The 110,087-nt window shown below is 45.7% G+C and overlaps 4 protein-coding genes across 5 annotated transcripts in view; 2 read left to right on the forward strand and 2 right to left on the reverse strand.

The window, feature by feature from the left end:
• Window positions 1-3,052, forward strand: part of NMUR1 (neuromedin U receptor 1) — a 7,616-nt gene extending 4,564 nt beyond the window's left edge. For both annotated transcript variants that reach the window (XM_080604047.1, XM_080604048.1), the window contains one exon: window positions 1-3,052. This exon is cut by the window's left edge and continues 1,057 nt beyond it. The gene's annotated coding sequence lies outside the window, so the exon portion shown is untranslated.
• A 4,700-nt stretch (window positions 3,053-7,752) lies between these two features.
• NCL (nucleolin) lies at window positions 7,753-14,886 on the forward strand. Its single transcript, XM_080604461.1, has 15 exons — window positions 7,753-8,005; window positions 8,457-8,567; window positions 9,336-9,618; window positions 9,952-10,101; window positions 10,370-10,552; window positions 10,781-10,864; window positions 11,098-11,233; window positions 11,587-11,723; window positions 12,026-12,152; window positions 12,390-12,523; window positions 12,611-12,746; window positions 12,856-13,016; window positions 13,530-13,656; window positions 13,996-14,225; window positions 14,408-14,886. The coding sequence occupies exons 1-15, from the start codon at window positions 7,988-7,990 to the stop codon at window positions 14,485-14,487; spliced, it is 2,097 nt and encodes a 698-aa protein (XP_080460587.1). The 5' UTR covers window positions 7,753-7,987; the 3' UTR covers window positions 14,488-14,886.
• Window positions 14,887-17,044: 2,158 nt separating this feature from the next.
• Window positions 17,045-23,562, reverse strand: B3GNT7 (UDP-GlcNAc:betaGal beta-1,3-N-acetylglucosaminyltransferase 7). Its single transcript, XM_080604472.1, has 2 exons — window positions 23,408-23,562; window positions 17,045-20,310 (listed from the first exon to the last, which is right to left on the reverse strand). The coding sequence occupies exons 1-2, from the start codon at window positions 23,416-23,418 to the stop codon at window positions 19,101-19,103; spliced, it is 1,221 nt and encodes a 406-aa protein (XP_080460598.1). The 5' UTR covers window positions 23,419-23,562; the 3' UTR covers window positions 17,045-19,100.
• Window positions 23,563-37,427: 13,865 nt separating this feature from the next.
• On the reverse strand, window positions 37,428-101,963 carry ARMC9 (armadillo repeat containing 9). Its single transcript, XM_080604459.1, is given in 27 exon segments — window positions 37,428-40,025; window positions 43,483-43,536; window positions 43,538-43,655; window positions 47,957-48,089; window positions 51,544-51,668; window positions 54,503-54,618; window positions 55,396-55,500; window positions 61,128-61,186; window positions 62,100-62,190; window positions 63,281-63,355; window positions 65,347-65,423; window positions 66,226-66,365; window positions 68,265-68,388; window positions 69,205-69,295; window positions 70,585-70,677; window positions 71,637-71,748; window positions 72,957-72,991; window positions 79,400-79,435; window positions 86,802-86,900; window positions 88,671-88,828; window positions 94,455-94,479; window positions 95,683-95,775; window positions 98,534-98,689; window positions 99,066-99,236; window positions 99,794-99,919; window positions 101,615-101,702; window positions 101,816-101,963. Coding segments are annotated over 26 exon segments (2,550 nt in total). The 5' UTR covers window positions 101,666-101,702; window positions 101,816-101,963; the 3' UTR covers window positions 37,428-39,938.
• Between the last annotated feature and the right edge of the window lie 8,124 nt (window positions 101,964-110,087).

Raw genomic sequence — 110,087 nt, forward strand, 5'->3', positions numbered from 1 at the left:
GCGCACCGATCCTGCTCGCCACGACGCGCGGGGCCGCCGGCAGCCCGCTGCCTGCGGGGCGGTGATGATCGATCCGTCCCCAGCCACACGGCTTGGGAAATGTCACAAAATGCCACGGAGGGCGGGAGGGCTGGCCGCGCTCCCCCCGGGCTGGAGGGGCTGATCGATTTGCTGCCTGGGATCGATGCCACCGGCTTCCTGGAGCGCACCAGGTCCTCCCGAGGGATGAGATAGCCGGGCTCTGAAACAGGCTGGTATGTTTCCCATAGGACTTTTCCAGTCCCGGTTGCCCCCTGGCCAGGATTTGGGCTTGCAGAATCCTTTCTGCCCCACATCATCCTAGCCTCAGCCTGGGGTCAGTGCAGCCAGGTCCCCTCCGAGCTCCCCGTCCCCACTGGATCCCTTCAGGGTCCAGTTGTGCACTGTAGGGTGAGGATGCATGCGGGGCTACAGCAACCTTTACATTTCAGGGTCATCCCAGCTGCTCTCCATGAGGATGTCAACGTGGCAAAGCGCATCGATCTCCTGTTTTCCTCCTCCTCTGTCTCCCGTTGCTCCCGGTCCCAGGCAGCCATGAGGGTGGAGGTGACGGATGCCTCCTTGATGGCTGTTAATGCCCCATGCAGGCACCTCCCTGGCTGGAAACCTCCAGGGAATGGCTTTTTAATAGGCATAGCGTAAACGATAGCGTTTTATTGCGCAGCCTGCACAGAGCTTCGGGTCCCTTGCGCCCTGGGTCAGTGCACCGGGCTCTCGGGTCACGTCCCCAGCTGTCCCCTGACACAGCCAATGCTCCCGATGTCCCCTCCGTCCCTCCTTGGCCACCCCGAATTTGCTCTTTGAGATGCAGGGGGCGAAGTTGCTGGTGAGGCTCCGGCGTGGTGGTGCCTGTCCGGTGGGGATGCTGGGGGCTGCTTTGTTTTTTGGATCGCCTCGGGAAGCATCCTTGCAAAGCCGCGGCTGTGGCATCACCTGGGTGGAGATCTGAGGGCAAACCTCGCCCCTCTGGCTGCTATGGGACAGCACATGGGGACAACCCCAAGCCTCCGTGCATCACTTGTGGCCCTGGGGAACCTTCCCAGCCGCGTGCTGTGGGCTCAGCCAAATGCTTACGCCTGGCTCAAAAATAGGTGGCTGGTGACTGAGCGCTTCTGCCTCATTTCCCAAAAGTACGCTTAGGGAAAGGACTCCTTGTCCCGCCGAGGGGAGAGCGGCTTGCAGGAGAGGAGAGGAGCTGCTCCCTGGCTGCAAATCCCACGGGATAAATCAGAGGATTACTCCTGCCAGGGGATGTGTACAGGCGGTGAGTTGAAGCCTGGGTTGTTGGGGAGCTGCTGATGTTCAGGCAGGGCTCGGCGCTGCTGCTGAGGTCGAACGATGGGGCTCGGGGGTTGGGGGCTGTGCAGGGACCCCCACAGCTCCCACCCATGTGGTCGGTCGGGGATCAGCCATCCTTTGGGGCAGGATGGCCATGGTGGATGGAGGGTCCCCAGAAAGTCACCTGGAGTTGTCACCAGGTGATATTTCAGGACATCACCGAGCCTGGGAGGGACGGAGCAGAGGGACACGGTGGGGACAGGGGCTGGGGGAGTGAGTGGCTGCTGGTGGATGGGTTTGTTCCAGGTCTTTGCTCTGAGCTGGGGAATTCATCCCTGTCCCTGCAATTCGGGGAACGCATCTCTGACCCTGCAATTTGGGGAACTCTGTCCCTGCAATTCGGGGCACATGTCCGGCTCAGGCCCTGCACCGCTCCTCTCCAAACGCTTCGTTTCCAAAGAGACGCTTCCCAAAAGTTGTCATCCATCCTCCGAGATTTACAGCAGCCCCTTTCCAGCAGCCGGATCCCGCTGAAGCACCCACCGGCCCCAAACCCTCTCCAGGCAGGCGCTTGCGCAGCGGCACAGCGAATCTGTGCCTCCGCCGGCGCCCAGCCGCAGCCGCCTCCCGCCCCGGGCCACGCAGCATCCCCAGCGGCGCTTCCAGTAACAAGATTTATCACCTTTACTTGGGGATTAAAAAGCAATCAATCCGTGAGGCTGCCCCAGCCTTGTAAGGCCTTTTTTTTTTTTTTTTTTGTGCCGTGGCGGTTTGCAACAGGCACGTTGCGTGTTTTTTTTTTCCTTTCCTCGATGGAGCCAAAGCCGGTTTTACAGCGATTGTCTCGCGTGTTTGGAGCCGTGATGGATGGCGCTGGGAGCGCCAGCAGAATCTTCACCGCCCCTCCTCAAAAGCCAAGGGAAGGGTTGTTTTTCCCTTCCTTCGCAGAGCCGGAGTGGGAGAAAGCTCAAGGGGAGAGAGTTTGCAAAGCCCTCACGTGGCCGCCAGCGGGGCCGTGCCCGCCTGGGCTGGGGCTCTGCAAGTGGCACAGGAACCAGGAAAGCGTAAATGTCAGAGATGTGCTCGATGTGAGATTCGCATTGAGATTTAGGCTACTTTTTTTACCAGTATTTCAATTATTCCTTTTATGCTGGAACGCTGGCGGAGGTGAAAAATAACACCCCGCGCCACAGCGTGCATGACGGGCGGCACAAACGCAGGCGTGGGGACAAACGGAGAGACAGGAGCTATATGTGGGACGTGGTTCTGCCCCTCGGGGACTTCTGCGAGCTGAGAGTTTCCATTTCTATCCCCCCATATTCCTCGGTGCCAAAGGGAGGCAAAATCCCATTTATTATCGAAGGATCCCTGCCCGAACCCCCCAGTCCCCACGGCAGGGTGATGGGACGCACGGACTGCGACGTGAAACCTCCTCGGCACGGTGACCTTCCCCCAGCCCAGCAGCAGCGTGCAGGGACAATTTCAGGGGACATTTGGCCCATTAAGGCCACCAAACACCGAGCAGGGGTCACCGTGGTGTCCCACGCCTGTTCCCATCCCGACACGCGGAGCGCAGGGTTGGTTAATAAAGATGAGAGAGACGACATCCCGGGAGCCTGCGTGGTGCTTGATTTGGTTCACGGGGATACTTCGGCTGAGAAATGAAAGCGATGGGTAATTAGCACGGGCTGGTGCTAATTAGCCCAAACCCTGGGCCCCCTGCTCCCGTTGGACATCTCCCTGGCCCCAAAGCCCCCCCTCCAACCCTGCCCCCATGCACACCAAGCCCCCCAGCACTCCAGCACTTGGCTTGTTTTAATTCCTTTTTTTTTTTTTTTTTTAATTTCTCTTCCGGTGCTCGGAACAGCTGGGACCAATTTGCCGCTGCTGTCACCAGAAAGAAATCAAGTTAGCAACAAGAAAGTCCCCGTAATTTGGGAGACCCGGCAAGCCATGCGGCCGCACTGATGAGCAGCGAGGGAGGTGCTGGTGGGGCCCTATCCTGCCCTCCCACACCTACACTCCCATCCCGGGAGCCCTTTGGCTACCCCAGGCTCAAGCTGCCATTCTCCACGTGCTGCCTTGTATTTTTTCTACAGTCCAGGCCCCTTTATTTAAGAGCCGTTTGCTCTTCCTGGCGGTTTCAGCTGGTTTCTGCTCTGGTTAAAGAGAAATCTCTGGCTCCCTCCAGCTCTCCAGTTGTCCAACCTCCTCCTGGATCCGGCCCCAAACCTCTCTGCTGGGGTTGATTTAAACAACCAGCTTGCACAGATGGAAAAGCAAATGGCTCGAGCTGGGTTCCCTTTCTGTTTTTCTGCAGCAGTCCCGGCTCGCAGGCAGCGAGTCCATCTGGCAGCACGCGCTGCACCAAGGCAGCGTCGGGGGAGCTGCGGTGCCCCTGGGGGGGCCGGCCCCAGGACGGGGCACGGAGGATGGGAGCCGTACGGGTGTGAATTTTGGATTTTTCGCCCTGAGTGTCACCTGTTTCCACTGGTCGTGGTAGAAACCCACCCCTCCTTGCAGCTCACGTTCATCAGATGGGTATTTTATGGGCATCTTTGAGAGGTCTCTGCTCCCGCGTCCTGCTTCCTCGCCCCATGAGCTCAGCATCCCACTGGCACCACGGCTCCGGGGCAGACCAGGGCCTCTGGCCAGAGCTTGTGTAATTTTATTTTGCACACATGGGTTGGAAGAGGCTTGGGTTAGTGGTGAGACACCCTGCGTGCTGTTTATGTTTTTCTCCAAAAAACTGCTCAAAAAACTGGCTTTGGGGAGCTCCAGCCCCGCTCAGGGGGGTGAGGATGGGATCCCAACACCCGGCTCTTCTGCCCCAGTGATGCTTTTGCTGCCAAAGCCTGGCTGCACTCGCTTCAGGATTTGGGAGGAGGATCTCAAACAATAGGACAGACCAGGCCAAGCAATCTGGTATCCTTTAAATCCAGCGCCCGGGGGGACCCTGAGCTTCTCCAAGCTGCAGGGACGGCACGTGGCCGAGCCTCCCCCCACGGCCCCGCTCTGCCGAGGGGATTCCTTCAGCCACGGCAGCTCCATGCCCGTGGGGACCTCTCCTGTGCCGTGACACTGAAATTCCCAGCTTGCCCCAGTAAAGCCATTTTCGTCAGCCTGGGCACTCGCGGGTGCGGCGTGGCCGACGGGCGCTTGCTGCTTTCTGCATCCTCCGGCCCTTCCAGCACATCCTTTACCACGCAGAGGGTTATGGTGGGGGCTAAACCCACCATGGTTTGCTTTTTTTTGACAGTTTTCAAGCTCCTGGGAACCCGGGGTGAATTTCTGCCCACCTGTATGGCCACGTCCCAGAGACTCAGAGCCGAGGGGTGCTGAGACCTGAAAAGCCACGCAACCACCCCACCGTCAGAGCCTTGTCAGGAAATGCACCTTGCTCCTAACATCCCAAGAAACCCTTAGAGAGGTTTTCATATACATACGTACCGATATAGGTATTTATTTAAAATTAACCCAGTCTCAGAAAGGCTTTTCTAGAGGAAATACGGCACCCCTAGGTCTCCATCCAGGGATGCGGGCACCAGGAGCGCTGCGTGCTGCTCCTCGCCCCGGCTCAGCGCCCTGCTTTGGCTGTTCCTGAACAGCTGGAGACATCTCCTAGGGTCTCCCAGGGGAAAGGAAGGAGAGCACCTTCCCTTCTCTTTCTTTCCAGGCTTTTTAGAGTGAATAAATAAACACATACATATATTCATACGTACATACATATATATATAGTTTAAATAGCTCAGTTTCAAGCCATAAATCAAGTCTTTGGGAGAAATGTAACTTCACGAGGCTAAATCTAGCCATAAGCAGTCCTAGGAGGTTATTTATCCCGCTCAGCCTACCTGTGAAAAAAAAAAATGCTTTTCCAAGCGACAGCACACCCAGGGAGCCCATTGTCCTAGACAAGGCAGAAAGTGACAACTGGATGTAAATTATATTAATGGACCCTTTATTGGACAGATGCTAGATGATTGGACTATGGCATGGGACAGAGAAGGTAATGAAGGCAAATGGTGCATAGCCACCAGAGGAACAAATCAAATAAGGGCCTGACAGCGTGCTCTGCACTTGTTTGCTCGGAGAAAATGGCAAATGCTGCCGGCCTCTGGGCTGGAGGCTGCTCTGTCTCCGCTTCTCCCCGGGCAGAGGGTGCTAACGTGGGTGCTCAGCCGGGAACCGTGCACCACCACCGCCTTCCGCGGTGAGCAAATGCCCTCTGCTGCCTGGCCCAGCGCCCGCTTGGCCGTACTTTAATGCGTTAATCCCAGGCTCTGCACCACGTGCATTCACTAATTCGGGTCCTAAGGCTTTTGGCTGCGAGCTCCCGGCCCCTGTATCCACCACGTTCCTCGACAGCAGCTCGTGCCCCTTTCTCGCCACGATAGAAGCGATTATTAATGCATTAGCGTTGGGCTGCTGAACCCTAATGTCTTCGTAGTCAATAGCATGAGGCATTTAATTACCCAGCAGGATGAATCAATGTGCTGCTTTGTTTGTTCTACAATTAAAAACGGGCAGGGGAGACGCGGCGCAACCCTCAGCCTGCTTCGAGCTTCCCCTGCCCTTCGGTGCACGGGGAGAGGAGCTGGTAGCTCGGTGGGGCGGGCAGGAGAGGACATTTCCTGGAGAAAGCACAGCTCTCAGGACATCACGGTGACACCCTCACCTGGCTTCATGCGACCAGGTTTTGGGAGGATGCTCCCCGCTCACCACGGTTGGCCTGGTTTCCGTCTTAGCACGCACCCAGTGCACGTCCTGCTTGTTTCAGCCCCGCTTGGCGCCCTCGCAGGGCTTTTTCCAGGGCTGCCCTTGCTCTGGGGCTGAGCGGAGCCAGGAAGGTTCACGCCTGCCCCAGGGGCTGCGGGTGCTTGCTGGAGGTGGCAGGCAGCGTCGTGCTGTCAGCTATCCCCAAGGGGTGTCCCTCTTGCTCAGCAGCAGCGTTTTTGGGGAGCCAGGAGGGAGCAGGGGCAGCCCCACGGGCTCCCACTGGGGGCTCCCAGCCTGTTGCCACCACCTCGTGGAAACCCCGCGGCCAGGCTTAGGCTGGGGACAGCCGCTGCCATGCTGCTGCATGCTGAGGTGGCCCCCCCATGGGCTCCTGCCTCGCATGGCTTTTGGGGGGGACACGTTTGTCCCCCCGATGCATGTCTCTGCTGTGCCAGAGGCTGCGTGTCCTCTGCAAGCCCCTCCCGGGGTCCCCATTAAACCACCTAGACCCCTTTTAACTCTGCAGTCAGACCAGAGCTCCCAAGGCACAGCCACACAACAGCAACAGGGAGCCACAGAAGCACCTAAAATACTTTTACTCCATGGACAGAGCTGGAAATCCTCCCGTTTTGGCCCAGTTACTGCCCCGCTGATGCTGCTCCGCAAACTCCCCTCGGCCCTGAGGCTCTGCAGCAGCGCTCGGGGTGGCGGCAGGGCTGCCGGGCAGGGCGCGCACCAAATTTTTGGTGTGCCTGGGTGCTCGGGGACGGCTCCTGCAGCACGTGGCGGGACCTGGGCTGGACGTGAGCCAGAAGTCGCCGTGTTTTACACGCAGAGCCCGTCTGCACGGCCGGCACGGGGAGCCAGGCAGCGTCCCCACTGCCCCAGCTCCACCCCGACCGACGGTGCTCGTTAGGATTTCTTCCCCAGCTTAGGGGCTTCTCTCGAGCAGGCTTGGGAAGGGCGAAAGGAGTGCTGAACAAACACGTTGGGTGAGTCAGGAGCCCCGGGGAGCTGGCTGCTCGCCCCGTTTGCAGCTGGAGTGGGCACCCAGGGACTGGGGAGCAGCACCCAGCGCCGCCAGCGGGTCATATATCCTCCATCCTCACCGACGCCGGGGTAAAACCCTACGGGAGGATGATCTTGCAGTGACTGAATTAAAAGCACGGGTTATTTTTCCCCCTGCATTAGCCTGGGGTGGGTAGGGGGGGGCAGCACAAGGGAGACCCCAGCCCCATCCCATTGCGGATGGTTGAAGAAAACGGCAGAACCGGCTGCTTGCTGCTGGGGGCACAGCCTGGATGCGGCTGGGGCTGGGGATAGGGATAAGGACAGGGATGGGACAGGGATGGGGTCCGGGCCCGGGACTCGAACCCCGGTCCCCAGCGCCACAGCCCCCAGGCCCAGCGCCCCCTGCCCACCCCACCACGTGGCCCGCTGCCCGCCACGTGCTCTCCCCCTGCCCCAGCCCCGCCCGCCCTCCTCCAACCCCGCCGCCCAATCAGCGCGCAGACACCGCGCTGCCGCCCCCCCCCATTGGCTGCCCCCATCCTCCCGTTCTCTCCCCTCAGCCTCGCGGTGCTCCCCCCCCCCCGACCACCGTCCGTAACGCTGCCTCCCGTTGGCCGATGGCAGAGCGCCGCCGATTGGCGCGGCGCCTCGAGGGGCGGAGGCGCCCATTGGCCGCGCCGCGCGGCGCGCGCGCCGATTGGCCGAGGCGGGGGCGGAGGGGGCGGGGCGAACCCGAGGGCTAGGCAAGCCAGCGGAAGGGCCCCGCGCTCGCTCTTTTCTCCGCAGCCGCCGCTCCGGGTCGGCCGCGCTCCGCCGCCGCTCCCGCTCCGCCGCCCCGCGGCCGCGCTCCGGACTCCCCCACCCGGCCCCTTCATCCCCCCCCAGCCCTCCCCGAGGCATCCCGGCCGCCGCCGCCCTTGCGCCTCCACAGGCCGCCGCCATCATGGTGAAGATCGCCAAGGTGAGGCCCGCGCGCGGCCTACCCCGGGCCGCCGCCATCACCGCAGCGGGGCGCGGGCGGCGGTGAGGGGAGGGGGGACGGGAACCGGGGGGTTAAAGGCCCGGAGTGGGGGGGGGGGGTCCCGGAGCCGCCTTCCCGCCGCCGGCGGTTTCCAGGCTCCCCCCGCCCTCAGCGGGAAGATGGCGGCGAGGGGAGGGGCGCGCGCGGCGGGAGCGGTTTCAAGCCCCCCCCTCTCTTTCTTCCCCCCCCCCCCCTTTTTTTTCCCTCCATGTTGGGAGGGGGCGCGCGGCGGGGAGGGGGGAGGGGGGGGGGGAGGCGCGGCCACGTGGGGCGCGCGAGCACGTGCGGGCGCGCGCCCGGGAACGGCCACGTGTTGGCGGCGTGGGGAAGGAGCGGCGCCTGACGGCTCGGTGTGTGCCCCCCCCCCCCCCCGCCTTTCTTTTCTTGCCAGACCCCCAAGAATCAGGTGAAGCAGAAGAAGATGGCTCCTCCGCCCCCCAAAAAGGTGGAGGAGAGCGAGGAGGAGGAGTCGTCCGACTTGGAGGAGAGCAGCGGGGAGGAGGTGAGCGGGAGGAGGCTGCGCGGGGCGCAGCGGCGGGAGGTGGTGGGGGCGCACGTGGGAGGGGGGGGTCCGTGTTAAGCAGCAGTCAGCCTGCCCGTTTGTTGTGGCTGGGGGGGTAAACTGACCGCAAGGGGAAAACGGGGGGGAAAAACTGGCTAAGTCGGTACTTTCCAGGCTTTAGAAGGACTGCTGGGGTGTTAGAGCTGTTCTTAGTAGTGATGAGCATGGGGATGATTAGCTAATCAAATAGGGCATCAGTAATAAGTGATTTATCACGCACATGTAGCACGCAGAACTGTAAACCTCAGGCTTTTGGGTGCTGCTCGAGAGACTCGTTATTATTGCTCCAGGCTTTGCTCTTACAGATCTGGCCCATTAAAAACATGAAAAGGCTGCTTTTGGGCTTTATTAATTCAACAGAATAGGGGAATGAAGGAAACAAGCTAAGCAAGTGTCAGAAGGATAAGCTTTAGGTTACAGTTGCCATAGATTTGTCTGCCACGTTGAAGCACTAGCCACGAGGTGTAGAAGCAAGAATGGACAGAACGGGGAAAGAGAGGAGTGGCACAGAGAACATACCTTTTGACTAATTGGGTGTGCAGAGGTAGCAGCTACCTGCTTGCTGCAGCTCCTGTGGTGCCCTTTCATGAGTGTGGCTGCGAAGTTCTTACAGTCTGTCAAGGCATGATGCCAGCGTGGGGTCGTGTTTGTCGCTCTGAAATCCCTTCAGGGACCACATAAATCTTACACTCAATACATTTCTTTCAGATGGTCCCTCAGAAGAAACAACAAAAAGTAGCAGTCACGCCAGCTAAGAAGGCTGCTACCCCTGCAAAGAAGGCTGCCACTCCTGCGAAAAAAGCAGTTACACCAGCCAAGAAGGCCGTGGCTACTCCAGCTAAAAAGGCTGTTGCTCCGTCACCTAAAAAGGCTGCTGTCCTAGGTAAAGGAGCAAAAAATGGCAAGAACGCCAAGAAGGAAGAAAGTGAGGAAGATGAAGATGATGAGGATGAGGAAGAGGATGAGGAGGATGAGGATGAAGATGATTCTGGTAAGTTACTTGTGGAGTAAATGTCCATGTTTAAAGTTGGCCAGGTTCAGTAGCTAAACTTAGTTACCTTTGAAATTGACAGTTCAGCATGACTTAATACCCCAAAGGGCGGGAGGGTTCTTTGATAAGAGGTAGCGAGGGAGAAAAGTTGGGCATTTGGTGAATATTGGAGAACTTCTTGTCCTGTGGCTGTATTCCATGAAGCCCGTGAAGTACCTTCTAATTTCCTGTTTGTTCTCTTCTGAACACTGCCAAAATCTAGTAAAACAAAGTACTTGTCTGAGTTTGAAGGCTGAGTGCTGTGGATAAACACTTACTGTACTGTTGTTGCAGAGGAGGAAGAGGAACCAGCAATGCCTGTGAAGCCTGCAGCCAAAAAGCCCGCGGCAGTTGTACCAGCTAAAAAGCCTGCAGTTGTGCCAGCAAAGCAAGAATCTGAGGAAGAGGAAGACGATGAGGAGGAGGAGGAGGAAGACGATGAGGGTATGTGGTCCACAAAGGATTTAGGAAAATTTTTTTTCTTAGAAAATTTAGAAGATGTTAAATTGATAAACACTTAGAGCTTGGGTCGGGGGGCAAGGGGAGGTTAACTCAATGGATTGTTAGTGTAACATTACAGAACTTCTTTCCTGAAAACCTGTAAGCTTCAGGAGGCATGAAAAAATATTTAGTTCACCGATTTATTTTTTGTTAGACTCAAAAGTGACTTGATCTTGAACACACCTGAAATCTCACGTGCAATTCGTTTCAGAGTCTGAAGATGAGGCCATGGACACAACACCTGTTCCAGTGAAGAAACCTACTCCAGCAAAGGCTGCGCCAGCAAAAGCCAAGGCAGAGTCTGAAGATGAGGAAGATGAGGAGGAGGAGGATGAAGATGAGGAGGATGAAGATGAGGAGGAAGATGATGATGAGGAAGAAAGCGAGGACGAAAGTGAGTTTAAATGTTAATGAGGACGTAACTGTCCATAATAAGAAAGGATGTCTGAGTAAAACTTCTGTCCTGTAACAGTCTCTAGGGCTGAAGAACAGTTGCTTGTAATGACAAGAGCAGGGCTCACGTGTCTACGGTGTAGATGTTAATGCTCGTGCATTTATCCAGCACAGAAGATGCTGTTTTATTCTTGTACTTCATTTCAGTGTTGTCTGTTTCCTATCACAGAACCTGTCAAGGAAGCACCTGGAAAGAGGAAGAAAGAAATGGCCAATAAAAGTGCACCAGAGGCCAAGAAAAAGAAAACAGAAGGTGGGTGGCACGGGGTCATCAAATGATGCTCCCTTAGCTATTGGTGGACTGCTAGGCATATAATGGGACTGGGTGTTCAGTGTTTCTTTTTTCCAGCACAGATGATGATTATAAGGGACTTAATACTGAAGTGTGATGTCACTTTTGAGCAGAAGCTGATGTGCTAATGCTGTCCATAGTTTAGTTTCCAATTCTTTCAATCTGCCTTACACTCATTTGTCTTTTCATTTCAGCTCCTGCCTCAGCTTTCTCACTCTTCGTGAAAAATCTGACCCCCAGCAAGGACTACGAAGAACTGAAGACTGCCATCAAAGAGTTCTTTGGCAAGAAGAATCTTCAAGTTTCAGAAGTCAGAATTGGTTCTTCCAAGTAAGTTCCTCTGTAGAATTTTGCTGCTGCTTTCAGCTGGCAACAATTCATTTAGATAGGTAAACGTGCTGATGCTGGGGTGACTGTTGATAGTGTATGGAAGCTGGAAGAGGTGTGGTACACACGCAGTGCTGATATGGGTATTACACTTGCTGGCCTTGCAGCTGTTTCAGGCAGTGTATCCCTAAAGGGGGAGCTGTCACTTCAGCATAGAGCTGTTACCCATGCTGTTATAGTCACCTCTCTGTCTGCCTTAATTTTTACTGGTGCTTTAGCTTGACCTGTTCCCTCTGGTTCTGTATGTTGTCTGCTACTAGAGATCAGCGTAAACAGTAAAGTTGCTTTTCTTTCAGACGATTTGGCTATGTAGACTTCTTATCTGCTGAAGATATGGATAAAGCTCTCCAACTGAACGGAAAGAAGCTGATGGGCTTGGAAATCAAACTGGAAAAGGCAAAAAGCAAGGAAAGTCTTAAAGAAAATAAGAAAGGTATGACATGCAACTCTTGAATACCTGTGCACGTCAAAGAAAGGTTGTAATCGGTCCTTGGAGTAGGCTTGTGGTATTGCTGATGTGCTGCTCCTTAAAGCGAATCTCCCTGGTTTGAGCTCTGTCATAACCAGATGCTCAAATGCTGAAATGGATATGCAAGTTCTGACTGGTATATCTGGAAATGGGATCTGAAGCAGTCCTTACTGAGGGGATGGGGAGGAAATGTGGTTCTGTCCTCAGCTTTAGGACCTGTGGATTTTGAGCTGATAATGTGGAAGTAACTTTTTTCCTCTTTGCAGAGAGAGATGCTAGAACACTGTTTGTGAAGAATCTGCCCTACCGCTTAACCGAAGATGAAATGAAAAATGTGTTTGAAAATGCAGTAGAAGTCAGAATAGTACTTAACAAGGAAGGGAGCAGCAAAGGGTACGTATCTGAAAGGGCGTTAGATATTTGTTGTTTCTCAGACTTTTAGCATATTTTGAAAAGCTAGTCTGTCTTTTAACTATGTTAAGAAATCTGCTAGATTAGATGTACTGAAGTAGTTATTTTTAAGTGTGTTTTTTTTCATGCTTTCCCTCTCATTCACTTAGCGATTCCTGAAAGGAGGACGTTAAAAAAGCCAAAAGAACCCTTGGTTCATGTTCTTTTTCTTTGCTGTAGGATGGCCTATGTTGAATTCAAAACAGAAGCTGAGGCAGACAAAGCTCTGGAGGAGAAGCAGGGCACAGAGATCGATGGTCGTGCCATGGTCATTGACTACACTGGTGAGAAGAGCCAACAAGAAAACCAGAAAGGTACATTTCCAGATCTGTAGGATGCATAAAGAGGAAAGGGAGCTTTCCATCTCCAAACCTGTACTTAAAGCATTGTTTCCTTTCTAGGTGGTGGAGAGAGGGAGTCAAAGACCCTGATTGTAAACAACCTCTCATATGCTGCCTCAGAGGAGACTCTCCAAGAACTGTTTAAAAAAGCCTCTTCCATCAAGATGCCACAAAACAACCAGGGCAGGCCTAAAGGGTATGTTTCAGTTTGACTTAAAACTGACTTCTCAGTTGTTGTGGTGAATGCCTTACTTCCACTGGTGTCCTGTGCTCCCCAGCTGACTGAAATCTTCCTCTCCAAACAGGTATGCATTTGTAGAATTTCCCACAGCTGAGGATGCCAAAGAGGCATTGAATTCCTGTAACAACACAGAAATTGAAGGCAGAGCAATCAGACTGGAATTCAGTTCACCAGCATGGCAGAAAGGGAACACGAATGCAAGAGGAGGAGGAGGAGGATTCAACCGTAAGTATTCCACGTTTGATTATTTGACCTTGTGATAGGAGCGTACAATTCACACAAACTCCGGTCTGCTTTTTAAAAATAAAAATCTGTGGTACAGAAGATTTCTATCATGAGTGTGCTGGATATGATGACTGATTATCTGAAATGATGATGAAACTGTTTGTAAAGTCCTCTAGATAGTCAAGTGCTGATCCAGCAGGGTCTGTCCAGTCAGTATTCATACTGATATTATCCATACTGACAAGACACTGTCATTTATTATGGGGGCTGCAGGATGAATTTGACAGTACCGAGCTGGTCCACATGGAGATGCTCTTAGACCTAAGTAGTCCTGAAAAAGCTTTGCAGGTCGTCTTCAGGTTCCTTAGCTGTTCTGGGCTTCCTTTTGAAAACAAACCCCTGAACCACATGAGCTGTTGTTGGAGGCAGCACCAAATCCAGCTGGCATTACTGAGAGGTCGGTGGTAGCTTTGCTGAGGCTTGACGATCTCTGAATGTATTGTCTTTCCACAGAACAAAGCAAAACATTGTTTGTCAGAGGCCTTTCTGAGGACACAACGGAGGAGACGCTAAGAGAATCATTTGAAGGCTCCATAAGTGCTAGAATAGTCACAGACAGAGACACTGGATCTTCTAAAGGGTATGTTAAGCATGGTCTGGGATTCAGGTCCAATAAATAAGCTACTAATTGCAAACTTTTTGCATGCATGCTCACTTCTCAATGAGCTCCTTCCTGCCAACACCCCCATGGCAGCCTATGGATTCGCACGAGAAGGACATTAACAGTTCAGTGCTGGCGCGCTCGTAACGTGGCTCCATCGGTTGCGATTAGCCACTGCTGTTCTACAAGTAACATTTCTGACCACTGGTTACAGAAATGCAGTTGTTTCGGAAGCGATTGCTGTCAAGTGCCTGTAGGTGGTGCTGCAGTTTGTCAGTTGATGGAGTTTGACCATCTTTCTCTTAATTCACTGTCTAGGTTTGGGTTTGTGGACTTCAGCTCCCCAGAAGATGCCAAAGCAGCTAAAGAAGCCATGGAGGATGGAGAGATAGATGGAAACAAAGTGACCCTTGATTTTGCCAAGCCAAAGGGCGATTTTCAGCGTGGCGGCGGATTTGGTGGTGGATTTGGTGGCAGAGGTGGTGGCAGAGGAGGCCGAGGGGGAAGAGGTGGATTTGGTGGCAGAGGTGGTGGCAGAGGATTTGGAGGTAAGGAGATGCAAATACCCCTCTCCTAAGGGACATAGTCAAAAGCTAAGGGATTATGGTCTGGTCACCACAGAGCGCCTGATGTGAATTTTTCTGTCCTGTGCCAGGAGGGGTTTGGAAGGGCAGTGGTGTGTGTGCAGGGACACCTGCAGCTCTGCTTCTTGACCCAATCTCTTTTCTAGGTAGAGGAGGTGGCTTCCGAGGAGGCAGAGGAGGAGGTGGAGATCACAAGCCCCAAGGGAAGAAGATCAAGTTTGAATAAACTTCCCTTTTCCTTTCCCTTCTCCTGCTCTCTGAGACTATCTGAAAGGACTCCGGGGGTTTTTATTCTCCTTTTATCTCGGCGGAGCCTTCGGAGGACATTCCAAGGTGCAAAGGAGTACCGTGAGCCACTTGGAAGAAACAGTTTTCATTTCAAGGAAGAGAGAGCAAGCCATTTTGACTGCTTGCCTATTAAGTGAACTTTTTAAAAGAAACGAGCGATAGATGTGGGAATTTACCCCTTGTCTGTGAGTTGTCTTGAATTTATAATGTTTTACCCATGTACAAAAATATTTTTTTTCCTATAAACTTCGGTAGCATTTTTGCTGTAAAAATGCAGAATGTTTTATCATTTGTGCTTCAGCACCCTGTCTTGGACAGATTAAAGGACCTAAACTGGTTCGTGTTACTTCTGCGCCACCCAAAGTAGGCTGGGAGAAATTCTGGCTTGAGCCTTCATTTTAAGGTCACTGACTTTGCAGACAGCAGCTCCTGTCCTGCTTCTCGTTTAGCCTGCAATGACAACCACAACCATCTAGGGGTTAGGTTATGCTTACAGTACTTGCAGGAAGGAATAGTAGAGAGTAGCACTGAGAAAGAAACCATTGTGTTCTTTTCTACTTGCTCTTTTACTTATTTAAAAAAAATCATTTAGTGATTAACCCGTAGGAGCTTAGCATACTTTATTTCACAGAAAATTCCACTACCAGCACTAGTCTTGCCTCCTGTTTGTCTCTCTTAAGTGTGAAGTGGCATCTTGAAACAGGGTGAGGAAAGTAACTGTGTTGGTTACTCTGAACAAGCACTCACCTGCTTGTGTCCCCTCCTGGGCTTGGTAAGTGTTACTGCTTAACAGCCCTGGGCGGGGGGAAGGAGCTAGCCTCCCTGGCCTGTTTTCCTGCCCCAGGACTTGGCTGGGCTCCTGCTGCAGCAGCTGCTGGGGGACAAGGCTGCTCCTGAGTGACTGCAGCACGTGGGAGCAGGGAGCAGAGGGGCAGCTGCTGCCTTGGTCAAGCTGGGGCAGCACTGGTCACAGCACCGCGGGGCTGCCCTGGGCACAGGTAGGTGCAGGCTCAAATGTCAACTCCTGGAAGAGCCTCTGCCTCTCACTCATAAATTGTTTGACCTGTGCCCCACTCTCTCTTTCCCAGGCAGGGGACAGTGACCCTGAACCCAGGACTGTAGTGTGACACCTCTTGCTTCCTTCCAGGTGCTGGCAGTGCTGGGAGCTGGGGTCAGTACTGCACCTACCTGCCTCGGCCAAGTTCTTGCAGCTGATCAAATGCTGCTTCTCCTTAATTCCCAAAACAAGGCATGTGAGAAGGGAAGAAGGGTTTGCTACAGTGCCTTGCACGTTCTTGTCTGAAAAACTAAGCACCGCCTTCTCCAGTAGCGTGTCATGGGAGCAGGGGGTAGATGTAGAAGGAAGCTGTCATTAGCAGCTGGGCTAGCCCTGCAAAGGACATGAAAATAAACTTTTTGTATTCGACTGGGGCCAAGGCTCGCTTTTTGGCTTCGGTGCTCACCTCTCCCCCGCTGCCATCAGCCATTTTAGAGGCGGGTCGCTGGCCCCGGCGGCAAATGGTCGGAGCGTGGCGGCGGGGCCGGGCGGCAGGGGGCAGCACCCGGCCGCGGGGAGGCTCCTGCCCGGGGCTGCGGCTCCCCCCGCCCTGCCTGCGCCCCCAAACCTTGCTTTCGCCCGGAGCCTCCCCACGCTGCCACCCAAAGTTGGTCCGAGCACTGCCGGGGCATTTTCTCCCCCCCGGTTCCCCAGGGAGCAGCGCTGCAGCCCTGGGTCCTGCCTGAAAGAGCAGAAGCACCCCTGAGCCCGGCTGCTTGGCTTTCTGCCTCCTTCACACCTGGTGGAGCCCTGGGTGGAACAAGGACGTGGAGCGTGGCCCAGACGGCAGCGTCCTACACGGTCCCAGTCCCCTGCGGTCACCTCTCCGCACCCATCATTGGGCTGAGCAGCCAAGGTGGGTGCCAGCCCCGAAAACCCAGCCCCTGGCATCCCTCCCTCCATCTCCTCGCGTGGTTTTCCTCCTCTTCACCCCAGCCAAAGCCGAACCCGATGTGGGTTTGTCCCCGTGCGCGTGGCTCACTCTGCTCTGGGGTCCCCGTTGCACTGCCCTGTGGTGCCCCTAAAGGCAGCGAGCGTGGTGCTACGGGGGGAATGTGGCCTGGACAGGGCGACAGGGACAGCGAGGTCGCAATGGCCTTCAGGGCGAGGATGAAAGGAGGTTTGCCAGGAGGCGAGTGCCCAAGCCTGCCCAGGCAGCTCTGCCCACGGGGCTGGAGGTGCGCAGCTCGCTGCAGTGTGCCAGGACGGCCTGAAGTTTAGCTGGGTTTGAAATGCGGCTGGAGGAGTGCTTGGAAGACAGAAAATGTCTGTGGGACCTTAACAAACCCCACAACAGGCTCTGCAAGGAAGCCACACCACGCCAGACCAGGGAACTGCAGCCCCATTTGCCCCTGTGGCCCACCACCAGGTTCAATTCCCAAGCAGCCAGCCCGTCTTGGGGGGGGCGGGGGTTAGCAATGACACGGGGCTTGGGTGGTTTTATTTCTTCTCCTTCTTCTTTTAACCTTTATTTAGAAACTAAAATATTCACCCAATCTACATGGTTTCTCTGTACAGGTCCCGCCAGGTGAAGAGCAACACTGCAAGATTTCGGCACGCGCACCCGGCTCTCCAAACGCGCCGCCTCTGCCTGTGGGGCAAGCAGACAGCCCAACGAGCTGTACCCGACATCAGGGACGGAGGTGCCATTTGGGGAAGCACCTCTGAACCCATGAGAGGATGGGAAATAACCGAGAGGATGGGAAATAACCGTGTGCTCAATGCCCAGCGGGCACCAGCGATGCCCTCGGGCTCTGCCCCGCAGGTGCCCCGGGGCTGCGGCTCCGCTGGGCACGTCGTCAATCAAATGCCAGCCCCGCCACCAAACGGGGCAGCAGCGGGCTCCTTCTGGTTTTCCCTCTCTAAATTTGCAGCTCCTCGGAGCAGACGAGGGGCATTTGCAGAGGGGAAGTGGCGTGGCTTGGCGCGCGGGTGGCTCTTTTGGCTGCCGTGCGCCCCTTCTTGTTTGTTTTCTAACCTGGGGAACATACAGGCTTGGAGTGAATGAAACAGGCACGTTTCCAGAACACATTAAGGGGAAGAAAAAAAAAAAAAAAAAAAGGCACTGCACAGGGGGACCTTTGAGGTAGTAGAAATTTTTTCCTTTCAATGTCTGGCACCAGAGAAGGGGAGAGAAAGAGAGAGAGAGGAGAGAGCACACGTGTGCGTGTTTCGCTGCTCGTGTTCAGGGCCATGTCTGTGGCTCTGCACGTCCACCACGCACAAGGACAGTCGGCTGCACAAGCCCTGCACTTGAGGATGATGTCTGGTGTATAAACACTGTGCCCCCGCCCCAGAAGGTGACACACTGGAACCCACACACGCATGTGGCTTTGCACACGTATATGGCCTTGCACAGCTGGCAGTCAGTGGCTTGGCGAGCACCCAGGGGTGCGTGGCCACGTCGTTGCACAGGTTTTCCACCACAGGAGGTGGCTTGGGGCTCCACCCAGACATCTCTAGTGGCCCTAAGACACAGGGAGCAAAAAAAGGCCGTGTCGTGTGGTGTCACCCCGTCACACTCCTGGGCCCAACCATATAGAAATGCACACGCCGAGAGCAGATGAGGTGCCAGCACCAGCCCTTCTTCACCTGGGACCCCGCTCCAGGGAGGGAGCGATGCCCTCCAGCACCTACCTGGGGCTGACCAGGTGCCTCTGCTGCTTCCCTGGCCATGGGCAAGGACAGCCCACACCTTCTCTTCGCTTTCCTGCCAGGAAGATCAAATCCCTGAGGAATTTTGGCTGGGTGCATTTGTTTGAGCATGATGCATGCGCAGCCAGGGCTGTCACGGGAAACCGAAGTCCTGTGGGAACCTCTACTGGGGATAAAGCCCCAATTCCCTGACCGCCTGGCCAAAAACCGGCAGCCCTAATGGGGGCTCGGGGCTGGCCCGTGGAGAGCCCCTTTCCCCCACCCGCACACTGGGGACACAGCAAGGACTTCGGGAGGGGGTGAGCCCAAGGCACACAGGTTCAACCTTGCATGGAGCAGACATTTCAGATAACAAAATCCCCTTGACTTCTGAGTGGTGGGAGGCTCACGTACATGTAAACCACTCAGCCCCCTTGGAGAAGCTTCCCTGGGTTGCCAGACCCTGAACACTTCCAAAAAATAAAAATGAGCATGCAACATCCCTCCTGCCTGCCCCCAGCCCCACTGTTCATCATCTTCTGGTGGAGGTGGTACCTAAAGCAGAGAGCAAACCCTCTTCCCTCTCTTTCTCTCTCCCTTTAGTGCTAGGGTTTCTTTCTTTCCTTTTTTTTTCCCTTTTTTTTTCCCCTTTTTTTTTTCCTCTTCTTTTTCAGCAACCCCCAACCCAGCTGGAGATAAGTGAACCACATTACAGTACAGGAACAAACACTATCACAAGCCCTGCCTGTGGCCGCGGAGCCTCTGCCCTCCTCGTGTGCCACGAGCAGAGGCTCACCGCACCCCGGGGCAGGGAGCAGCTGCCCCGGCCCCTCCAGTCCCAGCTCTCCAGAGAGACTGAGCTAAAGGACGTTGAGTTTTCTCGAGCACGTCAAGTTACTGTGGACCAAGTCCCACATTTGGAGCAGATCCGGAGGCAGCAGTTTATGAACCACCAACATACCCCGGAAAAAACACGGCTCCTTGTTCATCTTGCTGTTCTTGTTCTTCACGATGCCAAAAGTTTTGAAGCCCTCGTGCCCAACAGGCAACACCTTGAGGACCTCCAAGCACATCCCTAGGAAGACATCGTCGATGGGGTACAGCTCCAGCGTCTCCGAGGTCTTGTGCAGCTTCTTGGCCAAGGGCCCAGCCATGATGAAGCCGCCACCCCCCGCGTAGGGCGGGTAGTTGCTTTTGTTGTAGAGAGCACTGGGGATGTAGTACTTGTTCTCCTTCTTCCGGATCGGCCTGGCCTTGTAGAGGACGTCCCCCACGAAGAGGTCCTCTCCCTCCGTCTTGTCCTCCAGGAACTCCAGGATGTTGCTGGGACTCACGAAGACGTCATCGTCACCCTTGAAAACGAAGCGGACGTTGTCGCAGTAGATGTTCAGCCACTTCAGGAAGTGCACCTCCTTGAGGGTCAGGTTGAAGAAGCTGTCCAGGAAATCCCACTGCAGGATGTCCCCGTAGATGCGGTTCTCGTAATCCAGCAGCTTCTGGTAGTTGTCCCTCTCCTCCTCCTTGGAGGCCGTGCCCAGCAAGAAGAGCGTCCTGATCCTCTTGCCCTCCACCTCCTTCTCCTGGCCCCAGGTCCTGCGGATGGCCTCGCGGCGGTCATGCTGCGTGATGACGGACTTGACCACGATGAGCAGGTAGATGTCCTCGCTGCACTTCTCGGGGTGGTTGATCAGCATGGGGAAGTAGCGGCAGTGCCGGTAGAGCAGGAACTGCTGGAAGTTGGGCTCCAGCCCCTTGAACCACTCCACCTTGCTCAAGTTCTGGTTGGCCGAGCAGTTGGCAGTGGTGATGTCCCACGACTTCGCTTGCTTCTCCGTCACCCCTTCCTCCTCCTCCTCCTTTGTGGGAGCCTTCTCATTCTTGCTCTTCCAGAAAGTGCTGGTGTCCGAGAAGGCATCGCCTCTCTTCTGCATTTTCAGGGGCTCGGGAGGGGGCAGCTCCTTCTGCTGCTGGCCCTGCATGAACTGGCTGGGGGCCATTCCCCGCTGCAGCACCGTCACCGTGACCACCAGCAGGAAGGACAGGCAAACCGTTTTGTAGATGGTCTTCCTCCTAAAGGGGCGAGACAGGGCAGTTAAGGAGAGGAAACTGCTGGATCCGGCAAGTTCGTTTACAAAAGGACCTGAGGATCACGGGCTGCTCATAACCCGGCACCCATCACAAGGTGGCAGCCTTGAGGGGAGTGCTGGGGGACACCTCCACACGCTCTTCCCACCGCTGTATCCTGCTTTTGGGGCAGCCCTCGGGCCAGGCAGGGACAGGCACAGTGTCCTCTGACAGCCCTGGGTCCCTGCAAAGGGCTGGAAAGGGCTCCGGGGAGAGGAGAAAATGGGGTGAGAGAGAGATGGAGCCAGGAAAAAAGAAATGAGGGTGCCACCGGGGTACAGGCAGCGCACTGCAAACTGCTGGGCACGGGAGCTTCATCAGAGCAGCCGTTTCAGAGGAAGTCCCAAGGGGAACCTTCATTCGGCCATCTGAAAATATCAGTTTAGGACAGAAGCAGATGGGAATTATCTTTTCTAGACAAACATCAGCTCCAAAACACAGACGTCCTTTCCCATGGCCCTAGACTGGCATCTCGGGCTGCACAGCCCTGAGAAACCAGAGCCAGGAAGGCTGCAGGATTCGACACAAAATGGGCAACAGCTTTTCATTACAAAACAACAGCTCGGGACCAAAAAAAATATGGTATTTGAAAGGAAATTGAAGGTTGGGCGGGGAAAAGACATCCCTACGTGTCCAGCATTTCTGGGGCACAGCTGGGCCAGGTTCTGGGACCCATCACTTCTCCTTTGCAGCACCAAATGCCGTGGATCTGCACCTCCACAGAGCTCTGGTCTGGGGGCAACTCTCAATCACTGTGGCTCACTGGGGGCTCCAAAGGGACTCAGCGATTGCTGCTGCACCCCGTAATTCCCCCCGAGCTGCTTTTTCATACACAGCTAAAGCAAAGCAGGTTTTTCACCCTGCTGATGCCTCCTTGGGCAGGACCAGCCCATCTTCGCTCTGCATTGCCCCAGGCACCTGGCTCCCCCCCAGCTGGCACACCGGCACCAATTTCCTCTGCTCTGTCGGCCTCAGGTGCCCGAGGGCAGGGGATGGGGACTGCCCAAGCAGCCGTAAGGGTGACCCGGCCTGACGGAAAAGTACTGAGAGAGGCTGCCTGGGAACCCACAGCATCCTTGAGATGTGCAGCAGGGAGCCTGGGACAGCCCCGATAAGCGCAGAACAACGAAGTTGTGATAATGCCCAGGAAAACAGAAGCTGGCCCCAGCTGTAGGCGTAGGAAGGTGCCGTGCCTCCCTGTGCTGCGGGAACTCGACATCTGCCCCAAAGAAGCCTCTCTGTGTGGGATCTCCCAGGGATTTCTCCAGCCCGGACCTCGGCGGGGACCCTGGACATGGGTGGTGTGACATGAGGGTTTTCTGCCCTCGATCAGCCCCGCTCCCGGTGGTGCATATAAGTACGTGCATTTCAGTATACACTTGCTTTCCTTGGATTTGAGATGCATTCAAGAAACAAAACTCTCTGTCCTGGTGTATTACGGCATCCTACAAACACACCATCGTGCTTCACACCCCCAGGAGGGGAGCAACGCTGGCAGCTGGTGACAGGGACCCCGCTCAGCCTGAAACGGGGACCCCAAGCGGGGAGCCAGGAGCTGTCGGGAGCTCCTCTCTCTGGCGTCACCCTCCGGCACGAAGAACGTTTTTCAGCCCCGTCTTTATGTGGGAAAAGCACGATCGCTAGCGAGGACTGTGAGAACAGGCGTGGAAATAAGCAATTACGGGCAAGGGGGTGCATGGACAGTCCCAGCTGGTTTTATATGCGGCCACTCATCTGAGACTGATGAGGGAGCAGCTCAGATCAGAGCTCACCGTTGCCTTTAACCCTCTCCAGCCCCTGCCTCGCAGCTCCTGGTTTTCTCAGGACCCCTTTGGTCCCAGCACAACAGCAGCTTGGACCCCAGCACAGCCGCTCAGTGTTAAAACCCCGCTCGCCCCTTGCAGCAACCCCATGGCACCGTCCTGGGGAAGCGACGGGGACCGGGCTCCTTGAGCCACAACCTGGGGCAATTCCTGCATCAAATCAAGTCATTTTGCTGGGAAAAATACTAATTGTCATGTGCAGGGCTTTTCTAACCTCCAGTTTTTCTGCCCTTTGGTCTCCTAAGGTGGGAATCACACGAGGGGGAGCAGCCCCCGTCCTGCTCCGTCGGGACCCCGAAACTACCTCTTTGCAGGAGAAATGAGGACGGTGTTTGGGGTTCTCCAGAGCCGTCACGGCAGGGGGAATGACCCCGCTCAGCCCCACACCCTGCTCTGGGATCCCGGCGTGTCCCCAGCGGCGTCACCCCTTGGTGGCTCCCACCTGCGCCCACCGGGCCCGGCTGCCGTGGGTGCCGTCGAGGGGGCTTTGAAGGGGCCAGACCCAGGCCTCCTCTTCCCTTTTCTCCTCCAGGAAAAACTCTAAAAGCATCCCTGTGAGGCTGCCCTGCCCATGCCCAGGGCGGTTAGCTATAACCCCGAATTAGAGGGGGGCTGATCGCCCTTTAGGGGTGATGCTGGGGACCCCAGGGCACCCGGGCTGCGCACCCCAGCCCCCGGAGAGGCACAAAGCCCCCCCCCTGCCTGGCGGGGGCCAGCCGTTTATTAGGATTTTGTTGCCCCCTTTTAATTAGGGGTGGCTGAGGCGGCGGGGGCAGCGGCAGCACAGAGCCCTTGTGTTGGTGCTGGGGCCGAGGGGGGGCTCGGCAGGGCTGGGACCCCCCCCACCCAAAAAAAACTCTCCAAAAGGAAACGCAAGCGCAGAGCGGGTCCCCAGCGGCTGTCCCCAAGCCGGCGACACGTCCCCTGGGAGTGAAAGGATGAAGAGATGGGGAAGGGACCCCCGGCAGGATGGGACCCTCGGCACCATGGGACCCCCGGCAGGATGGGACCCCCAGGCGGACGGGACCCCCGGCAGGATGGGACCCCCGACGGGACGGGCCCCCCGGCATCCCCGTTCGCCCCCCGTCTCCCCGACCCCGAGCCATGGGGTGCGGGCAGCTCGGAGCCCCCTGGCCTCCCGCAGACCCCCGGGGCAGGGGACAGGGGGCAGGGGACAGGGGACAGCACCGTCCTTCCCCCCCCCCGCGGCCGGCACTCACCACTGGAACATGCTGGGAGCGGGACGGGGCTGCCCGCGGTCCGTGCGCGGCGCTCTGCCCTCTTCCTTTTCCTCTTTCTCCTCTTTTTTTTTTTTTTCTTTTTCCCTCTTCCCTCCCCTCGGTCTCCGAGGTGGAGTCAAGAGGGATGGACGGGCAGGTAGCTTAACTCTTGCCCTGCCCCCTGACATCGCCCCAACCCCAGATCTCTCCCAGGTCCCCCCCCCCGGTGGCTGCAGGGGATGGGGGCGCGGGGGGTGACACCCCTAATTGCCCCCCCCCAGTTGAGGGGACACCCGCTGGGAGATGCAGGGAGCACCCCAGCACCCCTGGGTGTCTTCTGGTCCCCGGTCAGGGTGCGTTGCATCAGCCCTGACCCGGAGCTGGCACCCACAAAGGGTCCCAGTTGTGGGGAGGGGGTCCCAGTGCTCTCCAGAAAAGTTCCAGGAAAGGAACTTGCACCTTTTCTCCCCCCCCCCACCACCACCACCAGCTGGTCATTTTGGGGTGAAGCCCAAAAGGGAGCAGGGGCCAAACCCCAATTTTGCACAAGGACACCGAGATCCCAGCTTTGCGACAGGGCACAGCCACCATCAGGGTCCCTGGGGGGATGGAGGCGCCCAGCTGGGGCTCCCCCCTTACCCGGTGTGCCAAGCACCCCCCTGCACCATGTCAACACGGGGCGTCCCATTGCCTGCTAAGAACCAGATTTAAGACCTTCCTTTCCTCCTAAATGCAGCATTTTTCAGTACAGGGACTTTTTTCAGCTATGACAATCAGCCCTCACCATTTCTGACGTCTCCCTTTCTGTCATCCTCCCATCCCCAGCAGCCACGTGTTCCAGCCACGAAGCCCGCAGGAAATCCTTTGGGATATTTCCCTTCCTGCCCAGCAGAGATATGCCAGTCCCTTCCCCACGTCCCCTGATGGGGTTGACCGTACAGCGGGACCCACAACCCCCATTACACAAACAGCTTTTGGCCCAGCTCCAGGACAACCCCAGATCCAGCTGCGTGGGGAGGAAAGTGGCATTACTTTCCCCAGTTCTGTCCCTTTAGCTTTGTTTCCATATTTCCCACCCAGCTGGGCAGAAAGCTCTCCAGGAATCATTGCCCAAATGCCCTGCAGCACCCTGCAGCCTTCCCACCACCAAAGGTCCCTGCACACCTTCCCTGACAGCTTTTTTGGCTGGTCCCAATGCCCGGAGGCAGGTCAGGGTCTGCTGAAGCTGTGGCCCCAGGAAAAGGATGCACAAACACCAGGGTACAGCAAAGGTCCCCACTGAGCACCAGCCTGGCTGCAGGGGGATGCAAGGACCTGCGTCTGCAAGGAGGTGTGAATCCACCCCAGGACGTCACGGAGGAGGGGGAACCCCACTGGAGGACCCTGATCACAAACAGCCACAGAGGCAAAATCCAGAAAACTCAGCTGCCTGGGGCAGGAAAGTGTGCGGGCCACAAGCACAGGGATTTTCCTGGGTGCTCCTGTGCTTCTGCACGAGGTTTCGGCTCGAGTCCCCCCTGACCCTGTCCAAAGCCAGACCCTGCTGCTACCTCCCCACGGCCTCAAAACGAAGCAGCACTTTTTACATCTGTTTAAGCATTATTTAGAAAAGTTTAGGCCAAACCCCACGTTCTCACACTTTCCCGATTCACCTGGGAAAGGAGGAAGAGAAGCAAACTGCGAGTGTTTTTTTTAAAAGCCCCACTCCTCCACACGTCTTTCCCTCGCTGCCTCATGTGCTCCCTCGCCTCCTGCCCCAGAACGGTGAAAACTGCTTTTACCCGAGCAGCCTGAACCCCTCTGCCGACAGCAAAGCCGGGACAAGCGAAACCTGGCATTTTTTGTTCTCCCTGGAGCTGAAGTGAAGGCAGACAGACCCAGCAGCAGGCAGAGCCCCGCTCAGAGCCCAGCACAGGGCTGGATTCGGCCCCTGCCCCCCTCCACCTCCGCACCCTGCTTGGCCAACGGAGGGGACGGAGGGGACGGCAGCTCCTTGGGCATGGGGAAACCAAAAGTTGTTGGTTACGCAACCCCGGTGACATTTCGAGCTGTGCCAAGCCCCGTGAGAGCTGGCAGGGACCTGCGGAAAGGGCACCCGGGTGCGTTCCTGTAGCATTGCGTGGGGAGGCGCAGGGGGGCAAGGCGCAGACTCCCCCCACCCCACCCCTCGGTGACACCTGAGTGTGACAGCGGCCACCCCTGGCCACCCCGTTCGCCTCCTGCTTGGGCATCCCCACCAGTGTCACCACTGGAGATGGGGACAGGCGACCTGGTGGGGCGTGAGGCTTCAGGGCAGGCACCTGGTGTGGCTGCGGGGCGTTGTTTGGGGCCACGGGGCATCGCTGCGGGGCCGCGGGGCATCTCTGATCACAGGGAAAGGGAGAGGACTGGGACGACGCCAAAGTGGCTCAGTTAGATGTTCTCACAGCAAACCACAACTCTTTTTTTGTTTCAAGATTTTTTTTTTTCATTTCAGAGAGTAGACCTGAATTAAACGTGCTGCTTCTTTTTTTTTTTTTTTTTTTTTTTAATAAAAGTACAGACAAAGAAGTGAGCTTTTTTTGTAACGTTTATGTAATGCTGAAAGACTGGCTTGTGGCAGGTTGACCCAGCCAATGCTTTCCCACTGATGGTTTGGGTTTTGTTTCAGTGAGGTAAAAAAACACGACCTGGTGTTTTTGCTATGGGATTTCCATTTTTTTCTTCTTTTTCTGATTTCTTTCTGTTCTGCTATTATGTCTTACCCATACAGGAACACGTCCTGTCTCAATCCCAGCACCTCGAGGTACCCAGCTCATGCCAGCACTGCGGCCCTGGGGCTGGGCATCCCACAGGAGCTGAGGTCCAGCCACACCGTGCCTTTGGGAGGGCCACGACCCACAGGGATCCCAAATGAGCCCTTTCCTCCCCCAAACCCTGAACGTCTGGGGCAGGACCCAAGGTTCAGCCTGACCTGCAGTGGCGGAGGCTGGCGGCACGGTGACACATTTGGTTTTTTTCTTCCCGTGCCGAGCTGAGGAAGTCTTTCTGCCCTGCGTGGCATCAAACCCCTGGGGCTTTGCATGATTTCTGCCAACAACGGGTGAGAAAGGGAAGTGCCTGGCAGGGTGACGGCTGGGCCAGCCCCTCTCTGCTTCAGGGTCCCCGGGGCGAATCCCACAGCCTCTCTTGCCTCTGGGCTGCCCCGTGCCAGCACAGTGCTGGGGGGACAGACCCCAGAGCTTCAAATAAGAGGATGGGGCGAGCACACCCGCACCCTGCGGGCACAGCCTGGGGAAGGACAGGGGACAGGGAGGTGACGCAGCCCGGCGTGGCCGTGTGGTTGCTTTAAGCCAGCAGCTGGATCCAGCTGTGACTGCCAGGAACCCTCCTGCAGCCCTGCCCGGGGCTTTTATGCATTTTCCAGCGGCTGCAGAGGCGCTTGGCGCGGCAGCGCGCAGGGGAAACCGGGCTGACGCTGGCTCTGGCTCGTGGGGAAGGGAGGGGAGAGGGAAAAACATTTCCCCGCCCCAGGCAGCGCGGCGAGCCCGATGCTGTGGATCACCGTGTGGATAATGACGGCGAGCCAGCAGCCATGGCTCGTCCCTGCCAGCCTGGCCGTGCCTCAGTTTCCCCTCCCAGCCTCACGTGGTGCTCGTGGCCCCGGGGGGCTGGTGAGGCCCCAGAGCCCGGGAGCCAAGCAGCTTTTTGGAGTTTTCCAAGTGTGCTCCCGGCCTCTCCCGTGACTCAGACGGAGAGGCCGGTGCGGGAGGCACCTGAGCCCGGCGGCTGCCTGCTCACAGCCCCTCTCCAGCCCAATTGGAAAACCAGACAGCCCCGGCACTGTGCCCACCGCCGAGCCCCCGAGAGACACCTGCACCCCTGGCCCCAGGGCCCTTCACCACCACAGCGCCCGCTGCTCCCAGGTCTCATCGGGTGACACAAAATTTGTGCTCCGCTCCAGCCACGGGTGGGTCCATCTCCAGCAAAAAGATGGGCCGGGGCAGGACTTTGGAGAGGGGGTGACAGCCATTTGCTAGGCTGGGAGGGTTCCAGCTGTGCCTGAGCCCTCGGGAGAGGAGCGCGGAGCCGGCACACCCAGCTGCATTCCTGAGGTTTGGTTTCCATGGTGGGCCATTCACCCGACAGTGAAGTCATGCTGCGGGCTGAGATGGCCGCTGAGTTAATGCACGGAGCCGGCTCCGTCCTCGATTCCCAGCAGCTGAGGCCTCAGCCTCTCACCCTCCACAGGCCCCAGCCTCCCTAGAGGCGATCCCGTTCTTGGGGAGGCTCTGGGCATGGGCACATGGCAAATCCCTGCCTTGTGGAGGGTAAATGGGTCCTGTCATGGGGCGGAGGGACAGACGGACTGCCCTCGTGGGTCCTGCCAGCTCAGCTGGGCTGTGATCCCCGGGGTGTTTTCCTCCCACTTCATCCCAGTGCTGCCACTGGTGACCGCAGGGCAGACGAGCACCGCCCCGGGAGCTCGTTGCTGCAGGGCCGAGGCCTTGAAGGCCTGCCCCGTGTTACAGAGAGGTGGGGAAGGACGGAGAGCCTGGGCAGTATGTAAAGGACAGGAGAGAGCCCCCGCCGGGCACGAGGTCCCCAAGGCGAGGTGACAGGGACACCCCTGTCCCATGCACCCACGGCATGGGGCTGCAGGGCCCCGCGGATCAATAACACCGAGGGGTGGCGGAGGAATTGTTTGAGCAGCGGGTGACTCCCTGTGCGCTGGGGCCCCGGTCGGTCCTGCTGGGAGGAAACCTCTCGGCGTGACTTTCCAGCAATGTTCAACTCGAGTTCGGTCAACCAAAACCCCGTAAAGCAGCGTGTCTGCGTGGGACTCGTTTCCTGCTCAAACACGGCTGGAAGGCCTCCCGCGCACACCTTCTGTGCTGGCCCCGGCCTCCCGCTGTTCCCAGAGGCCATGGGCTCGAGGACGTGGGCAAGGTGAACCCAAGGAGCCTCTCCTCGCCTTCTGTACACACTCTGGTTTGCTGCACTTGCTCAGCGAGCCAAAACTCCAACAAAACTTGTCAGGTACAGGCCAACATCGCTTTTGGGACTGACCCAGACCTTCAGTCTGAAGCAGAAATCCCACCGCCATCCTGACTCAGCTGGGACCTCGCCAAGAAGCCAAGCGCCCTTTGGGGGCTGGCCCTGAGCCACCAGCAGCGTCCCCTGCTCCTGCCTCCTCCTGCGCCTGCCACAGCAGGTGGGGGCCCTGGGGACAGGAGAGGTGACGCCGAGGACATGTAAGAAGCTGGCACAGCCCGGCAGCAGCAGGGTGTGGATCGGCCAGACCGAGCCGCGGAGACAGCCAAGGAAAACCGTCGGGCCCAGGACAACATGCGCCAGCCAGGACGGAGCTCCGGCCCTGCAGCCCGGCTCTTGGGGTGCCAACAGGTGACGAGGGGCAGCTCCCTATCTTGAGGCCCTCACAATGCTTTGTGGGCCCCTTCCCCGAGCTTTATTTATTTTTTCACTTTAACACCCCCAGAGCCAGGTTAAAAAAAAAAACGCACCTCCAGGGCACCCCCTGCTCTCCGCTCCTGTCCTCCACACGCACCTCCACCCCCGGCAGTGCCGAGCCTCTCGGCCTCCCCTCCCCGTCCTCCTCCTGCCTCCACTCAACACTCATGATATTCATTTTCAGGCTCGATGCCTCCCGCAGCACCGCTCCGTCCCCCCCGCTGGCTCCCGGCTCCCCGGTGACTCACGCCGAGCACACACTGAGCCCTTTCAGCAGCGCCCGGCCCCAAACACTGCCCCAGTCTTCCCGGCCTCGGCAGCGGGGCAGCGCTCCCGCCGAGCCCCCAGGCCTCTTCCCTGGCGAGGGGGCATTAAATAGCTTATGCTTATATTCTTCGGGGCACGGGCTCCCGGCCAAGAGGAGACATCAGCGGCGGTGCAAAGAGAGCGGCTTTCAGGGCGAGGAGGGCAGAGCCCTTGCCGGTGTGCCTCCGGGCCAGGAGAAGCAAGAAAGCAGCCGGCCGGCTTGGCCAGCCCGGGTGCCTTTGAGTAAAATCCTGCAGCCTTAAAATAAATAAATAAATAAATAGATGTATTGGAGAAGAAAAAGGATCCCGAGCTGCTAGCGGGACAGTTCCTGGCTCTGCCAGGATCCTTTTCCTCCCCGCTGCCTTCACCAGGCTTTCTCCGAGCCTCCCCAACAGCGGGGCTCTGTGCGGGGCCGGGGCTGAGAACAGGCTCCTCTGTTCCCCGCGGCACAGGGGTGGGAGCCCCGGCCAAGCTGCCCCTTCACCTGCACGCCTTGCAAAATCCTGCCTTTGAGGAGCCGCTGGAAAAGCAGTCTGCAGAACGGGTTTGGAGAGCGGGCTGCAGGCTCACAGCCAGTGGGCAGCACCGCTCTGGGTCCCACTCCCACGTGGGGACTTGTCCCTCTCGTGTCCCTGGGTGAGGTGCTGGAGCCCAGAGGGAGCCCATGTGTGGTATCCTGCTCTGGTGTACCCCAAAACAGGCCCTTACACCCCTAAAACTGTGGCTTTTTGGCTGTCACAGCAAGGTGCGCACACCCCAAGGGACCCAGTGAAAGATGAGCTCCTCTCCGTGGGGGACACTGCGGGGAAGCAAAATATCCACAGCAGCAAGCCCCAGAGAACCTCCATGCAGTGTTTCCTGTCTCTGCTTCCTTCCTGTCTGTTTTGCCTGGGATTTTCTTTCCAGTTTGCCAAAATACCCAAACTACCTGAAAAAATCGGTCACGGACTCGTGCACAGGAGAGGCAGAGGTGGGGGGGAGTTATCACAGCTCTCGGCACAGCCCAAACCAAGGGGCTGCTGCTCATGCACTGGGCACTGCTGCAAGTTCAGAGGCATTGAATGGAGCATGCAGGGCCACGTCATACCCTGCCGTGGGCTAGGGAACAGGTTGAAGAAAGGAGAAAACCCTACAAACTTGGCTGTGAACACCGCGAAGGGCAGAAAGCCAGGCTTGGAGGGGAATCCCCGGTCAGCTGGCACGAGCGCTCCCCAGCAGGGGCTTAGGTACGGCTCCGAGGTGTCCCCGCACTCTTCTTCTCCTGGGCAACTGTTTTAGGAGGGGAAAATAGAAAGATGCAGCCCAGGAGTTGGGCTGGTTTGTGCCCTTCAAGGAACAGGGTGAGAAAGGAGTAATCTAGAAACTTCCACGGGAGGAATTTGGGGAGGAATTTGTTGTCTGAGGGCCTGAGGTGTGCATGGCAGCCGCCCTCGCCTCGGGGTGCCTGCCAGGTTTCGGTAGCTGCGAGTTCCTCTTCAGCTCCTATCTCAAGTTAAACAGCCGCAACAAAAGCAAAAGTGCATTTTATAGACCCAGAAGCCAAGGAGAGGGTTTGGCAACCTGTACTTAACCGGGCAAAGGTCACCCAGAAGCCAGGCTCCTGGTCCTGAGGTCAAGCTGCCAGTGCACGGAGCCCACTGCCAGCCCCCTGGGCATTGCAGGAGCCCCGGGGCCACGCAGAGAGCAGCATCACAGGTTTTGCAATTTCACTGCCACCCTAATAGGATGTGGGAGCTCTCCCTGCCAGCTTCCTCCCCAAACCACGCGAGCAGGGGAGCTGACCCATCACCATCTTGACAAAAAAAAAATCAGTTTTCAGGTTCACAAATAAAAGCTTTATGCTGTGCCGGGAAGAGGTTATAAGCATAAGCTGCTAATGATTATATGAACGATTTAAGTTGCCAGCTGCAGCCCCCTAAGCACCACGGCACAGTGCTCCCTGCTGCCCTGCACCCTGCCCGTGCACAGGGCACCCTCACCCTGAGCTCTGCTCGCCCTGCTGTGATAAGACCTGCAGCAACGCTGAGGGATCACAAGTCGCCCACACCAATGACAAATGCCAACCTTAGATTAAATAAAAAGGATTAAAGCAGGGCTGTCTGTAAAGCTCCCGCCCTCCATCCTTGCAGCACTTGTGCCCAGGACCCCGCTCAGCCCCAGCTGCCTGCACTCCACCAAGATTTGGCCCCATATCTCCGCCTCCAGGCATCTTCGAGCCTCGGGCAGGTGCAAAACTGTCTCAGGCTGGAAGGGGTTAAAATAAGGAGACACTTCCAAGCTGCTCTATCTGCACTGGGGACAACTGCCCTGCACCCAGTCTCAGCCCTATTGCTCAACCTCTCTGTGATGTTCGAGAAGACCTGGAAGCGGGTGTGGTGGTAGTTTCTATTCCCTGCTCTTACCTGGTGGCTGTGAACCACCTCCAGTGGGATTTCGCAATGCTTCAGGCCCTCCTGCTCCGGGACATCACGTTGCCTTCTCCCTGAAGGGCCTGACAGAAACTCATCGCTGCATGTACGCTTAAAGTTGTGCAAGGCAAACTGCTACCACCAGATTCGAGTTGCTCTAAAATAATCCATGCAGAAAAATTAATTACGTATAAAAATGGCATTAGGTCATAAAACAGGTTGAAAGCAGCTCTCACGCAGACCTGGTGCTACACGAGCAAACTAGAGCCTGTAGCTTCTTTGCTTCCCCCTTTTGTCTCAGGGCACAAGTCTGCGCAGAAAGCTGGGACCAGCAGCAGCGTGTTTGGGGCAGTTCCTGCTTTGTAGCCCCAGTTCGAGGTAAGACACAGAAGAAAAGCTCTTCGTGGTTAAAAACCCGATATCCCGCTCCAAGGCTTGGGGCAAAAAGGAGCCTGCGAGGGCTCAGGAGCTAAACCAGGGCAGGCAGAGAAAACCTGATGCAGAAGAGCTGCTGTGGTAGCAGAAACTCCTCTTTGTTGAACTGGTGCAAAGGGAGCTTCACCTCCCAGAGCAGTTTTTCTCCCTTTGATCCAGCCCCGGCACACAGTGAAAAGACGGACAGCAGGCACTGAGGGAAAAGCCTTCCCCGGAGCCCCCACATCTGGGAGCACAAAACCCCTCCACGTCCGTGTCCTGCACCGCCTGCTGTCAGGGTAAGCATCCCTCCTGCCTACATGGGGTTTGGACATGCCTGGTGGGAACTCCTTGCGAAGGAACCCAAGACCTATCCCTGCATTCAGGGCACATGTCCTCAGATCTCCCTCACGTGATTAAAGGAAACCCCAATTCCGACTCTCTCCATAACTGGCCTGTGCTGAGTAACAGGGCGCTGGCCTCACAGCAGCCTCTGCTGCCGGCCGTCCCGTTCCTCTGGCGCACAGCTGGAGCCCAGCTGGTCAGCGCAGACCTGCACCCGTACGCTCGTGGCCATAACACCTCCTCTGTCATCTCCAGCAAGCCTAAGCAAGGACACATTTCCCCAGGGGCCGATTTTCCAGCCAGGACAGGGCATTCCTGGTACAAACCACACTCGCAGCCCCGAGGAAGGTCATTCAAAGAGACGCGTGGGCAGCACCCGTAACCACGCCGAGCAGCAGTGCCAGTCCACGTCACATAAGATAAGGCAGCCTGTGACCTACTGCTTTGCCCAGCACAACTGGAGGGGTTATTAAAATGACAAAACATGGCCCCAACTCCTCCAGCACCCCACGACTGTCCAGCCCCGCTGTCCAGGAATGGACGGAGAGGTGTCTAATGAAGCACAGAGGTCTCACCGCCGGCTGCATGAATGTAATGCACGATTGTAACACTTCAGTGACTGACTCGCCCTAAACTGTTCTCATTAGTAAATGGTTTTGCATAAAGAACTGGCGTCAGAAGTCAGAAGGTAAAGGTAATGAGAGATTTTAATCAGCCCCAGCACATTTGGAAGGAGATTCCTGCATAATTCCAGCTGGAGGTGGAAAAGCTCTCCTCTGCTGGTGGGACCAGGCCTGCGTGGCTGTGGGATGAGCACCTCTCAAAGACTCCCTCACCTCCGTAACACAAGCACGAGCCAGCCCTACAGCACAATTCCCATCACAGGAAAAAAATAAAGAAAAAAAATAACACAAACCAAACCGAAACGTTAGAGAGAGGGAAGGAAGCAGAGACAGGAAGCTACACGGATGCTCTCCAGAAAGGCCACTGAAGCAGGATGGAGGGCCAGATTTTTGTGCAGGCACTGAGGTGTGAGAGACTAATTTTTCTGAAAATCCATGTTTTCAGGCACCTGAATAAAAACAACCAGTTTTCCATGAAGATTCAAGCCATCCTCTGCTTTCAGTGAAGAGAGTGCTGGTGGAAAATCATCTGTCTCCTTACAACCACTTGGGGGAAGCTGAACTCAGTTGAAATATGGGATGTATTCATTCACAGACAGCAAGTAATGAACATAATGAATTTTACAGCACGGACATCTTTTTGTGTCTGTGGAATCCACTGTGAAAAATGTGTTATTCTCACCAGAAAGGTGTAAGATCACCTGGGTTGGTTATGGTTAAAAGCCTGGGTCTCTGCCCTACAGGAGTAGGGTCTGGGGGCCAAGACACCCAGCTGGGACTCACCCTGAAATCGGTTCTCATTGCTGCCATTTCGGGGTGACTTGGGAGGTGGCATACGGTGCTGGCACTGGCTTCTGCTTTAGTTGCTGAAAGTGTGGTTTCAGAGGACCTTGGAAGCTCCAGAAGGATTTGTGGAGCCTGGCAGCTGCTCGGCCCTCGCTGCAATTCTCAGCACAGCTTTGGGAAAAGCTGCGTCCTCACCAGCAGCACCCTCAGTCACAAGGCCTAGAGAAATCACCTTACGGTGCTGAGGTTTTAAACGATGGTACAGGAAGCAAACATTTGGCTACTCAGAGCTTTTAATCTTTGAGGAAAATGCATCAAAACCAAATTATTTTTCTCTCATTCCACACCACAGGGCCCTGGATCCAGGAAGAAACAGGACAGCAGACATGTGCTGCAGCCAGCATCGATGGGACCCTGGAGAAGCGCATTTCGCCTGTGGACCATTCCCTGAGGTGTTGGCTCATGGCTAGGAGCCCCCTGGCATGGGGATTGTGATGTAGTTAGTGGGGATGGACATGGTGGCATTTCCACACAGCCCAGTTTCTGCAGCGCGTCAGGCTAGAAGGGGCTGACTCAACATACGGCCATTTCATGCGAGTCCCAGAGCCACCTCATTTCACTTCCCAGCTGCTGGAAGAGGAGGAAGGAGGAAAGTTTCATGGGAAATCATGATAGGCCACGATCTGCCATGTTAACAGAAACAAACAAGTTGTCTGCTTGTTCAACCTGGGGGAAAGCAGTTGGAGAAAATGGTAAAAATGTCAGCAAGGCGTGCTGCTTGACAAAGAGCTCATTTGGTGCTGATGGCCCCGCTTCTTGCTACCAACACTAACCGCAGTCCCAAAGGCAGTGCATGAACAGACACAAACAATAAACTGATTTGTTCTCGGGAAGCATTCAACCTCTGCCAACAGTCAACCGGATCCAGACAAGGGCTACGGCCGTCAGAGCGGCACATGGCAGACCGAAGGAGGAACTGTATCACTTGGCACGGAGCTGCTATTTCCAGCACTCACATCCCACCCTCCTGTTAGCTCGACTTTTTCACTCTTCAGAGAAAGAAGACTATGTGCCTGTAATGAAATCTTGATCTAGGACTTTTCCTTGGGATCAGCAGGGGGAAACGTCCTTGCCTGCTAAAAATCCCTTAGTAGGTAGGTCTGATTTTTGGATGGCCGCAGCAGTCGTAGCTGTCAGCTACAGCCTAATACTTAAAGCACCTCAAGCACATGGAGGATGAATGCTGTTGTTTGTGGTATCTACTCTTCGTTATTGCCCCGTTTGCACTTTTACTTGGAATTAGCTCTCAGCGCCATAAAAAGGAAAGCAAATAAAATGAAGCAACCCTTTAAAGTCTTGTAAAATGAAAACACCGAGAGGTAGTGAAAGCCATCTTTTTAATTACAGTGCTAGGTCATTTGTACCCAGAGTGAGCAAAGTAAGTGACACTCCCGAAAACTGTGGACTTAAAATCATACCAGATCAGCATTTTGCATATTTGAAGAAGATAAGCACAAGGCAAATGTTTAAAGCTGTCACTTGGCTTTCTGACAATTAGTGTGAAGTTTTTTCACTTTCATTTCAACAAGTCAATGTCATAGCTTCTTGGAAACTAGGACTATGTGAAAGGACTGCTGAGAGAACTAAAAAGGGCATGTTCCAGAAAATTATTAGATGTTTCAGGGTGTGCCACTTGGCCTGTCGTTTAGAGAGCATTGGATCCTTAAGGAGTGGAAGTTTAGATCATGGTCGTGTATTTGAACACAACACCCTTCCTCTGCAGGGCAGAATGCAGCCTGGAGTTGGAAAGAAACTTGCTTTGAAACACCAGATACCAACCCCTGACAAGGCACCACAAGGTGCCAGGTAGAAGGATTACTGGTCCGAAAACACAGCCCTCCCTGGGCTCTGCACCCAGAAGTTTCTTTAAAATTTGTTAGCAGCAGATTCCCATACAACCTGGCTGGAAGAGCCGAGTCTCAAGTCTGTTTTAAACTGTTTTTAATCTGTTTGCCCCAGAACATCTTGTTTCTCACCTGTCACTGAATTCTCAAGAGTCCCCCTCCTTTTTTGATTTATATGAATAGCAGAGGTTAGGAAAGTGCAGGAGGCCACACGACTGAGTCACAGAGGTATTTTAATACTTAGTTCCCACCAAGGTCAGTGGAGACCTGCAAGACTATATCTCTAACCTCTTGGTTAGCCAAGCCCATGCACCAGCTTGAGCTGAGCGTGCCACATGGCATAACCAGGTGTGTCCAAACCTTGCAGGGCTTGGTTCAAACAGCCCACGATTAGATCGGCTTGCTGAGCAAGGTGCGCCTCCCTGCTCGCCCCCCCCCCCCCCACTTCCTCTCCTGGGAAATGATTTGTCCCAGTATTGAGCCAGACTGCAACCACGTGTGAGCCAAAAGGTCTGGCTCAAAGATGAACTCAAGCTCCTGGGAGGAAGGGGCTGGGGGAAATACCTGGGAGGAAGGTAGCTTGCTTGCCTTCCTCCTGCTACTGCTCCAAGATGCGCATGAAGGCAATGCAGTGCTTTTCAGCCCTATGCTGTTACCTCTGCTGTGTTTGTTAAAGACTAGTGAATTTTGTTTAAAGCAAACATCTCAAAAAACAAACCAAACAACCATTTTCCCTCCCCAATACAGGAATATTTTGTCTCCAGAGAACTTCCTTGCTTGTCTCCCCCCACACTTCTAATCCCTCCCAGGGATAACAGCTCTGACACCCAAACAGTGTCAGTAGTGGCATCCCACATGCCTGGGCTCTCCTCAGAGACCAAAAACAATGTGTGGCTCACACCTTCTTTGCAACACTTCTGGGCAAACAATGCTGACGGCAGAGGCAGGCCACGCTGAGCCAAAGGAAGATGCATTTTCAATTCAGGTGGAGACAAAACAGCTGAAACAGAATTCGTCAATAATAAAACAGCAAAATGCAAACAAATGCACATCCTGAAAGTCCATGAAACCCCAAACAAACCTATCACAGAAAGAAAAATTATGTCCCTTCAGAAGCATTTTTACTTGGTCAGCACCAGATGATTTTAAAGCAACTGTACGGAATGAGCCTTACGTGCAAGTTTAAATAGACATACGCAGTTCATGCTTGGACAACACTCTGAGAAACACGGTTTGATTTTTTGGGTGGTCCTGTGTGGGGCCAGGAGTTGGACTTGATGATCTATGTGGGTCCCTTGTAACTCAGGATACTTTATGATTCTGTGCCTCATTAACACTGAATATAGAGGTTATACTCAAGAAGCATGTTAGCATCATATAGCACTTTGGTCACACATACACCTGAAGGGGATTTTTTTGTGTGTTATGTGCAATTACTGCATCTGCTTATCGTAAATAAAATTGCAGCCAGTTTAGGTACAATCACTCCCCTCTCATTCAGGAGGCAATTTCCACTGTTCCTGTTACAAATTTACCACGATGGTGTTGTATCTAGCAGCAGCCTCTGCATGACAGATACAAAAAGTACCTAACAACTTTTAAGAGTGAGGTGCAGAATTTGCTATATGCATGTTACTGACCTTTTATCCAGGGACCTCTCAACCCTGAATAGTGGTGTCCTACTAACAAAGGGAGAATGAGCATTTAAAATCAGCTTCAAAACCTTCTGACTGGCATTGCAGGGGCTTTTTGTGAGCAACACAGAGAAACAGAGAACATGTTACTTTGTCAGCCTCACAAATTACTGCTCAGCTGGTACTTTATTTCAAAGCATATACATAGTTTCTCTCTCAAGTACTTGGAAAATGAAGTTTCTCAAACACTAACATAAAAATACTCTCACCGTTTTCAAACTCTGTACTCCCTCCAAAATACCTAAGAGTTGAACATGAAAAACCATACATGTCGAGTTCTGCCTTGCAGTAGGCCTGCGTAAGAAACACAAAAATACATACACTTTAGCTTGTTCCTTTCAGTTTTCCTCATCTGTGAGTTGCATTTTGCTTTTCACTAATCTTGATCTGGTGGAGGGCACCTACTTTCAGCTGAGTTAAGAGTGATAGTTTTAACCTCACCTAATGGTAAACCCAGTGAGTTTTTTTTTTTTTCTTAATAGTTTGCACTCAACTCTTTTCAAAGGCTGTTCTGCATTTCAGAGAATCAGGTCTGCTCAAACATGAAACTCAACACCACTGTAAAATAAATAAAATTCAACTGCTGGGGCACTCGATGTATCCACATATACAAATGAACCTGCTTAGCACTTCAGTGTTAACAACCTGCCCATTGATATTACAGGCTGGAAAAAAGAAAGCTTTTCAGAGGATAAAGAAAAACTGCCTACCATGCAAAACTACTAGGTGAGTTCTTATGGCTGCCTTCTATTGTTGCCCTTTTGTAAATCAAAAGACATTTTTTCCATTAACTATGTTTATCAGCTTTGAGAGCAGGTGGGTGAGTCTAAGCACAAATCAGAGATTTTCTCTGATTCATCTATCACAGTAATCTACAGGAAAAAAGACTATCAGGTGTCTATAATTTGTCCTATGCAGCTGGGGCATTAAAGCAACACCCACACCCTGCCTGCCTTGTGTTAGGCTGTGCAGTTCCTGAGCAGAAAGTTTCACATGAATACAACCTGACTTTCAACTGTCTTGTCCTTCAAAACATCTTAATTCCAACTTGAAGTCTGTTATCCAAAGCGGTTAGAGGAGCTTGTCTGTTGGATCCCTTTCCACAAAAAGCTGACGCAGCATCGCTGGTCTTGGTGGGTCTCATGGCAACAAGCGAGGAAATGCCTTCCCTATTCAGTTGCCATCACGTACCAAGAGGCACAACTCGAGGCCTCATCACAAGCATAAAGCTTTCTTCTGTTCCTATGGAAATGACTAGTGGCTTCACAACTCTTTACTCAAGGGGGAGGCAACTGTCACTGTTGGAGTTGCTTGACTTTTTAGGCTGGGATCCTCTTGTTTGTTTCTCAAGGTGGAACTCCAAAACAAAAGCTTTGGCTTCTCCCTTTTTCACCTGCTAAAGTATTTGCTTTTGAAGTCCATTTACAATGTTTTCTGCCTCACTGGCAGCCAAGCTCCAAGGTAAACTGCATTTCTAGAAAAGTTTTTGCTGTTGTCCTAACAGCTGCATCATATGAGGAGATGTTACTGAAAATTAACCCCCAGTGAAGTCTTTAGCATTTCCTGATCACTGTTACTTTTGAGAGAAAGAACAACCAACAGTGCAGTCTTCATAATTTATTGGCAGAACTAACTGCTGGATTTTGATTTAGCGAAGGGCTTCCTGATTTCCCTTGCCTACCCAGCACTTTGTATTCACTGAAGACCAGCATAAATTCCATGAAGACATAACCAATCACTGTTCAGAAGTGAAGAATTTAAAATATGACAAAGACCAAAGAACATTGTCCACAGCCACACATGAAGAGAACACTGCTTCTAATCTGTTCACATCTCATGGTTTCTCCTATGAATGAAGAAAGTTCTTAATTCCAGTGGAAAATGAATTACTCATTCCACAAATGTTAAGAAACAAAACCAAGGGGGAAAAAATGAATGAATAGGAATAATTGCTGCAGATAAACCTGCTGATCAGATCCTCAGAGATAAGCATAGATGAATGGTGCTTTGGGCACTGGCACGCAGTTTTTCAACTGCCTCAGGACAATCAGAAGTTGATAAAATACTTTCCCTTCAGTCTCTGGTGGTCAAACAGATCTCACTCTACATAGAACTGCTCCAGGCAGTGAGGCTGTACACAGATAGCGCACACTTTCCTTCCTAGTGCAGATGCAGATCCTTTGAACACAGATATCCCCTAACTCATTCACAACAGCATAATTTAAATAAATCAAGTTACAGACTTGTTCAGCAAGCAATATGTAAACAAGACAGTTGCTTGGCCAGACTCCTGTGTTGAGCCCTACAGACCACCTCCAAAGGCCATTTACTCTGACACAAAAAGCAGAGAGCAAGAGACTCTTCTGGAGGTAGCAATGTCACTTTAGAATAAACTATCAGAGACACTGGGACTATATCCATCTACCGTATCAGTTGTGGGCACCTGCTGAGACCTTGAATTGTAACAAGGCCTTTGTCTTAGCCAGCTCTAGAGATGGCTACAGATGCATCCCATCAGATAATCCCTGAATCACCATGCAGGGCACACGCCGTGCAATGTTAATAACCTCTTCTCAGTAGGTCGCCAGTAAAGCTCATTACAGGAAGCCGCCTCTGCCCTTCAGTAAAGTGACAGGTGATTCTTGAGGAAAGGAACTGTTCTCACTTCCTGGAGGACTGGCTGCCTGCAGGGAGAAAAAAAAAAAAGAAAAGAAAAAAGAAAGTCTGTCAGTTGAAAGCAGGATTTATCACTAGGCAGGAGCTGCCTGAGGGAACACTTGTTTGATCCGTACAGTGACACAACCACCACAAAGAACACACACAAAGGCACCTTAACCACCGGTACTGCAACTTCAAAATGCAGAATGTGCTTACGGTAGCCACCTGTCAGGGGTCACTGAAAGAACTTCTGGAGTAGCAGGAAGCCACCGGGGCCCCATCACACTCCTGATAAAATCCTTCCTCATTCTTCTGGTACAGATTTTTCTATCACTCCAGTTTCACTGTGCCCTGGACAGAACTGACGTGGGACACAGCACACACACCTTTAGCATGCCCATAAAGAGGTGCTTGGAACAGATGCAGAGTAACGCACGAGGTAGATTAAATCATTCTTCCCCAACCACATTGAGCACATAAAGCACAGCTGAAAAAGTCTAGATTTGGAAGTCCACTTTGTGTTCTATAGCCACTGTGTCACCCCCGTAACAGCTAGGAAGGAGATTCAGCAGAAAGCTCCAGCATGGCTGGTTTTATTTTGAGGAGCTCAGTTTCGCTGTAAGGTACAGCTTTAACACTCCACTAACAGTGGGCTACATCTCAGGCAGGAATCTGGCCCCAGGCCTGTAGCTGCACTAAGTACCTGTGCTTCCTCTGCATTCCTCAGGCATTCCACACACTCCACACTCCAAGAACAGCAGTCCAGCTAGTTCAGCTAGGTTTGTGTCAAAGCAACTTATTTCCAGTAAGTACAACTACAATAAATTTTAAAAAACAAGCTAAAACGTGTCTCTAAAATAAGCTATCACATCAAGTGCAATCAGAAACTAATCTTTTTCTCATCCTGTCCAGAGCTATAAAAACTTATTTCTCCAGAAATACAAAGAAATCCACTAAGTAAAGACAATCCTCCAGAAGGACAGAGTCTCTTTTAATATGTAAAAAACAACATACCTACTCAGGAGGCAAATGGAAGGCAGCAACTGCTGAGATCTACTAATTGCTTAGATCTGTGCATCTGACACCGCTTCCAACTCATCTACAAAGTCAACTAGGAAATTAAAGGAATAGCAGCACAGAGCTTTATCAGGGGCTCACCTGCTTCAGACGCCTCCCTGTACCTTTAAGCAGCAGCTTAAAGGGAATTGAATTTGAGAACCCAGGGTTTGGATTTGGGTGCTTAAAGCCTTTCTAAAGTCCTCTAAAAATCAGGTCCTTAACACCAGCCTCTCAATTTTCCAAACCATAAATACTTGTGTGAAAGCCCCTGCAAGATGCAGAGTAACTAATAGGTGCCTTATGACAGCAGACAACACAGAACAGATATACGTAGGGTGGATGGCAGCTTGTTTGCAAAACAATTTCTTTGCTATTTTTTGGCAGGAAGATAAGAGTTTAACATTCTTTTGCTGACTCCAAGTCTGTCTCATGAAACCTGTGGACAGATAGAAAGCAAGTTACCTGGAACCCCAATGAAAAACTCCGGAGAAAAGCTAAATAGACACAAAATAAGATGCAACGTTCCCAGTACACGATGCCCACAGGTACACTGTGAGACAAATCCTATCTAACAGAAGTTAAAAATTAAGAGAGCCCAGGAGTCTGGCCTTACAAGTTACGTATACTGAATCAACAGAGAAACACAAACGACGTAGAACTCTGATTAAACTCTCCTTTAACTTAACCTCAAAGAAAGCTAGATTATACCCTGTGCCACTGGAAAAGGAACTTAATTCATATCCCTACGAAAGCAACCATATGTGTGTCACATCTTTCACAGGACACAGACACCCAGGAGCGTAAAGCTCTACTGGAGAAACTAGAACATGTGGAAGTTTTTGTGTGCACACATATACTCTCTCCTTATTAATGGACTAGTGTTTTTGGAAATGAAGCTTAACAGGTAACAGGCACGGACTCTTGGCTGTTAGCATCACATTCAGCCAGGGCAGAACAGAACTCCTGTCACAAGAAATGTAAAGCATTGATGACAGAGGTAAAACATAGGGCATACGCAGCAAAAGTAACACTAAAAAAGCTGGCAGTTATTACCTAAGCATGGGACTATTCACGCAAATACTCGCTAGGTCAAAATCTCCCTTAGTCGCTAAGGACATCCTCTATGAAGCCTCACCTGTACTCCCTGAATGAAACCACACAATCTCCTCATATGTACAACCACGTGAAATGACAATAAGCAAGCAATACTGAAGGCTCAAGAAGCTCCTTCCTGCTCTGTTGCTGATTTACTACGTTATTTCAGCTGCCTATAATTTGTTTTCCTTACCTGTAATTAAAAGTTAATGATAAGCACCCACCTCAAATTCCATGGGCAGGTTTACAAAGTGATATTAGTTTCCTGTTTTTGTTTTTTTTTGTTAAATGGTTAAAGGTAACAGTTACAGCTAAAGAGTAATGCTGATGTTACGTTGTGATAATCATCACTAAACTTTTAAGATACGTTTGGAATATGAACCTATAGCACATTGCTACTTCCATTTTTATTGCTGCTGGTGCCAGGGATATACCTGAATGCAGCTAGTCCAGCCCCAGGGGTATATTTGAATCCAGCTTGTCCTTTCTGCACTCTGGAGAAAAAGCTTATTCACTATTGAAGAATTCATCATTTTTACCCTTACCTCCCCGCCCTGCCCACCCCTCACCCCCCCAAAAAAAAGAAGGAAAAGAGAAAACACGGTTTACACACCCTCCAGATCTCCATACATGTTTACTGTTGTGTAACCACCTGAGACCAACATTTCCACTTTACTGGGCTTATGCTGGCAGGCCGAAAGCATGCTTCCATCTCTTCCCTCCAACCTCAGGTCCCTGCCTTCCTCTCCTCTGAGCCCACTGCAACCTAGCACTGCTTACACTTCTGCAGGCAACAACACATCCATACGGTTCTCAAATCCAAGTGTCCAGCAGAATGATGACTGTCACAAGCAGCACACCATGCCTGGCAGTCTGCTTGCTAGGCTGCCCTGAGCCCATCTCCTGAACCGTCGGATATCTGGTCTACATTCAGTGGCAGTGTAGACACACCCAGGGATCCAAATTCAAGGACGTTAGACAAGTTATACAGTGAACAAGTGTCTAAAGAAAAGGAGACAGTCTAATGACATCCAGAGAACGTCTAATCTGAGACTAAAAGCTTCCCCCCATACTTCTGAGCCACTTTTCTCCACCCAGAGATAGGAAAAAGCACGTCTCCAACTGTTCACACGACAGTCTGGAAATAGGAGCAGTGTTCAGCAGGATATAATTTCATGGTTGTGCATCCTGCAGATGACAAGTACAATGTCATACACTCCTGGCACATTCGTAGCGTACGACTTCATTCCTGGAGAGCTCCTGCAGAGCTCCCTCCTTTCCCATCCCAACCAAGCACTGACAAGGAGAAGGGTGACTTTTTCCACTTACTCTGTCTGCTCCTTGTGGATGATCCTGAGGAGCTCGGACGGCTTGTCTGCTGGGGACCAGACTGAGAAAACTGCGGGGCAATGGTCGGGATCTTTCCCTTTCTGGGGCTGGCACTTTGCACTTCAGGAGTGCGAGGGATCTTAGGTTTGCTGGTAAAGGCCGAGAAAAACTCGCTGCGGGAGGACATGGAAAGGGTTAGTAATGCACAGAGAAAAACATACGCACAGAAAGTCTGCAACCAAGTGAAACCTGGCATGCTGTCACCACACCTGAATGCCCAAAATTCAGGGTGACTACAAATGGAGAGGAACACACACACAGGTATCTTGGGGCATGTACTCACCACACAGCCTCCCTAAACCTGGCTCTGTGGACCTGTCTACCCTACTCAAACCTGGTCCTTTGGACAACAGGACTGAAAAAGTTCAGGTAAGCCCCTGGCAAATAAGTAATAGATGTTTAGCTTGTTTTGTCTAGCTTGTTTTCTATTGTCTTCATCACATATAGACTCATTCAGAGGTACAAAAAGCATATATGAATGCTACAGCACAGGAATACATCCTTTTAGGGCACAAACCATTATATACAGGTCACAATATTGACAGACACAGGCATCTTCCCTGGCTCCCAGCTGTGACAAGATTCGTAGATCTCCTAAAGGTCTTTTGTCAGAAGAGCAAAAAGCTCTGATGGCATATATAAAATAAATTCCCTATGCACACGGGTTCCTTGTTCGTGCTGAGAACTCAAGCCAGCTGCTGTTATTTCACAGTCTGCACATGCTGCAAGAATACAATTATTTAAAATTTAGTCCATAACTGCGTGAGGACACACTGTCCTTCCCTGCCCCTAGCATCAATATATTCTGATATACAAAAAGTGAAGGCTACCAGGAAATAGCAAGTCTTTTAAATAATTTTGAATCTATATTCATGTTGGCTCTAGTGAGTCAATTTTCTCTTAAAAGGAAAAAAGATTAAACTGAAATAACAACTACATGAAGAAACACATCATATTAAAGGGAAGTAAAAGCAGAGCCAAGGCAAGAGAATCATAAAGGTGCCATCGAAAGGAAAGTGATTAAAATTTTATTTGGAAAGTCCCTGTGTTATTAGCTCCATCAAAAGAACCCTTTGTGACCATCATAAAGGGTGATTAGGAGGATTTTCAAGACATTTAATCTCTCCCACTCTCCTGGGAATGCTGCTGAGTCAGTGATTAGCCATTCCATTCCCCTGCTTCACCTTGCAGGGAGATCTGTCAGCAAATGTTTCTTTTATATTTTAAGTAGCATTAACTGTCTGCATTTTGCATTTGTATATGTTAACTATTAAGGGCAGAGACACACTAACTCCTTTCCTCAGAGCCATCTCTGCAGCCCCCTACCTATCACTGAGCATGACAAGCATTAAACTTGTAGCATTTCAAAAGAGAAGGTGGCAGATGGCAGCAAAACCAGCAAAACCAAGCCAAAAAAGTAAGATTGGCTAGATTCACCCCAAGCCATGGATCCCAGATCTATTTAAATGTCTTTCTCCATAAAATAGTTTCATTGTTATTGCTTGTTTGTCGTTTTATTCGCTTAGATTCAAGAGTTGGGTTTTCAGTACACTTGTGCCAGTCATGTTAACCTTGTGTGGATTATATGCTGACACAGATGAAAAAGCAAGACCCAACAGCCTCGCAGAAGTATTTGAGCCATAAATTAGTTTTTTTGTTATTTGGCAATAGATTAAAAAAATTGCATCTGTATTCCTAAGCACTAAAAAGCATTTTTATAGCCATGAACAATCTCAAGGGTTTCACTAGAGTAACCTAGGCAGCTATTCACACCTGGGAGACGAAGCCCAGTAACGCAATCAGTCACTGTATTTGACAAAAGAGAAAGAATACATAATAGTTATGTACAATGGCTCACATATTTACAAACTCTCTGGGAAAGGATTATATGAAATAAACTGGTAGCAAACACTGTAAAGCTCAAAAAAAATCTGCTGGTATTCTGACAGGATGTGTAGGATGTGTCCGTGTATGCAGGTGTCCCAGAATCACTTTCTCTTAAAACAATAAAAAAAAGATTAACAGAAAAGAGGTAATCCTCAAAATATCATGAAAATCCTTCTATCTGGCTTCCTTTAGGACTTGGCCCGTCGAAGAAAGCAGCAGCAAAATGTACTGTGGAAAAACGTTCTGTAGTATTTAGCAAAAAAGTCGTTTGTGACAATGTGTGGTAATTTGAGAGCAAATGTTCTAACAAAAAATGAATCAGAGAAACCTACATTTGCATTGACAAGAAATAAAACTGCTTACTTGGAAAAAATTAAGATAGTTATCAAAAAGTGCACAACAGACTGACACTGAGATCTGAATAATCAACCAAGAGGTGTGAGAAGACTCTCGACATCCAAATACAAGTTATGGACTGTTTTTTCCAAGACAAACACACTTGTACTTTTGACCAGTTTTACCCGATTATAAGAAAGGTGAGAGTATTAGAAACCAAAGAAGGCCCCTACAGAGATTAATCTCTTTACTATTACGATACAGATCATAGTCACAATAAAACATAGGGAATTTTTTAAGCAAGCCTCAATTGTAAACTCAAGTCCATTACATACAAATTTATGCTTGATTAACTACAAGGCATAACAGATCTATATTCTTACATGATCAAAATGCTGCGTCGCCATAAGTCAGCCTTCCTTTTCTCATACATACCTTGTCTAGGAATGTCTTGGTATTTGCCTAGTAGGAAGGCAAGCAGCTCTTGTGGTAGACATATGACCAAAGCAATGATTTATTCACTCTGTTTTGCAAGCACATTAAAATACACTTCCAGGAAGGAAAAAAAGAAAGAATGAAAAGGCAGGGTCTAGCTATTGCAACACGAGCATATGAACAAAAGACCCCTGACACAGAAAACCCTGTGTTCTACTTGGACTATGAATGGCTACATTCCCATATCTGTAACTCGAGGCTGCTTTGTAAATACAGATTACCGTTTGCATAGTAAGGAAGCATACAATGCACAGATACGATCTCCTTCTGCAATACCGCATCCTTAATTTCAGCTAGGGATCCATCTATTACTGAGGTTTAGATAAACTCGTATTCAGAAAAATTAAAGATTACTAGGGACATACCTTTTAAACAATGGATTATGACTGTAGAGAAGCAAAGCTCTGCACTAAGGTAGGGGACAAGATACTGCCTATTTATGATCTCTTGCAAGCAAAGCCTGAAAAGTAACCTCTCTACATCAGCCAGAGCACAAAGGAAGCAATTTGGCCATAAAATTCTGTTTGTATTTGCAGTATGTGCTTAGCTACTGTTATGTTAGGACAAGCAACACGGAAGTAAAACCAGTAATGCCGGAACAGGGTTATGACTACTACGCACTTCAATTACTTGCCAGTGCTAATTTGTTAACAGTATATAATTTCTCAGATGTCACCATGGGAAGAGCACAATTGGAAAAAAATATATACAAAGGCACCTGTACGCCAGAAAGAAACAAAGCTCTAAGCAGAGAATCTAGTTTTCAGAAGTGCTAGAGCTTTAACTGACACAAGTAACTAAACATTTCTGAAAAAAAAATCAGACCCATAGAGTCTGTAAAACCTTTCCTTTAACACATCTCCACCCATTCTGTGTTTTACTCTTGGAATGTATTTGCTTTTAAAATTTCTCTACACTCACTGTTTAAAACTTGGCCCAATCAAACTACCTTTAGGAAAAAGCTGTTAATGTCTGAAGGACACATGTGGGTCCTGAAAAGCGTTGGTAAATCTTGGTCCAATTCCTAATGAATTACTAGTTCTCACCCAGTATATAACATCACAGTCCTCCATATGAAGAGCTTCACAAAGGACTCAATGCATGAACAGGAGGAGAGCAAGATCTTTCTTCTTCTTTTGACAGATTTTTTTTCAAGATAAAGTTGAAACCCATTTTTTGGAGAACTTGTAATATTTTAGTTCTTTGTTATACCCACCTAGCAAATCAATCATCAGGGACTCTGGTCAGCTGTGTTAGCAACTCAGCATGTTTAAACACACAAATCCACTTAAATGCTTAATTTCTCTTTTGCATGTTAATTCCTGCCCTGTTCCCATTGCTGTACCTCTTTCTTTACTGTTTAAATGATTTTTCATGGGGTACCAGTACAGTCATCTACGGAAGCAATCAGGAAGTTTTACTTGCAGGAGACCGGGTTGTGCATACATGTGACGTTCATTAATACCGTCTTGCTTGAGGTTTCTCCTATTCTGGACCAGATGCTTAGAAATTGAACAGCTGCTGCTGGCACTACTAAGGGTATTTTGTTTGGCAAGCACCACCACAGCTGTCTCGGACCAGACTACATCATACATCAAATGACTTCACAGATTGTCTTTACAGCAGCACGGAATTAGCTGGTAAGTCCCCTCAGACTCCTCTTGCACTCTTAGATACTCATCTGAATAAATCATACCTGTGAGATTGCCCATTTACTTTGTCCTGGGTGAAGTCAGTAGATCGAGAAGACAAGATATTGTCACCACCCGGGATGCTTCGGTCCATTCTATGGCCTGATGAGAATACTTTGGAGGACTTCGTCTCAATTGCTATTTAAAAAGGAAACACAAATCGGTGAGAAGTTGGCTCTTTACAAGTCACTAGAAATACAATCAAGTCACGGCTCCTGCTGTATGAAAGAAAGGCCGAGACAAAAGCAGGCTACTGAGTTACTGTGGCAGAGCTCTTTACAGCTCATCAGCTGAGCCAAGGTAACTGCATGTGTGCCTACCTCGAGCCCTTCGCAATTGCGAAGCAAATCACGCTTGGATCATTTTCAAAGCAGCTATACTCTGCATTCGTCAGTTAAAATATATCAGCTAATAACTGATACCTCATTAAAGCCACAGGAATGCAACCTCTTGCAGTTGTCTGTCCACATCTGTAGCGACAGGTAGACACTGCAGACAAAAAACTGCTTGAAACCTCTGTCAGAACTGAGGTCTATTCCATTTGCTCAATAAACCTCACTTTTTGCCTTGCGCTGACACCAAAGGGAAGGACAGGCAGCTTGCTGAGAGACACGAGGCTACTGAGATGTGCAAGACCAGTAAGAGCCGAGGGAAAATCCCCAGCTCCATTCCTCCACATTCCTCCCGTGCCTGGGACAGGTTGCCCTCCTGTTTTTATTTGCTCTCACATGCTGAATGGGATACCGATCAGGCTGCTTTCAGACAACCACCTGGCTGCCCAGTTAATGTTCTCTCTGATATTCACTGGATATGTAAATAAGGTGACCAAGGTTCATCTTTAGTACACAAGCCTTCTATTCACAGGAGACAAAAAAAAGTCATAATAATCTCTTTACCAAATTGATAAAAAGTGAGGATGGTCCTAGACAGAATCAGAAAAAAAATAAGAACGTGACTCAAGAACAGGTGAGCAGATCCAGGTGCAGAAACATTAAGAACTACTTTCATTTTTAGAAAACAGAAGAGGATAAAGGTTTCTTGAAGACAAGCTTTGCTTGAGACATGTCATTGATGATGCTGACTGTTCACATGAAGCTTTTATTCTCTCCCCCCCATCTATTATTATTCATTTCATAACTTGATTGCATGAAACTCTGAAATCTAAAGTATTCATGTGATGTGGGAAAATACATTCTGAAGTGAGCAGGTTTCTGGTGCTGCATGACGACTGTCAGACCAAGCTCAGAATTCAATACACTACATATTCCATTTCACAGCAATGACATTTGCCTGGGCACGATGGGAGCCCCTAGAAGCAGTAAAACTATTTTTACATCTTTCTTACGCAGTGATTCCTGTCTTATCTTAGAAGGCACTAGAAGAAAAAGGGCACAGAAGCTTTGCAGAGTAAGAATTTTTTCCTAATTATGGTCTCAGGGGCTTGTTTTGAACTGTTTTGAATCCAGTGTTTTGAATTCAATCTAAGATTTACAAAAAACACTGCCTTTTGGAAAACTAGGAATGTCCGAAGATCCAGTCCAGGTACAATTACAATGAACAAAGGTCCTGTCACTGAAATGAACAGCCATGGGATCCAGCAGTGCAGTCTCTCCTCTTCATTTCTAAATCTCAAAAGGTAAGATAGTCAAGCACGTATTTCACTGGCTACTTGCAAAAACTGAAAACAAACCTCTGGCAATCCTTCTTTGAGTAACCCAGTGTTGTTTTATAGCCTTGGTTAGCGCTAAGAATTCTCTGTCACGCACAAAAATAATTAGTCTTCTTACATGCATAATGAATATAAACTTGCAGTATGCTGTATATTCAGACTTCCATTTTTTTCTATGAGAAGGGACAGTATAATCTAGTTCTCTAATATCCATCTGTAGGCAGTTTTGACCAAAAACAGCTAGCACAATTTTTAGACAGTGGGTACAATCAAAGTTTTGAAAATATGAAAACATTAAAGTTGGCAGCATTTTCTTCAGCACGAAGGCATTAGATCAAGACTCTCCATCAAAAATGAACAATTCCTTTGTTGACTTGCTCAGATTCCCACTTTAAGCCTCCCCACAAATCTCTACAAGCAAACCATCAGACAGCATCTGTAGCACAGGAAAGGTGACAGAGGTGAGTGAACTTAACATATTATCAAAATGTGGTTCAGAAGGCATGCTGGGCTCCTGGTGCCTGCGTAATACCTTAGAAATTGCATCCAAAGGCAGGTTTTATCTACAGTACATTTTAAAACAGTAAATAGCAGCACATTTGGTACTTGCTTTGCTTAATTTCATTTACAAAGCACGAATACATACAATCCCTTCTTTAAAATTATTATTCTATACAGAAAAACTGTAAAGTCAGCATGCTTTCATTAGCTCACAGCCTCTGTTCTGAGCTGCTGCCTCTGACCAGCTAATTAATCTCCATGTGGAACAGAATTAGCTATACTTGGCACGCTGCTGTGTAAAGCAAGGTTTGAGGACAGCAGCTCTCTGTTCCTGCACAACAGCAAGGACCCAAGTGCCCATCTCAAACAGGAGCTTCATCTGCTTCTCTCATACGCCTTTTATTCAGCATGTTATATGTATCAGCTCTAGGCATTATGCAAGCAGATTCCTGCCTGCAAGATCTTGGTTACTTTTCTCAGAATCCTTTTCATTTCCTCTAGGAAATTTAAAAAACAAGAAGAGAAAGAAAAAAGTCTGTTATTCCTTTGCTGCTTCAAAGCATATTTTTCAGCAAAGTAAAGGCAGGTTTTTGTCTGAACTTATTAGTAATTCTGTACCGGATATGCTTCAAGATCCTTTATCTAAGATTGCAGAACATTTTGCCTTAAAACCCTAATTGGAAATGTTAATGAATCCCTGCAAGCAGGTTGAAACTCACATCAGAAGTTCCATGATCCTGTGGATATTGGAAGATCAGGAAAAGTATTTCAGAAGCCTATAACCTTTTAAACTCCAACACATGCTTCTGAATTCTCAGGTCCAGCTGAGTCTGCATTCATTTCAGTTTAAGTTGCAAGGACAGAATCTTTAGCAGCATCACCCACAATGCAGCTACACACACAGAGCTTCCCATCCTCCACAACCCTTTATGGTTTGAATGCAGCTGCAAAACTAAGCAGATAGCTGCAGCTGCCTTCAACTGTAATACAGAGGACCAGCCAATCGAGCCTGCAGGTGCCAGCAGACAGTAATTCATTTAGATCTAAACAAGGGTATATTTGATCAAGTAAGTAGCTTGGCCTGTTGGGAAGTGCACTGTATCTGGGCTGCAGCTCTCTCCCTAGGCAGAGGATATCATGGAGTGAAAGAAAATATATTTTGCATGTCGGAAGCCCTGGGAATGATCCTTGGCCCCACCACAGGAAGGGAGATGGAGCAAGGCTAGTGAGACCGTTAGTATCTACTGACCACGCATCACCTTCTGCAGCCATTTAGCCAGCCGGAGCCACATGCATGCCCAAGGTCATGCAGACTACCCCAGGGTCTACAAACAGAGACCCAGTTCCAAGGCTACATTTAAAAAAATAATAATAATACTAATCAAGCAATGAGTAATAACACCATTTACGGAATATCCTTACACGAAGAGGAAATGCAGAGGTCAGAAATGCTGGACCTGCTCCCACCACAGACAGGAGGACAACCACTCGGCAGAGAGTGCAGTTTCTCGTTCCTATCGTGACAAGAGATGGTATCGTTTTCTGGCCTGGAGGAGAAAGGAGAATGTGTGGTGATGAATGCTCGCAGTCTAAAAAGTTACAAGAAAGCAAATTCTGATTTCTTCTAATTGCCTGTAACAACATCGAAGAAATTAAAACATGTATTTTTTCATATTGTAAACTAGTGCCAATGTCATAATCTAACTGCACCGCTGTAGCTCCCCCAAACCAGCTGATGTTACACATATTCGGAATTAACATTTTTTCCTACAGCAATAAAGAGCCAAGGAAAGGAAACCGTAACTCCTTGCAGTCTGAAGACCCAAAATACCAGTAGGACACTTAAATAAAAGAATATAGTAGTAGGCCTGAAAGGTCTCCAATTCTCAGCTTTTTCAAGGATTTAAGTTTTGCTCCCAAGTATTACGAGGATTTCACTTTATAGAGAGGAACATGCAACACTGGCTTAAAGTAGATAAGAAGTAGAACTGTTGATTTCCCAAGCGAGGTGGATCAATGAGAAACTTCAGCAGCTGAAGGACAGAACAGGGACAAGACTGCTCAGTAATAAGCAACAAAATGCAGCAGAAGCAAGACGGGTGTGAAACGTGTGTGAAAAGAAGTTGGCAGACGCAGCAAGTTTCCCTGCCCAATATCAGGTTAAGGTAATTAGGCTATATTTCTAGTGAGAAAGGATGCATTCCAAGGAGGCAGTTAATGATTTCACAGCTAAGTCAGTTTCTAAGGAAACAGCTAGCAGAATATTGAGTAGCTCAGTCCCTCTTGAATGATCTCAGCAGTGAGTCTTTAAAGAGGAGGGAAAGGAAAAAAGCAGCTTTCCAATGTTTCCTGGCTTCCCCATACAGCAAGAGCTTGTCCATGCAGGGATCCCATGACAATTCATCTGAAGTAACCAGAGATTTGTCTGTACTGGAAAGTCGTAGAAAAATGAGCATGGAATATCTGCTTCATGTGCAGTAGCTATTCTGCATTAATTTTCTGTGTGAATACTCCTATTCAGCATCAGAAGCCCCCTCTCACCTTTCTGAGGTATGAACTAACTCAAAGAGACACATTATAGTATCTCCATCAACTGCTTCCTTTTTCACCTTGTTTGAAAAATGGAATGTGTTACGTCAGGTCTTGCAGACGAACTTCAAACAAGTTACATTCGATTCTGAATGCAGGCATTTACACGTGTTTTTATGCAGTTTAACTTTGGCTGAATCAAAAACTTTAGATGAACTGTCCTGGGTTGTTCCTAGGTAAACAAGCTGTACAGGAGAGCAAGAAGTCTGACATTTTTCATACCGTTTCATTTGATGCAAACGTGAGACACTTAAATAATTTAAAAATTTGAAAGCAATAATCTGAACTGGATGTATTTAATATTAAGGCAGCTAAGATTTGGTTACTTTTATTGCCCTCCTCTTGCAAGGCTTCCTAATAAAGTATTTCCTCATTTTACTAAAATCAGAAAGACATAAAGCCACCAAAGCTTATTCTTTTCTGTTGTAAAAACTAGCTCAAGCATGTTACTATTTACTGCAGTTTTCTTGCACAAATAAATTATATATAAAATGTCAACTTCTAATTCACAGTGGTATCTCATGCTTCCTACATGGAAGCACCAAACACTCATATAATTTCCACCACTTGGCAAAACTGGAGGGAAATAATTTCCACATGTTCTCACCATGCTAGGCTTTTGCTGATGACATTTCTCCTCTCTAGTTTACACAGTAAGGCAATCTGTAAAGAAGGCTTCACCCACCACTTTTCTCAGACCCAAAGCTACTAGAACCACTATGTAGAGAAAGGTGGTTTTTTTTTTTTTTAATCCAGATGTTTTTTTTTAATCACACCTGAAGTTGTGTTGCAGGCTGCAAAGCTGTCCATAAGGAGATTTAAGTTTTGATACAACAAAGTACCAGCGTCACTCAGCTAATCCCGGGATTTTGTTAAGCAAACATTACCTGGGTAGACGGTGATAAAAAGAGGTATTTGATCACTTCTAGACATTTTTCTGGTACATAAACTGTAGCGCGCTACATTACACCAGGAAATAAAAGCTATTTCCCCAGGTTTGCCGCTGTTTTTCTGACTTCTCCTTGGCAAGTCACTTCATTGTCACATGCTTGTTTTCCTCTCCACTTAAAAAGTAGGAATGTAATGCTTAAACACTCCCATGGTAACTAAAATCTACTCCTGAAAAATATTTTCTAAGTTTTCTTAATATTAAGTAAGGCTACCTTAACAGCCAGTGCCAGAGAGTCAGTCCAGCTCCTCTAGTCTACCACTGAAAAAAATACCATGCAGTGGAAGTGGGACCTCAAACCTGGTAACACTGACCCCACAATGAACCAACCAAACCAAGAGCAAGGTGTCACAGACTCTCCCATTGGAATTTAAAAACAAACAAACAAACAAAAAAAAAACAGGAAATCAGACATATTAAGATTTGTCTTTTCCATTTTCTTTTTAGTGTGTTCTTTTATGGGTGGGTAGCATAAGCAAAAAAAGTATATTGCTCTAGACAGATATAACATGAAGATCCCAGTCATTTTACACACTCCATGCAACTTACAAATAGAATATATTGTGAGAAGAAGAAAGAATTATGAACACACAGGATATAACACAACTTTAAATCAAACTGATCAGTAAACGCTTGTTCAACTATTCAAAGTATGTGGCCTTAGCCAGCAGACCTTTCTCCGCCTACAGCACTCTTATTTCTTCTTTCAAGTGATCTTTAAAGGATGACAATGCCAATGCACTTTCAAGTATGGAATTTTATTTATCTGGCAGTGGGGTTATTTGTTAGTTCACTTTTTAAGTTAAAAAAAAATCCTGCTTTGCCTCATTTGTTTAGACTTACATTGGGTATGCAGTTCTGTGATAACCTGGTGTCACAGGTCTCTGGAGAGGCTCATCTATACTCTGATGGACACTGGGAAACAGCTTCTTCTTGGTTTTTGGAGTATGAGTCATTATCTGATACACAGGTAATAAAGAAATTGAAACAAAAAAAAGAAACAAATAAAGAGAAGGCAGTGGAAAGATCAATAACTGGAGCCACTGAAAAAAATTCTGCAGAAACACTGCATCGGCAACTAAGTTGTGTTCCAGAATCAGTACATAAAATTTCATGGAATCATTACAGGTTGTCCCATGACATCTCATCTCATCACTCATTCATCATCACTGTTGCTGGACCTGTGGACTTTGACATCCAGAAGGCATAAAACCATATTTAACTCACATTAATCACAGCATACTAAGTGGCAGTCGTGATTTCACTTTTTTTTTTTTTTAACTTAATGGCTTTTTGATGCTCGAGGTAAGACACCAAGCATATTTGATCTAGCATAAAGATTGAAGGAACAGTTAATTTTTCAACTTTTTTTCTCCCCATCAAAATAATTTCAGACCAGCAGAGTGTTTCAGCGTTAAGTTGCTCAGCACTTCGTTTTGTGTGCCACAGAATCAGTGATCTAGCACTAAAACCCTAAGGCTGTCCTTAGCTTATTACCAAGTCATAGCCTGATTACCTCCCATGAAGGGGCAACTACCTTTTTCAAACTTATTCTATTTCTGAACTACAGCTAAGAAAACAAATAGTGGAAGATTTGGACTGCTATGCACGTAGAACCCGGCCTTTCAAACTACAAATTGAAGAAGAAAAGATTTTAGAAGGTGATGAAACCACTGAAATTAAACACTTAACCCAGCAAATCCGTTTATTTCAGGATCGTACTAACTGGTACTCACTCCCAAGTACTCAGTTGTCAGCAGCTTCTCTCCTGTAAGTTCTCCCAGTTGAGGCTGTAAAATCTCATCTTTGTCCAGATCAGCCTCCATGATGTCATGGTCTTCCTGCAACAGCAACACACGATATCTGAGCCCATGTTCCAAGGACGTTTGCATTTCAAATTTAGTTCTTGCCTCAGTAGTCACTTAGATGATATCTACTTTCCAGGTAAATGACTTAGTACTGCATGTGTAAATTGTAATGTGCAGGCAATTTCTATCAAAAAAAGCAGACACCTAGAGAAAAAACTCACCTAAGCTTTTGATACAAACAGAAACTACAGAATCCCGAGAGAAGGAAACGCTTCTTTCTCTATGAATCCTTCTCCAGAAAGCACAGCATGAATTTCAAAAGTTGTTCTTCAAATTTCCAGGCTCAAATAATTATTCCTTGCTAAACTTAATAAAGGCTCAGGAAAATCTCAGAGATTAGTATTTTTGTGGAACACCACATTCTAGTCTGGGGAGATGCAATGCTCCATCTTTAACAAGCAGCTGGTGTGAAGTTCGGAGTTTTAGTTTTTGCAGATCTAGTCATACACACAACCTATTCATGTAATACAGACTGAAAAAAAGCAACCTGATGGAGTTTCTCAGCCACACTGGAGGCTGAGAAAAGGCTATCCTTTTTTTTTTTTTTTAAAGTCAATTCTAAAACAAAAACATACAAGAAAGCATCTTTCAAGCAAACAGAATGACAGAAAACTTGCATGGATCTTGTTATGAATCAGTATCATGTGACAGTAATAAAAGCATAAATTAAGATTAGATGATTACGACTAGCAGTAAAAATAAAGTAACCACACATTAAAACAATTCAAAGTCTTTCCTGAACACAATGCTAGCATTCTACTAGATCAAAATGCCCATGTATACGTATTCAGCACTTTTTCCTACACCTTGACAAAAACACTCACGTAATTTATTGCTGCTCATTCCCCAAGAGGGGAGCAAAAGCATTTTATTACTCATTTTCAAGAAAAGGGAGGCATAATTTTTAATCGCTCGAGACAAAAATTCCTTATGGCTGGGCATACAAAGCTCCTCTGAGGGCAGCGGTTCCTTAAAGGTGAGATCACAGCAGCCATCTGAAAGCAGATGTTTCTGGAGCAATGTGAAGCAGCAGCAGAAACAACTCAGCTTTACACAGGATCTTTGAAGCTCACAATTTGGGGCTGCTACAAAATTCCTGGAATCAGTACTTTAGGATACCAATATATTGACAATCCTCTGTTGAGTTTATTTCACACACGTGAAAAGTAATCAACTTTTCAAGTGAGAAGTATCCAGAATTCACTCTCTCATGTCTATTTCTAGTAGAACTGTGGTGATTCGGCTTTCATACAAGCCAAGAAGTATTCAAGTTTGAGGGACTCCTCCAACAAACCAAAAGTAGTCATACATGACAGTATTTTTGCTTGTACTTTGCTCTTGGAAAGCATTCTCTCCCGAGCTGCCCGTGATAACAGTAAATGTAAGTGACTAAGAAAAAGTAAATGACCCGTTAGAGTAAGGTATATATAAAAATAATGTAGAAAGCCTGATAAAAATGCCATTAAAAACAATGATCACTGATATCCTAGGTGAACTTTAGAGACATGAGATGTCTGTGTATGAACAACAGCGTTCCGAGGTTTAGAGCAATTTCTTCTTTATTTTTTCTGTATATGGATTTAATAAAAAAATAGTTTTTATGTAAGTACTTTTGAGATAACAGATTGTTAATCCCCTTCATCCTCCTAAAGATGCATTCTCCTGACACTCAGCCATAAAAGACAAGGCTGTACAGGACCTCAGGGAGATGTTCCATCTGCCTTTCTCTCCGAGGATATGTTACAACCAGCTGGGAAGCTGGGTGGGTGTGAAAAGTAACCCAGATAATGGAAAAAACACAAACGCTTGTAAACTAGCCAACAATCATCTGTATCGAGCAAAACAACAACAAAAAACACTCCAAACTCCACAGTATACTGTACTTAGACTTTTTTTTTTTTAAAAAAAAAAAAAAAGCAAAGTTGAGCTTTATAAATAGTCTAGTGGGGATTTTCATCCAGCTACCACGCATGCATGATGCATTTAGCTTTTCTTCACACATCTCCTCGGTTTCCCCAGGTTCCACCTCACCCAATATGCTGGTTAAGGGATTCTGCCACACAGAGAACGGCAGTTTCTGGTTCCTGGAAAGTACCTCCCCCTGCCAACCTTGCTCTCTGACATTATTTACCATAACAGGTAACTGACCCTGAACGTTTCCCTCCTCTAGCTCCTCCTTGCACAGAAGGAAAGCTTTGACATACGTACCATCATCTTTCCATCACTGCAACACCACAACTGGTGCCCCATTCACCGCTGTAGCAGATGTTGGCAGCAAAGTCCTTTAATGCAATGGCTCAAAGCCTCGTGATTAAGCTTTTTCCTTTGATGTACCCTTCATCTGAAGTATATTTTCACACTGGAGTTTACTAATTTTATTGCCAGGTGCTGAGTGACGGTGACATCACGGGGTGTTTGATAAATGGTCACCGTACAGTTATCTAACGTATCTCAAACTTGTAAGTAAACTTCTGAGCTAGAGCTATGATATCACATATTTACTTTTACAGACAGCTTTTTAAGAAGGTCCAAGTCAAATAGAAAAGCAAATATAAAGATTAAATATTAAATATAAAATACGTTAGTATTTAACAGAACAGTCAAAAAAAAATATTAAGCACCAGAAATTATGCATTGTAACTGTGGCTCTCAACACATGCCAGACAGCTCATATAACAAAGCGGGCATATACTCTGGAAACCAGTGCATCCCGAGCTCGACATAAATCAATTTAAAGCTCGGCAGACAAACCTTAAAGCCATTTTTTTTCTGAGTAACACTACACAGAAATTTTTCATATACGGTCTGATGTCACATACTACAGAATCTTAAATTTCCAAGAGTGTGACGTTCTCTTAGAAATCTCAGACTCATCCTCCAACAAGCTCAACCACATCTTGGCGGCAGTGTTTAGGAGAAAGAAGTCATCACCACAAGGTCTGTTCAAAGCCAGAAGAGAATTCAAGAACTCTAAATTAATCACAGGCAAAAGGAAAAAAAAACATGAAAGGTAATAGTAACAGCATGGGGACTCTTCACATGCTTTTGGAAACAAGAAGAGCTGGGGTAAAAACTGCAAATTAAGAGTCTGCATGAAAGACTCATTTTGTTATTTCTTAAGTTGTGAAGGTATAAGTATTGGTGCCGAGTAAATCAGCAACAAATTATGATATCAGCAGGCAGTCTGAATGCATGTCACTAAATTGTCGATAAATGGACATCTACTGAAATATATTGCCTGTAGTAGCTTTTAAGCATTACGTCCAGGCAAGGCTTCTGACAAAGTCTTTCAAAACTTTGTGCTGCCAGATCACAGCACCAGATGTTATCAGAGAACTCCGATGAACAACAATTCACAGCATTTCCAAAATACAAAATGGCCTCGAGCACTGAGGCAGCGAGTCAACAGATCTTTGCTTAGTTAAGAAAGTAACAACATTACGAGTTTTGTATAGCCTTTCGTTGCCACGGTTTGTATATTTTGCTTTCTGAAAGACCGACAGACCAGCCCTACATGGAACAGAACAGAATTACAGCTCCCAGAAGCAGTTAAGATGTAGGACTTGCCACATCAATGTTATACTAGAAGTAGTTGTAAAATTGCCTGAATTAAGAGTTTTTCCTTTTCCTTTTAATATAATCACAAAACTAATGTAAAACTGAAACAAGGCACTTCACTGTTTCAAGAGGTTATTGTTATATTTGAGTAAAATAAGGACTGACAGAAACCTGTTACACATTTCATATACAATTGATTTGACCTAGAGCCTTGGCTGGGATTGTGAGCAGCAGCAACTCATTTAGAGGACATGACTGAATAGGAGAAATCATTTTTTCATTCCCAAGAGCAGCAGGAAAAAACAAAAATAAAAAACACAATAAAAGTATGCAGCACCATCATACAATTTAAAGCCACACCTTTCACGAATGATCTCCTAAACTCTGTGCTTTCACAACAGATCACAGTAACCTTCAAATAAGTATACTGGAGTTCAAGGAAAGATATCACAACTTTGGATACTCACAATACATCTTAGACACTCAAAGCCTTGGGACACCAGTTAAAAGGTGTTAAGCAGTGCATTAAACAAAAGGAAGATTTATTAATTAATCCCTGGAAAGACCACCTTGCACATAAAGCATTGGTTTTGGTCTAGAGTTGTGGAAAGAAAAGATTACTGAAAACACACTTCAGAACTGCAGGAGATGATACAATTATAATAATCAAATCCTACTAGAAAAAAAAAAAGTTTGCTGAACCCCTTCAGAAGAAAAGGGCTGACTGTAAACAAAAGCTTCCACACAGCTGTAAAGTTAGAATTTCCAGATAGCTGTAAAATTAGGGAAAGGCACAAAGAATAATCTGGTCTAGGCTTCTCCCAGCCTATTGTGCCACAACAAAAAATAGCTAAAGAATGCAACAAACACAAAATGTTTCTGGACACTGCCTAGCAAAGGCTGGATCCTGCAAAGTGCTATGCTTCATGGTGGCTACAAGTGCACCACACCTTTTACAACTGGGATATTTGCATATTTTTCTGTTTTCACAATGTAAAAGGTTCAAAGTTCACTTGAAAATATGCTCAGTCAACCTGCAGCAACAGGGCAAGTTTTGGGTTCAGCAGTGTCATCACTCTCCCTGAGCATTAACGTGCAACAAGCTAGCAAACACAGACACAACAGGCTTACTGAGTTTTAGACATCTTATTCTTCGTAACATCACCAGTGAAGACTGCGTTGAAAATTCATTTCACATTGTTTACACCTTACTTTGATGGTTAATTTAAATCACAGAATCACAGGATCACTGGGGTTTAAAGGGACCATTTCAGACCATCCAGTCTGACTTCCCTGCCACGGGATCATGGCAAATAAACTAATTACACTATGTGCTGTCTACACCTGGAATCCTATTACCCTAGGCAAACAACTTCTTCAAAGATGCTGAAGTAAAACCATCAGTATAAAAAATGTTTGTTAACAGAGTTGGAAATATACAGATAACCAGTTTACACTATTGTGCTGTTTCTGATACTTGCTATTTTTTTGTTTGTTTGTTTCTTCTCATGGCAGTTATTTTCAAATTTGGAATTACTGTTTTTCATCATAAACAATTTATTAGATATATTTCAAAGTTTCTAAACAGCAAAAAGAAGTCACACATTAAACGGATAACGATACCTTTACAAAAAGGTAACGATATTTTAAAAATTATTCTGGTGATATACTGGATCATTTGCTTCCTTTATTTTTGATTGTTGAAATAAGTCTGTTAGAAAGCAAGATTTCTACTGCTACAGTAAGTGCTCATCTCTTTACTTATTTCCAGATATAAACCTTTATTTATCACTGAGGAGGTGACTTGTCAAAATAAAAGTGTAGGACTTCAAATAGACTAAAGGTAATGTAAACGGACCCAATTTTCTTGTTAATATTACCATGGTAATTAGATAAATTTTAAATAAACAACAAAAACAAAAACAACCAAAGGAAAAAAAAACCTTAATGCAATAAACAAGCTCTGGTTTATTGACATAAATATTTTTTGTCTAGAGGACTAAGGATTTTTCTAAAAGGCTCCAGAGGGCCTTTATACTTACTTCCTCATCCTCTTCTTCCTCTTCATCATCAGACACGGTACTGTCATTTAATGGCTCTTCTAGAAAGAAGCAAAATGAAACCCTGTAAGAACACATGTCTAACTTAAAAGAATCTTTAGTTATTGCCCCTCTTTAAGAACAGCCAGATTTAGCTTGCTTCTCTTATAGACGCACCACTCTTCTCAAGACAACTATTGGAATTATTTGCTCCTATAAAGCATGCTAGAAATCACTGAAGCCAATTCATATCCAGGAAAAAAGGCAGAAACAGAAAGGCTCAGGAATGGTTCTTTTCTCATAAATCCCACTATGATGCCTCAGTGTATTTACTGAGGAGACTTGAATGAGAGTGTGTGCTTGCAAATTTGTCTATTTTTCAATTAACTTTTATTAAAAGATTCTACTTCTCTCTACAAGCACTTCATTATTATACTGTCTACAAGTAAAAAGATTATTTTTTTAGCTTTTGTGCAATATAGCGGAATACAGAACATCAATACAAATTAAAAAAAAAAATAAACACACAATAAACCCCCCAAAGTCAGCAGTGTAACATTATTAACAATCGCAGATAACTGAGCTATGCTCCTCTGCGGAGTGAGAGATGAGCAGAGACTGACATAGTCACCAAATCCTGCTTTACAAATTGTATCACCTGCTTATTTTTGCAGTTGACACTGGTCTCTCGTTACTGTGAGGGCACCGGCATGAAAGAAAACAGTCAAAGTCATTCTGTTTACAGTCCCAAAACTTTAGGAGTGAGACCTACACAGCCTTTTCTTTCTTCTTTATAAATGTAACACAAAAATCAATTTTAAAACGTATCAAATCCTGACATTCACTATTCACCCTCTCTCAGAGCATCACATTATTGTAGTTCTATGAGAGTTCCAATGCCAAATAAAAACATGAGCCTTCTTCTGACTTCTGTGAAAGATGTACAGCTCAGATAGCTGCGTTTGTTCCTCTGACCTGAATTGAGCTGCTTGATAATAAATTCAATCTGCCGGATCATCTCTGCATTTCCTTCCTTGATAAAGCAGCGCAGAATTTCTTCCATTCCCTGGATAGAGTGGCAAACATTGCTAGATTAGTGTTTCATGTGACCACACTGACAGAGCACTGTCAGCTAAAATATCATCGTTTTGTTGGGAAGAATATAGGCAGTGTGAAACAAACCATTGTGTCCAGCAATAAACATTCCTTTTTGTCCATACACTTCCCAAAGGCAAAAGAAATGGGATGTGTACATTGCTTCTAGATTTATATATGGAAGTATCCATGATGAGCAAATTTTAATAGATCTGCTGCTTCCACCTTCTCAACTCAGTTGCCAACACAGGAGTCAAGAGAAAATGGCAAATTTGCCTTCACAGAGACAACTGTGAAAGATTCAGAGAAGGAAAGCAAAAGGCAGGACCATCTTTGACCTTCTCTAAACTCAGTTTCTTTCTTTGCGGTCCCTTATAGGCTTGATGTTGTGCCTTTAATCATTTAAGATGACATTCAATCCTTTGTGTTCTGTTAGGTAAAACATCTGACAACTATTATGTCCGTAAAACTTTCTAGGTTAGTCCTTAAGATACAAAGATACACTGCTGGCCCTGGAATACCTTCATCAAACCCAAGTCAAAACACTTTTGTTACCATTAGACTAGCTTTCACCTGAGATCAGTTCCTAGTTCTGTGAAAACCTTCCTGCCCTCCCCAGCTAACCATGTCTAGACCAGACAGGGAAAAAAAAAAAGCAGCAAGAAGAACACTTATCCCCTTAGCTCACTTGTGCAGAATTAGTTAACTCAGGGAAGGACATAAATAGCAGGTCAGATGAAAGCATCTTCTGAGCCACATCCAATCTATGAAATGCTACATGGACAACTGCTCTAAAATAACATCTTTCATTTATAAATTAAATAGTATCCTTTATGCTGCTGGGGCTTCACCTTTAGCAAAGGGCTAGCAAATATGGCAAAAATGTTCAAGACATACATTTATACCTGTTTGTATATCAAAGGTGGAGGGCCTCCTGTGGATTCCCTTCTCAAAATGCTATGCCTATGACAATCCTGCTGCACACCACTCAACAGATACCCACACACGTCATCTTCAGCAGATGAAGTGATCTTTGTGCTAAGCAAAGCAGAACTTCTTACCATTGCTCTGGCTTCTTCTCGGACAGAAGGGATGGCAAGAATGCTATACAGTGCTCCATTCACATATGGTTGTATCTAAGAGGAAGAAATACTTGCCAGTAGTCAGACCATTAAGAAAAACTCTGACATTCAGCCAAGTAGACTATAACCAAAATTTAAGAGTGAAGGAACAGTATCAACTATGTTCAGAGAGTTTAATCAGGCTAGCCTGCACTTGCAAAAATTCCCACTTGGTAAGCAGTGATTTTCTGGGAGGACGCAAGTACACTGTGACATGATTGAGCTAAACCAGTACTGCTGTGTGTTGATATTCCCCACCCCTTTTTTGAAAATGTGTTCTTGCAAGCTGACCTAGCCCATGGCCAAAAAAAAAAAAAAGACAGAAACAGAAAAATGATGTTAGTTTCTGACAAGCACTAGTGGCAGTACAAAAAATAGGAAAGGACAAACAACTGAGAAAAGACAATGTCAGCATGAACACATACAGGTTTTGAGCACTGCAGCCTTAAGCAGGATGATAAAAGCTGTAGCAACCTAAAAGATCCTCCCACTCAGCTGCCTATTACTGTCCCTAAGCAGAGGCAAAAAAAACCCTTGGTAATATGGTTAGTGAAAACCACCAGATACGTCAAACTACCTTTACTAGCACTTATGTGACCCTTCGTGTCGGCCGGTTACTGTTGGAGCACTAAGACCTCTGACTGTATTTTGGAAAAATGAACAGTGAGCTAGTCTGTGAGCAGAGGAAACAAGGAAAGATAAGGGATTAGTATTTACACAAGGACTCCACAGCTTCTCACAAAGTTCTCTTGGCACCCAAGAGAGCTGCCTTGTCCCTTTGATTGCAATAACAAAACTTCTATCAGTTGCACTGGTACAAACCAAGTCCTAAGAATACATCCTATAAAAGAAATTTCAAGGTCATTCTAAGGCACAGACTTCAACTGTATCAGTGTTTTCTAAATATTTCAGTCCAGGAACTGGAATGTTACTTTGTACTACTATGTATTGTATTAATTTTCTCATTCATAAAAAAACTAACAAAACAGTTCAATAAAGATATGACAAAATTCATCTTAATTAAAACAGTGTCACTACAGAACTGATCTGTGCCCTCTGACGAATTCATGAAACCTGGTGCTAATAGTTGATTGAAACATTCACTATTTTCAGCTTAAGTGATAAACAAAAAAAGCCTCTTGATGATCCAATCATTAGATACAAACACGGACCCCAGAGATTATATTTTGTTTTTACTAGATGTCCCAAAATGCCTTGCATAATCAACAAGGAATCGATCTAGAGCATCCCGGTAAACTCTCCCTCTCTATGATTTCAATTTCATAAAAATATTTGTCTGCACTTTCTCCTCCCTTCAGTTCTAGCAAATGGTTAAAAGAAGTGCTCCTCTGCGGAGAGAGTTGAAGCAATGCTTTTATATAAAAGACAAATTTTATCAGAGTGACATGTTGAAAACATTAGGTGGAAATAAACTACCATCTTTAATGCTTTCCGATACATGTGTGTCTGGAGACAGAAAAGAAGCTTGAACCACAAGACAGTTAAGAGGCAGGTTAAACAAAGTGGCAGACAAAAAGATATTCGGGCTTGAATGTCACAGGTGTACTGCTTATAAAGTTCTTTAAATTAGTAGCAGATTTGCTTCTTTGTACCCGATGTTTTACATAATGTCTTGAACGGCAGCTCATGAAGTAGTAAAGACTGAGAGGATTTGGTGTGAGATAACATTTAAACAGTATCAGAAACAGCAGTCAAGAATGCATGTGGATTACATGATAACTAGGCACCTACGAGACTTTCACTTCTGGCTATCAACATGTGTTAAAGGAAAACATAATTACATCGAGAAAGATCTGTGTCCAACGAAATCAAATTCACAGAATTGCGAATTTTAGGAAAACGTCAAGCAACTTAATTACTTGAAAGTCTAACAAGGGAAACAAAGCCGATTCATTTATTTTTTCCCATTTCTTCCTTTCTTGCCTTTTTTATCTTCAATTTTCCTTTCTACATTTTTCTTAACCCAAAGTTTGTTGTACAAGTACCTCGTGATTCTCATGGCCAAGAAGATCAGAGAGAACTTTGAGCACATGGTTTGCGATCCTTGCACACATTTTCTTCCCTGCAAGGCGAGAAAACTAATATGCTTGAAAAAAATAACAGATCAGAGTATCTTAATTATTTCTTTAAATCAGTACTAAATATAATGAATTTACACAGAGCAATAATGTTCCTGCCAAACACTGCTCAACATAACTGAGCTGAAATTAGTGGAGTTACTCCAGATTTATACAGTCGTAATCTTGGACAGGATGCAACACAAAGGGATTTAATAAAGTTAAACAAAGGCATTATTTTTCTTATGCCAAGCAGCCACTCTCTCTTCGTTACCTTACTTTCCTTTTTAAAACAAAACTTACTTTAAGCCTCTTTTAAGTCTCTTGGACATAGACAGGAACCTTATTTTCTTGGGGGACATCTCTACACTGTGAAGTGTAGCACACAAGTATTTCATTTCACATGGTGAAGGTTAAGGTCCTTGCCATTACTGATCAAGTCAGTTCTGACTTTCTTTTATATAAACAGATCTCTCAAATATTAAGTGCCCTTCAAAAAGTGGACCTGGAATGTAGGAATGGCAGTCCTCACATTTTGATCTGAAAAAAATAAGATCTTGTAGGGTTTCATTGATTAACTGCTTCCTTAGTTCTTGGGATTTTGGTCAAGCTATCCTCCACAGTCTGGGATTCTTGGGAAAGAGATATGCTCATTAAATACTGGTTATGACACTCAAATGTCACTAGTTGGTTGAGTCTCAGCTACTAAATATAGTTACTTGAAAGAATCCAGGGATAACAGCAAAAGGTTTCAGGATCTTCCCTATCCACTTCTTGGAATAAAATTGTAATTCAGAAGTAAGATACCTGCACTCCTCAGACACAGATTCATGAGCAAGGCAACGGAATACTCCAGTGTGTAATCAGACAGGCTATCTGTATCTGTCAGAACATCAACCAGCCAGAAAATGAGCCCATCTTTGATCATTGCTGACTGCAGCGCACGCCTAGGATTAAAAACAACAATACACACAAAAAACAAACCACAAGGTAAACAGCCTTTGAATACATTTACATCTAATATGAGCACATTAAAAACCTACTGCATCTACCTGCCACACACTAGCTTGCCAACAAAAAAATAAACTACTCATTTGGGCAGAATCAGTTAAATTAGTGAATTAACAAAGCCTGCTAAGTAGATGCGGATTCCTGTAGGGTTAGAAGCCTGAAATGCTGTTGGGTGTAGACCTGCAAATTGCTGAGGTAAGTTTCATTGTTTTCTAAGGCTTCTAATTCCACCTAATATTGCATTTTCCATTGTCTTCAAATTGGTTTAAAATAAGAAAAAAGCAAACAAAAGACTGGCTACACATAACAGATCCATAAAACAATTTAATTAGTGCTTCTGACAAAGCACTATAGTACTTTTGTACTGCTGATTAGGCAGATGTGATCTTTGATTAGATTTGTTTGCACTGTTCATTAGGGATTGTTATATCGTGTAATTTTTTTCCTCAAACTGTAGTTGTCCCTGATGAGTGCCAGGTGGTCAACTGTGATTGACTCCTACTACAGAACTTTCTCACTTAACAACACCAAACATACACACCCCATGTAGAAGAATTTTTTTCTCTTAGAAGCGGTGGAAAATGTCTTACTGAAGAACACCATTTGTTAATTACTTTATTTCTTACAGCCAGCAGGTCTATACTCCAAAGATCAAAGCAGGTATTTCCTTGCTCTTAGTATTTGGGATTTAGATTACCCTTGAAAGCTCACACACACTTTCTTGGTCCTGGATCGTGGGGTAGGCCTGTGCCAAGGACTGAGGCAAAATGAGGGAGCATCTGACCCCCCCATACTAAAAAAAGTCTCTCATGTCTAGTATCAGGCATTAACCTTCTATAAAATTAACCGTTATTTTCCAGATTGAAAACAAAAATTGCAGTAGCTTATTTCACAAAAATGTTCCTGACCCCAAAATTCAAACTCAACCGTACTATCAAACACTGCTTAAATGGAAAAATCATTTTGTCTAAGACTGGTTTGGGATTTCAAGCAGCAAAGTATGAAGATTTGTTCTCAAATATATACAAGGTATTATGTAAGGAAGCAGTGCAGAATCTTATGCACATTTCCACGTGCTTTATCTACTGAAAATCTTAATGAGGCAAATCCAAGAGCAGCACTTATTCTTCAACAAACCCAAACAAACAATAACAATAAACAAACAAAATAACACAACTTGCAGTCTTAATTTAGAAGAGACCTAGATCTTTAGAAGACATCTATCTCTTTATATTTAGTTAGCTCTTCAGAGCTGAATATTCCTCCTGAATACTGTGAAAACAGAGGTCCTAGATCATAGTTACTTTTTCAATGAGAGTAATATCATGCACTTCATTGCATTTGCATGAAATTTCATTTGAGTCAGACTGCTAATTCAAAAGGAAGAAACAGAACAGCCCATGTATAGACAGCCCCAGGAAAGAGGATCAACAGCATGAGAATGAAATCCCTGAAAAATGTTTGCAGAAAGGATAATGAAAACATTATGCATGGGAATGTAAGACATTTTTTTTTTCCCGTGTGGGATTTTCAGAACTTTCTACATAAAGACTTTCACTTCAGTTGTTCAATTAAGGAATACATATAAAAGTGCACAGAGCTGTGGCAGGAGATTTATATTTACTTGAGTCGTGACAGCTGGTAGGAAATCAGGTTAATTCAGTCAGCAAAACTGAGTTCTCCTCCATAATAAGTGACATTGCTTTCATCGGTCATCAGAGGGTCTGATGATTGTTATGGGAAAATCAAGCACTCTTCTTTCCTCCCTGAACAGAGCTTAACTTAGCCTGCATTTCCTCTCCTGCTGTCACCACTGAGTGCTGTGCTTTCATCACCTGAGGCTGAATTTCTGCAGAGCCCCCAGAACATTCTCCCATGTAAGGGAATCCTTGTCCTCAGCTTTCAGTCTCTCCTCCAGCATTCGCAGCAACATTGGGTTCTGAGAAAGGTAGAGACGACCTGGTGCAAAGAGCGATGAAAGAACAGATGCTGAGATATCAACTTATGACAGAAAAGTTTTTTCTCCTTGAAAGAGTAAGCTGGATTGACCTTAGTTTTTTCCTGAGGAGCCGCAGTGTGCCAAAACCCAAACAAACCCGAACAAATGAATTGTCTAGCAGACCAAATCCACCCACTTGGCATATTAGAGGTCCCTACCTGCCTAGTTAGTACCTCTGCTTGTACCACACAGAATCCACTATTCTTTCAGAACATGCTTTCTGATTTATTGCAGTTTTATATACTCTAGGAAAAGAACAGAGATGTCCAAAGAGTTCAGGAAAGTTAGGTGTTATCGACTTTAAAAGGGATTTCAGGTCCTAGCAATAGTTAGCTTCTGAAGAAACACCAGGCCTGATGGCTAATTTGGGACAGGCAGAGGTATGCAGTCTGGTAGCAGGTTTGCCTATAGGCACTTTAACGAGTGGGGAATTTCCCCTTCCAGCCCCTCCATTTTTTTTTTTTTAACCCACATAAAGAGACTGAAGCCTACATAAAGGCATCAACTGGCTAGGCTCCTGCACAGACCACAAATCATCAAAAACAACAGAAATGATGCAAACACAGTGTCAAAAGGAAAACTTTCCAGACACTGAAAAACTCTTGAATTTACGTAACAAAAGACAGTGAAGCCCTAGAAAATGGATGCCAATAAGACTCTAAATTCCCACGTGGAGTGACATGCACTTCGTAAAGTACCTATGAGCCAGCATTATATGAAAATGATTTCCAGAACCCGCCCCCCCCCCCCCCCCCCCCCCGCCATGGATCTCTTACCTTCTGCCAATGAAGCAAAAGCATTGATGAGCCTTGCCATATACTGTCTGACTACCTCGCTCTTAGACTGTAATAATTTAAGGACACTTCTCTGAAAAAGAAAACAAATGTTAGTAATAGCTCACCAAAGAAGGAAAAAACAAACCTAGTCTTCTATAACATTTTAAAAGCTTCAGTAAATTTTCATAGCAAACAAGCATAGACTGCATACTGATATCTTAAAAATTGTCACTATGATTTAGAATTTTCCACTTCCTTTTTTCAATTTTGGTGGGGGGGGGGGGGGGGTGTAGGGGTGTGGCTGAGGGAGAGACAGAAAATAAGCAGATCACAGCCACTCAGCTCTGTCTGTTATAATGCTATTAAACTCCCTGGCGTGGAATAAGAATTATAATTAACCAGCACTGGTAAAGAGGAAAACTAAAATTAGTGCATTTAAGTTCACAAACTAAATTAACAGGTTTTCTTAGTCACTAGCTAAATATTAATGTCATCCGAATAGGAATGCTGTTGTTTGACAACTAGGAGTGTGGGAAAGCAGCTCAGTAACTTACAAAGAACAACACATTGCAAACTATTTTTAATCTGTTTTACTTTTGGCATTACCTATGCATAACTTTCCTCTTATAGAAATTCTCAGGGAGAAAAAAAAGAGATCATTGATTTATTAATCCTTTAACTTTTCTAACAGCACAAGTTACTGTTGCAATGACAATGCAGCAGGCAGGTCCACAGCTGCTAACAACTTGGGAACTCAACTCTGCATAAAATTAACCTTTACAAATGAAAAAAAATATTTCACTTTTGTTAGCAACAGTACTAGATTATCAGTGAATAAAATCAACATACCTGATAATCCCCCTTCTAAAGAAAGGTAACAATCCATTCCAAACTCACTAAAATACTGTTGAACATGTGCATAAATCAGACATTCCATGCAGGTATTAAGACTGAAATGCTAATTCTGCTCTTATCCTAGACCAGCAAAATGGACTGAGTGTATTATCTAACGACAAATACTGTCTCAAAAAGAGACAGAGCATCTCATAAGCAAGAGTTAACTGCTAAGCGAGGGGCTCAGTAGGCTTCTGCTCAACTCAGACATCAAGCACCAGGAGAGGTGACAAGCTTCCCCTTGTCTACAAGAACTGTATGCACTTGCTGAGATGATCTAAATTGAGGACTCTTGCAACGCTAACGCCGAGCTTTGCCAATTACATCTAAAGACTAGGATGAAGGAGTTAAATGTATCACACAATTTCGGCAGTAATACTGCTTCCCCCCCACACTCCAGAGAGCAATAAATTTTTCTGATCAGCACCTCATAGAAACAAGTCAGCAATATCACATACAAGCTGGAGGAAAACTATTCCAGCTGACCTGACAGTTGCTGTGGCAATCTAGGAGGTCGTTATTGATGTAGGCCTGCAGGACAGTATCTCTTTGTTCTCCAGGATATGATGTTGTCAAGCGCTAAAAAAAAAAAAAAAAAACAGTCAAATAAACGAATGGTAATGTGAATTGATGACCACTGAAGATTTAAAAGGTGCAAATATCCCAGAGTTGAAAATTAATCCTCTTCTCACAGAGGAAAGGAATTCAACCTCAGTGATCTAAGGGAATGAGATGAAATGAACTGACCTGATGTCAGCTAAGTGATCCATTACAGACCCGTTACTCACAAGCTACCATCACTGTCCATACAGGAGGGATACAGCATGACTTCCCATAAAGTTAAAAAGCCCCTCTAATAGCTACAGATGTGGTGCTTTTCTAAAAGATCTCAGAATACTGGGCTAGAGGAACCACTGGTCAGACCTAACAGTTTTTGTTTGCTTGTTTTTTTTTTTAAAATGTGAAAAATGGACATTGAAGCTTGACCAGAATTTCACTATTATCACTTTTCGCGTGTGTCACTTTGAAAGCGTCAGCTTCCTTTCCGGCAGGAAAATGAAACTTCCTGTTGTCACCTTTAATTTTCCCCAAAATACCAGTACATGATCTGAGTTAACTAAAACTGTAGGCTCCTGTAGAATGCCTTGACTATAAAGGAAAACTGATGATTAGATTCAGGTATTACTCTGATACAGCAGCATTTATATAAATCTGAAACAGAGCAAAACATAGAAAAAGGAGTTGCCAAAAACAACAACAATTTTCTTGAAAACACATCAGAAATAACTTCCACTGGAGATTTCAGGAATTTCTATCTGTCTTTCCTCAGAAAGGCAGGATGCTGCTACAAATACACACCTACTGCCTGGGCTTTCTTCATCATCTCAAGAGCATCAGTGAGCTTCACCGACAAAGACAGAAGGTGCCTACAATGCTGAGCTGTTCAACAGAACAATCAGCTTGCCCAAAAGATGGATTTTAGTACTGGACCCCTCCAGAAGGGACCTATTGATTTGTACAGTGGCCATCTCACTTACCCAGCGCAGAGCTTGCAGTAAGAAGGCTTTGAGGCGATCATTCCCTGTAATCAAATCTTTTTTCAGCTTCTCATAGTCCAAAGAGGGCAACAATGGCACATCCTGCATCTTTCTACAATGCAAAAGGGAAATTCACTGAATTTTGACATTCATCAAAACCCTCTCCTTATTCAGTGCAGCTGATGTTACTGAGGTGACAAGAGCCAAAACAGGAAGTTTGCTGCAGGAGAAGGGCTTCCACGTTTTTACACCTTTGCTATTTTTATTACTATATTAAAATATTAGGCTTAAAGCAAGGTTTTAAAACTTAGACTTATTCTTTCACCTTATGTTCAGCTCGTTTGTCATCCCAATTTAGAGATGCTAAATGATGAAAATTAGCCAGTTGATGATCTGAGTTTTTTAGCCACACAAAGGAGACATCAGTTCAGTGATGTCTGTCTTTGCTCTCTGTGGCCCACAAGGACTGGAAGACAGCAACTTGTGGCTCTTAGCACATGGTTACGACCAGACACAGTAACAAGCTGCAGCTCCAACTTCACCTCTAAGCCCTCACGAACACAGCAAAGTCTTCTCCAAGGCAAAGATGAATGGGTTTTTACAGGCTGCTGGCTGGTCCACATAAGATTTAATACAGGACCACATTCCACGCACCAATACTATCCTGCTATTTTGAGTTTTAATACTGCAATAAAATTAATAAAAAGAAAAATAGTAACATTGCTTTCAATGCTTTAATTTTAATATTTAAATAAATTCCACTAAAGCAATTTTTACTCCTCTGTTCCTATCCTGCTACTTTTCAAAACAATTTTTAAATGCTATATATAATTGTCCCTTTAATTATCTTGTAAACAATGGAAGGATCAAAAGTGTTTCAAAACATCTAAACTCCTCAGACACACCATATCTATTCTATTTATATGGAAAAAATAATTAAATTAAGCAGAAAAGAATTGATCTTGAAGCACACAAAAAACATTTTACCCATTCCCCCTTTTCCTGGATTTGTGAGAAGCAAACCAGCCACAACAATAGGACCGTACTGTGCGGAAACAGCAAAGAAAATAAAGCAGCCAACTCGCAGGTGTGGAGTGGCAGATTTATTGGATTAGCAACATCCTGCTGAAATTAGGATGTTATTGAACCTGCCCAACAGAAGAATACTGATCACACGACATTTGCATGCAATGCTCACTGAGATCAGAGGAAGCACACAGACGGATTCTCATTTGCAGACCACAGGCAGCGCACTTCAATTTACTAATCCCTCCTCCTACTCTTTACAGATATAACTGTAGCTCCACAATGAATACTTACACAGGTGCTATAGATGCTCTTAACATTGTGGAAGCCTGGATCAGAAAAAAAGAAGAAATCACAACAGATGAGTCCAAATACCATATCAGGAGTGTTATTAATGAGGTCCACAGTGAATTCTCTCACTCAAGTTCTGCAGTTCTTTTCCTATACAAACCTACGTTTCAAATTAGAAACACAGCTAAAAAAAAAGGAAAGGACTTGAATATTTTTATTTATTTTCCCTCAGAGTAGTTCAAAAGTTAAAACATCTTGTGTTATGATCTAGTTACGCTATCTTTACTTTCATACTTCAAGTATTACCTACACTGAGAGCATTTAAAAATAAATAAAGGGGGGTGGGAGGTAGAAGAAAATACTACCTGAAGCCCACTGAGAAAGATGAAGACCTTGTTAAAAACATTTATCGACTTTAAAAATGGTATTACCTTAAAGCTGGAATATTTTTCAGGTGGAGACCTACCATGTATTTCAGCATCCAAATTTGCTACAATTCACTGTTTCAATACTAACAGTATCAGACTGCCTGTTGACATTAATATACACCTATATAATAATTACATAATTATGTAAAGAAAACACTATCCATTCTAGTACAGACAAAAGGGACGTGGAACAGCATGCCATTTCTCAGGGTTTCTGCCTAGGATAAATTCAATTTAAGCCTGGATATTTGCTCTCTGCTGCAGTGTGATACAGGGCATAGGAAGGCGCCATTGTTGCAGAAGTCAAAATGTCAACACAATATAAAAGTTGTCTGGTTTAATAAATATTTTTTAGCTAGAGCTAACTGTAGGTGAGCCAAGAAGCAGCAGTTCTGGCAAGGAAGCGCTTCATATCATGCATTCTGATGTCAACCACATGCCACATTCGCAGAATATTCTGTGTCTTCTTTTGTATTGACCTCACTATTTACTTTGTAAAAAATCTCTCATTACCACTTAGGTCTTTAAAACCAGTCCCCTCTTCTAACCTGGTCTCTTTCAAGGGGAGCTATACAATCCGTGTCTATTGTCAGATTTAAAACTGAGGGATTTAGTAGACAAAAGGCATGCAATACCATAGAGAATATTGAATTACACCAGCTGACATATTCTTGAAGGTGCTAGATTTCACAAACCTCATGGGTATCCTTTGTAATACACAGAACTGCTCTCTCAGATGTGAAATAAGCTTACATGCGCATTAGAAAGCATTTTATATTACGTTTAAGTCAATGAATGACCTGTACACAATAGCTAATCAACAGGTCATGCACTTCAAAATTAACTTGTCTTGACAGCACTTCTCACATATTAGTTTATTTTACACAGTGGAGAAGTCTTTCAGAGTATCATATACACCTCAACTATCTTCCCCTCATTTATTTGTATTCATTTTTTTTTTCAATAAATATCAAAAGTTTACTTTTGTTTAAACAAAACTGTTTTCCACATCAAAAACTACAATCTTGCACCTGAGTGTGTAATGAAGTCACAAATCATTTTCTTGCTTCCTTAGCACCCTCCTCCATTAAAAGAAACACGGAAGAAAGTGGCACACTATAGGACACTAATGCAGAAGAAATGACCTTGAGTCCTTGAAGACGAAAACGTGACACAAAGAACAGCAATGAGAAAAGAAACAGCAGGTTACTAAGAGGAAATAGATTAATATAAAAGCCCTCTGCTTCTCTGCAAAGTCTTTTTTACCCACTGGTCCTTTGCTGCCGTAAAAAGAAAAATGTGCTCCAACCAAAATCCAACTAAAGGATCCACAACTGGTAAAGATACACACATCCCTCTTCTACACAAATAAACCTTTCCGGTAAGTGTAAGATTGAGAAAGCTTTTATAAATTTCAAACTAAAGACAATTCAATTGGAAAAATATTAGGGTTTTTAAAACTTAATCAGAACAAGCAGGACAACGTCCTATTAATTCCCAGATTAGTTTTACGGTGGCAGCTAGGGAGCAGCACAGCCTTTAAAAAGGTTTGGCTTTGTAGTTACCACACACAAACAGGCAGCTGTGATGCAGCCCCTATACTCGAGCTCCAAGGGCAGGACCACCTCGATGGACAGCCTTCTTGTCCAGCACTCGCTTTCCTGCTCGGACCCAAGCTTATCAGTCTAGAACCCACGCAGGATGAAGGCAGCTTTCTTAGGCTTTCAGTGTTCCTGGGAAAGCAACTTGGATACGGTTTATGTTACATCGGGTTCAACAAGGCAAAACAGACAAAGATTCTCAGGGCTGGTTTGTCCTTCACTGCACCTTCATTTTGCAGCCTGACTGACCACGGGCAGCACCACTGATAAGAAAGAATGCAACCACATCACAGGCAGAGATCTTTCTTCATCTGCATTTTCAATGTCTAATCTTCAAGCAAGTGATCCAAACACAGTACCAAGAAACACTGATCGTTCTACTTATCGTCCAGGCTACCTGTAGCCACAGACCTTCATCTTTTCATCTTCTTATCCTATTATTACTTTTTTTTTTTTTTTTTTAAAGAGGAAATACATACTCCAGTGCTACCTTCTGCCCCTCCTCACTTTCTACCTGAGAGTCCCATTATCTTTTTCTAATAGGAAGAAATGCAGAACCATCCTGGCATTTCATTTCAACTTGGTTGAATACTCCTATCCCTTAAGCAGAGTGCTCTTCTCCACCTCACAAAGTGCCTTTACCCTTCCCCTTCCTCGTGGGGGGGGCGATGTGTACCACACAGCGCCTTCCAGGAAGCCCACCAAAGCAAATAACTCTTCAGCCTCAGCACCTCCTTGCAGAGTTCACAAGATAACATTTGTTTGCTTGTTCACTTCTGTTTCTCCTCGCTGGTGCTATCTGACATTTCCCAGTCTCAGGATATTTACCCAGTTAAACATCTTTACATAACCTAACCCCAAAAAGCTCTGTTAAGCTCTAGTTCTTGACTTGGGCATTAGCTTTAATAAAAGGAAAAACCTCAAACACAGCTGGGTCCTACAAAGCAGCTCTTGGGTTTCATTAAAGCAGGAGCACCTTTAGTGCAATTAAGCCATATATTCTGGTCAGTGGAAAAAAGACATTTTCTTCCCCATTATCTCTGTACACAGTAGCTCCAAGGCCAAGCTTTCACACGTTTTACTTCTGGCAGGAGTTCCAGCTTAACCAGCCTTCCTCCCTCAACATATTCCTGCTACGGAAAGCAAAACCAAGAGATGCTCAGGAACGAAATCCTGCCCTGTTACAAAACTAATATCCGAACTCTTTTTTAAGTTCTTTGCAAAACTTTAGCCACATGCTTTTAAAAACAAAATTCCTTGTTGCAGATACATACAAAAACATGTAGTCTTCTAAAGACTTCTAAAGTCTTATTTTTAGGGACAAGGGGATACATTTAAATGAGGAAAACCTTAATTTTCAAGTCTAAACTGACAATTTGGACTACTTTCTATAACGAAAGTGGGCAGAACATGGTCCATTTTGGCTTTTTTTTTGATCCTCACAGATCTTTTATTCTCTTTCTTGGTGTTTGTTCTTAAATCCAAGTGCTGAAACCTCATTTTGTTATTTCTGTGGTAATAATGCAAAAATTCCAGCCACACTGTGTTGGAGAGGGGAGAGAAGGGAGGAAGCAAGGTGGGCACAGGGCGAGAGAGAGTATTTGGATGCAGGAAACAAACTTATAACAACTACTTTTAAGTAATCGCATGAGATGAAGTTAAGCTATCAGCACTTTGCATTCATAGCCCTAAAAGCACTCTACAGTAAATAACATTCCTAATATTCTTACTAGGCTGGTAGAACCGTTACGATCTTCATCTCCAGGTGACGAATCCAGGGCCACAGAGTGAAACTCAGTCAGAAGCACTGCCAAAAGCATCTTTCTCAGTCTGCACCCAACATTATTCTCCAGACAATGCCCTAGTCAGCTCCTCTTTACCAACAGTTTCTCAGATGAAAAAGATTTGCTTTCGGGAGGTATTTTAACCTTAACATTTCCTCCCATGTCCTTTCCCTGGTCTTACCTTTCCTGAAATAGGTTAAAATAGTAATTCAACCTGCTGCATAAGTATTTTGTACAGTGCCAGTCAATGAATGATTATGAAGAACACACACAGTATACATGACTTATCTGCAATACCTGACTCCCAACATTAACAGACTTAATCTCGAACAAAATGCTTTTCATGCAGAACCATAGGACAGAACCATTTTTCCATAATTAAAGCACATGCAGAAACCAGGTGTCTTAAGGAAAGAAGAGAAACAAACACAAGAAAACAGCCCAAGCATAGCTCATTCTGGTAGGATATTGGGGTATGACTTATGTTTGTATTGTTTCTTACCAAAGCCAAGCCAGGTGCCATATTAAGTAATTTTGTCACAGTGCAGATTAGCCACAGATGGCAGCCCTTCGTTTTTGAAAGAAGAAAGGCTTGAATATGAACAGCATGGAATAAAATAAAGAAGTTCAAAGGGAAAAAAAATATCAATATTTATAAAAGAAAACAGATGCATTTCATCTGGAAGCCAAAAACACAGTAGATTTTATCAAATACTGTAGCGCTGTATTCAAATCACCTCCACTTTACAATTTGATGTATATATTCATAATACGCTGAAGGATGAAGCTGAAAGCCAGGTTCTGACCTCAGTTACCATTATGAAAATACGCAATAAAATTCAGTGTAAATGCAATACAAATTCAGAATACTCCAAGATATGTGACGAATACACAAAGAGTAAAGCCAAAGTTCTAGCTAATTTGTACGTACGATTAGAAACCACAAATGTGTATATTCAGCTCATCCGTTATACGCTGACAAGAAGACTGCTACATGCAGCTTATTGCATGTTAGGTTTTGAGCTTGTGTAACCTGGCAAGTCTCTACTGGGACCACGCAAATTTATTTCATAAGATGATCTGCAAATGCTTTTAATTATTTTTTTTTTTAATCTTAACTTATACTAGACATATGCTGTTATGAAAACTTCCTAGTTGGCATATAAAACAGGTTCTGTAAGAGACCTGAAGCGTACGTAAAAAAAAAAAAAATCACCCTGTAATGCTATGTGATAGTGTAATGGCAATAGATGGCAGAAAAAAGAGAATACTATATATAAACAGTGAAGAGATGCTAGAGAAAACCAATATATGTATTCAAGAATTATCTCAGAATTAGCCAGATAGCTTTAAAAATTATAAATAATTCTGCATTGTAAGATAGTACATTCTGCATTGTATAAAATTATATGCAACTAAGACTCCCTGCCTAAGGGCAAAACTTTTCTTTAGCAAAGATAATTTAATTCACAATTCCTCATCTGTAAACAGCTTTTCTCAATCTCAAAAGAGACCATTATGAAAGGGAACAGAATGCTAAACACCAAGCAAAACATGGCCAGTATGACCATTCACATCAACAAGAACAGGTTGCTCGACAGAGGTGGCCTTCTGGTACCTGTGGTCACACAGGTGAACATGAGTTACATTCTCTATGTCAAGACAAAAAGACACATTCAGTGATTATTTCTCAAAATAAAATGTCATTTTAAGTAGAAAGTTGATCGTCCACCCAGGTTATGGTAGTTCCTGGTGAGGAATACATTTGAGGAAAAAGTACGATTTTCTTTGAAAAGTGAAATCTTGTTTTACCCTAACAAAGCAGAAAAAAATACAAATATGGATGATTTTCAAGTAGAATACTGACTGACATTTTTCAGAATTGGTGTCAATCACTTTTATGATTTGATTACATACTGAGTTACTCAGAAGTAGACTCATTTCCTCTCTTTGCAAAGAATGCACTGACTACAGGCAAAATTAGATTCTTATGGTGTACTTGTAATATTGCCAGAATACAAACTTCCATCTGGGTTACAGAAGTCACCGGCAGTACACAAAATATTGTTTTGCTTTTTCAGTTTTCAATTAAGAAGGGCCATTTTAATTGTATGAAACAACTTGATAATCTCTACTACAAAGTTTCACTTTACAAATTAAAAATACAAACAAAAAACAAGACACACCCCTAAAAAGCACAATTCAATTTACTGCATTGTCTTAAGCACTGATATCTATCTGCTTACTCAAAGGTGCTGTGGGATCAGATGGTGTTGGCACACTCCAAAGACTTCAGGTCATATACACTGACTTTCACATGGAAGAAACAATAGTTTTCCGCGTATTATAAAGAAGCTGTGTTTCATGTGAAAAGTTGTGGACAAAGCTGCTCTTTTGCTGACATGCTGTGTTACATGTATTAAAAGCCATAAGGTTACTTAGAACTTCTAGTCTGTTCTCCATGCATAAATTCCAAGCCTTGCACATGTTTTTGGCTCTGTATGAACCATACAGTTAATGTAATGACAAGTTAAAATGCGCAGAAAATTGTTATACATTGTGAAATGAAGAGAGACAAACTGTGACAGACTGCAGCAGGCAATGTGAAAGGATATAAAGATATAGACACTTACATATCCGTCATCACAAGGGCTCATAGAGTAATATCCCTTTATGGGCAAACAGGCACACATTAAAATAAAGAAGATTAAAAAAAAACAAGTTAACAGAAATAAATCACAGAGAAATGCACAGTTCTAAGAAAACAACAAATTAAAATTAGCTAAGTATTAACAGACCATTAGCTTTGAAAAGAAAAGCATAAGCATCTTCTCCCATTCCACATACTTTACGTTTTAGGACCGAAATCAGTGTGTTTCTCTTGTAACATACCTAGTCTGCGCATTATTCCATTGCAACTGTCTGTTAGAATAGCTATGTACCAAGCACTGACACATTCATGTGGATCCATGAATTGTTCTCTGCATTGAAGCAGCTAAGGAGACAGGTACCAATGAACATGGTATCAATCAGAAGACCTCAGCTTCTGAGAAAGCAGCTGTAGATTTTCTCCATACTTGGCTGGAATTTCTCACCAGCGTATAATGAAAGCTGAAACAATCTGAGGTGTTTCAGCAACATTATCTATTCCTCATCCCAAAAGGTTCCACGGTTACATTAAGGAAAAGTCTCTAGAAGGAAACCTATGATTTAGCTACTGAAGTAAAAAATCAAAGATAATTCATGGTTTGAGTAGTTTAGTAATATGTCCATGTTCTCTTTACTTAGACTATTATATTTAATAGATTTAACCTACAACAGGTCAATATCTAAAGAGAGCAGTTGAATTCTCTGAAGTGAAAGAGTATTTTAACTTCCCCAGCACTATGCATGTGCGCATACACACACACAGTTCCTGGCTAAGGCAATTTAAAATTAAATTTAACACAATAGACAACATAGAGAGAAACCAACAAGTGAGCAAAAAGAAACCAGGAGATAACCTCCGGCATGATGAGATGGAATTTCAACACACTCGTGACCTCAGCCAATGAAAATGTCCATAGGCATCAAGACAAGGATGACATTCAACAATTTGAGGACAGTAACAGGAAAAGTTTGTGGAAACCCCTACACTGATGTCAACGCCTTATCTTTAGAGATGAGGAATGTAACAGTTAATACAAAGAGGATGCCCAAATTGCTGCAGATAGCAGATATATGTGAAAAAGGCATCACGTATGGTGACAACAGAAAAAAAGAACTTCTTTCTTTACACAAGAAGGCAGGTTTGTTTCTTCTTTATCACATATAAGCAATAACATTTAAGAATCATCCCATGGACAGGGATGGAGAAGAAATATGTATTTCATCCTAAGAAAAGCTTAGTTACACTACATGCTGTTTGCTGTAAGTATTTTGAAGTGAAAGAGCGTACATCCACATAATGCTTGGTGAATCCACCCTGAATGGCTCAGAATAATAAAAAGTGACTTCTGTTTCCATGTCTCCTAGGTTTCGTGTGGACTGCTGATGCTGAAAACATTATGACAAATAAGAAACAGAATGGCTGCCATTAACTATTACAACTTGGTGGCACGTTCACATTTGCAGTATAAAGTTTTTGAGGAAAAAAGTGCATACTATGGGGAAAAACAAAACAAAACATGCTAGTCTTTATGGCTTTTCCAACAAATTAAAAAAAAAAATCCACCCTGTTTACAGTTTGTAAGTCACGGACTAACTTCAAAGAACTGGTGCTTTTGTCCAGATTGTGACAGAACTAACCACCCCCCTCAGCTTCAAAAGAGCTGTGCCAAAAGACATCTAAATCTTGCAAGGGAGATTAATTCAACTAATTGGAGTGACAGGTAAATATAATCAGACTGAACAGCAGCAAAAACATAATGGGTATTTATTCTATTCCATGACAGAGGAACAATATATGCAATCAACTATACAGCTTTCCAGTCACAGAACCATTTTCCAGTGGTTAAGACGCATCTTGACTATAGATGGAGACTGCACACGTGAAGAAGAGCTTCCTGTTCTTACTTTAATCCAAAATTTAGAGAATCTTATTACAGAAGCCCTAATCCAAGAAATTCGAGGAAGGTGTGCATCATATATGAATCGGAAAAATCTATTCATGGGTTTAAGATGGAGCCCATGCTTAAGAGCTACATTGGATGGGGACTGAACGTACAACACTTCAGAGGATCAAATCCAAGCTGGTAAAGAGCCAGAATCCTCTAGGCTTCATGACGTTTATTAAACAGATGCAGTTGCATGCAACAAAAGACTACAACCCATGTTTCTCACCCACCAGACAAACCAGTTTTAGAAGAAGGAAAAAAAAAAGTAGAACAACTTATCACGTGTTTTACAAATATAAGGGACTATATTAAGCAACTGTATTTAAAACTATTCATTTCAAATTTACCCACCATTTCCCACATCAATTTCCTGCCCAAACAAACATTAGAAAGTCAGGAATCTGATTAAATCTTCAGATGAATGTTTCCTCAACTTCTCAGAACTGGTACTCTGACCTCCTCCTGTTCTTAGATGCAGACCTTTTGCTCTGACAGTTTTCTCAGATTCCTTATCTCCCAATTCAGAAGCACACATGTCAAATGACACGATCGAAGATGGGGATAACATTGAATCGCAGCTAGGAAAAAAAAAGCCTTATGATACAATAGGGCCTTACAGAAGCGTTAGAAACATCTCCCATCTGTAACGCTGTACTGCGGCCTCTATCCCCCTACGTGCACCAGATGCATCCTGTTAAAGGACGGCAGATCAGGCTCACAAGCTGACCCATGAGGTCACAGAGCTGGCAAGAGACATAAAGCTGCTCTACAGAAGAACGAGATCCAAGCCAGCTTACAGGAGAGCACAAGGCAACAGCCAACACCAGACACCCTCGCTAAGTAAGATTTCACGGGGGTGATTACACTGGGAAAGTCTTTTGGTCTTGCCTCAAGTCTCAAAGCCAGTTCTGGAAGAAAGACTAGTTTGGGGATTTGTCCTTCTGATATGGATTTCTTTCAGTATGAAAGGACAGGCCTTTAACCACAGGAGACAAACCAGGAAGTCGATGTTTGTACAGTAACAGCACACATTAGTAAGTGACACATACTGCTTTTACTGTAAGCTCAAAGCCTGAGACCTCAAGGCTTTATATTATACAATACTGCTTTTCAGACAATAAAAGCTGTGCACCAAGTACAATGCACTGGGAACAAAATAAAGTTTACAGGCAAGTAATGCTACCAAGGATATAACCCAAGGCATACTCTTTAACTTCCTTGGGCAATACATCATTTTGGTTACAGCATTGGTACAGGCCTCCTTCCCAATCTATCCTAAAACTACCAGTGTGCTGTAGCTGAAACAACAAAATACACCGTAAGGCCCACGTACACATCTCAGAGCATGATGCTACAGTCTTAGAGCATGTCAACTGTGCACCGAGTGGCAGATCTTCAATGTCAACAGGACTACAGAATGCCTGTTTGCAGCCAGAAAGCAAAAATAGTTTCTTACCTTCCTAAAAAGAAGTTCCAAAGTTTATCCGTGCATGATTTACTTCAAGGACAGAAATTATCAGTAAATAAAAAATTGAGGCATCACCTCCTAATTGCCTTTAAAATCTGCATTACACAGCTAAGGGATGACTAAAAACACACTCCTCCTAGCAGCACTTATGGCTTTAACATCTTCTGCTCTCAGAACCTGCTCCCAAATTTGGATTGTCCTGAGTTGTGCCAGCACAGCTGACTGAACTCAAGCATCCATTCTTCCCAAACAACATAACAAACATCCAAACATCCCCTAAGCGGTAGAAATTTAAGGCTGTGTATCAGCACAACAAAAAGGAACTTCCTTCCTAATGATTTCCTTGGCTGCTAATCTAGAGATACTGATCCACCAAAATTAATTTATTTAGGGATTTATGGGCCTGACATTAATGGTATTACTGGGACAAGGCCAAATCCAGAATACTGAAAGCCCAGGTAAACTAAAAAGTCCTAATTGATTTTGTTGGCAAAGATGAAAAAAAGAAAAAAGGAAAAAAAAAGGACTTTTAATGGCTGAAAACAATCTTTAGAAATAGACTTAAAAACAAACAAACAACACTCATCTTGCTTATCTTGCCTACACAGTGAACATAATGGTAAGGATGAGCAAAGGAGCTAACCCTCTACTAGTCTCTTCCCTCCACGGTTCTACAGGTGACGGCTCCTTACAGTGGAAGGAGTTTTGTGAGACAGAGTAGCTGGCAGGACCACATTCTAGTGACTCTAATTAATTATAAGCAAGAAGTGATGGGACCTTCCAACACAAATCCAGCACAGATGTTGCAAACACATTCTGCTACGTTGTCTAGGTCATGATGCCTCCAGCTTTATTCCAAAACTTATCAGAAAACCTGAAACCACTTAAGGATAGAACAATAACATCTAAGTGCATAACGATGAGGAATTTGGAACCCCTAAAGAAAAAGTAACGTGATGCCTTGATGACCAACAGTCTGAATTTGGTTTTTAGTCAGTCTCATCTGGCTTCATGGATCAACAGAGGCAGGGAGTGGTTAGAAGTATTTTGGGGCTATACACATACCATATATATGTGTTCTTATTTCTTATTTGTGTTTCTGCATGTTTGCTGTTCACATATGAAAACAAAACTCTTTACATGGGAAATAAACAAGAAAATATTATTAACCAAGTAGGATACAAGGATAAGACTGGGAAACCTGGTTATGTTTTAGTTAAGGTCTACAGCAAAGGCTGTGATTAGCCTTGTCTCCGTAACTTGGCTAATGCCTCGGATAGCCTGAGTACATGAGTCTGCTTATAGAAATGGCGTTAGATTTCAACCACAGTAGCTACTATAACCTCACTGTCAAGGAGTGACCTGAACCAGCTGAGAAACCGTTAATCTAAATAGACTCAGTGCTATAGTTGTCCTGGCCCTTCCCTAGAGAACTTTGATGGCACAACAACTGCCTCAAGTACTGTGGGTAGGGGAGCCATAAAGTCACACTGAAAGAGTTATGCGAGTAAAACCTCATATAAAAACAGGTTCAGCTGTGCCAGAAGAACACAGCTATACTCATCTTAACCTAGTTAATTTGGGACAGAAAGGAGGCAAAAATTTACTTCCAGTAGGGCAGAAAAACCACCACCATCAAAACCTCTTTCTCTGACCTACCTACATAGCTGGAGATTACATTAAAGTGGCCACGCTGGCACAAGTACAGTGGCAAATGCATTTCCAGAGCAAATAAGCTTTTAGAGATGTTTTTAGAGAAGCAGGAGTAAGCAAACATGATGCAGAAGGTCAATAGGCATTTGAGCATCATTTTGTAGAAGAAAACAAGGTATGGCTGGAAGAGATTTTGAACTGTCACCTAATCTGTCCTGGAGGAGCAACCAAGCATCAACCTTTCCTGGTAAATGGTAACTATTGGTCTATTTTGTTCTTAAAAACTGTGACAGAGATTCTGGCTGATACACTGTGTTTATACACTGCTGCTTACCCACTTCTTCAACGATCACTTATTGATCTGAGAAGTCTTATAAAGTCTTCTTTCATAGAGAATGAAACAGACATTTATAGCTAAAGGCTACATGTCTAGCAATAATCCACCCAGCTTTTATCAGTGAAGATGCAGCTTCAACCACTTCTGTACACTCTGCAGTGAATGGAGAGAAAAATCAACAACTTCCACAGGGATGACACTTTTCCCTCTGCCCACTTCCCAAAAGGGTTCAGGAGATCAGAGGGTCAACTTATGACACAAAGAACAGAAATAATAAGGCAGCACTACGCAAATGGAGCAACTTGAAAGTGTAGAAGAAGAAGGGAAGCCTTGATGCAACTAAAGCACAGGAACAGACAGAAGAGGGCGTGTGGCTGCACCAGATGGCAAAATGCAGATGACTGGGGTACACCAAGCATTACCTTGGAAAGCTGTTGATAAGGAATAATGGAAGATCCCAGAAAATTGTTGGTTAGAAGGCTGGCAGGAGGGGGGCTATGATAAGGGGTGGGACATGGCATAACCATGCACCACGGACATGGTGGACATCAGAGAGGAATTATAGACTATCCCTGATATTGAGGTAGGTGACAGAGATCTTGGTTCCTTCCTGAACCCCTGGAAACACAGCCTGCAAAAGAGTGCACCTCTTAAATACACCGCAAGTCTGAGGCAGGAGTTCTGACCATTAACAATGAAGCAAGGGTATTTAATTCAGCTTGAAGAACAATGAGGAATATCTACCTCTGAAAGTAATAACACAGAGAGAAAAAAGAAAAAGGAATATTCTTCTTATCTCCTCATCTTTCTGTAACAGATCTTCAAGAGGAACAAAATGTACCCATAGTGTTTTTGTTATTAAAAACTTTGGCTAGGATAAGGAATAAGAATCTTATTTTCTTCTGCTTTTCCTTTGACACTTTACAAAGCTCTCTTACTGCAAAGTTACGTACACATGAATGTCTGCCATGGCCAAAATAATAAGCTTAAGTCATGAATTTGGCTTGTCATTCTAAAGTAGTGGCACACTATTTTATTCAAATGTTTGAGGAGTTCTAATGTTAACAATTATTTGAAAAACATGAAGCTAGAAAAGATTTGAACAAGCTAGGTATTAAAACAGGTTGTGCCACTGAACAGCTCTTACACTATCATTAAGTCATGTAATATTTCACACCCACAGGCACAGTTTCGTGGACACTAGAAACTACCCTAAGATGGACCTGCTGCTGAAAAAAAAGCTCCCTCTCCACAATGGCATAAAAGATTGAGCGGAGCAGAAATGGGCACAAGCAGCCAGGTAAATTGTAGCCGTTTGACAGTAACAAGAGACTGATGGAGAGAGAGGAAAAAAAAAAATGGCATCCTGAGATGCTTATTGGTAAGATTGAAGATCTTCAGATACGAAGCTAAGCCCATCATGTAAATCAACAAGGTGGCTTGGGTGTATGATTCTAACAACAGCTTTTGCAAAAAAAGGGAAGTCCTCCCTTCCTCTTTTCCCCACGTGTTCTCATTATCCTGTCGGGTGCTCCTTCTTTAGCTGGTTAAACCAATTCACTCTGGGGTTATAGGAGCACCACTGACAGCAGAAAGGAACAGAGCATGTGTCCAGAGCTGAGCGATGCAACCACCTCCTCTTAGCTACATTAAAATCGATTAAGACATGCCATCAAACCACACTCAAGACATTAGCTTATTATTTTTTAAAAAAATAAAACAAACATCGTTAGCAGTTTTAGCAAACGCACAGCTCACTGTGTTATCATAACAAGAGAATTAATCATATTTATGCAGCTATAACTGCGTAACTGTCATTCACTAGCACATGAGATCGACAAAACTTTACGCCACATTCTTATGCAAACATGAACACATTATCTTTCATCTTTTACTACTTCAAATCCCTTGTTTAATACACAGCTCAAGTGGTATTGTACAAAACCAAACCAGAAAAAAAAAACACAAACATTAATACTTACTGTTCCAGGCCTTGTGAAGTCAATACTTTGTGCTACACTTTGTCTCATCTGATTGCTAAACAAGCGAACACAAACACTTTGAAGATATTCTGGTGTGATCTAAAAATTAGGAAATATAACAAGAGAACAGGATTATATAAAACTGACATTTTCTACCAGACAAGTGTTCGTATACTTGAGGGTTTTTGAGGGCTAGAAACCACACGCTTGATGCAAGTGCAAGGTATGTACTCAAACCATAGTTTTGTTCAGAAATTAAGAAAACTAAACTCTCTTCATCAGGGAATAGTTTTGCTTTTCAGAACTTGCATTAAACAATTTCAGAATCTGGCAGAAAAAGTGAACTGTCACACCAGTGTTTGCACATAGATTTTCCTCAATCAAGAAGTTCTCCAACAATAAGTATGAAGCAGTTTTAAGCTTTAGACATAAACAATGATACGCTGAAGTGTTACCTATCTGAAGAGTAGAACTTAAAATCACAGTTGTACAGAAGAGAGAAAAAAATAAGTTACGCAGTACAGGACTTTATGTTTCAAGGCAAAACATCTCAGTGGATTTAGACTTTTTGTTCTGCGAAATCCACACCGCAGCAGAATTGCCTAATTGCAGAATTGTTATTTGCTGCCCCAAAACAGAGGAGAGAGATTATAGAAAGGGGAATAGGGACACTTATAGCAAGAAAACAAGACCCTTCAAATTCAGAATGCTGTAATTTCAGCATTATTTTATACAGTGTCCAGCTCCACTTTGGAAAGTGACAGAAACCAAGAATCCTAACGAAAGAGCACCATCAGCTGGACACGTTTGGGAAGGCTCAAATGACTGCCCAGTACAAGGCTTACAAAGAAAATTTAACAAGCATCCATCGTCCCCCACAGAATGTAAGGGAATATCACCTCAGAGAGCAATGAAGCCTGCAAGGGTAGGCAGGAAATGACTGCTACATTTCTTATTGCTTTTGAAACTCATGAAAAGTATCAACAGATATGTTTTCTAATCTGCTGTAAAACAAAATCCACACATACAGGCAAATTCTTCCCTGCAGTAGTGATGTAAGCAGACAGTAATCCCAGCTGCAGAGTGGCAAGCTACAAGATCTTCATGCTGATGAGACGAGGAAGGTACATACTGGTATTTCAGCAAGCAACACGGGAACTCCAAGGTCATTCTCCCTGCTAACAATTCACAGATCCCTTAAAAGCACCTAGAGGCCACTAACATCTGCCTTAGAGGCCTGCTTGCACAACAGATGAAGTGTAAAACCTCTTTGTATAAAAAATACCCATAAGAAAGTTGTTCTTTCTCCAGTCAAATACATGTGTGGCCCATTTGATAAAGTAAATAACTCATTCATCCCCCCCAACAGTTCCCTTTACCAACCAAATTAACAAGTTCAGCTCAGCAGAACAGAGAGCAAAGCTCTTCCTCACCAAAATTTTGAATAAATAGAGAAGATTGTTTCCACCACTGTGCAACTTAAAGCAGACCTGGCAGCTGTTTTAAAATATACAAGAATCTCTGATGGGCTGAACTACAGTCAGTAATCACAGTAACTCCCTCTAATCACTGCTTACGCCAAAGCTCAAAAGGGGACTCCCACGAGAGATCTGAGAGGTCTTGTGAGATGATACTACTTTCTACAAGATTTCTGAGCTGGCACAATTCAACTCAGGCTCTGCATCACCTTTATCCTAGTACACAGGGGCAATGGAAGAAACTCAACCCAAGCACTGTGTTTCATCAGTAAAGAGACAATACTTACAGAAATGCTCATAACTGTGAAGCTTAATTCACTTTTTAGTGGCATCACTCCATTTTTGGGGGGTGGGAGGAGTGAAGCAAGTACACATCTGAGTCACCTCTTACCATCTTGCCATTGACTGTTGCCTCCAAGGAATCCACAAGCTCTGCAGTGACTCCAATGAGATTATGGTAGTCTGCTTGCATTTTGTTAAATCGCTTCAGGTAGGTCATGGTCCTGTGCTCAGACTCCACTAACTGTTGATGAAGATGTTGCAACATTTCTGTCAAGATAACAATAAAAAGGAAATAAAATCACCTTTTCAGCTGAAAGGGCAGAGAACCCAGAAGCATTTTTACTGCTGCAAAGAGACAACTTTGGCTGCTGATGTGGAATTTTATCCAAAGGGTGGAACTTCACTGCAAGGATAATTCCACACTACCAGTGTGATTTCATTTCCTCACTACAGCTACAAGTACTTAACCTTACCTTAATTGCACAAACAATTGCTTTACAGTTATACGCTGCAGCAATATAACTACTGGACAGTAAACATCACTGAACACACTTGTGAAAAGGATACTGCTTTAAAAGCCTTAATACAAGAAGTTCTGTGCTGTTAGAGACAAAAATGAGAGTGTGAGCATCTAATCAGAAGAATTTATGACAAAATGCAGCCCAGATGTGGTTAACTGTTACCTACACAGGAGATGCATGCACCATCTTATACATTCTCTAAAGTAATAGCAGGTAAAAACATTACAGAGTAACTGCAAAGCTCTAGCTGCTACTTCAAAAATAAAACAGAAAAGGAGAAAGAAAGTAACTAAGATTAATACAAGTGCTTGGAAGGTTATATTGTAAAGCTGGAAGTTTTTTCCTGTTAATTTATAGACATAGGCCATTGACAATTAAATTATGTAGGTCTCTTTGTATTTTACAATACATACTAAGTCTTGCATCTTTTAAAGAAAATGGAACAGCTCATAGAAAAAAATTACATTCAAGTTAACCAGCTCCCCATTCGTTATTAAAATAGTCAATGGATTCTTAGAAGTTGCAGGGAATTCCCTACTTCATTTGATCACAGATGCCTTCAATTTTACAACTTTTTTTTTTCTTAGGTGATTCCATTATTTATTCGTTCACGGTGAGCTATATTAGTTACTTTTAATACCCACTTCAGTTTCTGGAAATAACTCCAATTTTTATTTCTATTTATTTTCTGTCTAAATTAAAAAAAAAAAAAAGGTAACATTCCCAATACATTTTGCTTCTTCAGATTCAGTTAATTTAGAGATGAAAGAAGCAAACTAAACGCCAGGATCTGTATCCTTCATTCCTGTTCTCAGACCTAGCAAAATTACCATTATACATGGAAGTCATGAACACAATCTGGAGCTGGGTACCAGAGCAGGTATCCCTACAACCAGACAAAACTATGAAGAGAGGCACTATAACGCTATTTTTATTCTGATGTTTATGTATTTTGCTAAAACATTACATTTTAAAGCAGTTTGATGAGAAGCCAGCATTGCTCCCGTGTTGTGAAAAAGACCTAGCACCCATCTGCAAACAGACTGAATATTTACCATAAAACTTTCTGTTAAACAAAGTGCAGGAATTAGCTTGACTACGGAATTTCAAACAGAGGTAGGATTCTTTTTCACAGATTTCAAAACTTCTTGGATTCGAATACAGCATTCCAAACAGCCTAATATAATACAGTTTAGGTCCACACAGACCCAGGAGGCAGAAAAGTAAATAGCTCAAGATGCAAAACTGGAAATTAGAAAAACAAATTCCTTTTCCTGGCTTTGAACAGACTTTGTCCATGACCTTTGAGGAAACCATCTTGCACTTTCATGATTCACTATCTCTTTTCGTAACAATATAAATCATACCTTCCCGTATCACAGAAGTGCTGGGAAACATAACTGATGTAAGTGGAAAACTTTGGGATGGTCATCTAGAGAATCCTACAGCAATGTGAAGTTTCACTGCACAGTTATGTTCCGCGTTTGAAAAAACCTCAGCATGCACAACTGCTGCGTATACTGCTGTGCTGTGCTGAGCTGAACACCTTGCAGCTATGAGAAACAAGCCGTGGAGAATCTATGTACAGTTATTTAAAAACACAACTGTCCCTTGCCGTTTACTCCCCTGCTCTCTGAAGTCAGGCACAAACCTCTGCTCTGTTCCACGGCGGCTTGCATACAGATGGTAATAATCAGCAGAGTGAAGAACGGGGAGTGGGAGCGGTATCTAAGTACCACGGCTTATCTCGCAGAGCCTTCACAAGTTGTCTTCTACCGTCAAGTTATATTGCAGATAGCGATATACTAATTACGTGTAAATATCGCCCAAGCAACTCTACAGGAAGTTACTTGCTGACAAACTGCTTCTTAAAGCGATAAACACGTGGACTTCAGAGACAAGGCTGTCAAAAATTACTGTTCAGGTAGAACTGCCCTTAAGACTGTCATTATAAACGAAAAAGGTAAGTCATTAGGTAGCTTTTTGAATTCTGATCTTGATATATCTTGTGGATTTACAGTGTTTCTGAAATAGGCTGGTTTTATCCCATTTATATGAAAAGCAATAGATGGCACAACAGCTTATTTCTACTTTCAGAAAATTTAGCAAAATGAACTTTTTATGGGATCTTTTGGAGAAAAAAAGTGTATTAGCTATAAATTTACAGTCTTAAAATAAAGCACAAAATGCAGAGAAGGTACATTTTCTTAATTCTAATCTATATGTTTTGATTTATGAGTTTTTAAGAAAAGTTATTTTATTCTGACAGCCACCTCCCCTCTTAGAGTGGCTCCTTTCTGAGAATCATTCATGAATTGGCACTCTGCGCCTGCAGGATTTGTGACTGATGCTTTTTATCCAACTGCAAATCTAGCAACCCTAATGGTATTTTTTTTTAATATACTTCCTTGGAGGGAGCAAAAACCTGTGTGAAATAACAGAGGCTGGGTCAAACCACAGGTGGTGCTCAAATACAGCAAAATGCGCTTAAAAATAAGAGCTAAGATAGATTCCAAGGAAAACCCAAATTTTTCTTCCTTGATAATAATCATACAACTTTGAGTTAATTTTTATTCTATAGCCACCACTGATAAACAATTACCACGGCCTTGGTACCATATAGCTCCAAAACAAGAATACTAAACGCATTAAGACCCTGAGAACACCCATTATAGAAAGCAAGCTGCTCTTCAGCACATTCTTCTTCCGCTTGGATGACCAAATTGGAATACGTTTTTATTTAACTTCAACTCAGAAGTTTCCAGGGGATATATCCAGAGCGTGACTTTCACTCAGAGGAAAGTCTGAAGCATCAAGTCACGAAACATAAATCTTCTCATCATTTGCTTGCTTTACGTAGACTAGTACAGAAAATTTCCAGCGATGAAAATACATCTTCCAACTACAGCCAGCAGGAAGAACTACAAAACCAATTCTCAACACAGCTCATGAATGCTAGTCTTAGCAATTGAGAATCAGGCCAATTTACCCCTTTTCTGTTAAATCCAGGGATTATCAGTTATAAACACTGGTCTTTACCGAGAAAAGGGAGTCAAAGAGAGGAATCACAAAGTCATGACATATTTTGCATTTTTTACAGCACTATCTTCTCAAACAGTAATTTTACTAAAAAAGGCAAAATATTTCATGAAAGTTTCTCTTATTAGCAAGGCAGGAAGCTTTCGTCTTTGGCATGTAACTGACCCATGTACAGATGGCTGTTGTAAGAGCTGGTCCTACGCTGCTCCATTTTCCCCCCTTGCATTCCTGCCATATCCCCATAATCAATACCAGCATTTACGCAGACAGATCAGGGAGCTACCAGCCCACTTAAAAATTAGTATTTAGTTGCTTGCTTAAAACGTTAAATCATTGCAATCTGAGTCAGAATGGGAAGCAGTGAACTGCCACTGAAAGACACTTTTCCCGTAAGTGACATTGCAGCAGCAATCAAACTGCCCCTGTAACGGGAAGCGCAGAGTAACACAACATTTGCTTTCTTTTTTTCTCTCTCCCAACAGACAAATGCTTTCTACAGCCAACTTGTAATAAACTAGGGTTATAGAGGATTAAAAACAAGCTCCAGACCTAACGCCTACCACAATCATTACTTTTATGTGGAGGGAAAGAGGGGACAATAAAGGGCAGAGGACTAACCTGGCTTAGGAAGATACAGCATACAGTAAAGCCAGCGGCTCTGCAAGGTGAAGATGCTGGCTTTAGGCACCTTCTGAACTACTGCATGTTTCTACCCATTTTCTTGACTTGCTCTGTCACGTATGTAATTACCTCTGCTCATTTGTCACGTCTTCTTAAGAAGCACGTTTGGAAAATAGGTGAAGAGCCAGAGACTGTAGCTGGTTAATCAGGAAAAGCACACACACTAAACTCTCCAGGACATCTTCAAAAGGACGTGCGCCATCCCACCCAAACTTGAAGTGCTTCAGTATGTGAGACTAATGACTGGCAACTATTACAAAAGGCTGTTTAAAAGGACTCTTTGCCATACCACTCTTCACTCATATGTTACCTATTAATTTTCTTTACATTTCTCTCCTTCACTGATAATGTAAATATTCTTCAGCAGTGAGTACATACGGCAGATCCCACGTGATCCAAGAAGCATACTGCAGAATTAACGTCTCAGACCCGGTACCTTCAAACGAGACAGACCTCAAATAGCCTTTACAAAAAATCCACCTTGACTCAAACTCTAAGGCATGAAACAGATCTACAAATTAAGACTGCATGGAGTCAATACTATGACAGTCTCTGTACTCGTACAGAGAACAGAACTTAGCAAAATAAAAAAAAAATAATTAGACCCTAAATAACTCAGGCCCAATCAAGTAGTTATGTCTTTTGAATCAGAGTATGGAATTATCGCCTTCAGGAATCTCCATGACAAGGAAAAAAAGTGACTTTTAGCAAACAAAGATCTATTACTCTATGAAATTCTAACAACGTAAAGCACAAACTTACAAAGAAAATACCCAAACCTCACAATGGGAGATGACCTTCATTTTCTTTCTAATTCAATATATAAGTAATAAATTCTCAAGGAAAAACTACAGATTAAAACAACTGAGTAGGAAAAGTAATTTTAGGAACCCAAGCTGGGCTCATGCAAATTCCCATCAACAAACTGAACACAAAAAGTCAATTGAAAAAATTAATGCAATGGACTTAGGACCTTCAATTCTATTTATTGAACTGATTTTTAAAGCGCATATACTTCAAGCGCCATCTGCATCTAATGGGATTTAGCGCTGAAATTACCATTTTAAAGGACCCCAAGTTACTTAGTTAAGTGTTTATGAACAGCCTACTTAAAATATTTAAGACGTTCTTATTAAGAGATTCTTAGGACCTACCAAATTGTACTATTTTAAGAGTTTAAACAGGATAAGCGAATAGGAACAAAAATCTACTTTCTCTTAGAAGGTCTGACAGTCTTCAGAGTAAAGGACTGAGATTTGAAGCCTGGAAGATGCAGATAGACATAGGTGGGTACCGGAAACAAATCTGAGGAAACTTATTTTAATCATAACTAGAAACAGAGAGCTGGCATGCACTTTGTACAGAGTTATCCGTTTGTTTTTACTATAATTTTATTTCAAGACAGAACAGAGATAAAATACAAATCCCACTAACAGGCCCCTCCCATTCCCAGTACATCCCTGTGCTCAGCCCCACGGACTTCAAGCAGCCTGGCAATAGCTATCACCAAAACAGGGGTATGGATTTCAAAGGACTTTTTGACATGCACCAAAACATTTACCTGTCACTGTATGCCTCCTTTCCGCTACATTTATAGCTACTATTATACCTAATAATCTTACAGAATATCCTTACCACATCTCCACATTTACCTTTGTTGCACTGTCCATTCTCCTTCTGTTGTACGAGTAGGAGCTGTTCAGGAAAATGTACTTCATTTCAAGCATGCGTTTGTTCCAGAGGTAGAATGAGAAACTCAACCAACTAGCACACCCGACCAAGCCAAATATTCCTGCAGCCCCAGGCAACAGCCCATGCCTGATGCTTCATGGAAAATCTATAATAAATGAATCAAAATAAACACACAAAAATCTTTCAAGTGCACAATGTTATATAGAAACGTGAGACTTTTTGCTGACCTTCACGCATACAAGATCCAAATCTGAAAATATGGTAAATCCAGACTAAATGTATTAACAAAAAAAAAAAAAGTCAAACTGCTCATAAAATCAATATACAAATATGCAAACAATACATTCTAACAAATATTTAGGGTTCAGTCTGGATCCAGTATATTACTACATAAAGATGAATAAACAGAGAGAAATTTAAATGTTCAACGTCACGCGCACACACACACACAAACTGCTCTAACATGGAAGTGAAAGCAGACTCTTCTGATCACTGCTCCCTATCCTGACAAACAGAATGATGCAGGAAGAATATCATTTTCAGCTCTCATTCAACACCACTGTGGCATGATGTCTTAGGATGGGGTAAGATGTAGGAGGAAAATGATTTTAAACCTGGCCTTTTAAAATAGAAAACATAGGCAGAAACAAAGACTCCAGTTTAGTTCTCTCTGCCTTGCCTTTAACTCTGCTGACCAAAAATGGAGATTATCTTGTCATACAGCTAGTTAGCCTGCAAATTAGGCCTGACAACACAGCTTAAACAATATTGTTATATGAAAAATTAGTCTGAAAGACAATTCATTTAATAAAACAGTAATTTCTGGAACCCTTAAAGGCCCTGGAAAACTTTCAGCTAGTCCCTGAAATGGCTAATTGAAAAGATAAAGAGCTTTACAAACACAGAGAGAGGAGTCGGGCTTTGGGGTATTCTGTACATCACACACAGAAGCAGAGAAGGGTCATATAATAAATAAGCAGTTTCATATGGATCTATACATTGTCTTTGCATAACTTTCTCAAAAGTTTGTTTTTGAATGTAGAGTTTTGAATGTTTCATACCAAAAACACTAAACTGCAATGTTACTGCAATTGTACAATAGATCTTAGCAGCATGCTCTTCTGATAAATTATACTGTCTCTTTACAGTAATTTTAATGATCTTCAAAGTATTTTCTCAAAAGGATACAAATAAAGTGAGAAGCCTGGGAGTCTGGCTGGCTTTGAGAGTCAGAGACAGGAACTTTTCCAATCTTGTCCTTAAATCCAATGTCCAAGAATCCTTCAAAAGAAAAACAAATGATGACAGCTGTTCACCAAATATGTACACTTTGCTGGAAGTACTGTTTGGATCACAGCAACCTTCCACTAGTAAACAAGGCAGCCAACATTGTAGTGAAAAGATTTTCTTTCACTGTTACCGAAGTGAATGTGGTTGCTAACTACTCATAAAAGTACACCAGAGTAAATTCAGTGTTATTTCTATACGAGACTTATACCGGAACTAAAGCCACATCATGTTTTTAGAAAACTATCACACAGTATTGGTGCCTTGTATGAATATGCAACAACTGCTTTTTGATTACAAGTACCTTTAAAATACAAGCAACTTGATAAAAAGATGCTATGAATTTAACATTTTTAAAATAAAGCACAAAATGAGCTATTTTCCATTCTTCAAAAGGAAATCACTGAAGTCATCTTTCATTCCTGACAAAATCTGGGACTTTAGATTCTGTCTGTAACTACTGCAAGCGTCATGGCATGACATCAGTGGTCAGGGTACAACATTTCCAAAACACATTTGAAGAAAAAAAATGACTCATGTACGAAAATCTGGACTAACACATCAGCCACTAACTGGAATACTGTTTTCTGTCTCACACAGTGTCTCTGTCTCATAAGCACAAGAAAATAATACTTAAGGAAAAAAAAATACACCTAAGAATCTACTGATTACTCATTTCTTGTTTTTCAAACCTTCAGTTCAGCTGGTTTCTGCTTAAAAGCTAGCCAACAGATGAAAGAGCAGTTATCTTCCAACAAGTGAAAAAGCAACGTACTCCAAAAAATAGCAGGGGCTTCCTAGTTTACTGCTGTATTTGTATGCATTGCAAGCTGCTCTTGCAGCTCAAACTTTCCCATATTTCACCACGTTGGGGAGCATACAGAATTTACTTGCTGCATTCACCAATTCAGTAACAAGACAGTGGTGCACTCACCACACGGGATGTCGTATATTACCAAAGGAGCTGTGTCTGCCACAGAAAGAAGTGTGTATTATTTTTCAAGATATATTAAACAAGCAGCAAGGAACTCCAGCTATAAAGCATCAGATGCCTGAAGAAAAAAAAATGCTGTAAGAACACTGCTTAGTAGACTAGTGACTCACTGCTCTTCTTTCTCAAACGTAAAACAACCTGTGCTTCCACACTAACAGAATGAGTTGTACAATTCCCACAAGAAAACACGAGTGACTGTGGACTAAGAGCTTTGACAGAGTTACTATGAATAAACCCAAGGATCTTGTCCTAGATAAGGCATTCCACAACAATAACAAAAAAAAAGCTGCTAAGTATAATTAAAAAAGTAGTCATATTCCAAGTCTGAGGTCAACTAGCACATCTCATTATTTATAGCTAGTCCCAAAGGAAAATTGCAGCATATGCCTTTTTTGGTGTTAAACTAAAGCTCCTCATCAGCTGCTACATATAAAGTCAGCCCTAGGGCTGACAATTAAGGTTTGATTTGATATCAAGCCATGCGTGACAGCAACATGGACTAAAAATATCCCTTCCCACCACAGTGACTGCCCACAGCTCCTTAGGTGAGCCAGCACGACCGTCCAGGTGGTAGGATGGTGGGGCACATCAAGCATGTAGCCCTGCAAAACATTACACGTACTTCACAAACAGATCTGTGTACATGTGCGTGCATACATGGGGGAGCTCTATACCCGCACATTCACATGCAATAAAGCAGCTCAGTTTCTTGATCCAGTTCGAGTGCAGCAGCACAGCCAGTTGGGTGCCATGTAACCAAGAAGTTAAACAGCTTTCCGCTGCAGGAACTAGCTGTCAGCAGGTGGAACGGGGGCAGCACCCTCGCCATAGGAATTGCCACTGATACTTGGCAGCTCCAGACAGCATCCCCTAAGCATCCCCCTGCATGGTGCTCAGAAGGCAGTCAGTGTGAAGGTGCTTTATTACCCCTTCATCAACAGAATAACCGTAGATCATCATAACACTGAAAGAAGTGCACCTGGAAATGAAAAATCTATTTTGAAGCTGAACCACGCTAACTTTTATACTCTTTCCTCACCTCACATGTGCCTAAGAACTTGCATGTGCCTAAAAACTGAACTCTGAAACAGCCACAGGCAAAGGCTAAAACGTAGTTAACAAGACGTATTAAGCAGTAAAAATGCCTGTGGCAAGAGTCACTAAGCCACTAAACACAGCTATGCTCTTCCAGTATTTCTGGGAAGAAAAAAAAAAAAAACCCTCTCAGGGAACACAGAGAACACTGACTTATTGTCTCAATTAAGACAATTACATCCTCAATTTCTGCTACAGGAAGATTACTTAATTACTTATAAAGTAGACTTTCTCTTTTCCACATTAAATGAAGCTGCTTCAGTCTCCTTATGCCTAGCTATCGTGTTTTAAAACCAAACTATACACACGTGGATAGTGGGATATCCCGGGCAACGTCCTCAAAGCACGTAAGTGGAGTTGCACTACTGTATGGTGACTCCCATCAGCACACATATTTCAGGGTTGTGTGGAAAGGAAGGAGAAGAGGCATTTTTTTTTTAATGCCAGCACACCATTTGAGACTCAAATATAAATATATTTAAGATGTTACTCTGTTATTGATTACACTCACAACCCTTCCTCCATGAAATGTCTTCTTTTATGATTGTACAGTTTATGTTAGAGGAAACGATAAAAGCAATTACCAAAACAAATATCATTCAACACCTACCATCCCTTGGGAAAAAAAAAAAACACATCATAAATACAATTTCTGCAGAGTACCTGGAAAAGTTCTTTAAATGAAGGATGCACCATAGGGTTGGGAACGAAAGGCAAAGCATAGAAGGGAAGAAACTCTGTAGTTTGGCTCAGTGCAGCTCCTTTTGTTTCAAGGTATGCTTTAAAGTGAGAAATCCTTTCCTCAAGTTCAGCTTTGTCCTAGGAAATAAAACCACATATTTATTTAGAAGACTGCTGTTCTGAACGCACTGTAAAGCTGGCAGGTGTAAGTAGAGACCTAAAGACATTAACTTCAAGTTTGAAATCTCAGCATATACAATTAGAGGTGTGAGAATATCAGCACACTGGTATTTTCCAAGTTATTTCAGAAGCTCCACAATAAGGAACAAATTCAATCTCTGTACTTCACAATACGAGTGTCTGCTTTCATCTAAAATGTGGACTGCTGCCCAAAATCTGAATGTGTACTCTGTGACTTCTTACTAAGCATCCCATTGCCATCTGCACTAAAGACAAGTATATCAAGTAAAACAAATGACAGCAATTTGAAGTTCAAACCATCAAGTAAACTTACAGGCTTTCCCACAGAGTGTTTCAAGAGGTATGTAGCAAAGTATATGTGAAGATAGAACTCCAGCTTCTGAGCAGCTGGTTCATTGTCCCGGACTGAAGATGAAATATGCTCCTCCCAGAGCTGGAAGAAAGCTTTCTGCTCACCATTTTCAAAGGCTCTTAGCAAATCTTTCTGCAAAGGGCAAAAGCATTCAGTCAAAAAACAAATACAGAAGAGTAACATTTTTCAAAGGCTACGTAGGCTAGTAAATGAAGAACCCAAGCGCCATCTGGAGATGCCGAATTAAAGTTTTATCCAAAATCTCTTACCATTTGAAGACCAGTTAAATATTCCTTCTCCAACTATCTCTAATCTCTTTGAGAGCTTGAAACACCCATTGATACAAGAAGCAAATAATTTTTGAACATCAATCTGGGGACCCACCTTTACCATAAGGGAAAAAAAATAACTGCAGCATCTGAAAATCAGCCTTTCAAAGTACATCAAGGTAAAAAACTAAAATACTGTGAACCAAAATTACTGCCTCAGGTTCAGAAGGATTGAAGCTCTTCAGAAAAGCAAATGTGAAGGTTCCTGCACTGAAAGAAGACCGCTGGCAGCCCTCTCCAAATAAGTAAGAATTGGTTCAGACACAGCATGTAATCTCACTGCTGTAGTAATTCACATGGTGGTTAGTGGTCTTAAACTCTTTCGAGTATTATTCAAAGTAAGTGCAAGTGATGCATTACCTGAACAGGCAAGGCTTTTGAATCTCTCAAGGAAACACCTGCTGTTTTGGGTAGAGGCTTCCCTTTTATTTTACATTCCTTTGCAAATACCTTCACAGTTTCTTCAAATTCCGCAAAATCCAAATACTGCAAGATAAAAGCATACAGAAATATTTTTCTTAGATTATTAGTGCTTCAAAGAGTGACCCATGAATCGCCAAAGTCCTTAAAAGTTCCTCTGTAGCATGGTCCACAAATGTTGAAAGATCACACAGGAACAAACTGTGTCTCACATGGTGAGAACATACTGTTTCTTAACTTAGGTTTCCTTCTACATCTGAGACAACAGTATTCGCAACCAAGCACACTGTCTCTAAAAGAATGATGCCCCCCAGTTTAGTCAGTAACTTAATTCACCCAGAGAAGAAAAAGAAAGAAAATCCATTACTGCCAACACCTCAGCTGAATAAAAAAGTAAATAACTTCCTTGCAGATAACGTTCTTGGAGGACAGAATTCTTGACTCTGATCTTCTCTTCAGCAGCCACACAGCTGGAATCCTAAGCCAGCTCACTCATGATACGTGAAGCTGCATTAGCCAAATCAACGGCCAGCTAACCAAGCACTGCTCTTCTGAAGAAGAGAAGGACAGCCCTCTCTCTTCCTCCCACAACGTACAGTCATGATATTACATGTCTTCCCTCTCCTTCCCCATCTCATGAGTTTTAGTTATTGGTTGCTGTGGCGAGACATCAAAATTTGCCTTGCAAAGTTGATCTGGGTGTCCAACATTGCCACAGAGAACAAGAATCATTTATTTTCTTCACTGTTAACATAAACAGTACTACGTTACCGATTGAGTACTTGGAACTTTTTAGATTTGTTCTCTGAGAAACAAACAAACAAAAAATTAGGCTTCAAAATATTTTGCCTTTCAATAAACTCTCTAGGCTGAGAGTCCAAGCTTTCAACAGGCAGCCTGGGAAAAGCTGGGCACAATAGCAGCTGACTGCCGCTCCTGATCACAGCGCTGGCGCCTGCAGAACTGTGCAGCAAATTGGGTCACACAAGCACACAATGCACGTGGGAGGCTGACGGTTTGCTGCTCGCTTTGGGTCTGTGAGACTGTGCTGATCAAAGGAATGTGACAGTAACAAGCAACAGAGATCCCAGCTTGTGTCCTTGTTCCAAATCATAAACATCCCATTTAGCCAATTTATCTGGGAGGCAGAAGCACAAACTACCAGAGAGATGACCACCCTTTAAAGTTTTTCTCTCACATTTTTTTCTTCCATAGGACTGTTTCACGCTTCAGAATATCACCTAAAGGGCAATATAGGTAGATGAGCACCTAGCTAGAGAACCCTGATTTGGCATTAAACCATGGAGACCAGTGGTCTCAGGACTTCAGCTTGAGCTTTGTCATTTCTGGGGTGTTCACGTGCCTCTGCAATTTTATAGAGGCACAAAATCAGGTGGCAGCCGAGCCACCTGGCTCAAGGCTCTCACCAGTACCACAGGTTGGACCTGAGCCCCAGAGCTGTCCGGGATCCAACCAATTTAACTGTCCCTTTAACAAAAGCCTCATTTACGATGAACAATAGATACTTTTAAATTATCAGACGCGTGGCTGCTGGCATTTAATGCACATAAAGCCCTGCGAACCCACACAGCGTGACGGCACCCGGGATTTCCAGGCGTACCAAACGCTTGCCCGGCTGCACACCCACAGCACGCAGCGCTTACGCCGCCCTGCTCCCGAACACAAGCTCTCTGAAACCCCCCTTGCTCATTTCAACCAAAAAAAAAAGGGCGAAAAAAGGGAAAATAAGCGCGCACCAACCTCTCTGACCAGCCCGAGCAGCTCGGCTTCGTAAGCCAGCACGTCGCCCATCGCCGAGCGGCACCGCCGGGGCTCACCGGCGACACACCTGGAAGGGAGAAGGGCACGAGGGGAGGGTCAGCGGCCCCAAAGCAGCCCCAAAGCGGCCCCGGAGCCCCCCGGCCCCACAGCGGCCCCGGGCCGGGCCAGGCCGCGGCCTACCTGCGGGCCGCCGCCGCCTCCGGTCGCCGTGGCAACCGCGGCCGCACACCCCGCCGCCCTCCTGCGGCACGTGATCGCGCTCGGCCAATGCCAAGTGGGGAGCGGGCGTCACGTGGAGGGGGTGGCGGCGGCCTCGCCGTGATGGCGGCCGCTGTGTGGCGGCCCGGGGGGGGGGGGGGTGGGCGGGATGTGGGCGGCTCTGGGCGTCTGAAGCCTCGGGCTTGTTCTGCCGAACGGTCGCTTTCTCTCAGTCGTCTCTTTTTAAAAAACTTATCTGAAGGGTGTTCGTGGTCAAATTAATTTGAAAAAAACAAACAAAAAAATGACACGCCGTATTACCGTACAGTTTTTGTAGCTCCCTTACAACCCGCACAGTCCAGAAGTTGTGGAGAAAATCTGGGCGCCATCTTCTCTGCAGGCCTGAAAACAGAGCTTTTGGATGCACAATTGAACAATTTCATAATAAAGTTTAATGCCACGTGCTACAATATCCACACCCGCGCACCTCTATGGTGCGGTCTGTTAAGTGAATGTGAACTCCAACTGTAATTCCCATTCTGTTTAAAACAAAAATGGCCAAAGGTTACCTGCTCCATTTACTGCACAAGATTAATTTAACAAAGTTATTAGATAAAGGAAGAGGGGCTTTCATTTTGGTGGCTGAGAGAGCCACACAGCCCTGCCACAACCCGCGCTGTGGAGAGGCAGAGGCCATCCAAGGAGAGACCCACAGGCACCCACTTTTCTAGTAAAGATTTGCTAGAAACAGAAAAAATCACTTTGTATCACCAGTGATGTCCTGTCTGGGATTTTGGTCTCACCTACACAGCTGTGTTTTCCTCTGCCCATACCTCAGGTGAACTCCTGAGAAGACTCATGCCCTCCTCGCCTCCCCACCGCAGCCAGACACAACACGGCACCATCTTCCTGCCTCTAAAAGGCTGCCAAAAGAGGCATCCAGAACAGTCTGCAGTGCTCTGCATCTGCCCCAGCCACAGATTCTGGACCGTAATAACCTCCCAGAAACCAGAAGCGAATCTCACCAGACAGCTCAGAGGCTCTGCTCTCCACTGAGACCATTTCCTGGCCAAACCTTAACTTCCCAACACTGGCGCTTCAGTATGAATGTGGTTCAGGGCACAGCCTGCCCTTGGCTACTGATCTAAGGGTGTTCTTCTCCTTACGCATTTTATTTTTTTTTAATTGAAGGCACAGGGAAAAAAAAAACAACCCTTAGACATTCTCGACAGATCTAAAATTATCAGTTTAATAGGAAAAATGTTGGGAAAGAGAGAGGTGATGGAAAACAGTTATGACAGAAACACGTCACACTGGGCGAGCAGGCACCAGCACCCCATCCGTAACTCGTGGGAATCATCAGCCCACCACCGCTGCAAATAGCTCTGCTCCATTGCCAGCCTGCACGGGGTTGGTATTTGAGAATGAAGCACTGAGACAGACTTATACTCTTTGGGAAGGGGAAACAAGATGTGAAATACCTTATGCAGGGCAGATGCAGCCTTTGCAGATCTACCCCCCCCCCCCCGCCATGCCTTCCTTCTTCAAATGGTGGCTGTCCAGGTAAGGGACAGAGCAGTGCTTTGAGCCAGGACTGGTTCCAACAGAAAGGGAACGTGTTGGCTGAGCTTGGGCAGAAGAGACCCAGGGAGAATTATCTAACGATGCTAAAATCAGGTGTGAGGCTTCACGACTGGGAGCAACGCTTGTTCTGAAAGGGAAGATGAACATCTGACACCGTGTGCAAGCCCTTTGCCACCTCCCCCTGAGCAAGTGCATTGCTACAGCAAACCTCAGCTTCTCTCACTGGGGCATCGTCCCCTGCTCAAGCACTCCAGATACTCTCTGTTTTGCCATATCCCTGAATTTATTTGTGCTGAGAATTCCAGACGTTGAAAAAACATCTGAACCATGGCAGAAGCTCAACAGACCGCCGTGCTTCTAAGGTTTGCCACAGTATTGCTGTTCAAAGATAAAATAGGTAGGCCCCCTTCTATTTATTTAGAAATAGATGCTGCGTGCTGCAAACAGAGACATTTGTGTAGCCCTGTGGCTTCTTGGAGAATGTTAGAAGCCTGGACTTTGGATCAAAGATGTTTCTGGGCAGCACACTGCGAGTCTTAGAAAGCGCTCAGCAATGCCTAGAAAGCAGTTGGTAATTTCTAGAAAGCAAAGGGAAATTCCTAGAAAGTACTGGGAAATTTCCAGAAAGTGCTCTGCAATCCCAAGAAAGCATGTAGATATTTCTAGAAATGACTCTGTGATTCCTAGAAAACACCTGAAATTTCCTAGAAAGGATAGGGAAAGGCCTGGAAAGCTCTAGAAGAAAAAGCATCCTGAAATTCCCAGGAAGTACACCAAGATGTTCAGAAAGCACCTTGGAATTCCAGCCTGTAATTCCTGCGAAGATCTCGTAATTCCTCAAAAGAACACAGATATTCAAAAAAAAATAAAAAATGAAGAACTTCCAAAAAAGAAGTGGGAAATTCCTAGCATCTTGCCTGAATTCCTAGAAAGCACAGGAGCATCTTTAAAAAGCACCAGGGAGGTGCTAGGCAATTTGTGTCCATTGTTGGGCTGTGTTCCCATTGCTCACCGCGCGACGTTTACCATTCCGACTGGCGGGGTAGTTACTGCGTGCGCTGCTGAGTGCTCAGTTGGGTACACGGCTGATCTGGCAATTAGAGCTTCTGGGTTTGGCGATTTGTATACTAAATGAATCTGAATTCTAAATGAAACACTATGAAACATTATCAGCTGGCATCATCCGGCTCCCTGTTTGTAGTTTTTTTTTTCCTGGGGACAGGTGGCACTGCCTCTGCTGCGGAACTGAATATTCCTGGGACTGGCTGCAGGTGCTGGGCTGGACGGTAACCTGCTGCTCAATTAAAAAACAGCTCGCTATTTTCTATGCCCAAGTGGAAGATTTTGCAGGGAATTTCTTCTTTCAGTAGCCTTTCCAAGTGGTCGCATTAAAAATAAAAGCAAGCAGGCAAGAGGGGAACATTTTTCAAAACTTAAACATCCTGTTATTTTCTGAGTCAAACTTCAGTTTTTAGTTGCTAAAAATGATTTTGGCTTGGATTTTCAGTGAATACTTTTGAAGGAGCATTTGGACAATAAATCAATCAGTCAGGTTTTGGTGGATGGCACATTATTGCCGGTTGGGTTTGGAGCACGGCCTGGCTCCTGCTGGTACTGCCCGGGAGCAGAGAAGTTTGCTTGGACCACGGTCCTGCACTCAGGCAGGGTACCCTGCTGTTCAAACACTGCTCACATTTCAAGTTACACGGCAGTGTGACCCTCAAGGCCCTCTGCAAGGAAAACTGGGGCAATGCAATTGCAAAAGCTCTCTGTTTTCCACAGCATCAGGCTATCATAAAGCTGCTCTGTCTCCCTGGGATGTAGCTGCTGCCGAGCCACCAGCTCGTGTCCCCACCTCACCCAAAAGGATGCGGTCAGCCCCATGCCAGGCTATTTATGTGCAGACCCTTCTCCAGTAATTTTCTGTAACCAAAGTCCTTGACCAGGAGAGGCACAACGGAGACTTTGATTCTGTGCCATAGGATGCAGGAAGGAGGCAGAGGGGTGAACCTGGCTCTCCTCGAGATCCAGAAGCCTCGTGGCCCGTTCAGTGCAGAGGGAATGAGGAGGACAAACAAGCCCAGTGAGCAGAGACCAGTTGCTGGGTGTGCAGGGCACCCCTACCTTCCCCCCAAAGCCCCTTTCAGCTCCATTGAAAATGGTGGAGGCAGCTCCCAGATGCCTCACAGCCTGGCATGGAAGGAGCCAGAGGTTCCTTCTCCCAGCAGGACTTCATAGATGAGGACAGAGGGTCCAGGGCTCAACCTAGTGCCCTGCAATAAAAGCCCCCAGGTGTCCACCAGAAGAGGAGATGTGGGTTGCCCAGATCCCTGCTAAATCCCCTTGCCACAGCCACCTCCTGGGCTGGAGAAAGGAGTCCTCCAGCGCATTCCTTGCTCCTCCATCCCGGTGAACCAGTCCATGGTGCCTTTGCTGCTGGTGGCAGAGATCTCCTAGGACATCGCTACAGGAGAGACCAGCTGAGCCACCAGCTGAAGTTGCCCCCTAGAAGTGCAAGAAAAACCCACTTTACACTGATGTTTTCTTCCAGGTGAACATACTCAGGGGCGGAGAGGTAAAGCCTCATTAAATCCCCTTCCTCACCCTTTTTGCTACCTGTGCAGGAACTGTGCCTGGGGCCAGGTGAGGTGCCAGAAGGGAGCACTGCAAGCCACCATCCCCAGAGACCCATTTCCCATTTTGACAGACCTGGCCAGGCTTGGCTGCAGTAACGGCAAGGCTTTCCAGCCAAAAATGACAATCCGTCTTCGGACCCTAGATTTCGTGTGTAAGTTAAAGATAAAATCGTCTCTGTGTGGAGGTAAAGTAAACAGAGAATTTGCCCGGCCCTACCAGAGCTATCTCAGCTCTTCTGGGAAGACATGATGGCGAAACAAAAAGTTCATCCATCTTGATTCTCATTGACAAGAAATGAAGAAAAACAATTAATTGGGAGAGCCAGCCTAATGCTGAGAACAAAGACACCGCACCAATATTTCAGGTCTTTTTCCTTCACTTTGAAGGGGAAAAAATTGCTCCATGCTTCATCCCTTGTAGGTTATCTTCGGAGGAACAATGTCCCCATAATTTCTGCTGACAATTAACCCCGCCTGCGTGGCAGTTCTTCCCTAGGTCACCAGAGCAGCAATTTATTTATACCCTTGGCTGAGGATGCTGTTGCCACCGAAGGGCTCTGCCCTTCCCCTCGGCCGGCCCAGAGCCAAGGCTGCAGGCAGTGAGCCCCGGGGTGGCCCCCCATGTGCCATCCTGCACACCAGGACCCACCTCACCTGGACCCTTATGGCATAGACCCTCCGCCATCCATTTTCTGCAAGTGCTTTGCCAACACAAAGGAAAGACAGCCGCGTGTGTTGCCTAAACACCCCCGTGCACACACATGGGGCGGCGGGCCTATCAGACCAAGCCCATAGGGTTGGGATGTTTGCGGTTCATGGTTTCGAGGGCCTCTGACTAGCTGGTCTCCAAAGGGTTTCGGGCAGAAAATACAGACCCCAGCACAAAACGCCAAGCCTGGGCTGTTGCCAGCTGGGCCATTTGCCCACGCACAGCAGGATTTCAGAGGCCGAGTGAAGCCAGGCCTGAGCAGAAACCCAGCTGCAGGGCCTGGGGTGGCTTCTCTGCAACTGAGGCACAGAGCACGGGGCCAGCCCAGTCCCACCAGTGCCAGAAAAACACATTGCACTGGGTGCAACAAAACCACGTATCTTCACTAGTGGAGCAAAAGAGCCTTGCTCCCATGTGAGGACACCCTGAGGAAAGATCAGCACCCTTGGGCGAAGGCCTTCAGGCCCACTGATCCCGTCAGAGCGTGCAAGAAAACACCCCGAGCCCTGCAGAGACCTCTCCCATCCTGCCACCACCCCAGGGTTAAGGTGTGCCCAGAGCTGGGCCGAAAACCCAGCCCGTCACCACGGGGAACAGCCCAGGGCAGGCTGGGGCCTGGGCGAGGCCGGGGGACGCTGCGGCCTGAAGGATGCAGGGAGATAAACGGCCAACGTCCCTCAGTCCCTCATTGTTATCAGCGGCGCCCAACCTCGGCATTAATTGGCGAGGAGGAAGAGCTTGGCCTGGCCCTGGAAGGGAGGGGAGAGATAGGGAGGGCGGCACCGCCATGATAGGGGGAGTCCAGACGGAGAGATGCTGCTGGCCCCCTCCCCATACAGCCCCTCCTGGGAGCCTCCAGCACTTCATCCCCACCTCTGGCCCCAGCATGGTGCCCAAAAGGGGTTTTTTACCTGAGTTAGCCAGAAAAAATAGGACTAAGGACATGGCCGGGACCCCCTGGAGGGCTGCTGGGACCTGTCGGAAGCGGCACGCTTTTTGAAGTGATTTGTCACCAGGGTTCAGGGGGACAAGGCCCTTTACTCAGGAGGGACAGAAACAGGCTTCCTGCCACCTCTGCCTCTCCCTGCAGCAAACCCAGCAGCGTTAGGTCCAGTTAGGCCCTGGCAAGCACCCCAGGGGTGGGTCTCCCTGCAGCACTCCCAGGTGGGCCCAGGAGAGCAGCACTTCCTGAGAAATCAGCACCAGTGAGTCACTGGGGCTAAAAGACATTCGTTAAAGCAGCGTTCAGGCTTCCCACACATGTTCTCCAAAACCAGAAATCAAAAAGCCAGCAGCTGCCTCCGTTCAAGCACGGCACGTAGCCGGTCCTGCAGTGACCAGCCCCACCTGTCCCCAGGGAAGCTGGTCGGGCTCCTCAGCATGCACTGGGAAGGGGATCAGGATCTAATAAAGAGGTGCAGACAGGCTGAAATCCCTGAAAACCACTTACCGTGCATCCTCCTGCTGAGAGAGGAGTGACTTCTCAGTCGTCAGCCCGCCAGCAAGAGGTCAATTCACGCTTGCTGGAAAACTTTGTTCTACCCTGAGGAGCAGCTTTGTCTTTCCCCGTGCACAATCCCACAGAGCTGCCCCTTCTCGCTTCTCCTCAGCTCAGAGGGACCCCTCAGGTTTGAGATGCAGCCATTGCCTTGCCTCCTTCACACTGCTTGGGCACCCGCTAATTCATCTGCTTCACCCTATAACCAGCAGCCATCTCCAGCAGTGCTTGTCCAGCTCCTCTCCACTCTCCCCCAGGCTCCTTCGCAGGACTGTCACGGGGCTGCTGACATTCTCCGGAGCAGCCCTGGAGAGAAAGCAGATGCCTTTGTGCATGCCTCTCTGCCGTGTCACTCCTGAACCGTGCAGTTCCCCCGTGTCTTTACACAGCACAGACAAGACACGGCAAGTGCAGAGCTGGGGAAGTGTGAACAGGCCAATTCCCAGATTTCCCTCCTGGGGTCCCCAGCCTAGCACGCAAGACATTTTTATTCCACAGCCACCAAAAGCTCCGCAGATTTGGCCACCTGAGTGTAACCTTACCACGTGTCCCCAGAGTAGCAGCTCAGAAATCAGTTTGGGACAATCTGAGGTTTTTACTTTTGCTTGTGCCAAGGAAGCTCCAGGAGTGGATGTAACAGGCTCAAGAAAAACATTTAGCACAAGAACTAAGTCTGCTGGACGGTGCCCCAGGCATTGCACGGCTCAGTGGGAACTGCTGCGTGTGTGCAGATTTACACAGCCACACTGGGAACCAAACCTGTAGCAAGCACACTGAATATATTGGCTACCCTGGAAAACGTTAAAGTATTTAAGACTCAGCAAAAACTCCCGTGAATAGAAGCTGTCTGTTCACACCATGGCCAAGGCCTCAATATAGGACTGTGGGTCTTTCTAAGCCAGCTTTTCCCAGCATTTCTACATGGACTTGAGATCTCCCATCAATACTTGCCTATCCAGCAGGTTGTTGAATGACCTCAAATGATTTTTTAAATTCCCCTTGTCCTCCCCTCCACAGTATTTTGTAAGTGGCATGAGGCATTACTAACAAATTACTTGGAAAACACGAATACCACGCTGGTTGGCATCAGCAGAACACACAGCGATACAGGTTACATGTACCCACTCAAAGGGAAGCGATTAAAGTAGTGGAGAGACTCACAAAAATTATATTTGTCCAGCTTCTGCTTCTTGCACCACAATACCTGGGTCTTACATCTAATGACCATGGGACTGGAGCACTGATTCCCTCTGTTTCCAAATTTTACCCACAGTAATGATGTCTGTAGTCATTTCAGGTTCATCCTCAGCTCTGCTGCATGGGAGAACAGATCTGGATCACAGTGAGCACAGCGAGCTCTGGCCAGCACCCCTACTGAGACATTTCGACTTTAGGGACTTTGATTGAAGCCTAGGACTCAGAATTGGCTTTCAGTCCCATTCCTCTGCGCTGTACTGCTTAAGCTCTGCAGAGAACAAAGGCGGACTATTCGATCGCTATAGTAACATCCACCAAAATAAACCATCTTCTGGAGAAACTCCCGGGCACTACATGCAAGATTTGTCTTCCATTATTACCGATGCACATGAGCTTGTGGTATGTCCACATGGAGCAAGATATTCCCACATCCATGTAATAAAACCCTCATTCCATGTAAATGCCGTTTCAAGCGATGCAGCATAGCCCAGCAGTTGGCTTTCAGCCGACCAGGGCTGCAGGCTGGCTCGCTGGCGGTGCAACCTGTGAAGCGTTACAGCCCAACAGGTGAGGGCCTGGCTGGGCCAACAGCGAACGCTTGAGCTGCGTTCTTTCCTTTTGACTGCTGCT

Source organism: Anser brachyrhynchus (genome assembly GCF_964034855.1).
Source record: "Anser brachyrhynchus genome assembly, chromosome: 9".
Lineage (NCBI taxonomy): Eukaryota > Metazoa > Chordata > Aves > Anseriformes > Anatidae > Anser > Anser brachyrhynchus.

Coding starts and splice junctions, on each gene's coding strand:
- NCL (XM_080604461.1), top strand. Junction 11,724..12,025: donor TCTTAAAGAAAATAAGAAAG/GTATGACATGCA, acceptor TCCTCTTTGCAG/AGAGAGATGCTAGAACACTG. Junction 12,524..12,610: donor CCAACAAGAAAACCAGAAAG/GTACATTTCCAG, acceptor TTTCCTTTCTAG/GTGGTGGAGAGAGGGAGTCA.